At 36.9% G+C, this 144179-nt stretch overlaps 2 protein-coding genes across 2 annotated transcripts; both read left to right on the top strand.

The window, feature by feature from the left end:
* Positions 1-25223: 25223 nt before the first annotated feature.
* On the top strand, positions 25224-34627 carry ZNF770 (zinc finger protein 770). The gene is made up of 2 exons (XM_055316915.1): positions 25224-25306; positions 30064-34627. The coding sequence occupies exon 2, from the start codon at positions 30117-30119 to the stop codon at positions 32193-32195; it is 2079 nt and encodes a 692-aa protein (XP_055172890.1). The 5' UTR covers positions 25224-25306; positions 30064-30116; the 3' UTR covers positions 32196-34627.
* A 2353-nt stretch (positions 34628-36980) lies between these two features.
* AQR (aquarius intron-binding spliceosomal factor) lies at positions 36981-137266 on the top strand. Its single transcript, XM_055316677.1, has 35 exons — positions 36981-37266; positions 41252-41308; positions 45477-45517; positions 51304-51339; positions 54061-54181; positions 56522-56662; positions 58054-58122; positions 59188-59288; positions 63119-63195; positions 66201-66265; positions 67435-67551; positions 69509-69622; positions 71288-71391; positions 85848-85950; positions 88795-88915; positions 91230-91371; positions 94256-94434; positions 97469-97636; positions 99185-99354; positions 102633-102874; positions 104246-104392; positions 105621-105690; positions 108118-108228; positions 110433-110542; positions 113209-113344; positions 115826-116035; positions 118002-118139; positions 121964-122035; positions 123105-123292; positions 123965-124136; positions 127200-127370; positions 131165-131250; positions 132612-132786; positions 135339-135452; positions 136878-137266. The coding sequence occupies exons 1-35, from the start codon at positions 37192-37194 to the stop codon at positions 137187-137189; spliced, it is 4455 nt and encodes a 1484-aa protein (XP_055172652.1). The 5' UTR covers positions 36981-37191; the 3' UTR covers positions 137190-137266.
* Positions 137267-144179: the final 6913 nt, after the last annotated feature.

The following is a 144179-nucleotide window of genomic DNA, read 5'->3' as shown; positions in this document are numbered from 1 at the left end:
TGAGGTGAGGAGGGGTGTAAGGATAGATTGAAATGTAGAATCCAGTTCTCCTCTCTCTAAATCCACATCAATTTCCAATAATCTTTATGATCTTAACTGGCTTCACTGTGAATTTGACTTAAGAATTAAAAAATACCAGCATCGTGGTGCTCCAGCTAATATGGCAAGTTCTATTTTTACCATTAGGAAACTAGAGTATCACTACCTCTAATAAATCCACTAAAACAAAAAGTGAGAAGATCCCTAAAATCTACAAGAAGCATAATATTAATTGCTGTTTTTGTTGTTACTGTTGTTTTGATTGTTGAATGCCTTAGGCTTAAATGATGCTTACCCTTTATGGAGATAAAAAGGGTGCAGGAAGAAAATTCACCTCTCTTACTTTGGTGTCAACCTTCGGACTACTTAATAAACCAATTAAATGAAAGATTCAGAAAGTACCAATCTTTACCCTGAGATAACCACTGAGCAATCAATGATAATTAAACAAATCAATTGGTCTTCTGTAGTAATTAAATTTGTCCACTTAGATATAATTGATATTGTTCACAACTAATTATCCAAGTAAAGGCTCTGAGGGACTTTTAGAGACTAAAGGATTGAGCCAAAGATTCTTCCTAATTTGAAATTGGACTGACTGCATGTTTTCTCAAAAACTGATTAAGTCTTCCCTAGAAACATAATATTGAACTAACTCAAATACAGTCAGGAAATCAGTATTTCATTAGAGGCAGTTTAGCATACTATCTAGTCGTCTCTATGTGACCATGCGCTAATCACTTAGCCCCTGTGTTTCAGCTCTTTCATCCATAAAATGGAAATAATACCAGTATCTACCTCATGGAGTTGTTATAAGCATAAATTAGTAGTGAAGTGTTTAGAACAGCAAGATGTGTGTTGATATTAATATTAATCATCCCTTAGGACTCTTTAGAAAGAATGTAAGATAGTCACCAATCACAAGTTTATTCCATTGTTTTAGTCTCACTTGTGTCTAATTCCTGTGAACAGTTTACATTCAAGGATTACTACTGCCCTTTCCCACATCTGAGATTCGGTTGTTCTTCTTGGGATAAAAGATGGCTAAAATGGGGGAAAGGGAAATTCACATTTGCTGTGTGGCATATCTGATTACAGTTATTAAGCCAATCCTCCCTTCTGTTTCATAAGCAATTCATTTCTCAGCACCAGAGGGGAGGAATAATAATAAAACACAGAATAATCTTATCACTGATGCTTAGCACTTGTATAATCACTTAAAAAAGTGGCAGAGCAATTTACTACAGCCCTCAAGCGGCCTAAATGACATGTTAGCAAGTTATATAGATATGCTATTATCTATTTATTCTGATATTCAATGCAAAAATGTCAAGGAGATCCCTACTTAAGTATACTAAATTACCGACTCCTGGGGCTAGAAAGTACTTGGAGAAGCTATTAGCTATTGAACCTATCTCCTGATAAGAATCTATGGCCCATATAGATAGGAACCTTCCCAAATTCTAGAGAAGGCTATTTAACTATCTTCTACATTAAGATCCTCACTCTTTCAGGAAATTCTTTTCAAGGTATTCTGGCTTCAGCTGAAGTACATGTGCATTTGTTCTATCATTTGATAGAATGAAAACAGTTGGTCAGCCTTCTGACCCATGCAGCATTTCCTTGAATTATCTCCTTTGTACCAGACCTGTATTTCCCAGTACCAATATGACAGCTTCATCTGAATGACACCCACTTATCGTATAAGGATTACTATCTTATATCCTATAAGGTCTGTCTTCTAATATGAGATTAAATTAAGAATATCTTATGCACTATGATTCTGAAAATGCAGGAATTATCACTTGAGCTTTGCAGTCCAGCTATTCCTTCTCCTACTTTCCAAAATACCCATCGGTCAAATAAGCATTAAGAAAAAAAAATGTCCCTGAGGTCAGATACTTCTCTATTGTGACCTCCAATAGTCTGTTAAGCAACCTGGACAAGAATCAGAACTTGATGGGGCGCCTGGGTGGCTCAGTCAGTTAAGTGTCTGCCTTCAACTCGGGTCATGATCCCAGGGTCCCAGGAGCCACCTGGCTAACTCCCAGCTGAGCTGGGGAGTCTGCTTCTCTCTCTACCCCACCCCCTGCTCATGTTCTCTCTCTCTCTCTCTCTCTCTCTCTCAAATAAGTAAATGAAATTTAAAAAATAAAAAAAGAATCCCACATGAGCCAGAGGACCACCAACAGATCATAAGAGCACACTTCATGGCACATTGTAGGTCTTAAGTAAATGCAAAATTAAATACAAGTAGATGTATGAGTGAAATATAATTAAAAAAACCTATCAGATTTCTTTTTTTTTTTAGAGTTTATTTCTTTTTTATTTTTAAGTGATCTCTGCACCCACCGTGGGGCCCAAACTCATAACCCCAATGTCAAGAGTTGCACATTCCACCAACCAAGACAGCCAGGTGGACTAAACTGTCAGGTTTATACATATATTTCTTAATTAAGGAAGTCGAGCACTAAACAATTGGAAACAACCTGATGTATTATGTAAGGGAAACCAGATTTTGATTTTTGATGATATTAAGAAGATGGTTTCAAAATGGGAGATTGAGCACATGCTGTGTGGCATATCTGATTACAAGTTCCCAGTGTCATTAAATTCATATTTATTAGTATATATTTATATTCATATTTATTAGTATATATTGAGCCAGAAAACAAGAAAAGGAGCCAGTATAGACCAGAAAGTTGCAAGAACTATTAGAGGAAAAAGTAGGACAAAGACTAGTAGAGAAAAAAAAAATAGGGATATCTATAGCCCAAATCATCAAAAGGTAAGAAAAGTCCTTCCTTAGGAAGTCCTGAAGCAGGCTCAATTTGGGAATCAAGGTTAAGTAAGCATTGAGTCACTAATCAAAGCCATTAATTTTAAAACTTCATTTGGAATAATAGGGCAGGTTGCATTTTTCTCCACTTCTATGCAAGCAGAATATATAAAGCTGACATCTGGTTTTTGTTCAAAAAGAAAACACCGAAACTTTCAAGAAATCACTCTAGCTTTCAAAAGTAGAAAAGGGGCAAGGTCAGGGGGCTTGCGTTAGGCACTTTGGTTCAATTGTGCATGCCTAGCAAGTCAACATGCTAATGTATACATTGTATATTCAAAAAACAGCATAGAACTCTGCCCATAGAAGGATATCTTAGTATCATAAAGAGCTAAAGGCAACTTCAGGACAACTCAAGGGGGCTTCTGAGAAGGTCTTTGGCTTGAATCAGTCTCAAACTGGCTTATGTATGGAGCTATCAGGCAAGACACCTAACTTCTCCTTGATTAAAATTGTTGGTTTTGCAAAATGACACACATTCCTTCCCTGCTTTCATTTTGTCTTTTCCCTTCCTCTCTTCTGATAGCTTTAAGCCTTCTTAATTTCCCACTGCTTCCTAACACAAGGATTTCCAGAGGAAAAGAGATACTAACATAAAATCAAAGTTTAGTAAATTATTGTAATCTTAAATTCAAGCTAGAAATACCACTGAAGAGTTCATGATACATTTCTCTTTTTAGGAAATTATGTATTTCCAGCTACCTCTGCTGTAAAAGCTAAGCAATAGCCAACCCAGTAGCAGTGAGCACCACTCCTAAACTTGCTGTGGCCTCTAAACATGATTTCTCCCTGGTAATTTAAAGGTTTGGGACAGGAACTGTAGCAGTTGAGTCTGAACATTCTGTCATCAAGAAAGTAAAGAAGCTATCAAAAACTGTTGGTGAGTGTGGAGGGGTCACGTCAAAGGGTTCATAGGCCAACCTGAGGAAGTTTCTCCTGGCAAAAGATGGAAATCACTAAAAATGACTACTGCCATGGATTGCAAACACATCAAATATGTTAAAATCCATGAGTTTATGATATTTTTTAAAAATCACAATTCTTAAATCTGGTAAGAACAAAGAATTAAGCATTTATTTATTTATTTATTCTTTTTTTTTTTTCTTAGAATCAAGCATTTAACCTGCCTTTTTTGTATTGAGTACTTCAGAGCACTGCCCTGATTCCCCTTCAAGACTGAGACACTAATTTAGCTGTCTGGAGTCTCTACTGCTAAAGGTTCCCAGCAGAGGGATCCCTGGGTGGCGCAGCGGTTTAGCACCTGCCTTTGGCCCAGGGCGCGATCCTGGAGACCCAAGATCGAATCCCACGTCGGGCTCCCAGTGCATGGAGCCTGCTTCACCCTCTGCCTATGTCTCTGCCTCTCTCTCTCTCTCTCTCTCTCTCACTGTGTGCCTATCATAAATAAATAAAAATTTAAAAAAAAAAAAAGGTTCCCAGCAGAGCCTTCCTCAGGAATTGCCTTTGGATGAAGGTTGTTGTTTTACCAGAGAATACATTCTCAATCCAGAGGCAGCCCACAAACAACGATTTGTCAACGCAAGGGTAGGGTGGGAATACAAAGGCAGAGTCTCAATTCTGAAGAGTTTTCCCAGCTTCAAAGCTTTCTGTGGGATTGGCTGAGTCTTCCTTTTCAACTCCTTCACTATTCAACCACTCCTTCACCCAGTCCCTGCTTTCCTCTCTCTCTTACAGGTGTTGTTCCCTGGAACTCTCTCCTATATGTCCGATAGGCAACCTCCACCTCAAAGTCTGTTTCCTAGGGGACTGATCTATGACATGTACTTATATATATGGATACGTATATATCTTAATGTAACAAAACAATCGATGAGGGAAAGTTCTCTCAATAATAAATAGAAAAAGAATGATGTAGTAAAACAAACACCATTTTGCAGATTTCTAATTAAATAATGGATTTAGGCAATGATCATCAATGGTCTCTGATATCACAAAAATTAGATATTATATACCTCATAATACACACACCATTTACCAGTACTCTTGAAAAAAAATTAACCTGAATTAGACTACATCTCCACATCTAACTACCAGTTTATAAAAAATACAGAGACAGAAGGTCATGTTAAATAATACTATGGGGATATAGTTTTAAAAATCTGGAATGTAGAAGATTCAACTGGATAACCAAGTTTCTTCAATAAATAGGAAGAAACCTACCTATAAATTACAACAAAGGGATTTTGGCTTCTGGTCTCTGATTCAAAAAAAAATACACACATATAAAGATTATAAAACAATCAGAGAGGACAGCCCAGGTGGCTCAGCAGTTTAGCACTGCCTTCAGCCCAGGGTGTGATCCTGGAGATCTGGGATCAAGTCCCACGTCAGGCTGCCTGCATGGAGCCTGCTTCTCCCTCTGCCTGCGTCTGTTCCTCTCTCTCTGTGTGTGAATAAATAAATAAAATTTAAAAAAAGAAACAATCAGAGAAATCTGAACCCTCATTTGATATTTGATAATATTAAAGAAATACTATTCACTGTTTTAGGTATGATTATTTTTATAGATATATTTTTAATTTTATTTCTTTTTTTACATATATATACTGAAATATTTATCATTGAAATGATTCAAGGCCTGGGATTTGGTCTAAAATAACTGAAGTGGTGGTGGGGAGGCAGATGGTAGTATAGTTAAAACAATGCTGGCCAGAGGTGGTAACTATAGAAGGTGGCTAATGTGATACAAGGAAGTTCATAAAAATACTTTTCTTTTTGTATACACCTGAAACTTTTCAATAAAAAGTAAAATAACATAGGGGTACCTAGGTGTCTTCGTTGGTTGTGTCTAACTCTTGATCTCAGTGTGCATCTTGATCTCAGGATCGTAAGTTAAAGCTCCACATTGGGCTCCACACTGGGCACAGAGCCGACTTTAAAAAATAAAATAAAGTAAAGTAAAATAAAATAAAATAAAATAAAATAAAATAAAATACCACTTAGTGCTAAGCAGAATGAATGAAATGCAGTACCCAAGATTTTCCACGTGTAAAGTTGTGGTTTATTGCCTTCAAAGAAAACATAGTAATAGATGGTACTGAACTATAATACAATAAAATGACCATAATGATCAAAATCCTTATTGACTTAAGGTTAAAAAACAGAAGAGCCCCCCCCCCAATGCCATGAAATAATTGACCAGATAAATTAAATCTTAATCTCCTATATGAAAATATGAGTAAAAATGAAGGGCTATTTTGAATGTTTTTATTTATTTATTTATTTATTTATTTATTTATTTATTTATTTATTTATTTTTGAGAGAGAGAGTACACACTGGTTAGGGAGGGGAATGCAGAGAGAGAGAGAGGGAGAGAGAGAGAGAGAAGGAGAGAGAATCCTAGGCAGGCTCCACCCTGAAATCATGATCTGAACTGAAATCAAGAGGCTTAACTGACTGAGCTACCCAGGTGCCCCAGGGCTATTGAAGAGAAATGTAATTTTAAAACACTAAATCATAATATTCAACTCATATAAACAATAATACTAGAGAATTAACATTTTTTAAAAAAATTTCATTTTTTACTATGGAATAATTAGAACAGAACTAAGCGAGGGAAAAGGAGATGCCTTCCATTAAAGTTTGCCTGACAAAATATAAGATACTAAGTTAAATTTGGATTTCAGATATAAATAACAAATAATTTCCTAATGTATGTCCCAAATTTTTATTTGCTATATCTGGCAACTCTACTTAGAATTCTTTATTTTTTTCCAGTTTTATTGAGATGTAATTGATATACAACTTTGAGTGAGTTTAAGGTGTACAGTGTGATGATTTGATATATGTATATATTATGAAATGCTTTCACTTGTTTTTTTCAGTTGATTTTTTTCTTCCACCATTTGATTACCTGTCTTAAAATGTTATCCATATGGTGCTTCATTAAGGAAACTATTATTTAAAATCTCTCATGTTAAGAATCCAAAGGAGATTTCTAGCACTGTCACCTTGGAGATGGCAGCTCTGGTACAGGTATTTAATTTTGAGATCTCAAAATACCAGCAGAAAAATTATCCCCTAGAGAATCAGGAATCTGGAAAGTATTTTTGACAGATCCACCACACTCTTAACACCAGCAAATGCTGCTACCTTGTTCTCTCTCCTCCTCCCCTTCCCCTTGAAATAACACACAAACTGTATTAATCAACCAGATAATGGCAGTGGTGAGTGAGGGTTGATGAGAGCTCCATTGTACTGACTGTGCTGACTTGCCCAGACATATGGCTTGAGGTGGGAAAAATAGGAACCAGAATGTGGCCTCTAAGTCCCAAACACAGCCCTTTGGAGATGACCCCATTTCTCCTACATCTCCACGACTGTGCACTCATATTTATATTTTTAATGTACTTTCCTACACTTCCCTTTCCTACTCAGAAAAGCTCTGAGAGATAAAGACACTAAGCAACTAGTCAAAAGTCACACACCTCATGCTCCTGATTCTCATCTCGGGATTCTTGGCATCATAATCTGTATAAAGTTGAGCTCTAGTAGAGTTAGGGATTCTGTCCCTAACTGATCACAGTTCCAGTCCCAACCTTTGATCCTTCTAGGTGACGGGCTCACTAAGTACAGAGTTTCACATTCTCAGCTCAGCTCATTCAATCCCCAATACAGACTGGACAAACATTGAATTCACCATAAGGAAACAATGAGGGACAAGCCAGTAAAAGTCCCTGCTTTCCTTTAGCTCACAGTGTAGGGGGAAATAGGCAATTAGATATGTAGTAACAATAAAATGTGATGAGTGCTAGCACAGGGTTGTCAGAACATACATTAAGAGTCTCTAACCTCGGGATCCCTGGGTGGCGCAGCGGTTTCGCGCTTGCCTTTGGCCCAGGGCGCGATCCTGGAGATCCGGGATCGAATCCCACGTCGGGCTCCTGCTTCTCCCTCTGCCTCTGTCTCTACCTCTCTCTCTCTCTCTCTCTCTCTCTCTGTGACTATCATAAATAAATAAATTTAAAAACAAAAATTCTAAAAAAAAAAAAAAAAGAGTCTCTAACCTTGGACTAGATGGCACTGGGGGGGGGGGGGGCTCAGCTGTTTAGCGCCGCCTTCAGCCCAGGGCGTGATCCTGGAGATCCGGGATCAGGTCCCACGTCAAGTTCCCTGCGTGGAGCCTGCTCCTCCCTCTGCCTGTGTCTCTGCCTCTCTGTGTGTGTGTCTCTCATGAATATAAAAAGAAAAAAAAAAGTGTCTCTAACCTTTATGTTGGGGAAGCCTCCCAAGAAAGGAATGCTTAAACTAAGACCTGCAAGACTAATAATAATATAGGTGAAGGGAAAGAAGATCAGAGAGAGCAGAAGAGTGTTCCAAGCAATGGGATTAGATGTGCAAAGATAGGGAGGAGAGAAAAGGTGATGTGCGCATGGTGTCTGAGGCAAGGAAGACCAAAGTGTGGGGATGCATGAATCAGGTCAATGATTTGTTCCTCTTCAAGCCAGTATATTTAATATATTTGGTAAATATTTTACTTAGAGGAGAAGTTGATTAGCCTGGGGAAAAATTAGCAGAGAGGACACTGGTGGCCCCTCAGCTATTCCTCTGTAGTCCTACACAGGGACACCCTTTGGCCCCAAAAGTGCAATCTCTCTCAGCCTAATAAAAGGTCTACACCTAGCAGGACCTGCCCTCCTTAGAACCAGTTTAATGACTGTCTTTGTTACTGAACTAAACTCTGGGAGGTGGCAGTGGGGTGGTGGTGCTTATGCCCTCTTCCATTCACTACCGCAAGAATCTTCAACCATAAATCTTCAATCAGTTCAGTCCTTGCTGATGAGTTCTAGTAAAAACCATTTCCTCTATCTTGGTACATTCACGTTTTACTTTAGCACCCTTCCCAACTGACCAGCTTTCTGACGGTGTGAGAGAGACAAACGAATCTGAAGAATCTACAAGGACCATGAATAGGGAGTTTCATGCAGAATGTGAAGTCAAAGATTCCTCTCCCAGGAAATCTCACTCACAAGGCTGGGTCTTCAGGCCTGTGCACAAGAACACAGCCTGCCTCCTTGCTGACTTAGGAGTAGCACTGTCAGATGAAGCAGGGATCATTGCCCTGACAGCAAATCAAGGCTTTTAAGAATATAGATGCCTTGGGACTCCTGGGTGGCTCAGTGGTTGAGCGTCTGCCTATGGCTCAAGGTGTGATCCTGGGGTCTGGGGATCAAGTCTCACATCGGATTCCCCGCATGGAGCGTGCTTCTCCCTCTGCCTGTGTCTCTGCGCCTCTCTCTCTCTCTCTCTCTCTCTCTCTGTCTCTCTCTTCCTCATGAATAAATAAATAAAATCTTAAAAAAAAAAAAGAATATAGATGCCTTGGTCCCATTGCTAACCTACTAAATCAGAATTTCCAGGGACAGAATTTAGGAGTTTGCATTTTCAACATTCTTCTTGAGTGAATCTGAGTTAAACAGTAAAACCTAAATTTCTGGTTCTAGCATTTATTAGTTATGTGGTCTTAGATAAGAATTCCTTTTTTTTTTCTTCCCTGAGCTTCAGTTTCTCCAATTTTAAGAAAAAAAGGGGGGGGGGCAGAGGAGGAGAAGGTGGGAGAGGAAGAAGAGGAAAAGAAATAATATGACTTACCTCATATTATTAGAGGATTAAACGAGTGCACGACTAGCAAGTATTTGCCACAGTAGATCATAAATGGAAGTAGTTACTTCGTTTAGCCTACCTTAACCTACCAGGATGCCAAACTCATTCTATTAAAAGCCCCATCTGCAGCCCTATTCACTGCCTATTTTTATTTCCCAAGAACCTATTTTAACCCTTCTCTAACTTACTAGCAACTTCCATGGGGAATGACAAGAGAGAGTGGTCATTGCCTATTGAGAAAAGGGGCTGAAATTGAAGCTACAGTAAAAGAAGTCAGTCTACACAGTTCCACCCCTACCTGAGGGCCCCACCTCTTGCACAAAGACTTTCCCAAAAAAGCTAACCATCCCTCCTGATGACTGGATAAAGTTGCTGTATACTGAGCAAGGTTGACTTTACTTTTTTTTTTTAGACATCAGAGTCAGCCCCCACAGATGGTTCTGAGGTGGTAATGGCACATATCCTATGCTCTTCTAATGACTGGAATTGACTTCTAATTATTTACAGGCATATGTATTTATTATTAAGAAAAAAGCAGGGTTGCCCAAGTGGCTCAGTGGTTGAGTATCTTCCTTTGGCTCAGGATGTGATCCTGGAGTCCTGGGATCGAGTCTCACATCAGGCTCCCTGCATGGAGCCTGCTTCTTCTCCCTCTGCCTGTGTCTCTGCCTCTCTCTCTCTCTCTCTCTCTCTCTGTGTGTGTGTGTGTGTGTCTCTCATGAATAAATAAATAAAATCTTAAAAAAAGAAAAAAAGTTGCACATGGACACATACATCATTTTTTCCCTTTAACATAAATACTTATTTAGCACATGCTCATCAGGATTCAGCTTTAAACTTACTTTATTTCCATTTTCCTTACAACATCATTAGGAATTAGGCTAGAGTACATCACTTCTATTAAAAACATCTTTTCTTGATGGTTAAATTAATATACTGTACAAGCCAAGAAACAGACTCTTAACTATAGAGAACTGATGTTACCAAAGGGGAGGTTGGGGGGGGGTGAAATAGGTGATAGAGATCATGGAGGGCATTTGTGATGTGTACTGGGTGTTGTATGGAAGTATTAAATCACTATATTGTGCACCTGGAACTAGTATTATGCTGTATGTTAACTAACTGGAATTAAAATAAAAACTTTAAAAAATGAGTATACTGTATGTCCATTGGACACAATTTGGAAAATAATAAAAATACTATATAAAGAAGAAAATTAAAACCATCTCTGTCACCTAGAGATAATAAAATTAACATATTGATGTATTTGTTTCAAGTATTTTATAAGATTTTATTTATTTATTTTAGAGATAGAGAGTGAGGGGGTGGGGAGAGGGAGAGGGAGAGAATCTCAAGCAGAATCCTCGCTGAGTATGGAGCCCAACACGGGGTTTAAATTCATGACCCTGAGATCATGATCCAAGCTGAAATCAAGAGTTGGATGTTTAACCCATTGAGCCACCCAGGCACCTCCTCAAGAATTCTATGATCATATATATTTTATGAAATTGGAATAACTCAATATATATAGTTTCTGAATCATGTTTTTCCCGTTAACCTTATAACATTTTAGTATATTGTTAAAAATTTTCAAAACTGTAAGTTTTGTTTTTTTAATTTATTTTTTTTATAAAACTGTAATTTTTAATGTGGATAATACTGTAGTTTAGAAATATTCCCACAATCTATTTCCCTGTTACTGGACACTTGCGTTTCCTCCCTCTATTTTTGCTGTCATTAAATATCAAGAGCTAGCCTTGCTATTTTCAGTTTACCTTTTAGAAAACACTGCAGAGGTTAAATGGCTTGCTGTAGGACTAGGACTGGAACACAAACTCTGTCCTCCAGCCTAATTCTCTTTTTCACAGACCAAACTTCAATTTGTTTTAAAACTATTAATCATACTTATACCATACTTGCCACTTCAATACATTTTATTTCCTGGCCTTCATATTTAAAATAAATATGAAGCCTACAGACAGGATAGGAGGGTATAAATCAAGTCATATATAGTCCCAAAGTGGGGGTTAATGGGAGTGAGGGGATCATTCAGAATCCCTACAGGCCCCTTTCTTTGTTTCTACCTTTTTTCATTGCACCAACTTCCCCAAATGAATCACCTAATAGTGATTATATCACTTTCCTTTGATTCATAAGAAGAGAGTTTCTCTGATGCTCAGCATCACTACTAAGACATCAGCCCTTACATTATAGTGCTCCCTCTTCTTCTTCACCTGATTTCCCAGCTTGCACACTCACTCTCTTGTTCTCTCTTTCTCTCTCTCTCTCAAAGTCTGACTGGTGTCTGATTTTCTATAGAAATCGGTGGTATATGCTGTTTTGCTGTCACATCATTAAAAATACACCTAGAGTATAAGACCTACCCTGTGTCTATTTTTCTTCTGTGCTGCTTAGAGTTATACTTCTAGGGGCTTCAGCACCTGGTCATGTAAAAACCCAGTCCTGAGAACCTGGAAGCCCAGCCGAGTTCCGTTACTACTTGCAGTCTGACCTTGGGCAAGTTACTTATCTCTGTGATCTCTATTCTATCTTCATGAAACTATCTTGAAATTCCTTTCAGTTTGACATGCCATACCTTTGAACAGTGTTGTTCTTTTAGATGCTTTTTCAGAACATCTCTTGAAACTTCCCTGTTTAAGAAATAACTTCAAAGAGTGGCTTCCTTCTGGACATTAGATGCTTTTGCTTCCATTTCTTGTATAGGTCCTACACAAGAGACAATGTCTATAGAAGGGTTCTATGCCAGTGTTCTTGTCAGCAGTACTGTTTTTGATTCAATCAACCAAGACTTCTTTCCTGGGTCCATTACTTTAGGTTCTATTCTGGCCCTCCCTTATCTTTCTCTTTCCCTCCAGGAGGTCTGTCACCTCCTGAAACATGTTCTCCTTCTTTTAGACCAAGCTCTCTTTACCCAGAAAACCTAGAATTCCCCGCTTGTGAAGTCTGAGTATCCTTCAGGTGCTTGCTTGGGCTTCTGATCCTCTCTATCCTCTTAAGAGCAGGCTGCATTCCTTGTACAATTTGTGTTTGGACTTGTGGAGAGAGCTTGGATATGTAGTGAAGCTTGGTGAATTCTACACAATTATACACAAGTTTCTTTGATGAGGTCATTACGGACAGAAGGGTTATGCGATCCATTATGGTAGGGAGAGGGTCAGAGATAACCATTTTCATATTCACCTCAGGCTCACAAATGTTAGGGGTGGGCCTGTTTGTGGGGTACACTGCCTTGCACAGAGTGGCATACAACAGCAAAAAAGAGTGGCTCTTCAAAGACTAAGTTCTTGGGATGCCTGGGTGGCTCAGCGGTTGAGCATCTGCCTTCGGCTCAGGGTGTGATCCTGGAGTCCCAGGATTGAGTCCCACATCGGGCTTCCTTCAGGGAGCCTGCTTCTTCCTCTACCTATGTCTCTGCCTCTCTGTCTCTGTGTCTCCCATGAATAAATAAATGAAATCCTAAAAAAAAAAAATTCTTAAAAAAAAAAAGACTATAAGTTCTTTGTGGCCGTGTTGGAGAACTCACTAACTGGAATGAGTAGGCAATAGAGAGAGCGTGGGAAGACACAGACCTTTAATCTTTGGCTCTAGCTAGATACAAATTATAGACACAAAAATAATTTATAATTTCATATCTGGTCTTCATATTCAAACTAGAGTTATGATCTTGTGGACACAAAGTCTGATATTTTATTAACAATAATGACAATAGTTTTTTACCCTAACCTGATGTCCATGTTAATATTATCTCTCTCTACATGTGTTGGTCCATTTTCTCTCAACTCTCTCCCCCACAAAAATAAAAGGTAAAGCAATCAATCACCTTGGACCTAGTCAACCTTCAATTAACCACCACATCTGAGACTATTGTTATGATAAATGATCTATTAAAAAGCATGTTAATACCAAACCTCATTTAACTATTTCTCACATCACAGTGTTTTCTTAACATTAGGAGTCATGATTTTGTAAATTTGGTTCTATAAATTATATTCCTATGAAACCTCAAAAGGATCAAGATGGAAAAGTATGTGCCCTTTAAAATGATCTTAGTTGGGGATCCCTGGGTGGCGCAGTGGTTTGGCGCCTGCCTTTGGCACAGGGCGCGATCCTGGAGACCCGGGATCGAATCCCACGTTGGGCTCCTGGTGCATGGAGCCTGCTTCTCCCTCTGCCTATGTCTCTGCCTCTCTGTCTCTCTGTGTGTGACTATCATAAATAAATTTAAAAAATTTTAAAATGATCTTAGTTATAGTTCTAATCAATTCAAAAAATTAGCTTTGGAAAAATTCTACCCAGTTTACAAATTAGCTGGAAGACATTGAACAAGTTATATCTCCTCTTGGGGGCTCAATTTCTTTAACTGTAAAATGAGGCGGTTGGATTAAATGATTTCTAAATTTCCTTTAAAAATCTAAGGTTTTATGATTGCTTATGATTTTCTAAGCAGTTATGCCTAGAGTTATTTAGCAGAGAAAATTGCAAAATGTGAAAGTCTTAGGACTTAGTGAAAAAATGAAAAGCCTATTCATCAGGAAATGGGGTCAAGTTAGAGAGCAAAGAGTGTAGTTGCCTAAGTAACTCGAGTTTGAAAAGAAATTATTAGAGTTAAGCACGGCCTGAACAGGCAGAGAAGAAAGAAAAGAAATGAGAGTTCCTGACACTGTCCTGGAAGAGGAATCACATAACTGCTTGACTTTTGGGAATAAGGTAAAGTATTAAAAAAAACCCAAACACATAAAATACCCAATTATAAGTTGATTGTAGCCTTATCATCTATCACTTCCTTCCTAGCCTTTTAATCAAAGTCTGAAAGCTTGAATGTCAACTCACCATGGGTACTTCAGTGGCTACCCACAGCATGCAAATTTTCCCTTCCTCTTTCAGTATTTGAAGTCCCACCCAAAGTCCTACAAGTATACTTCTACGCTGAAGCTGGTGTTTAAAGCTGGTATCAGGCCCCCAAATCCTGTTAGTGATAATATGAGGAAGTAACACCTTCAACTTTGTTGGGATACTAAATCATGACACAGCAGGCAAGAATATGAAATTACTTGGTCGGAGTGTTCAACCCAAAGCTACAAACAAATCCAGAGAATATGGAAGCCACCCAGAAGATGTGGCCTTTTAGTCCTGTATCTTCCCACAAAAGAGAAAGTGAGGAGCTATACCGTCTGTGTTGGAAATCTAACCATATTAAAGAAACCAGTTTCACATGCTTTGTAATTGATGAAAATGCAGAAAATTGCAGGTTTAGAGTGGGAAGGAAACAGCAATAAAAAACTTGTAAAATATCAGATCTGGTTAATCAGCTCTTGCATAAATAAAAACTGGATGCATTTCTAATAGCTGTAATATTAAAATCTGAAAATGTGAAGTATAAATATACATTGTCAATGAATTTCATATCATTTTCTTGCATTCAGAAAGTCACCAATTTCCTGCGAATCCAGACAATTTTCACCATATTTACATTTCTGAAATCTAACTCAATTTCTCCTGTGATGTGTTTTTTAAAGCATCTCTTCTTGTGAGAATATTTTGTTGAACACAAAGAATGTCCTAACAGTTATCTAGAAAGCAGACACCTAATATCAGTCCATCTTCTTTTTAACCTAAATAAGGTATTATTTCTCATTAGAAGTTTGGACATCCAGAACAGGCCACTGAAATATAGGACTTCTGTGAGCCCTGAATAGACACACCTCTATAGTGAAGGGGCTGATGAGTAGAAGAAGCAACATTTTTCACACCATATTTTTTGGTCAACTTCAGCTACACTTAAGCTTTCGCAAAGTTTTGTGAACAGCTGTTTCTTCAGGAAATTAAGAAGAACAGCCACAGTGCCTATAACATTGTGTCATTCTTATTTAACAAATATGTGCCAGATGCTGTAAGTGCTTTACAAATACTAATCTTTTATTTTTTCATAGCAATCCTATAGAACAGATGATATCATCATCACCATCCCTGTCCCCATTTTAACAGAGGAAGAAACTCAGTCATAGAGAGGTAAGTCATTTGCTCAAGCTCTGAGCTAACAAGAGGCAGGACCTGGGGAATATGACTGCAGAGCCCATGCTTCTAAACAACACACACTCCTCTCAGAGTAGGCCATTATATGAGGCAGATGTGGAGGCAAGAAGTTACAAAGCATCCTTGTGCCATGGCCCTTAAGCATGTCATGTCTCTAGTGTGGAAACACTACTTTTAAATTCTAGCAACTTCCACCTGGAGATTCTTTCTCAGGTCTGAGATTTCTAGATGTTCCTACAATGAAAGATATGATGCAGTGAACACTAAAGAAGAATTTAAAGAATAACCTATAGAATGACCTTGCTTAAGAAGAGATTGGTGGGACACCTGGGTGGCTCAGCAGTTGAGCGTCTGCCTTTGGCTCAGGGCATGATCCTGGAGTTCCAGGATGAGTCCCACATCGGGCTCCCTGTATGGAGCCTGCTTCTCCCTCTGCCTGTGTCTCTGCTTCTCTCTCTGTGTCTCGCATGAATAAATAAATAAAATCTTAAAAAAAAAAGATGAGATTGGTGAGCTAAAGGAGTCAGCAGCAAGACATGAATGGTTTCTACCACATGAGAGCCATTTTAGTCACCTTTATAATTTTCATAAAAAATCAACAAAATGCATTTTGTTGCTGTGTTTACAGGTTAACATGAATGACTTCTCTTTGGTTTAAAGAAAAGAAGGTATCAGTTCCCACAAAATATATGCTTTGGCCAAGGACCTTAGAGACTGAAGTCCTTTAAGTATGACTAAGAAGTAGTACAGGGATGTAACTCTGAAGGGATATTTGCCATCATAAGAACATTAAAAAGCCCTTTATATCTGTCAGTAAGACAATGGTTAAATTGAAGAACATCCGTGCAATAGAACATGAGGCAATCATTGAGAAGAATCAGGTTGATCTATACATATTTCCATGAAAAGATATATATAACATATTAAGTGAAGTAGGCAAGTTGCAGAACACTTTCACAGTATTATGTCATCTTTGTGAGAGAATGACACATGAAACAACATTTGTTTTTGTATACCTAGGACATAAGCATGCTTACATACAAATAAGAAAGGTCTGGGCAGCCCGGGGGGGTCAGCGGTTTAGGGCCGCCTTCAGCCCAGGGTGTGATCCTGGAGACCTGGGATGGAGTCACATGTCGGGCTCCCCGCATGGAGCCTGCTTCTCCCTCTGCCTGTGTCTCTGCCTCTCTCCTTCTCTCTCTCTCTGTCTCTCATTAATAAATAAAATCTTTTAAAAAATTATAAAAAAACAAGAAATGTCTGAAAGAATATATGCAAACCTCTTAAGAGATTACCTCTGGAGAATGTGCTAAAGGGGGAGGAGGATAGTGGTGAAAGGGGATAATTTTTTACTTTATAGACTTCTACTTGCTTGTGGTAGGTAAGATTCACCAAATACACAGGAGTAAAAGCACAAGCAAGCATATAGAAACCATTAAACAACTGGAGAAAAAGTAAGCAATTATCAATTATAAATAAGCTGTGTATAAATTTGACAAACTGATTCATGAGATATATCATATAACCACTTTATTCACCAGTTCTTCCATAATTATGCATAAATTACTGTGTTAGCTTTACTAGATATCTATTTTGCCAATGCTATGGATTTTGAGGTTTTAATTTTCAGAGCAGAGAGAAAGATAAAGTATGAGCAGGGGGTGGAGAGGCAGAGGTAGAGAGCAAAGAGAGAGAATCTCAAGCAGGCTCCATGTTCAGCCCAGAGCCCAATGTGGGGCTCAATCTCAAGACCCTGAGATCATAACCTGACTGAAATCAAGAGTTGTATGCTTAACCAACTAAGCCACCCAAGTGCCCCTGAGGTTTTATTTTCATTAAAGCTCAAAGAGGAAAAAAAATAATACCTCCTGAAAAACTTATAAGCATAGTTAATGCATCAGGCTTTGATAATTATATATATATTTTTTACAACTCAAATACACATTATGTGGACCATATTTTAGACTGATTGGATATTTTAGACTGTTTAGTATGATAAAACAATCTGAACTCATTTGACAAATGCAGCACACCAATAAGTTCAGATTGAATGGATCAGTTTTCTTGCCTAATGTATTCAGCTTTTAGAACTTTTTGAAATTCAGAATTACATCTAAGATATTGTGAATCCATCCACTCTACTGCTTCTTTCTTCTGCTTAACACATACTGCTCCTTCTAACTGGAATGCCTTTCTTTCCTTGACCAACTGACTAACTTAAATTCTTTATAAACACCCTCTGTCCAGTGAACTTCAAAGTTGAACTGTCCACTGACTAATCCCCTGTAGACAACCCCCACCCCACAATCCTGGACAGACACTTGTAAAGTTCCTGGAACAGCCCTGGGAAACTAATGTGAGAATGAGGCTCAAGGGAAACCCTATTCAGGGAAGTGATGGATTCACAAGTATTGTTAATGTTACATCTGTCAAATAGCTGTTGAATGAAAGATTTAAGATTTCTTAATATTTATGCATGACTCAAGAGACAATGGGTGAATGTACTCCTAAGTGACTAAAATTTTGTGAGTTTTAAACTTATTTTTATCACCCTCTCGTACCAAAGACTCACAGATAAAACATAAACAGAAATTTTTGAAAAACACTCATCTTTAGTATGTGAAGTATATTCTGACATTTTCTAGCCTATTATAGTTAATACCACTTATTAAAAGTACTGATTGAACCCTAGAAATGGATCATCTCATACACAGATTGAAAGACCTCAAACTACACAATATGTGTTGAGAAATGCTTACAAACATTGCCAAAGAACCAAAATGTAACTAAAATTGCAACCAAAGTTGTTATTTTTTTTTTTTGCCATTTCCACTTTCATGTTGTTTTTCTCCATTTTTAGTAATTTGTTTGCCCAAGTAGGGGCAGGAATTTCTGTCCTAAAGTTGGATGACATCTGGCCAGAACCATAGGACGTGTGCTGAGACAGAAACCAGAGCAGTCAGCAATCTGGGAGTTGGGACTGTCTTAGTCAATTTTGAATATTTGGTCACCTTATCCGAGATTACATGTAAACTCACCTGTTTCAGTTTCTCTGAAGGTAGTTTTTATAGTGTAATTTAAAAAGATAGTTTTTTCCTGTGTTGTTTAATGGTTTGGGCTAATTTTAAACAAGGGTTTATGAAATGTGAGCTGGTGCCAGAAAAATGTGGATCAATTGTTGCTTCCCTAGAGGGAGTAGAGGTGCTTTTAATAATATAAATCCTAGTAAAGTATCTATATTTTTTTTGAGGACTTAAAAAGCCAAAGCAAAATATGGGTTGGATAGGGGTTTTTTCAGTGTGTATGTAGACCAAATTGCACATGGCTGAGTAAGAAAAAATTGTCTTTATTAGAGTCTTATTCTTAACAAACAGTTCATTACTTAGGTACCCTGAAAAGAAAAGGAGTTAATTATATGAATATCACATCATTTAGGATTAACACTATCTGTATTTGACAGAAATCCAAAATAATGGTGGATAATAGTCTTATCTTAAGTAAGATAGCATTTAGCTCTCTCGTAAAAGATAAGAGGTAGGCAGTCCAAAACTGGCATGTATCCATGATGTCAAAGGACCAAGGGTTCTTGTCTGGTGCTTACTACTGGGGTTTCTGTCACTGCACTCAAATTCTAGAATGTCGAAAGTAAAGGGGAGGAGAAATGGCAAGTCCCCTCTCTTTAAGGATATGTTCAGAAAATTGCACACACAATATGCCTGTTTAGCTTATTTAAAAGAATTTAATCTTATGGCTGTACTAGGGAATGCTCCAGGGAATGTTGGGAAATGTAGTCTTTATACCAGGAGACCATATACCCAGCTAAACAGTGGAAGGTCTCTTACGTAGGAAGCTGGTAAAGATAGATACTGGGAAAGTAAGCAGATTCTCCTACAAGTAAGTATCCATGGCCTGTGATTAAAAACAAACAGACAAAAAACCTTTAGACTCCGTTTCTGCAGTGTTTGCCTCTCCTTCTCAAATAGTCTTCTCCTTACCCTTTTAAACCTTTATCCTTCAATCCAGGGTTGAAAGGAATTACAAAGAGCACTAGTCTACTCAGCATAGTTGATTACCTTGCTCCTATATGCCAGAGCCTGCCATGCCAGGACAGCATGTAGATGGCTGGAACTAGAGTCAATCAAACCCTTATCACAAAGCTGGGAAACAGGGTCTAACCAGGAATCAGGAAGAGGGAAATGAATGCTGGAGTAGCAAGCAGCAAATATCTCACCATAATATCTAAAAGGCAGCTCTAAGTTAACATGTTCACATCAAAATTCTTAATTTCTCCCCCAAATTCCACTTCCAAATATGCTACCATCCACACAATTGTTGAAGCAAAAAACCTAAGTGTAATCCTTGAGCTTCTTTTTCCTTCACTCCTTGTATCCAATCAGGACCTGCTACATATTATGTGGGCCCAATAAAAAATAAACATTCAGGGTCCCTTTTTGAAAACTATAAAGGATTTTGAGACATCAGGTAATTAAACCATGCGTGGAGTCCTTCCAAGTGTGGGGCCTGGTGCAACTGCACATGAAGGCAGACATGCATCCAATATATATCTACCATAAGATAACAGAAAAAATATATGTTGGTGTCTGTCTCTGGTTCCTAGCACACAGCTGCTAAAATTATAGACATTTCACTCTAAGTGGAAAAAAAAGAAGAACAAAAAGTACAATATATTAAGTATCAAATATGCTGTAAGCATTGTATTACGTATTTTATATTATGGTGCAGTAGAAAGAAGATAGGTTTTGGAGTCATGACAGATATGGATTTGAAACCTACTCATGTACTCACTAGCTGTATGACTTTGACAAGTCAACTAAACTCTAAGTCTTTATGTTTCCTAATTCATAAAGAGGGACAAAAATATTTCCTTTCAATCTTCTTGAGAAGAGTAAGAAATTAGAAAGCAATCATAACGATACTCAGTGGGCTTGAGAAAAGAACAGAAGACATCAGGGAGACCCTTACTGCAGAAATAAAAGAGTTAAAAAAGAATCAATCAGAGATGAAGATTGGATTACAATAAACAAGATTGGAAATAGTATTGATGCAATGAACAGCAGGCTGGAAGAAGCAGAGGAATGAATTAGTGATTTAGAAGACAAAATAATGGGAAATAATGAAGCTGAACAAAAGAGAGAAGAATTATGTAACATGAGAATAGGCTTAGAGAACTCAGGGACTCAAAAAAAAAAAAAGAGGGGGGAGCAGAAAATTTATTTGAAGAAATAATAGCTGAAAACTTCCCTGATCTAGGGAAGTAAACAACATCCAGATCCAGGAGGCACCAGAATTCCCATCAAAATCAACAAACACAGGCCAACACCAAGACATATTGCAATTAAATTTGCAAAATAAAGTGATAAAGAAAAAATATTAAAAGCAGCAAGACAAAAGAAGTCCTTAACTTACAATTAGGTAGAGACCTGATGAAAGATCCCTATTATGATTGCTTCTTCTATTGAGTAAGGGTCCCTCAAAGATCTGAACTGGGGACTGCCTATTACGACCCTTGGTGAACACTACATGCAATGAGAAATAAAGACATTTTTGGGTGATGCAGAAAGAACGATTTTCACATTCCCTGAATAACAGTTGGAATGTAGACAATGATTAATTAAAAGTTTCCCGGGTCCATAATTAGGAATTTAAGTGATTGCAAAGCTGCCAATACATCCCTTGGGGTACATTGGGTAGCTGAATGCTTAACAATACTTGGCAATGTAAATGTCTGAATTTGTAAATTAGAATTTAGACAATTCTTGTTAACAGCTGGAAGGAGAAATGACCTCTGTAATTTGTGTTAAAACTTAAGAGGCTTTTGCATCCCCACATTGCTGTTGGAAAGTAATGTGGAAGAATCAGGCTTGCTGGAATAAGTTGTTGCAGGAGGAATTTAAAGCAAAACATTACAGGAGAAGCTCAGAACTTCCTCTGAAAATCTTAATTTTCCTCCTACTCTTTGCTTTTAAAGAAGTTATTCAAAGGGAAGAAGAGAGAAGACTGATTATTTGAGGTTAGAGGTAAAAGTACCTATGCAGCTGTACAGAATGTGCAGAGCTCAGCCACTCAAGTTCAGAGAGTTAGTTCACAAGGGTAGTTCACCCAACTATCAAATCCTCCAGACTATGAGGTAAGTGAGTTACTTACTTTGGGTCAGAGAACAAGATGGAAAAAGCCCTAGGCCTAAACACGAACCATGACTATTGAATATTTATCTAGTTGGGAAGCCAGGTCCTAAATAAAAGTAAAAGTAATATCTCACACATTTGCCCCTGCAATCTAGCAGCCACCAGAGACAGAATTAATACCCATAGCACTACATGGGGTTGGGGGCTGAGAAGAGAAATGTTTCTATCTGTTCTGGCTCTTGGGAGGATAGGTATTTTTAGAGGAATGTAGCTATGAAAAGAACTCAAGAAATTAAGATCCAGAATCAGGAGAGAGGTTATAGTGTCAGGCTCTCCTGACCCCATAAGCAAAAGAGTTTGGTAAATACCATAGCTCTGCCCTCTCTCCTTGGTTGGCCTATAAAAGTAGTAATATTAAAGTAATAGGAGGCATTTTTGTAATCAATGTTGGTCCAGAGGTCAGCCCCGACTCCAAGGGGGAACATATGCGGTCAAAGCCCAATGTTGAGACTCCTACCTACTTTCGGGGTAACCATGGAGCCCCAGTGCTACTGAATTTGAACCAACACATGGTGGTGGGTGGGGTAGGATGCTGCTGCCTAACTAGACCCAGAAATCCAACAAGCATTGGCACCAGTGGAGCTTTAGAGAAAATTTCTAGCAGCCCTTCAAAAGATGGGGACTAGGCTGTGAGTTGGATATGGCCCAACTGTGTTAAGCAAAATATAGCTGTGCCATGTTTACCTTCTGATCCCAACTCACCACTCCTCACCTCCAGCCCTTACCATCCTGCCCTCAGAAGTCCTGTAGCTAAACATACAAGAAGCTGCATATGTTTTTCTTGAGAAAATATATGATAGGAAAGAGAGAATTTTAGTCACCAGAAGTCCTCCTAGAAAGGGAGTGCTTTGTTGGAGAAATGCTTTGATAATTGTTTGGGGGTAGAAACTGACATTTGATGGGTATGGTTTGGTGGATTATCTGCAGGAGGCAGGTGGTGGTTTTATTGGTTGCTCCACAGAAAAAATGGGGGGGGGGAGGTGAGAGAAAAGTAAGAAGGGAGCTGAAAACAGGAGATTTGAACTCTGCCAGACCAATCACTTCAGAGCAGGAAGAGCTTTAGCATTAAAACTCAATTTCATAGTTTCTGATTTAAAATACCCTGAAGACAAATGAAAGATGCTCAAAGTGTGGACTTCTTTCAAGTGCAATTATCTTGGATGCACTTGGTGCTGGCTGTTGCTCCCAGGCCCCACATTCTTTCATTTGAAGCCCTATGTCCTAGTGACCCCTGAATCTTCAGTAAAGTATTCTCTCTCTCTCTCTCACACACACACACACCCTCCAGTATGAGTGGATATTTTTCTAGAAACTGACAAAGAAGCCGAGTTCTACGTTCAATGTGTTGTTGCTAAAAAGGAGATAGATAGCCTTAAAGGTTAAGAACTACCAAGGAGGGCAGACACACACACTAGGCGCAAGCTATCATGAGGACCTGTCCCAAGCCACAGAATTGGATTTTTATCCAAATTGACCAGATATTCAAGGAGTGGGAATCCTCTAGCTGATAACGTGGCTATTCTAATTTCGCCACTGCTGTTTTGTTACCCATTTTGCTTCTGAGTGTGTTTTCTATGACACAGATGGAAGCGTGACATACCTGTGATCAAAATTATTCAATAATCTCCCGTTGCCTACAGAATTAAAATAAAGAAGACAAAAGAAAACCTCTGCAAAGCATGTAAGACTTTTCTCAGCTTCTTGCAAAGTGCCTGGTGAGTAATAGGTGCTCTAGATGTGAAGCATAAATAAGCAGGTTTGGCTCTCTCATTTCTATCAGGCTCAGTAAGGTCATCCCTGGTCATCTAGCAAAATGCCAACAAGCCCTCCCACCTAAATCTTCATAGCTTCCTTCTGTGCCTATTTTTTCCCCTCAGTTCTTATCTCGGCTCAGCAAGGAGCCTGCTTCTCCCTCTGCCTGCCGCTCTGCCTCCTTGTGCGCTCTCTCTTTCTCTCTCTCTGTCAAATAAATAAGTAAAATCTTAAAAAAAAAATAAAAGATGAGGAAACAGATTCAGAAAGGTTAAACAACTTTTAAGGACACACACTAGTAAGTTGCAGAGGTAATATACTAACACAAAAATACTCCACACCATTTGTTTATTTCACCTTGTCACTAGTACCACCATCTCTCCCTACAGTGTTCTAGCCTGTCCCCACATTTTGTTTACCCCTTGCTAAGGCCCTGTTCAAATCTCACCTCCTCAGTGAAATCCTCCTCATGACTTGTTCTTGGTAATGTCTCCCTCCCCCCCCCCCCCCCCCGGAAAGGCTCCTGAGATGACTTTCAGGGTGGCGGGGAAGGTTGTGAGGTAGGGTACGTGGCCCTAGAGAATAGCTCATCCATGTCTCATCTGTGTTAAGGTTCTTGATGCAAATTCAGGTTCCTGATGCAAAGGCCTACTTGTTTTGCAGGTAATGTACCCTCCACCTGTTCCCAACCTCAGTCTTTCATAGTCTGTGTATCTTTCCTGAGGATTTCTGTGGCTGGTGATGGATGCAATTGTTTGCACGGTTTGGTTAAGCTGAGCTCCCCGGAGAGGCTGCGGAACAGAGCAAATCTCCAGGGTTTATCTGAACACCCAGCGTCTGTACCCTCGGGTTAGTTAGCACCTGGGACACCTGAAGCTCTTCCCCTCCTCTGTCTCTGCTTCTGAAGTAAGGGCTTCAACCTTGCCCGAATGGGACTCCTCTAAGGTTTGCTACCTAAAAAGCCAAAGCCTATTTCCTATTAGTCATTTCCTCATGTACGACATGGAAAATAGAGACGGGCTTTTCACTGGCCCAACTTTTTCCTTTTTAAGGGAAGGACCCTAGCTAGACCGACATTAGAGATAACAACTTTTGTTCTCAGCGGTCCTTGAGAAGTAATGCAAAAAGTCACTTACATTTGAAGGAAAATGTGCTTGTTATCTCTTCTCGGGTCCTCATCTCTCAAGCTGAGACCATTACAATTGGAACCTGCAAAAACCCGCAGTAATTTTCCAGTATCTTTTGTATTTGGAATCTTGGTGGATGCCTAAGCATGCCAAGTGCGTAACTGAGCCGCAACATTTAACCCTTAATTGTGTCCACACACTATACTGAGATATCTATGATTTGGGAAGAAGTCGGGAAGTAAAAGGGCAGGTCTGGTACTAGGCTACCTGTGTTCAAATCCCGTCTCCATCGCCTTGCAGCCGTGGGACACGGAGTTCGTTCCTTTACGCCTCAATCTCATTTTCCTCATTTTTAAAACGAGGTCCTATCATTTCATAAAGTTGCATGTAATGTAAAAAGAGCAATCCGACCTCAGGAGCCCCCCCCCGCCCCCGCCCCCGCCCCCCCCCCCCCCCCCACAGCCGGTCGCGCTCGGCGCCTAAGCGACCGCGGCCCTGGAGGCGCGGGGAGCCTGTTTCCAGCCGGACCGCGTCCCCGGGCGCTCCGGAGCGCCGCGCCTGCGCACTCAGCCCGTCGCCGCGCCGGTCCTGCGGACGTGCGCTCGCTGCCTCCGCGGCGCCCGGGCCCCGGGATGTGCGGCCGCCCGGTCCGTGCCAGCTGCAGGTGCGTGAGGAGGACTCGCCGAACCCGTGTGTGAGGCGGAGCGACCCCCGCGAAGGGTCGGGCCTGCCTCGCTCCCTCCCAGGTGCCCGGGGACCCGGAGCGGGGGCGCCGCGACCTCAGCCCCCTTTCCTTTTCCATTTCCCCGCCCCCCGACGGCCCCTAGGGAGCGGCAGGCAAAAGGTGTGAGACGGCGGCGCAGGAAGGATGCTTTGCCCTCGCCGCGGCCCGGGTCGCATGTGGCACCTCCCTCCACTCTGGCCGCCGCCGGAGCCGTTTTCGCCCTTGCCCTTCCTTTCCTGGGGTGGGATTTTGCAGTCTCTGGACTCGGCTCGACCCCTAGGTGCTCACGGGTCGTGGGCGGTGAGGGCGACGGCCGGATGTCAGGGTCCCCCGTCCCCTGCAGCGGCCCCGGGACGACATGAGGGTGCAAGGCTTAGAGCGTGGGCCGGGGAAGCGGGGCAGAAGCAGCCACCACGAGGGAAAGGCCGGGACAAGTGTCGCCAGAGATTATCCCCCGGCTGGGAGTGCTCCAAGTTTCTCTCCGGTCTCTCCTCTCTTGTTCATTTGCTTTTGTGATATCCGCGGTTTGCTTTTGTGCTGCTAGTGAGAAACCACCGGGCGGGCGTTCAGCCTTGAAGCGTCATTGGAATTTTTTTTTTTAAGATTTTATTTATTTATTTATTCAAGAGAGACACACACAGAGAGAGGCAGAGACACAAGCAGAGGGAGAAGCAGGCTCCTTGCGAGAAGCCGCAGCGGGACTGGATCCCGGGGTCCCGGGATCCCGGGGTCACGCCCAGAGAGCCGAAGGGAGGCGCCCGACCGCTGAGCCTCCCAGGCATCCCCAAGTCATTTTTTTAGTCTTCCAACAGAGTGTATATCCGGCAGTTGTCAGAATAATCTTCAGGTTGAACCAGGGAGATTTGCTATTTTACTTTTTTTGATTTTCGGTATAGCAGAATAAAGTACACAGAGTTGGCTTTGTTTTTTGTTTTCGTTTTTTTTTTTTTCAATATTTCCAGCAACAACAACAACCAAAAAAAAAAAAAAATCAGTTGAGAGCATAGAGAATCAGTTGAAGTGGGATTTGGAGCGCTCGCAAATTAACGTGCACCCTGTAGAAGTACATGTGGGACTGCACTTGGAGTGCTGGGGATCCCGCGCTATGGCTTTATAAATAGCAGATGAGGTCACTTGTTGCCACAATATAGGGCTCCCAGTAAGAGCTTTCACACCCGATCTGAAGGCAAGTGACAGTAGTATCCAGTCTTAGTGTTAGTGGTAGTTGATCAGCCGTAGACACTTTTTGGCACAGAAACTATACGTGGTCAATTCCTGTTATAATCAGAGAAGGTTGTAGTGTGTGGTTCTGTGGGATATTTTTTCAGAAGTATTCGGTAGAAACTGTTAAAGAGAAGGAGAAATATATAGTAGGAATTGAGGAGGTCAGCTTCAGGCCAAAATTCTTTGTGTGATCTTCCAGGCCTGACAGTAGACATTTGGCTGGCTTTGGCTGGCCAGCCTTATGGGGGGGGGGGGGGAGAGACTGCCCTCCCCACACCGGACTTGTGCATGGCCAGTGCATTGGAGTTTCGGAGGGAGTTGCAGTCAAGAACTCACCCCTTCCCTCCTGCTACCCATGCTCATACTAGAATGCACTGGTGGCTCAGTTACCTCCATGCAGATGATCTTGACTGGGGTCCTTCCTTCCCAGGCCTCACTGTCTCTACCAACACCTCGGTTACTTTTCTCCATTTTAACTCCAGACCTTTCCACTCCTAGCACTTCCTTCCTCGTGCTCTGGCCCACAGGTCCATAAAGAGGCAAAAAGCCTTTTGTTCCAAGCTCCTCTGCAGGGAGATGCTTGTGTGCATGGCATCCATCTGATCCTTTCCTAGTGTAGTTCTGCTTAATGGACGCTGGGGAACCAGTGATTGGTTTTGCCTCATGCTTGCACTGTGGCAGTAAGTGAATAAAGGTGTATTATTTTCATTTTGGCTCTTTGTCCTAATTGACCACCTCAATACCTGATAGCTTGAAAGGAATGAAGTAAATGCCGAGTTCTTGGCAATTTGATGGATTCATGACTTAACCCTCATAACTGTTCCTGTGTTAGCATGTTCAGGGATTTGGAGGTTGTTCACCAGTAATTTCTCTAACTCAGTGTAGTGAAAATGCATATTAATAGTACCAGCAGTTGGCTGTTGCTAACCTGTATATCTGGGTTGTATGTATATTTTATAGATTAATATAATTGCTTGCAGTCAGATTTGTTTATTTTACATAGACTTGTGTGGCATATCCATTTTGTTGTAATTACATTTTTTTGGTAAATATTTTGGGGTTATATGGGCCAACTGAAGAAAATTAGATATTGTTGCTGTCCTTAGTAATCCTGCCTCATCCTATGGGCCCCAACTTTATCTAATGGGTCACTTGATTACTTTGCATAAAGTGATTGATTCATTGTGGGTTCCTCTGTCTGGTGTTGTGTGAAGAAGTATACCAGGAATAGCTTTCACAAACATTCTTACTGCTTTCTACAGAAGTTTCACAAAACAGTATTCATCTTTACTATATGTAGTGCAATCTGATATTTTCTACTTTTTATTAAACAAAACTGCTGATCATAACCCACTAAGTTGATTTCACAATGCATTAATGATAACAACATGCAGTTACGTTTTTTTTTTTAACTCTGAAAAGTACTGTGATAAAGCAACTAGTAGTAGAAGATACTTATTGAATAAATGAATGCTTTTGTTTCTGATTCACATTGCTGAAGAGAACCACAGTGGATGTGATTATGATTTTGTGTTTAAGGTGTCTTCTGGAAAATACAGTAAATAGCATATATGGGGAAGCCTGCATGGCTCAGCGGTTTGGCACTGCCTTCCACCCAGGGTGTGATCCTAGAGACCTGGGATCGAGTCCTGCATCGGGCTCCCTGCATGGCGCCTGCTTCTTCTCCCTCCGCCTGTGTCTCTGCCTCCCTCTCTCTCTGTGTCTCTCATGAATAGATAAATAAAATCTTTTTAAAAAAATAGCATATATGTTGGATGTTTGCCAGATTAGCTGACAAAAGAACACTGAGTTTCTAGTAGATTTATCAACTTTCTGATCTCAAATAGAAGATAAAGACATTAGAATCAGAGCTACAGCAGCTTTTTTTTTTTTAATCTCTGACTCCTTTATTTAAGGTAAATGCAATAGTAGAAGGAGGATGAGAAGAAAATTGGTTTCCCTGATAAAAGAGAAGATAGGGTATACAGTTTTTATAAAAATACTTAGTAAAGTTTTGCATGTATCCTACATAGTTATATTAAGGAAAGCATGTTTATATTAACTCCAGGACCAAAACAATGCTTCTATTATATTGTCTGGACCACACTTAACTCTCAGTTACTCCGCCATCGATAAATATATAAGTAGCCAGTTAGCCTCATTGCCTTTGTACTGTCTTTTAGGAGTTCCACAACAAAATGCAAAGAAGAAATACAAAGAACTATAAGTTTAGTTAGTATGTTTATTTCTTAGTTAGAAACCCTAAAAAATTATATTATGTAGATAAAGTTACATAATCTGATTAATGTTGAGCTAAGTAGTACCTTCCATTTGTAATCACTTCACAGTTGTCCAACACATTCAGATGTATTATTTCCATTGATTCTCACAAAAATTGATGTGGTAGGCAGGCCAGGAGGCATTTTCTCCATTTTAGAGATGAATCTGATGGGGTTTATCCCCCCCACACACACACTGAAATCATTCAGTAGCAAATCGGGACTAGAACCCAGATTATCTGGGGAATTTTCTCCCAGTTGTCCAAGGTTGTCTTTGCTGGTCCAAAGAAGTAATTAGAAGTGAATACTGGTAATGATGTGGCTAAGAAATCCAACCTTGGTAACTAAAACATTCCCTTCTCAGATCATACCCATGGTATGCTATAATTAAATGCAAATACATCTTATTTTTAGTTTTATATTTCAATTCTTGCACTCCTTACCTTTCTGGCTTAATTTTTTTTTTTTTTGAGTCTTGCTTAATTTTTTAAAAATGACAAAAATGGACACCTGGGTAGCTTAGTAGGTTGAGTGTCCATCTTGATTTCAGCTCAGGTCATGACATCAGAGTCATGAGATAGAGCCCCACATCTGGCTCTGTGCTGTGGTTGGAGGCTGCTAAGATTCTCTTCCTCTCCCCCTGCCCCGCCTCACCCGACTCACACACAGGCAATCTCTCTCTCTCTCTCTCTCTCTCTCTCTCTTAAAAAAATAAATAGTGACAAAGCAACTAAATATTGACAATGCTACATAATAAAGAAATAGGAAAATTGGAATTAAAAGGTCTAATGTTAAGAAATTCAACTCAGTCCCCTTTTGATTTATTATCTCAATTAATTAGAAATATAGCTTAAAGTTACATAGGTTTTTAGAGATTTATTTTTTAAAGTAAGCTCTATACTCAACATGGGGCTTGAACTCATGACCCTGAGATCAAGAGTCATATACTTTACTGACTGAGCCAGCCAGGCATTCCTAGAGATTTCTTTTAAAGACTCATCATTTCTCTGTGTGAGGTTAGTTTTATGATTTTAAAGTATTCATCTAAAATGGTTATTACCTTACTTTTAAACATAGAAAAAGTCCAGCTTCCTCTATACCCTTAATATCTTCAGCCAAAGGAGAACTTAAATTATTTCTTTTCATATGAATAAGTACTTTTTAAATTAATACATTTTTATTTTTAATTTTTAGACATCTGTGGAGTTTAAGAACATGGAGTTCATCAGAGTATATCACTGAAGAATATGATGGCTGAAAACAATTTAAAAATGCTAAAGATTCAACAGTGTGTAGTAGCCAACAAACTACCTAGAAACAGGCCATATATTTGCAATATTTGCTTCAAGCACTTTGAAACACCATCAAAATTAGCTAGGCATTATCTCATTCATACTGGTCAAAAGCCATTTGAATGTGATGTATGTCATAAAACCTTTAGGCAACTGGTTCATCTGGAGAGACATCAACTAACTCATAACCTACCTTTTAAATGTAGCATTTGTCAGCGCCACTTTAAAAATCTGAAGACGTTTGTGAAGCACCAACAACTTCACAATGAAACCTACCAGAATGATGTTAAACAGGTCAGAAGATTGTTGGAGGCCAAGCAAGAAAAACCAGTATATGGGATGTATCATACTTTTACCACACAGGAAAGATGGGCATTACACCCATGCTCTAAGTCTGATCCTACATACAGCCCTACAAAGAAAAGAAAGAATATTCACGCATGTACAATCTGTGGCAAGATGTTTCCATCACAATCAAAACTTGATAGGCATGCACTAATTCATACTGGTCAGAGGCCGTTTAAGTGTGTCTTGTGCAGTAAATCTTTCCGGCAGTCAACTCATTTAAAAATTCATCAACTCACACATTCAGAAGAAAGACCTTTCCAATGTTGTTTTTGTCAAAAAGGATTTAAGATTCAAAGCAAACTTCTGAAGCATAAACAAATCCATACCAGGAATAAGACCTTTCAGACTCTTTCATTAAAGGTAAAGAGTCCAGAATCATGCCCCCTGCCTAATAAATTAAATGCAAAGCAGGATAGTTTTGAAAATGGTGATATAGGTGAAACTGAGGAGAATAATCAACTTGATGTCCACTCTATTTATATCGTCCCTTTTCAGTGTCCAGAGTGTGAAGAGTGTTTTGAATCAGAGCAAATTCTCAATGGACATAAGTGTTTTCCTGCCAGAGGTGGCAAAATTCCAAGCAGGCTCAAAAGAAGCTGCAACTATAAAACCATTGTGAAAAAAATCTTGGCTAAACTTAAACGTGCTGGGGGTAAGAAATTAGATAATTTTCGATCTGAGAAAAAAGTATTTAAAAACAATTTCTTGAAAAATTGTGATTTTATTACTGGTGAGCAGAGCCCTGAACAAACTCAGAGAACATTTATGGGTTCTCTTAGCAAACATGGAACATATAAGACAGTTGGCAATAAAAAGAAGAAAACGTTGACTTTGCCATTTTCTTGGCAAAAGCACTTCCAGAACCAAAATATAGGTAAAAACTTGAAAGGTATCCTTACAACAGAAAACAAGTTACCTATAGATAATTCAGTGAGTAATAAAGATGTATCTATCTATGGTTCATCAGCTGAGGAATTCTTTGGTAACTGTGAAGTGCTTCAGTGTGGTTTTTCAGTTCCAAGTGAAAATCTACATACTGGACATAAGATGTGTCCTTGTGACAAATGTGAGAAAGTATTTCCTTCTATATCCAAACTACAAAGACACTATTTAATTCATACTGGACAGAGGCCTTTTGGCTGTAATGTTTGTGGGAAATCTTTTAGACAGTCAGCTCACTTAAAAAGACACAAATTAACTCATATTGATAAGATTCCTTATAGAAGATCTCTTTGCCAAGAATTTGAAAATTTGAACCAACTTCTCATTCATCCGGGTGATAATGTTAACTATAATGCTTCCCAACAATGCCAGACTCTTGGGCTCCAAAAATATGAGGTCTCAGAGTCAGATCAAATAACAGAAATAAAAGTTAAGGTAGAATCAGAGGATTTCATTCTCAGTACCCCCTATAGGAACAGGCAGCCTTACCTCTCTAGTGCACTTCTGCAATCTGAGCAGAGCCAACATAGCCATTGTTGCAGTTATTCAGGGCGTGTGGAGAGGAATGATGGCCTTCTTTACCAATGCAGCGTTTGCTCCAAAAGTTTTCGGTCTCCATCTAAACTGGAAAGACACTATCTAATTCATGCAGGGCAGAAGCCATTTGAATGTTCAGTTTGTGGAAAAACATTCAGACAGGCTCCTCACTGGAAGAGACATCAACTTACCCACTTTAAGGAATGACCAACCACAAGAGAAAGCAGTTCTCAAATTCTGTTGTTTAACTGACAGAACCAGTAAGGCATTTGTGGTGTCTCTGGTAATTTTGTTCCTAAAGCCTCTATCGTTTAAAATGTATTTTTATGTAAAGGCCTTTTTTAGGTTGAGTGATTTCATAGGCAGTTGCTTGTGCTGCAAGTAAGAGCTAAGATACATAGAAAATTAATACAATGTTTTTGGAATAGCCAAATTAATTTTTAGGGGGAAGAACATGGTTTGATGCCATACAGTAAGCATTTATTTTATTTTAATATATACTTTGTATTGAAAATTAAATCCATGATGTGGTACAATAACTCAGTTCATTCATTTTTTAAAAGAAATTATTCCTTAACATTTGCCATCTCCTTTTAAATATACTCAAAGGAGTGAGAGGTAAAAATTGGGTTTTGGCTGCAGCAAATAGCTCCACTACATTTTATTTATTTTATGTTTCACATGAAAGCATAATTTTGTACACCTATGGCTCAGATTCCATTGCAAGATTTTTTCTTTTAAGTTTAAAAACTATAAAGGCAGTAAAAATGAAAATGGATGAGGACGTCAGCATTATTTTCATTGGTCTTTTGCAAGCTATTTATTCTTAGGACTCTGGTAGCTTCACCTTCATTTCCACAGGGGATTAGAATTGTATTTTTTTTACCCAGCCTGTTGTCTTTCCCAAAGGATCTGAAAGTAGGAAAGAGACTAGGATGCACTTGTATACCTTTACCATATTTACTTATCAGGAGTATTGTCCAAGTGCCATAATCTTTTTGATGATATGTATGCTGTATTATCTTTTCAGAGGAATAAATGCAATTCATCTACTAAATGATTGACAACAGTAGTTGTAAACTTAAGACTCACTTGCATAGAACTGCATCTTCACAAGACTTCTATTTTACTTTAGTAAAACTTTGTTTTAATGCATCTTGGAATTGAGTAGTCCTATGACTTAACTAAATCTATTCTGTTAAGTTTGATCAAATGGCAATGACTAGGTCTAGTTCTAGTTTTTAATTCTATGTTTATTGCAAGACTAATGCTAAAGAATGTTACTCTGATCCTTAGCAAATTGTTGTTTTGATTAGTAAGGTAATTATTCCCATAAAGGAATAAAATGCCTATGGAATCGAGGATATCATTCCTCTAAACAGTACTGTCATGATTGGGAAATATTAAATCTTAAGTTATGAAAGACGTAATCACAAACTGTCCTTCGTGTTTGCCATGTTTTAATAAAGTCTTTAAGAACGACATTTCTCAGTAATAAAATAACCATTATCTTTTAAGAGAAGAACAGGTGGGTGTTGGTCCTGGCACACTTCAATAATAGTGACAAGCCTTCTGTTGAGAATGGATAAACATTCTTTGCATTTTAAGCTCTTCATCATACTCTTAAGAGTTGTCTTTGTATAGGAGGAGGGAAGAGGAGAGGTTGGTATCCTTTTTTTCAACTGCATTTTGAGAAACTTGAGTTTAATATACAGAGATAAAAGGTAAAGGTACGGATAAAATGCCCAATGATGTATAAAGGTGCAGGAGAATCATATGTTTTAAAAAATAATTTCTCTTAGGTTTCCTCCAGATACGTTCTTCCATTGCAAGCAAGATGATGGTTTACAGAATTTGCTTTACACCACAAACTTTTCAAAAACATCCCTATTACATAAAAGCAAGGGATAATTCAAATTTTCCAAGAATATAGGTTCAAAGGGTTTTTTGTTTGAAATTATGTATTTTGGGATTTTCCAAAGCTATTTATATATTTTATTTGAGGTAAATGTCTCATTTAGTCCTTTCCCAACCCAAACAGGGAGAGTCCTAACAGTGTTGTGCTTGTATGATATTAGATTTTATTTGCTTAAGTGGTACTACTATACTTTTTTTGGCCTATGCCTTTTTAAGCTGTTTCATATTGAAAGTTGGAATACTGTAAAAATTTTGTCAAAGATGTATTGTAGTGCTATTTGAAGTACCTATAACAAAATTCTTATTTACCTTTATCACTGCAAGCTTCTTGTGGAAACTTCTTAGGAATAAAAATAAACTGTATACATCCATGATTAAGAAAAATTAAACATTAGGTGTTAAATGATGATTTGCTGCATGCTAGAACTGTTCGTATTGTTGAATCAATTAATTGGTTTTCTGAAAAAATAAACTTTATAAATATCTTTAAAGAGATTTATTAAAATTTTTTGTTTGGGTGATTCCAGGGCTGTAGCATGATATCTACTGAAGTAGTTTCATTGGCTAAGTTAATGGAATTATTGTTTCTTGGTTTGTACTGCAGTAGAGCCAACAATTTTAGAACAAAATGTGTGTGTTGAAGGAAAGTAGATGGTGGTTAAGAGTCTTGAAGAATTTAAACTTCAGAATATTTTAAAAATAAACTTTCAAGTTACACTGTGGCTTTTTTTTTTTTTTTTTAAGGAAAATCACATAATATTGGAACAAGGTACTGATTGCCAACCACTTTCCTGGGCCCACTCCAATCCACCTCCTCTGAATTTCCTGACATGGATATTTAATCATCTCCTTATTTCTCACTTATTTTTTTTTATTTATTTATGATAGTCACACAGACAGAGAGAGAGAGAGGCAGAGACATAGGCAGAGAGAGAAGCAGGCTCCATGCACCAGGAGCCCGACGTGGGATTCGATCCCGGGTCTCCAGGATCGCGCCCTGAGCCAAAGGCAGGCGCCAAACCGCTGTGCCACCCAGGGATCCCTCTTACTTATTTTTTACTTTTTATTATATTTCTTTACTAGCTTCTTATCACCTACAAAAGGATGTTAACTACATTACGTTACATAATCTACCTGCTTACCCATTTATCTCCTCCAGATTTGTACTAAAGAAATACAGAATTAGTTCCTCCCATGCATATTCTTGTATTCTTCTTGTCTCCATCTTGCTACCCACTATTTTAAATCAGATACAGACTTTCACAGTGTTCAAAGAAATTTAGTTGAGCCAGATTTGATTTGGTTTTCCATGATAATGGGAAAAAACTAAAGTGTTTAAAACACTTGCAGAAAATATTTTTAAATGATTTACTTATTTTTTACTTATTTATTTTTTTAATGTAATCTTTTCCCAATGTGGGGCTTGAACTCAACCCTGAGATCAAGAGTCACATGTTCTACGACTGAGCCAGCCAGGAGTCCCCCAAAACATTTCAATGTACATGTTATAGAAGATAACCAATCAGAACTATAGTTTTAAGACATAGCAACAATCTTTGTAGTCTAACATACAGAAACTTTTTGTTAGAAGTAACATTTTCAAGGACTGTTTGTTGTTGTTTGCTTATTTTTTTACTAATCTCTACACTGAAGGTGGGGACTGAAACTCATGGCTCTGAGATCAAGAGTCCAGGCTCTACCTACTGAGCCAGCCAGGTGCCCCAAGGACAGATGATACAGAATATCTGCTTTTTAGAAGCAGGGAAAGAACATTAAATTTCTATCTTGAGCTTTCTATTGCTGGTTTGAAGGGCTTAAATTTCAGGGCAAACTGCTGGAGTTCTATTAGCAGTAAGACAAATTAGTTTGAACTTTTTTTTTTTTTAACGATTTTATCCATTTACGCATGAGAGGCAGAAGGAGAAGCAGGCTCCCAGTGAGAAGCCTGATGTGGGGCTTGATCCCCACACCCTGAGCCAAAAGCAGACAAATGCTCAACCACTGAGCCACCCAGGCGCCCCAAGTTTGAACTTACTGTTTACTCTGCAAGCCTTTCTGATTTACCCAAACACTCCATCCCCTGTGCTCTCCCCCTTTTTTCTGCATTAACTCGATTGTCACTGTTGATCAGTGGTTTTCAAACTTTAGCGTGCACTGGAATCCTGTAAAGGGTTTGTTAAAAGCATACACAGCTAAGCCACATCCTCAGTTTCTCTCATGTCTGGTGGTGGGCCCAAGAATTTCCATTTATGCAGGTTAACTGTCAGTGCTGTATTGAAATTACAGTTTGAGAAACAATAATCAAAACTACATGCTTCTGGAAAGCAAAGGAATGCATCCTTTTATGTTCTATGTTTTAAATAGGGATAGGGATACAGGCCAAGTTTGAAGCTGTGTTTGGAAAGAAGAGAGGATAGGCAATAAAAAATTTCCACTGCACCTAGCATAAGAAGAGATAGCAGTTGGGACAAACAACTTGAGCTTTACCGGTTATTCGGGTTACTGGTTTTTTTTTTTTTTTGTCTTTTATTGTTGAAAATGCATTTTACACCTACGTTCTCCATTGCCTCTTCACTCAACTAATCTGTCACCCCCTTTTTACCTGGTAGCCCTTTTTTCCCTAGTATGGCAATAGGGATGGATTGCAAATAGCACGGGGAAAATTTTAAGGGCGTTGAATATGCTTATCCGGATTTTGGTGATGGTTTCACAGAGGTATGACTGAAAACGTATCAAATTTTACACTCCAAAGTACGTGCATGCAGTTTATCGTATGTCAACTTATACCTCCATGAGTCTGTTAAAAAACAGTTAAAGCGGAGCCCCGCATACTCACAGCGTATGTTTTTTTTTTTTAGGTTCGAGAGACCCGCCAAGTGTCCACGCCCCCGCCACGCCCCCACCACGCCCCCCGCCACGCCCCCGCCACGCCCCTCACCCGACAGCACCTGCCTGGTCCTTGAGACCCGGTCCCGACGGCCGGGTGCGTTCTCCGAGCCGCCCGCTAGGGAGCGCGCGCGTAGGCGGCGGAAGCCCTCGCGGTCCGTCGCTCAGCCCCAGCGCCCGCACAAACTTCCGGTCCTGATCACTTCCGCTTCCGGGGAGACGCACGGGCTGCAGTGCGCGCCCCTCCGAGCCTGCGGGGACCGCGGAGGACGTCCGGGCCGGCGGGCTCCTGCTTCGCGGAACTGGGCAGCCGCGGCTGCCTGTCAGGGGAAGTGCGTCGAGCTCACCGCCGCCCCGGACGGGCCTTTCCTTCCCACCGGAGCGGAGTGAGGGTGCTGCCATGGCGGCCCCTGCTCAGCCCAAGAAAATCGTGGCCCCTACGGTGTCGCAGATCAACGCGGAGTTCGTGACCCAGGTGCGCGCGGGCGAGTGTGGCGTGCGTGAAAGAGGCCGCCTTGCCCTGAAGGGTTCAGGTTCCGGGGACGACAGACACACAAAAGGAAAGCTCCTAAGCGAGCTCTTCTGTGTCGGGCTCTGTCGCGGAAGCGGCGGGTTCACAGAAGGAAACGGACCCCAGCCTGAGACGATGCTGCCAGACCGGGGGCGGGGGGAGAGTTTCCCTTGGCCGTGGAGTGACGGGAGTCTGGCGACACCCCTGCTCCGAGTGGGCGCATCCATGAAGACAGCAGTCGTGGTACCCGAGAGCCTTCACTTAGAACCCGGTTACGGAGTTGCGCCGGGCAGCGCGGGCGGCTGGGACCGGGGAATCGCAGCCCTGTGGCCCCCCACGGCAGTCGGGCATCGGCTGAGGGTGCAGGCAGCTCCCTGCAGACGTCGTTATCCCATCTTCTTTCTTCTCTGGCCTCTGTCTCCCATTTGCCAAGGCAGAAGCCTCAGGGTCGTTTTGAGCTCTCGCTCCTTTTCCTTAACCACCACCTACGTTTTTGCTTTCTAAACATCTTTTAAACGTACCTGCTTCTCTGTATACTAAGCCGTGTTATCCTTGTCTACTGTCTGGACCTAGGCATCCTGACCTGTCCGGTTGTCTTTCCTCTTGCTCTTCTCCTCCCCATTCTTTTGTTTGTTTGTTTGTTTGTTTTTTTTTTCCTCCCCATTCTTCATGTTGCTGCCAGTGATTTCACACAAATGCAATTCTGATCGTATCAGTTACCTTAACATCTTTGTTATAAGGAGTTCTAATGTGTCTTGGCATGATGACCAAGGATCCTTTGACGTATTATGTAACCTGGCCTGTGCTCCAGTTTCCTCCCTCTTTCTAACTCTTCTTTAGCCATACCGAACACATTTATATACATTTGCCCTGCGGTCTTTCACCCCTTGGTCTGTCTTTTTCTTTTTTTCTTTTTAAAGATTTATTTATTTATTGATTGATTGATTGATTTATAGAGAGCGAAGAGAGAGGCAGAGACACAGGCAGAGGGAGGAGCAGGCTCCATGCAGGAAGCCTGATGTGGGCCTTGATCCCGGGTCTCCAGGATCACACCCCGGGCTGCAGGCGGCGCTAAACCGCTGCGCCACCGGGGCTGCCCCCCCCACCCCTTGGTCTTTCATCGTTGTTCAGAATCCTCATCCCCCCCCCCCACTTCCCTTTATACGGTTAATTCATTGTCACCCATCTATGGCATTACTTTGAAGAAGCTTTCCTGACAACTTAAACTAGATCAGATCTCCCTTTTCTTACATACCTGTGTTTTTGCGGTTAAAGCTGTTGATCAGTTTCCTTCACCTGAAGAGCTTACATTTTAGAGATGAGTCGGACAAGTTAACAGTTTCAAACAGGGATCAGTGCTATCAGAAAAATGAGATGGGGTGTATGAAAGGCAGTCAGGAAAGTCCTCTCCGGCGTGACATTTGATCGAAGACCTGAATGCAAAAAAGCAGGCAGTTTTGGGGAGAGTAGGGAAACAATCCAGGGAAGAGCAAGTGCAAATGCTTTATGGTATGAATACAAAGGCCAGGATTAGAGACACAAGAAGAGGGAGAATGGTAGGAGATGAGTATGTACAATATACAATGAGGCCTTACAATTTTAGAGGCAGAGATAAGTTTGGATTTCATTCTCAATCAGTAGATTTTAATTGCGATTCAGAGAATGATATTCTAGAAGGAATCCTCTGACTAATCTATGGAAACTGGGTGGGAGTGGGAGAGCAGTAACAGGGTTACCAGTGACTCCAGGTATGAGATGATGGTGGCCTCTACTCTTAGAGTAGACTGATAGATTTTGAAGCTACAGGCAGCAGGACTTGCTGATTGATTGTGAAAGTTTGAAGGAAAAGACAAATAGGGCATATCTTGAACAGCTAGGTGCATGGTTTGGACATTGAGAAAGGAAAGGAGAGGGTTTAGTGGGGAGTATCAGGAGTTCTGTTCGGGCCTTGTTACATGTGAGATGCCCAGTAGACATTCAGTTGAAAATATTGAGAAGGCAGTTGAGTATGTGAGTCTGGAGTACCTGAGCAGGTTCTGGGCTTGCATGTAAGTTTGACAATTCAGTTTTTTTTTTTTTTTTTATGCTACTGTATTTGGTGTCCTTTTTGTCTTTCAATAAAATTTATTTTGAACGGACTATGCTCTCTTAGCTATAGTAAATAGGAAATGGAAAGAGTTTCTGTTTCACATGAGGCTGAAGAGTGTGGGGGAGGGCAATATAATCCTGGAGGTAGTAGTGTGTGAGAGGTCATAGGTTAGACCCCATGAAGAAGCTAGATCAGATATTTAAAATAAGCAATTTGGATCAGAAAATAGGATTTACGTATTTGATTAGAAGATCCTAAATCCATGAAAACAGATCAGATTCAGTTCTCTTAATGGTATGAGGTAAGTAAAAGATACCTTGTTAGTGTGTGGAATGAGGAAATGAGGATACCATAGGATAGTTTGGAGAGTGATTGATAGTTTGAGAAGGTGTGACATAAGTGAACTGTTACTGTTTAGGAGAGACTTCCTCGGGGCCAGTGTCTTCATTGCTTGGGAGGCCCTATGAGTGCACTTACCGTGATAGGTAGTTAGCTATAGAAGCAAAGGCAGGAGGCTCATCTCTTTAGTGTTCCACTTAGTGTTCCACTCTTCCATACCACTTAGACAGGAAGGGTGATAAGCAATCAAATGATGAATAATACAGGAAGATAAGACTATAATAGAGTTCTTTATGAAATGAAGAAGAGGAAGAAACGGTTATCACCATCAGGGAGGATTGAGGAAAGCCTCAGAAAAGGAAACATTTCAGATTGTTCTTTATTTGTTCATTTGTCCATGCATACATCCATACCTCAATCCGTTGGCTATTATTTGAGTTCCTACAGTGTACTAGACACTGTACAGGTATACTTTTTTATAAATATGTTGAGTCTCTCAGCTTACCAGAGTTTTTCTGTTTTTCAAGAGATTGCAGTTTAGTTTCTACAAAAAAAGATATTAGTACGTATTAATAAGACTTTTTTGATATTATATAATATCATACAACCCATCTAAATACCTGGAAATATTGTATATATGTGTTTAAAATTCACGATTTCTGGGTGAAATCTAATCTGCTAAAGTATACCAGCTTTTATGCTCTGTAATAAGCTGCTTATCGATTACAACTTTTTAGCTTTTGTTATGCGTGTCTGGGTATCTACGAATCATTTAAAGGTATTGTTTTACAAATAAAAATTCTGGGGCAGCCCAGGTAGCTCAGCAGTTTAGCACCGCCTTCAGCCCAGGGCCTGATCCTGGAGACCTGGGATTGAGTCCCACATCAGGCTTCCTGCATGTAGCCTGCTTCTCCCTCTGCCCGTGTCTCTGCCTCTCTCTCTCTCTCTCTCTCTCTCTGTCTCTCTGTCTCTCTCTCCCTCCCTCTCTCTCTCTTCTCTCTCTCTGTCTCTCTCTCCCTCCCTCTCTCTCCCTCCCTCCCTCCCTCTCTCTTTTCTCTGTCTCTCATGAATAAATAAATAAAATCTTAAAAAAAATTCCTGAAAATTTAGAATCTGTTTAATACTGGCTCAGTTCTTCAACTAATTTTAATCTTGGGCAACTCACTTAATCCTTAGATTCTAGGTGTTCTTTCTAGGAGGTTCCTGGGTTTCCTTATCTCTATGCTGAGGATGTTTGACTCTGGTTATTAACTAGGTCCTACTATTTCTCTTGGGGTGGTTAGAAAAGTATGTTTTGTTTTTGTAAATTACAGTGGTAGGATGCAGTGCACAGGGCATTACTAGCACTTGGTGGGTTGGGGCCAAGGATGCTGATTGGCCTTCATGCCCAAGTAGTCCCCCGTAGAAGATGGAATTACTCGTCCTCCCAGTGCCTCTAGTAATAAGCTATATGATCTCAGTCTTCTAGTTCGACAATAGTATAAACCTGTGACTTACTGTTTATTCTATTTACTTTTGTAGTTAGCATGTAAATACTGGGCTCCTCATATCAAGAAAAAATCACCTTTTGATATAAAGGTAAGTATTTTTGGTTTGCAACATTCTTCTTAAATAGGTATGTTCTTTTTATCTCATTTTTAAGGGCTAATTCAACAAAAACATTCCGTGATATTTTTTTAAGTTAATATTGCAGTTTTCTAATTATCAGACTGACAATTATTCATGTTAGAAAATTTGGAAAATACAGAAGTTACACATTAGAAAATAAAAATCACTATCCAGAGATAACCTCTATTATCATTTTATTGTGTTAAGTTTTTAAAAAGTTGTAAATATAATTTAACACTTTTCCTGTTATAGATTTTTGGATTGTTTTAAATTTATTATTATTATAATGACTAATGATCATCTTTGTAAATATACAAAAATTTCTATACCATTTCTTGACAGTTCATTTACAATAGAATCTATTTTTTTTTTAATTTCTAGATTGATGAGTTGAGATAAAGATTTGTAAGAATGATGGAAGAAGTGGGAGTTGTTTTGGATAGAGGATTAGATGACCAAAGACCAGTAGTATTTCAGTGATGGAATGGACTTATGATTCAGTTGGAACAATTTAGGATAAATGAAAACAAAAATTCCTAAATGTGGGATTAATTCTCATTGAAATAGATTCTTAAAAAGAAATCTTTAAATAAAATAGAAATGACATGGGCAGCCCGCATGGCTCAGCGGTTTAGCACCGCCTTCAGCCCAGGGCCTAATCCTGGAGACCCAGCATCAAGTCCCACGTCAGGCTCCCTGCATGGAGCCTGCTTCTCCCTCTGCCTGTGTCTCTGCCTCTCTCTCTCTCTCTCTCTCTGTCTCTGTCTCTCATGAATAAATAAATAAAATCTTAAAAAAAATAGAAATGACATATTGCATGGCATTTAACAAGCATGGTTGACCCTTGAACAATACAACTTTAAACTACAAGGGTCCGGGATCCCTGGGTGGCGCAGCGGTTTGGCACCTGCCTTTGGCCCAGGGCGCGATCCTGGAGACCCAGGATCAAATCCCACATGGGGCTCCCGGTCCATGGAGCCTGCTTCTCCCTCTGCCTATTTCTCTGCGCCTCTCTCTCTCTCTCTGTGACTATCATAAATAAATAAAAATTAAATAAATAAATAAATAAATAAATAAACTACAAGGGTCCATTTATACATGGGTTTGTTTGTTTTTTTTTTTTTATAAATACAGTACAGGACTATAAATGTATTTTCTTTTCCTAATGGATTTATTTTTTTTTCTCTAGCTTACTGTATTGTAAGAATACAGTATATAATACATATAGTATGAAAAATATATGTCAAGTGACTGTTTATCTGTAGGGTTTTCCGTCAACATAGGCTATTAGTTAAATTTTGGGAAAGTCAGAAGTTATGCATGGGGGTATCTGGGAGGCTCTGTCGGTTGAGCATCTGCCTTTGGCTCAGGTCCACAATCCCAGGGTTCTGGGAGCCAGCCCTGTGTTGGGCTCCCTGCTCAGTGGGGAGTCTGATTCTCCCTCTCTCTCTGCCACTCCCTCTGCTTATGCTCTCTCTCTTTCAAATAAGTAAACAAAATCTTCTTTAAAAAAAGTTATACCTGGGTTTTCGACTGCATAGGGGTTTAGCACCCCAATCCCTGTGTTGTTCAAAGGTCAGCTAATGAAGACTCACTTTAAGTTGTCATTGTAAATTGAGTTGTGATGCTTTAGGCACACTTGGTAAAAATGAACTTAACCCCAAATTTTGTATATTATTTGAGTTTAAATGCTTCATTTATAAATATATTTTTGTTTTGCCAGCAATCCATTGTATTCATCAGGAGGATAGTCATAAACATGGCCTACATTAATTACTCTACCTGTAGAGTTGCTTTATCTTATTATATGCTGTTTGTATTTGTGGGGTCTGGGAGTCCTTAGGGCCATTTTTCATTAATAACAAGAATATCTTAATGACACTACTAGATCAAGTTGAACCTAATTAGATTAAGATTTTCAGAGATTATACCCAGATCATTATAATTCTAAATGAAGCTGTGTATGCCTGTTTTTTTTTTTTTTTTAAGATTTTATTTATATGAGAGAGAGACAGAGAGGAGGGGAGAGGGAGTACAGAAGAGAAGGAGAAGCAGGCTGCCCGCTGAGCCCAATGAGGAGTTCAATCCCAGGATCCTGGGATCAGGACCTCAGCTGAAGGCAGATGGCAGATGTTTAATTGACAAGTAACCCAGGTGCCCCTGTTTGCCTCTTTAGAAGAACTTTATCATAGGTTGGTATTTGAAGATTATGCCCTTCATTTTATTGTTTAACTTGAATTTTTATAAAAAGAAAAGCAATAACAAATTTTATCTAAATTGAACAAAATTTAGGGCACCTGGGTGGCTCAGTTGATTAAGCATCTGACTACAGCTCAGGTCATGATCCCAGAATCCTGGAGTCAAGCCCTTGGAGCTCTGCACTCAGCAGGGAGTCTGCTTGCCCCCTGCTTATACTCTTCTCTCTCAAATAAATAAATAAAATCCTTAAAAAATAAAATAAATTGAACAAGACTTCTTGCTTCCCTCTCTTCCTCCATCACCAACATTTACTTTGAGCAGTTAAAAGATGTTATAGCTACATAAAATATATACCATATTAAAGTATTATAATATTACATTAGGATATTTTGTATCTTTTTTAAATTTTAAAACATATTTTATTTATTTATTCATGAGAGACATAGAGAGACAGAAGAGGGAGGCAGAGGGAGAAGCAGGCTTCCTGCAGGGAGACTCCATCCCGAGACTCCATCCCAAGACTCTAGGATCACGCCCTGGGCCAAAGACGCGCTAAACCGCTGAGGCACCTAGGCATCCCAGTACAATTTTTTTTTTTTTTAAACTGCTATTATCACTAGCCACTAGCACTGTTACGATTTCTGCTGGTAACTATTATTAAAGATTTACGGGTGCACCTGGCTGGCTCAGTTGGTAAAGCATGCAACTCTTGATCTGTTAGTTTGGGCCCTATATTTGGTATAGAAGTTATTTAAAAATAAAATCTTGGGATCCCTGGGTGGCGCAGCGGTTTGGCGCCTGCCTTTGGCCCAGGGCGCGATCCTGGAGACCCGGGATCGAATCCCACGTCAGGCTCCCCGTGCATGGAGCCTGCTTCTCCCTCTGCCTGTGTCTCAGCCTCTCTCTCTCTCTCTCTCTCTCTCTCTGTGCCTATCATAAATAAATAAATAAATATTAAATAAAATAAAAATAAAATCTTAAAAAAAAGATGAAATGCTAGGACTTGCACTAAATTCTTTACACGTGGTATCTTACAGCAACTGGTGGGATACTTTGTATTAGCAGATCCTTTTTGTGGATTGAAAAAGTAAGCCTTAGTTAGAGCTGTCCTAGGCAAGGATTCTAGCTATCTGCAATGAAAATGGGTGATATGAACCAGGCTTCTAATATCAATGCTAAATTCTAAAGTGTCCCACAATCCTGGTCCCTAACCCAAAAGAATTGAAATTCTGAGGCTTTAGCATGTGTATTTGGAAAACAGGATACAATTTGATTCTCTTATGTCCTAATACTTCCAATTTGCTATCTATCTGGCTTTTTTTTTTTTTTAAGATTTTATTTCTTTATTCATGAGAGAGACAGAGAAGCAGAGATAATAGGCAAAGGGAGAAGCAGTTCTCCGCAGGGAGTTTGATACAAGACTTGATTCCAGGACCACAGGATCACAACCTGAGCCAAAGGCAGAAGACGTTCAACTACTGAGCCACCCAGGTGCCCTATCTGGCTTTTGAAAGTACATTATTATGATTCGTAGATGGAGTCTGATAGCATATACTTTAAAATTAAGTTTTTAAAAATAGTCTGATTTGTGAATTTTTATTTTTCCTAGAAATATTATGAATACATCATTTTAGAAGTCCAGTGCACTATCCATTGCGTGACAGAGCCACCTTGAATACATCATTTTATTGATTGTTTCTAGGAATTTTTTTATGTAGATATATTTTATTATTTATCATCTACTACTACTATGCTTTCTATTTACATTTTGAGGAATGTGATGAGATTATAAAAATCTCTTAAGTATTATTTCAGTAATATTTTATATCTATCTTAAACCAGCTTATTTCGTGTAATTTCAGTAACTAGAAACTGTCAACGTAGGATCTAAAAAAAATGTTGTTTGAGATATCAAGCATTTTTATATTTTTGATAACAGGTCATTGAAGATATATATGAAAAAGAGATTGTCAAATCAAGGTAAGAATGGGTTTAATTTTCATGCATAGTGATTAGGTGGGACCAAGTTGGATCTCTTCTGCACTTCTAAACTAAATGTGATCATAACTTGGAACTTTTTTTTTCTTTTTGATTTGGTCATCAGGGAGATGGTGGCTAGAGAAAGTTTATGTCTAGTTGTTGAAGAGTCATAAATTATTTTTTTGCTTTCTAATTTTTGACTTAGAGGGATTAAATCCCATCAGATTTATTTTGTTTTTGAGGAAATGTCAGGAAGAATAGACATGGAGATTTTATTTCAATTTTACTAATACTAATTTTCTTATCATTTTCTGATTAATCATTTTTAAGATTATTTAAAAATTAGAACAGTAAAAATACATCATACCTTATACAAAATAATAAAATATATATTTTATATACAATGTATAGAATATATATAAAATAATAAAAATTGTTTTTGAACAATATACAGAAGGGATAAGTTTCAAGAAATCTTCCCTGTCCCTTAATCCTCAATTTATTTATCTACATATGTGTCTGTATCCAGGTACCCCCCCCCCGCCTCGATTTTTTTAATATAGAAAATTTATACTCTATACATCATCCCATATCATGTCTCCACCCCCCCAGCATATTTTGGGCATATTTCTATATCTGCAGCTATAGACAAATATGCCCAGTGAGTATTTTGAAAGGACAATTGAGGGGCGCCTGGGTGACTCAGTCCATCAAGTGTCTGCCTTTGGCTCAGGTCATGATCCCCATATTGGGCTCACTGCTTCTCCATCCTCCTTTGCCCCTCCCTCTACTTGTGTGCTTATATGCTCTGTCAAATAAATAAAATCTTTTTTTAAAAAAGGACAATTGACTAAATGTTTTAATATGAAATGGAAACATATAGGTTATGAAAGTAAAAAAGAGTTACAAAATTTCATACGTGTTATTTTTCATGTGTTTGAGCCCTAGAAGGTTAATTTTATTAAATATTGTGAAGGCAAAACATGGCCTATTGTCTAAATGAGAGGCTAGTTCTTTTGCTTTAATGATTGAATCATGAGCCTGTAAAGGAGGCAGGGCGAAAGCCCATGTTAAGGATTTTGTTTCTTATTTGAAGAATAATAGGAAGCCAGTTAAAGCATTTAAGCCATGGGGGTGATATTTTAAAAAGAGAATATGGACGGTATAAGAAGCAAGAAATTTGGTGAGTATTGTAGTAGTTAGGTTCAAGATAATGATGGCTTTAACCAGTGGAAGATTGAGATGGAGAAATGTGCCAATTTGAGATAGAAGTGTCAAGGTGGTTGGTGGTTGGATGTGGTGGGTGAGGGAAAGGGGGGAATCAAAGGTGATTCTTAAGTTTTTGGTTTAGGTTGCTGGGTGATCAGTGATTCCATTACTGACTTCTGCTATTGTTGCTAGGGGTGGAGTTGGGCATAGATCATTAATCCACTTTTGGAAATTTTGAATTCTAGGTACTAAAGAGCCATACAGGTGGAGATACAGAATAAGCAGTTGGGTATCTCAGTATAGGGCTCAAAAAAGAGGACAGGGTTGAACCTACTTTGTATCAACCACCATTTCAGTGCTAAGGGTAAAACAGAGAGCAAGTTATAATAAACTTATAAGTTATTAAATAAGTTATAAATGATAACTTATGTTCCCATTCTAGTCTAGACAGGAAATACATAGGTACATAATGTTAGCAAGGAGTAGTGTGCTGTGAATTAAAGTGTGGTTTAGTAGTGGCAAGGCCTATATTTTAGATTGAATGAGTGGGGGAAAATCCTCTGAAGATGCAGCATTTGAACAGATATGTAACTGTTGGTCTGGGAATGGTTATGGATGAGATTGCCTAGTAAAACTTCAAATGAGTGGATAGATAAATTCTAGGATTCTTTTTTCTTATGTATTAAGAATATACCAATCTGAAAATTATCTTGACCCTTCACAACTAGTTTTCTCTCTCTCTTCAGAACAGGCTTTTACTCCAGTGGAAAGTAATTGTGGTTTTGTTTGTTTATTTCATTTAAACCTTAGCTGTTAATATTTCTTCCTTAAAGATAATTTTTATGTAACTAATAACCAAAATCCGCCAATGATTTTTAAGTTATATACTTGGCTATATTATTTTTTTAATTGCTAAAGGAAGTAGCTGTTGTTGGCCAGGCCCACTAGGATTTATCATGGCACTCTTCCAGGTCATTTTCTCATCTTGTACACATTTGATACTTAAAGTAACCTGATTACATTCTGCCTCCAAATCTCAAAGTTCAAAAAGTTAAGTGCGCTTCTTTCTATATACATAAGCTGTAATGTATATATATTTATCATAAATGTACTCTTCAATACCCATCCCCCCTAAGGTAAATAATGCATATTTACATTTTTAAATGACCATTTTTTAGACTAATGTCTGAAGAAGTTGTTTTGCTGAGTCATGTGCTGGTAGAATCTTTATTGGGTAATGACTTGATGTAAGATTTATTAACTTGTTTGTAAGCTACCAAAATAGGCAGTTTATAGGCATAAGGTAGTCTCATACATTAAGATTTTTTGCATGTCAACCCTATTTCGGTAGGAGGAATCTGGGAAATAAATCAACCAATTCTTAATATTCTTATGGTATAAATGATAACTTAGGATATCAAAGTAGTAAAATATATCGCCTAGTCAGCCATGTAATGTGTGGTCTATTACAGAGTTGATTCATATTTGCTATGCAAATATCAAATTTGGCAAGCATATCTTAACATATTTTTATCTTTTTGATCTTAAAGTCTTAAAAATAGGGCAGCCCTGGTGGTGCAGCGGTTTAGCGCCGGCTGCAGCCCAGGGTGTTATCCTGGAGACCTGGGATGGAGTCCCTCCCACGTCGGGCTCCCTACATGGAGCCTGCTTCTCCCTCTGCCTGTGTCTCTGCCTCTCTCTCTCTCTCTCTCTCTCTCTCTGTGTGTGTGTGTGTGTGTCTCTATGAATAAATAAATTTTAAAAAAAGTTTTCAAAAAAAAAGTCTTAAAAATAATCGTGATTGTTATTTGTTGAGTGCTTACTATATACCAGATTCTGTTTTAAGCACCTTGAGTGTGTAGTAGTTCATTTTTCCTCACAGCAACCTTATGATAGTTGCTGTTATTATCCTTTTTTATTGATGAGGAAACTGCAGTACAGAAGAGTTAAGTAGCTAACCCAAAATGTTTTCCAGTAGTCAGAGGAAGAACGGGGTATTAAATCATGGTTCTCTGACTCTTCTTTGATATTCTATTCTTTTGTAGTGCAGGATCAACTGCACTTTAGAACTCCCTTAACCAGCACATTTTGGTATACTATTAATTCTGTTATGAATCTAAGTGGTTTTCATGTATAAAAAAAGAGTGAGTTATAGTGTAGCTTACTTTTGCCAGTGTTTATATTTGTTTCTATTTAAAATGTTTAAATCCCAAGATGCCTGGCTGGCTTAGTCAGAAAAGCATGAGACTTGATCTCATGGTCATGAGTTTGAGACCCACATGGCATGTAGAGATTACTTCAGTAAGTAGAAAACAAAAAACAACTTAAAAAATTGTTTAAACTACTTTTTACTATGAAATATAACACGGAAAAGGGCGTAAAACAAAATGTATAGCCTTCTAAATTATTATAATTCATAACCACCATCAAGGTAACAAAAGCCAATATTTGTCAGCATCTCAGAAACCCTTCCATGGCCTTTTGCTTTAACATTTTAGGATGTAAGTATGGAAACATGAACACTATAGTTTTGTTTGTTTTTAAACTTTAAAAAAATGGAATCACATGGTATATATACTCTTTTGTGGCTGGCTTTTGTTCACTATTACTTGTTTTTCTTAATCATCTACAGTAAATCTAGAATGAGTAGTTCAGAAGTTCATGTGAAGGCTTTTGTCAGCCTTTTAACAATCTTCTTTTTTTTTCTTTTTTTTTTTTTTTACATACCCTATGCTGTTGCAAGAGGGCTGCCATAACTCCAGATTCATGTTTTCACACATTATACCCCAAGAGAGGAAACAGTGGGCAGTTATAGCAGCATAGTTTATTGGCAGAAGCATAAAACTCTAAATTTAATGAATATCACCAAGATTGCTAGAAGAGAGTGTTTTTGCTTTATCTTGACTATCATAACTTTTTATCCTCTTGACCATTCATCCAAAAATAAATTGGCCGCTTCACCTCTTCTGAATATGAGGAAACTGGGTCCCAGAATGTTTAAAAAATGTTGTGAGGGTAATGCTGAATCATGACCAGACTACTTATCTTCTTTCTTTCTTCGTATCTATTTACTTATTTTTTAGAGAAAGGACGGGGGGAAAAGAGAGCAAGGGAGCAGGGGGAAGATGGAAAGAGAATCTTTTTTTTTTTTTTTTCCAATTCATGAGATATACAGGGAGAGAGGCAGACATAGACAAAGGGAAAAGCAGACTCCCTGTGGGGAGCCTGATGTGGGACTAGATCCCAGGAGACCAGGATCATACCCTGAGCCAAAGGTAGACACTCAACTGCTGAACCACCCAGGAGTCCTGGAAAGAGAAAGAATCTTAAGGAGTCGCCACACCCAGTACAGAGCCAGATGAAGGGCTCGATCCCATGAACCTGAGATCATGACCTGAGCCAAAACCAAGAGTCAGATGCTCAACCAACTGAGCCCCCAGAATACTATCTTCTATCTCATGAACTGGTATTTTTTTCTTTTATCATGAAGTCCTATTTGTGGTTGAAGAAATTAAGCATCCAATTGAGTGCATAGTGGATGCAGGGAATTCTGTTCTCCAGCATGTCTGCAGCTGGAGATCTAGTGTGTCTGACACACAAGATGTCATATCTACTCAGTGGTCTCTCTGGGTATAGAAGCTAGTACCTTGTCAGTGTTATATCCGTGTGCTTTTACACAGTAAGAACCTACATTTTATTCTCACTAAAGTTCTGTGATACTGCTTGGTGAAACTGTGTAAGAGATGAGAAATCAATGGATAGTATTTTGACAGGATATTGGTCTGCTGGGGTAATATAAATTCATAATGCCTACTCATTTAATTTTCAAAGCTGGAGGCTATTATCTAGTGGCAGTGTTCTGGCCTGACTACTTTATTTCCAATATACAAAATGATAAAACTGAATTAGTGGACGGTTGAACTGCCCTTTGGAGAGATACCTGGTAACTACAGCATCATTTATTCTTGTGAAACAAAGTACTTCTACTTTAAATAGAGTATAGTAAGGAGAGTTATCTCATATTCCTTTCACAATTTTGTTATATTGTAGACTTAATGCCAAGACTTAGAAAACCTGTGAAAAGTCTGATTCCTATTTTTGTGATATACATGTGTCCCTTGTACTTTTAGGAGGGCATGACTTCAGAATGTTTCCTTTTCAATATTGAAAAAAGGAATATTCGTCAGTGCTTAAGAAATTAAGATAGGCTACCTTTTGGCAGTTGTAATTCAGTATTATGAATAATGATGAACATTTATGTTTTCATTAAAATTATTTGATTTATTAATGTATGTGTTATATCTTTGTATGTCATGGTGCTAATTGTATTTAACAGGGGTAGGATAAGATTTCACTTAAGTAACTTTTTTTAGTTTTTAAAAATAAACCACCCTGACAAAATACAAAGAAAAAATATAAAAGCAAAATTAGCTTTCTTCAGTGCATATTAAAATATTATTATTCTGATATGTTGGTCAATATTAAAGCAAGATTCCAAAATGCATCTGCATTAATGACTCTAAAATGTTTATATTTTCTGTTTAAACATTTTTTTATTATTTATTTTTACACTTTAGGTTTGCCATCCGAAAGATAATGCTCTTGGAATTTAGGTGAGTTAAAGGCTTTACTTGGATGAAGTTAAAGATACTGTCAGATTTGTATTGCCTGTATACCATAGAGATGCCTTATCATTTTTTTTTAATTCCAGTGTAGTTAACATACAGTGTTACATTATGTTCACGTGTACAATATAGTGATTCAGCAACTCCATACATCGCTCAGTGCTCATCTCGACAAATGCACTCCTAAGTCCCTATCACCTATTCCATCCATCCCCCTACCCACCTATCTATATCAAATCATCTACTCTCATAGCCTCAGTTCCTCATCTGAAAATGTATGTAGTCAGATAACACCCAAGACAAAACATTACTTGTTTTTTCACATTAACTGTGACAAGTCAGTGATATCTCTGAGGCATCCAGGAGAAGCAAAGATACCTAGAGGGATATGTATTCCAAATGCAGAAAAATTCCTATGGATAAAACCTTTGTAGAGAGGAGTTCAGATTCCCCAGTTACAAACCATGTTAGGATAATCAGCTTTAAGCAAGAGTCAGTTGAAATAACAAAGGACAGAATTAGACCCCTACCCCACCCACCGAGGACCCTAGGTAATTAAATAATTGATATTCACTGTCAAGTCATTATGTTTAAAGTTATGAGTATAAAAGAATAAATTGAGCTTGTGAATGTGGAACAGGACACTAAAAATGGACAGATTTGGGGAAAACAAAAACAATAACAAAAATTATTGAAATTTAAAAATTCAGTGGATAAATTATCTACAGGTACCTAGGATATATTGCAGCTTCAGACCACTGTAATAAAGCAAGTCAAATGTAGTTTTTGGTTTCCCAGTGCATATAAAAGTGGTGTTTATACTATATTGTAGTCTATTAACTGTGCAACAGCAATATGTCTAATATATATATATATATCAATTTTAATTTTAAAAATACCTTTTTGCTGAAAAATACCATCATCTGAGCTTTCAACAACTCTTAATCATTAATCATGGATTACCATAACAAGTACAATAATACTGAAAAAGTTTTTTGAAATACTCTTGCCAAATTATTTAGTAATTCTTACTATCAAAATGTGACAGACACAAAATGAGCAAATACTGTTGGAAAAAATGGTGATAATAGACTTACTTAGTGCAGCATTGCCACATACCTTCAATTTGTGGAAAATGCAACATCTGCAAAACTGAGTAAACCAAACCACAATAAAACAACAGAGGCCTTTGGTGGACTAGACACAGCTAAAGACAGAATTAGTGACCTGGGATACAGAAAATTCATTAGATAATAGCAGAGAGAAATAGAGATGACCAGTATAAAAGGAAATTCAGAGATACAGTGGTGAAAATGAGAAAGTCCAATAAGAATTTCAGAAGAGATTATGAGAGAATAGCAATTTAGAAGATAGAGTGGTTAAGAATGTCCTACAGTTGAAACATGACTTTTAAATTCAGGAAGTACAGTAATTCTGATTAGAGCAACTGAAGACAGACTAAGATGGAATGAAGATCTTATCTGCTAGCGGAAAAAAAGATAATACTCAAAGATACAGATTAATTGTAGATTTCTCAGTTGTAGTAATAGAGAATGTAAAAGAACAAGACTAATATAAGAAAAAAATCACTAACAACCCAGAAAGAATTATATAATCAGCTAAACTATCATGAAATAAAGAAATTGCAGACAGATTAACACTAACGAACTTGGTGAGAGAAGTTCTAAAGGATATAATTCAGGAAAAAGGAATTTAAACTTGTAAGAAAGGAATGAAATGAAGCTTTGTGCATTTTATTTATGAAAGAGCATTCAAGTGTCTTTCTTACTTGGAGCCTTTGACCATCATTTTAAGTAAAAATTCACTTACCCAGTTTCTTAAGTTCTTATAAATAAAGTAAGTATTGCTAAAGATAGACCCATGAAAATACTGATGTGAGCATGAGAGGAACTAGAAAACTACAGTGCTATAGTAGAATCTAAACCACTTAACTATGTGTATTTGTGCATAGGTATGCACACATGTATGTGAGTGATTACAACATGTATATGGAGTGATTTAAAGTGGGAACAAAATACCTTGCTTTTTTTCATTAGTGATTGAGAGTATTTTAACCCCAGTATGGTAATTGTTATTTATAACTACCCTGAATGATAAAAATTGGCTAAGTTATGTTTAGAAATCAGAAATAATTAAATTTATTTAGGAATATTTTCACCACAATCTTAAAATAAGAATTTTAGCATCTTAAGGGGAAAACACCAGTTACCTTGAAAACGGACTTGTGTTGAATACCTAATAAATTAAGTATTAAAATGCTTTTTTATTATTAAGTCTCTTTCTTAGTGTCTGGAGGTCATTTGGTTCTCATATGAGGTAGTATTAATGTCTCAGATACATTTATCTACAGAAACTACCCATTATACCATTTTGGTTTTTTTACTTCATTAAGAGCTTTAGATAGGGAATATCCAGTGTTCTGATGGTCATAATAAGATCTTAGTAATCCTTGCTGTCTTCCTGCCTTAAAAGTATAAACTCTCATTCTCCAAAGCTGCAATTATTATACATAAATTTGTAGCAGGTAACAGTGACCTAGATTACAGGTAAATTTATGAAGGATGTTCAAGTTACGTAGTTTTTAAAAAGTTTTCAGGAAGTTGTAGAAATCATGCTTTTCCAGGTGAGTGACATATTATAGTGAGTGGTGGTAACTAATGAAATACTCTGCTTTTTCACTCTTCACAGCCAGTATCTTGAAAATTACCTCTGGATGAATTATTCTCCAGAGGTGTCCAGCAAGGCCTATTTAATGTCAATCTGCTGTATGGTGAATGAGAAATTCAGAGAAAATGTCCCTGCATGGGAGGTAACAGACTTAAATTACTTCATAGCTTTCATACTGTGCTCACTTTAAGCCATTAAAAAGTAGCAGAACTTTTTACTGATAATAAGTAATGCTTTTAGAACAGAACTTTGGAGATGCCTGGGTAGCTTCATGGTTGAGCATCTGCCTTTGATTCAGGTCATGATCCTATGGTCTTGGGATAAAGTCCTGCATCAGGCTCTCTGCAGGGAGTCTGCTTCTCCCTTTGCCTATGTCTCTGCCTCCCCTCTGTGTCTCTCATGAATAAATAAATAAAATTAAAAAAAAAAAGGACAGAACTTTGCCCAATAATAAAGCAAGTGTTGAGAAAAAAAATGTATAAAAAATACTATTCTTTTTTTGGTTTCAATACTTTGTTCAAACTCATTTACTATGAACCAAAAACTTATGGAGGTGAAATTATTTTTCTGTTTTGTGCTTGAAATAAGAATGGTATGGATTATAAAGGTTTTTCATCAGATTGATACGAAGTTCATATTCATTAGCACAAATAGTGCTTAAATGAGATAATATTTTTCAGTGTCCTCTTTTATGACCAAGAATATTTATTTGTAGTTTTCCATACATAAAATACAGTTGCCCACGTCAAGATAGATGGTTTAAATTGTAATTTCAATTTTCTCTCTCTCCCCAATTTAGGATCTGCTTTCCTGTTTAGAAATTTCTAGTAGACTAACATTTTTTCTTTGTGCCAGTGTAATAGAGACTTGGTCAATAAAGGTCTAAAATCTAGATATTCTTTGGCTGCCATAAAATGGTCCGCTCATCAACTTTTTTAAATAAAGAAAAGGCACAGGTACTTGCCATCTTTTTATGACATTGGTCTCTAAATTGAGGAAGTATTAAACTCTTTAAGATAAAACCATGGGCACTTCTCTTGGATATTCATTTAGTAAGTGCCATCTTTGGGCAGGTTAGAGCCCAGAGTAAACTGTAGGCCTTGTGTATTTTTGAAAAATCCTGGGGATTTCTTGAAGTTGCTTCAAACTATTCTAGGAAAGGAGAAGGAAGAGTTTTGAGCTAAAGAATGACCTGATCAGTTTGCGTGTTATAAAGACCATTTTGTTGAATAGGGCTTGAAGTAGAGAAATACAGATGAAGAGAATAGGGTACACACATATTTAGAAAGTAGAACTGACTAGATTTTATAATTGAATAATTAGTATTCAGGAAGAATGTTATTTTCAGTAACTTTCCGGGCTTGGGCAACCACGTGTAATAGATGATATTGCCGTTTACCAAAATAGGTTGTAATAGAGGATTGAGAAGTACTCTCGAGGGTACAAAATTGTTGAATTGATTTTTGGATTTCATGAGTTTAAATTGCCTTTTGAATATCTGGATGAAATTGTCTAGTAGACAGAAATCTTGAGATCTAGAGTTAATGAGAGTAATCTGGGCTGAGGATGTATATTTCGAATCATTAGCATATGTCTTGAAGTCAAGAGGGGGGGAGAAAAAGAATGAGATTAGAACCCTAGAATACTGCTGTGTATACAACAAAAGAAGAGGGGACTCCTCAGCACATTGAAAAGTAGTGGGGGGTTGAAAGAGTCTCTCGGACTTGACAGCCGTAACAGCTTCAGGGACATATGAGAGGTGGAAACCTGTTGTAGAGAAGTAAATGAAATGAAAACAACTAGTATAGACCACACATTTGGAACACTTCTCTGAAAAAGAGATGGATGTGGAAGTAACTAGATGGGGAGGCAGATCAGTGGGAAGCTTGAATATATTTACATTATTTACTTTTTGTACATTACTTATATGTTAAGAGTAAAGAGCTAAGACAAAGCAAGAGAGGCTATCTTTGAGATTAGTTAATGGGAAACCATAATTCTTGCTAAAGAAACATCTTTTGGCATAAGTTAGAAGAGTTAAAACATTTCAGATCCTTAGAAAACAAAGGTTAACCTAAATATGAGCATAATCCATAAAAGAAAAAAAAGGAAGTAAAACAACTATTTTAGGGACACCTAGCTGAGTCAATCAGGAGAGACTGTGACTCTTGATCTTGAGGTCATAAGTTCAAGCCTCCATGTTCAACATAGAGATTACTTTAATAAAAGTGAAAAAATAAAAATATTTTTTTAGACAAACACACAAAACCCCCATTTTTTTAGGTAAAGTTTTCTGCAACTCTTCCATGGTCTTGCCAGAAACCTGTATTTGACTTGCTACCATTAATTATAAGTAAGAAAATAATCTTTTTTGGTAATTACTTGGTTTTGTTAATAGACTTCTAAAGAGTCTTACTGATGTTTGTTTAAGGGAAAAGTGGAGAGCAAGCCATTTCACAATAAATTTTTATTCTCTTTTCAGACTTTTAAGAAGAAGCCCGACCACTTTCCTTTTTTTTTTAAGTGTATCTTGAAAGCAGCATTAGCTGAAACCGATGGTGAATTTTCACTCCATGAACAGACGGTCTTACTGCTTTTTCTTGATCATTGCTTCAATAGTTTGGTAATTTTACTTTTATCTTTGGGGAAAACTTTCAAATGCTCTTGTTTTTTAAGTTAAACATAAATGAAATTACCCTCTATGACCAACTCTTCCATGGTAGTAGGGAAGGAGGATAATGCCAAAAGCTTAATTTTAGCGACTTCTTAAAAACATTTTAGAAGATCCATTCACTTTTAAAATAGATTTGGACTACAGCTCCTTTTTTTCTGTCTAGACTCTAAGAAAAATAATAATCAGAACTGAAAGGTAGAACAGCAAAGAGTCTGGCTAATTTGAATTTTGAGTAATGAGGTCTGTGGCACAGGCTGCACACAAAACTACCTTTATTACTTTTCAGTCATGCTTTATGCACAGGCTGCAGGTCAGCAGGAGAGTTGTATTCTGAGTTGACTGATTAGGGGCAGTTGTAGATGATCTTTGAAAATCTCTTAGGTTGTATATGATACATTTTCACCTTTCATAAGAGTATCTTCAAAAGAATTAAATATTTATGGTAATTAATATTTTATTTGCGCTTCTCTACTGTGGTTATGTGGAGGTCTGTACCTATTTATTTAAAAATAAGTGCTTCTGAACTGATAGTGCAGGAGAATGCATGGGATTCTTTCTTAAGAATGGTTGTTAAAAAAAAAAAAGAATGGTTGTTAATAGATGGATGGTTATTACTTGTAGGTACTACCTCACGTGAATCTTGTAAAGGCATTAAAAAAAGATTTGTGAAGCCCCAAGTGAATGCTACTATTCTCTTTATCATTTACACAATGCAAATGTAAATATAAACATGGTTATCAGAAATTGAACAAAAACAAGATTTATTTAGTATTAGTTTGGTGCTAGATTTGATTAACTTAAAAACTAGTTTATTATTGAAATACTTAAATTTTTTCAGTGTGCCGTCAATTCTTATTACTTGAGGTAGTTAGGTCTATGAAGTAGTTGCAAACACGGAATTGACCAAAACTGAACCATTGCGCCTAGGGAAAATATAGAGTTAGGTGCCTACAAGCCTACAGTCACAACATTTTCATCAATCAGTCAATATATAGTCTTGTTTTATGTGTTTCTGTTTAAAGACACCTTATGTGATAATATATTGTTGACTCATTAACATTAAACTCATGGCCAACAGCACTGTAACTGAAGTCTGAACAAACCTTGTCATAACATATGTATTTTCTCTATAAGGCACATCACGGCCTTCTTGCACATAGGAACACTGACCAGCACTTCAAGCCCTTAATAGGAAATATTAAGATATCATTACTTTGAAAGTATTGGTGGCATGTTTTCACCCAAGGACTTAAAATTAAAAGGTAGTATATTCCTTATATAAAGATTTAAGTTAAAATACTGGTATCCTTATAAATTTGTATTCTTTGTGCCTTAAACAGGAAGTAGACTTGATACGGAGTCAAGTACAGCAGCTTATCTCCCTCCCAATGTGGATGGGCTTACAGCCTGTAAGTATCTAGTTTCAGAAACTTATGTGTATTTGTGTTATATAAGTGGGAAATGTGGTCTAAAACTGTGTAGCTTTAATATAGATTTAAAATGATAACTAAAAATCCCTTTTCCTGCTTAGAAAATATATTTAATACAGTATGCATTAACTTATCACACATGTAGTTTTTGTAGTTTTAAAGTTTTTATATGTAAGCTAGTAGGTGTTTGTCATTATGAGGTAAAATAAGGTAGTATCTATTGAGCTCATAAAGAAAGGATTAAATTAACAAAATGTGGTTATTATTTCTGTGTCTTTGGATTAGACTAAATACAACTTGAGTTTTTTTATTTCATACGATTAGAACGTACACATAGCTATAAGAGAAGGTCTAGATAATGTTTAATATTAATGACTTCATTTTTTTTTTCATCAAAGACTTACTGGATCATATCTGTTACTATCAAAACCAAATTAATTGATCTTAGGGAATAAAGTTATAGAACTATCAAATTTCAGAAATTTAAATAATAAACTCACTCAGAATTTCATTTTTTGCATATGGGTTTTTTGCAGATAGATATGCAAACTTATTCATAGGTACCAGTTGATGGTGATAAAAACAGACTTATGTAGATGAATGCTAGATTAAAACTGGTAAATGCCATTTGAAAGAATATAGTCATGTGGACATTTCCTTGTTTACTAGTGACAGCTGTTTCTATGTTCAATGTTTCAGACTCACTTTTCAAATTTCAGTGATTATACTAATAATTGTTAATGCTCTAATTTTTCAAGCTTAAATCCTTAATTTTAGAAATAAGAAAGAAATTTAATTGGTTATTGAACTTAAAACCTTGACAGAAAAGGCAGTTATTATTATCTTTTAGTTATTACCAACAATTGTTAGAATTGAATAGTTTTTAAAAATAGAATTATTTCTTAGTTTTCAGGTTTTATCATGTTGCTTTCAGGTTTTATCCCATTGTATCCACACATTGGAAAAATAGCTAATAGTCGAGCTTGTCTTTAACCTTGTAAATTTTGGGGTTGCTGTTGATGTAATACCACATCATTCTTTCAGGCACGATTGGAGTTAGAATTAAAAAAGACACCTAAGCTAAGAAAATTCTGGAACTTGATTAAAAAGAATGATGAAAAGATGGATCCAGAAGCAAGAGAACAGTATGTTGCCAAAGCTTTGTTCCATGTTAGTTTGTTATGGTGGCTGTGAGTCTAAGATGATATTGACTAGTTTGTTGTTTGCTTTATATAAGGCTGAACCAAATAAATAATTAAGTGCTTTTACTGTCAGAGGAATATTTTATATAAAGATCTAAAGGGGAAGCCACAATATCAACATGTTTTTCTCCCTTTTTTTTCCTCTGCCACAGTGATAAGTATATCACTGATCTTCTCCCTGTCAATTTTTTTATTTTATTTTATTTTATTTATTTTTTTACTTATGATAGTCAGAGAGAGAGCGAGAGAGAGAGAGGCAGAGACACAGGCAGAGGGAGAAGCAGGCTCCATGCACCGGGAGCCCGACGTGGGATTCAATCCCGGGTCTCCAGGATCGCGCCCTGGGCCAAAGGCAGGCGCCAAACCGCTGCGCCACCCAGGGATCCCTCTCCCTGTCTATTAACCATAATTTGTCTGTCATGGATAGTTCTCGATTTTCTTCACCTCTTCAGGCTGTCAATCCAACTTTTCTTTCTTTTTTTTTTTTTTACTCTTGCTCTTAACAATGACTTTTATACACTGACTATCATTCATTTATTCATTCAATAAAAAAATCATAAACATTTTGCCAGGTACTATTCTAGATATAGAGGATATAGCAGGGAACAAAATGGAAGTAATTCCTGTTTTATAGAGCTTACATTCTAGTTAGGGAAGACAGTAACAAACAGATCAATTATTTAGTATATTTGATGGTAGTATATTATAAGGAGAAGAATAAATCAAGTATAAGGATTAAAGAAGCAGGTGAGGGTTATGGATTCTTTTAATAATAATTGTTATCAGTTGGTTAAGTCTGTCAGCAAGTATTTATTTCACCAAATAAAATGCTATTAGTAGGACATGGGGAAGATCTACATACTCTAAGAGTTCTCCCTCTCTCTCTCTCTCTCTCTCTCTCTCTCTCTCTCTCTCTCTCAGGCTAACTGGTCTAATTGTAACCTTGCCTTATCTACATGATGACTGTTGGAGCAGCACTCCTTGCTCTGTCTCCATCTTTTATTGTTCTTTTCCACTCCTTTTTCTTGGCTTATGTAAATATGCTGAAGACTCCTTTCCCTTGGGCCTATGATAACTTTCTAACTCTATCTTATTTTTTCTTCTACTTAGGAGAGTGCTCTGTACATGTGTAGCTAATAATGAAAGCCATGAGTATGAGTAAGATGATCTAGTGAGATACATAAACCATGAAAAGAGGGTTAAGGACAAAAAGAAGTGAAACCTGTAGTTATGCTGGTGGTTACTGAAAATGGGAAGAACTGAGAAAAGTTATGTGTCAGTGAAATGAGTTTGAATGTAAGGCAGTGAGAACTATAAGGACAAGATATTAGGGTCAGAGTAGGAGAATCCCTTCTTTAATTTTCCAACTCTAGTCTCATTTCTCATGGTGTCTTCCCACCCAACAGCCTCTTGATTAAACTAATCGCATGGCATCTGCATTATTTGACTACTCTTTTTTTTTTTTAAACCCTCTCTCAGTATGATTTAACCATAAATCTCTGTGGCCCTTTCTTCCCTGCTTTCTTATCTTCGTATGACCCTTTGCTATGTACAGTTGACCCTTGAACAGCATGTAGGTTGAGGGCACTGATCCCTCCAACCATACAGTCAGAAGCCCATATATCATTTGTGACTTCCCAAAAAACTAACTGCTGATAGAAGCTTCACTGGTAACAGTAAGTGGACACATATTTTGTATACTATATCTATTACATACTATACTCTTACAATAAAGTAAGCTAGAGAATAGGAATGTTAAGAAAATCATAAGGAAGAGAATATATTCACAGTACTATAGTGTATTTATTGAAAAAATCTGCACGTAAGTAGACCTACTGTTCAAACCCATGTTGTTGAAGGATCAACTATACTTCTATTTGCCATGAACTCCAGTTTGGCTTAAGTAATATCCGTTGTTTTTCTCCATTGCCTTTCTGCCCAGTCTCTCTTAATTCTTCCAGACAGTAGGGCTTGGAATACTACAGTTCTTTGACTAGCAATTTGTATCCCATCAGCCAGTTCTACTGGATCATCATTTGTCATTTTTCTTCTTGTCTATTCATATTGCTGTTATCTTAAAACAAGCCTTCACAGCTCCTGACTAAAGCACTCCAATAAATTCCTATCTGGTGTTTCTTCCAACTTTCCCACAACAATGAGCCTTACTAGCCATCTTTATAGAAAATTTTATTTTGGGGATGCATGGGTGGCTCAGCAATTGAGTGTCTGCCTTGGGCTCAGGGCATGATCCCAGAGTCCTTGGATCGAATCCCACTTTGGCTTCCTGTGGGGAGCCTGCTTCTCCCTCTGCCTATGTCTCTGCCTCTCTGTGTCTCTCACGAATAAATAAGTAAAATCTTTAAAAAAAAAAAAAAAAAAAGAAAAACGAGAACGAAAATTTTATTTTCTTTGCCATATTCCTATTCATAAAGTTTCAGTGGTTTTCTAGTTCCCATAGGATAAACTCTGAACTCCTGGCAGTGGCATTCAGAAATCCCCAACTATATTTTGCAACTCCCCCAAATCCTTAGCCCAGTCTATTCATTGTTTCTTAAACTAAGTTCTTCTTTAAGTACCCTTTCCTCTCTACTCCACTTAATTGAAGGTTAATGTAAGCACTTCTAGACAAACTGTTTTAGGCCACTAAAGTACTTTCTTCTTCTGAATTCCAAAAATATGCTCTGTGTTTTTTATTGAAATGCCAGCTGTTTGTGTAATGGTTAGAATATGTGTAGTTATTAAGAGAATAGTCAGACTTAAATAGGCTTCACACTCACTTGCCATGTAATGATGGGCAAGTTAACATCACATCTTTGAGCACGAGTGGGAAAATCGGAAATTGGGACAGTAAGTCGTACCTATTTCATAGGACTGTTGTCAGCATTAAATGAGATTATTCATACAAATAATCTGGCAGCTCAGATCCTGGCACACTAAGTGTTCAGTTAATGTCAGCCAGTTTTGTTAATTACATGCTGGTTTGAGTTACTGATTATCTTTAAATTATAATACTTGTCATTTCAAGTATATGTTCGTCATTGCCCTCCTTTGTATTTCTAGCAGGACTGGCATAATCATTTGCAGCTGTCCAGTACCTGATGAATGTTTCTTCATTGATAGGTACATAGTGCATCTTAAATTAGAAATGAGTAGAAAATTGTTATTCATTAAGATTTTATTTATTCATGAGAGACACAGAGAGAGAGGCAGAGACACAGGCAGGCGGAGAAGCAGGCTCGCTACAGGGAGCCCAATGTGGGACTCGATGCCCAGAACCTGGGATCACACCCTGGGCTAAAGGCAGACGCTCAACCACTGAACCCCCCAGGTGTCCCAAAAATTGTTTTTTACAGCAACATTTAATTTTTAGACATTGTAATATTCTACTATATGTAATACTTCAAACATACTGAAGTATAAAATTGCTTAACTACATACTTAAACATTAAATGTTGAACCATGGGGCAGAATATAAATGCAATTTTGAAAACTTTCTAGTTCTGACCTTTAAATCACAAGTGAAAACTTTCACAGTAAGAGAAAGGGATGTTTTCTTAGCTGGCTTGTTATACAAGTAATGAGGCATTTCCTTTTCTTCAGGTAGTCTTGTATTTACATACAAAGAAGCAGCTGTGTGTTCAAATTATGGTTCCAATTCCAGAGAGAAATGGGACATTTAAGCAGTGTAAGAAAGGCCTGTTGGACATTTAAATTTTACTTTTGAAATAATTACTTTTCAAAAATAATTTGGTGAATGTTATTCTCTGATTTAGATCCTTTCAAGAAAGAAGATTTCTTTCACAGCTCATACAGAAGTTTATCTCTGTGCTGAAATCAGTGCCACTTTCCGGTAACTATCTTATCAGCTCATTTGTGAAGTTGTTACGTGCCCCTGTGGTATTTTCTAGTCTCTAATCTAAAAACCTACTCTTAGAATAGTTTGAAATTATAATGATAACATATCTGTCCTCCCCTTTTCATATATATTACCAGTCTAAGTATTGTAACTGCCTTAAAAACTCACATATTTAAAAGGTACCTGCATGGTTTTTAAAAATACTCATTTATTTAGCAAATATTTTTTGAGTTTGCTTGTCAGACCTAGTCCCTGAACAAGGTGCTGGGATGCAGTGATGAAGAAAACAATCAGAGACCCATGTGGCATTTATAATATGTTGCTGAATAGTGTTTTTAAACATCAGATACTGTTTGGAGGGGAGAGAGTTTGAGCTACAAGACAAAATGAGAAAGATTTCCCTCCAACATGGCCTCCATTTATTAAAGAAACAAATATATGTTGTGTAGACTATATACTTAAAAATATACCATGATTATGCTACATTTTGTGTGTGTGATAATGCCTAATACCAGGAGGGGTTAATTACATCATGCTGGATTTGTAAGATGTTTATAAGCATTTAGTGAACGTACAAAGAATGTTTTTTACTTAATAAAAGTGTATATATGTAAGCTATGTCTTTGATTAATAAAATTTTATTTCCTAAGTGGGATATAATCTAAGAACAGCTCTGTAGATGTAACATATTTATATTTTTTGCATCAGAGATTACCACTTTGTTTAAAATACAACAGAATTAATTATAAATGCTGACTTTTCAAGTAATATTTTACAACTGAAAATCATACCTATAATTCAGCAAGGAATAGATACTATTGCTGATTTAGCTAGATTGGATTAGAGACATAATATTGCTCCTTGTATCAGTATAAAGAAAAAATTGTCATATGTTTATAATCTAAGTCACTTAGTATTTTTAAGATGTTTAATTAGTGGCTTAAATCTAGAAGGAAGACTTAGGTTTAGTTTTCTTGGCACAAAAGGTAGTAATAGTGCTTAGAACCACTAATGCCTGTAATAACTATGGCCATAAAAATTGACATCTCTGTGGAATGTTAATCTTGGGTCATCCAGCAAGGTTTGAAAATCAAGTAACAACAGCAACATAGGACCTGCTGTAATTTTAACAATATATAAACCACCAGCTGTTGCCATTGTTTATATATAGCCAGAAAACAAAATTTCTTAGGTTGACCTTGAGCTTTCATCAAAATGTGTTAACTCTGGCAGAGGAGCCAATAGGATGATGAAAGTAGTGTGCCTGTTCAGCAAGGGTAAAGATGGATGGTTTATAGAGTTAGAAAACAGAAAACTGGTTTTTTAAAAAATAAGGATTATAGTTTCATTTTACAGGGTTGTGAAAAACAACATATCCATATCAGTTGTTACAAAGAAAATCTGTGTAGGTTGATCTGAGATGTCAGGACTGCTGTCAGAAGAAAAGAAAAAAAAAAAACCCACAATACACGTAAGAAGCAAAAGATAAGGATATCTTGGTGACTGAAATGGGAATGAGAAGGTTTCAGCTCTGAACAATATGCCCAGTAGGGCCAACTTCCACAAAAACATGCAGCTTTATTCACCAGAGCTCAGAAGTTGAGTGGCAAGCATCATGTTCTAATTTTAATTTTAAATAGGCCATTGCCAGTAATTTTCTCAAACTATAAATAAAAATACAGAGTTTGCTTGCTATTTAAATTTTGGACAAAAATATTTTTCTTTTACAGTAACAAGAATAAAAAAATAGAGGACTAGTTTGAATGGATTTAATTTAAAAGTTGCTCCTTTCAATTCTTTAGTTTCAAGAGCTATATGACTAGACTGTTGCAGAAAACCTGGATTCTAGTTCTAACCAGCCATGGTCTAGCACTGGGTTAGTCATTGCTAGGAGTCCTTAAACTAAGCAACAGTAGGGACCCTGGAATTACTTCCTTTTTAATTGACACAATCTTGGCAGGATATAGTTTAGCTGGTAAAATGGTAGACTTTCCTGACTTTAGGAAAAAAAAAAAAAAAACTTGTACTCTAAAAGTTTGTCATGTTACAAGGTTGTAATTATTTAAAAACAAAACTAAGTGTTTTTAAAATAGTGCATTAATACTCATGAATCGCATAAAAATAAGGTAGTGATTTAAAAATATTTCATTGCTTTGTCATTGACATTTTTTTTGAGATTTTATTTATTTATTCATGAGAGACACACACAGAGAGAGAGAGAGAGAGAGAGAGAGAGGCAGAGACAGAGATATAGGCAGAGAGAGAAGCAGGCTCCATGTAGGGAGCCCAGTGTGGGACTCAATCCCAGAACTTCAGGATCACGCCCTGGGCTGAAGGCAGATGATCAACTGCTGAGCCACCCAGGCGTCCCTATCACTGACATTTTAATGTCAAAAGTAATATATACAGTGGAAAAAAACTCATAACGATTGTCCTTTAATTAGTTTGGTGCGTACCTTTCCCATCCATTTTCTTTGCATTCTAAAGATACCGATCTGTATCTGCATGTATACATATATGTATGTTAGTGTATATGAGAGAAGTTCTAGATGTTTAGTGTGTGAAGACAAGAAGGGAAGTGGGTCAAGAACTAATGTAAAACTGCCTTTTTAGTTTTGTTTTGTTTTAAACTGCCTTTGTAATTTTTGTATCACTGAGTTTTTTCAAATCTAGTCATTTAGTGTAGGTCATTTATTATGACTAATTATTACAGACATTAGTAGATCTATCCACTTTAAAAATATTTTTGCAAATCTCATTTTTAAAATATGTTTCTGATCCTAGAAAGGTTTTCATTTTCTTTTATCTGTAGAGCTAAATATAAAGGTAAGGTCCTGCTTTTTTTGAAATACAGGTGAGGTCCTTACTCTGAATCATGGTCCAGTCCTGATGAGTAAGAGACAAATGACAGTTTCAAAAAATAACTGCCAGTTATAAGATACAGTGTATAAAATGGCCTAAGTAAGAAAATTCTTACATGTTTTCTCTGTTATGTCCAGAACCAGTCACTATGGACAAAGTTCATTACTGTGAAAGATTCATTGAACTTATGATTGACCTAGAGGTAAGAATGTGCAGTGACTTTTCTGTTACATCATCTTTAAGGGGGATAAATTAAGCACATGACTATATGAAATATTTCTTCATTACCCCAAATTGGCCTTGGTTTTTTTTTCCCTGTTTCTTGGTGTAACAGAGAGAGGAAAGTCAAAAGTAGTTGGCCCTTGAGGTTTTCAAAAAACTGTCAGATGGCTGTTATTTGTAGAAAAAAATATTATGTAGTGTAGTTATTAAACATGAGTCTAGCAATAACATTTTATTTTCTATCATATTTTAATACCCTATCATAGAGGTTTTTGGGTTTTTCCCCCCAACATAGAGTTTTAATACTGGCTGAAGTTATGGGTTTATGGCCATCTCTTTAATAAATCTCACTTCTCTAAATGTGCATAATATTGTTGATGAAGAAAGATATAGTTGCTATTGTCATTTTTTTAAATAAAGATTTTTTAAAAAGATTTCATATTATTAGCTGCAAGATTTTGACAGAAAGTTCAGATGCAGAGTTGATATAATTCAGATTGAATTCATTTCCTTTCCTTTCCCTCTTCACTGCAGGAAATTGAAAGAAAATCCTTTGTGTTCATTTCTTATCGGGAGAGAGAGGATGGTTTCTTGACATCAGGATTAGAGTATTGGACTAGCAGCCATTCATGAGATCTTTATTCAGATTCTAGTTCTGCCAATAACTAATTTGTAACCTCTGAGGATCTTGATAACCTCACCTATAAAATGAGGACATTTGATTAGATTAGTGGTTTTCAAACTGATAACCAGTATCCTAGTATTGTTTTGCTGACTGTCACAAGGGGAATGTGGGAAGAAGATTAGAAAAAGAAGTCTCCACTCAGGGGTCCATGGTTCATTTTCTCTCAGAGTAGCACCACTTTTAAATCTAAACACAGTATATATTGGGATTTCATATAGGATCTTGTTTGAAAACTACTGGCCAGCATATCTGTGAAATTTCTTCTAGTGCTGGATTTTATTTTTAAACGTTGCCACTGAGTTTATTTACTGCATGGACCAGACCCCTTGCTTTGTGCACAGTGTTTTTTGGGAGACTAGAGGGTACTTGTATGTGATTTGACACTTCTGAGCAAAATAGTAGATTTTACCTCTAGCGCTGCAGAGAGCATACAGACTTATTGCCATGCTGTTTATTCTTTCTAGGCTCTACTCCCCACAAGGCGCTGGTTTAATACTATCCTGGATGACTCCCACCTTTTGGTTCATTGTTACCTTTCCAATCTTGTTCATAGGGAAGAGGATGGCCATCTTTTTTCCCAGGTGAGCATTGATATATCTGAACTGTTACGTATTTTCATTTCTAAATTTATCTTTTTTTTTTGCCATGCAGCTAAGAGGACCAGTGGATGATATTAAAGGAAATTTTGCTAAATGTTGAGTTGAATAATGTAAATTCCTAATTAGTCATTTTAAAGTAAAATCAAGTCTTAATATAGAAAATGAATGAATGAAGAGCTTTTGTTAATCATGTGATTTTATTATTGGACTAAATTACAATTTTGGCAGTGTAGTCCCACATACTCGTATTTTATGTTAGTAATCACTATGGAATACAATAGATGAGGAGCATTAATTTCAAGAGAACTATGCCCTAATTTCATGACTGTCTTTCCATAAGATGGTGGTGACAAAGACAGTTGATAGCATGGAAGTGCTCATTTGATACCTTGGGTAGAAAGTTGCATTAGTGTTTCACATTTCCTGTATCACAACTCCTTTAAGAAGAAAAGTCTTCTAACAGACTTCTAACAGTTGCCTCTCAATGAGATTATACTTGGAGATACAATTTGTGTGTGTGTGTGTGTGTGTGTGTGTTTTAAGATTTTATTTATTTGAGATAGCATGTCCACAAGGGACGGGGAGGGGCAGAGGTAGAGGAAGAAGTAGGCTCTCCATTGAGGATGGAGCCCAATGTAGGGCTTGATCCCAGGACCCTGGGATCATGTCCTGAGTTGAAGGCAGACACTTAACCGACTGAGCCCTCCAGGTGCCCCTATATATTCTTTTTAAGAATTCTTTTATCATTCATTCATTCATTCATTTATTTATTTATGTATTTATGTATTCATTCATTCATTCATTTTAGAGAGAGAATGTACAAGCTAGAGGAAGGGTAAAGTGAGAGAGAGCAAAGGAATCCCAAGCAGACTCCCCACTGAGCACAGAGCCTGACTTGGGGCTCAATCTCACAACCCCGAGATCACGACCTAAGCTGAAAACAAGAGCAGACGCTTACCTGACTACACCACCAAGGCTCCCTAAGCATTATTTTATCTTGTATTTATATTTTTCTCATTCTTTTATTAATTTCTACCCAGGGATTTACCAATACATTAAAATTCTCATATCTGATCTGCCACAGGTTAGAATCAATAATAAAGATTTGGAGTGAATGCAACAAGTAGACTCTTGATACCACCGTTGCTATGAAGGGAAAGCAGGCTTTCATTAGCAACAATAATTAAGCCAAAGGAAGGGCTTGATGGCCATGGAGACAGATGATAGGAATAAATATCTTCACTTTCCTCACCCTGCTGCTTTTCCCTAATAGAAGCAGTACACAGAGGAGAATTTCTCCAATTACAAATTCCAAAACCTTGTTCAGAAAATTCTGTGTTGGGATCCCTGGGTGGCGCAGCGGTTTGGCACCTGCCTTTGGCCCAGGGCGCGATCCTGGAGACCCGGGATCGAATCCCATGTCGGGCTCCCGGTGCATGGAGCCTGCTTCTCCCTCTGCCTGTGTCTCTGCCTCTCTCTCTCTCTCTGTGACTATCATAAATAAAAAAAAAAAAAAAAAGAAAGAAAATTCTCTGTTAAGTGGCTTAAATTAAAGACCTCAGGGTTTCCCCCTACTGGTCTAGTTATATAAATTTGCAGTGATGTAATTTGTTTTTTTCCATTAGTGTTTGGCTTTCATCATTTAGGTCTTTAATGTCTGTTCATTATTGGGATTGCAGTATAAGTTCCTTTCTGTAGAAGTAGACCATGTATATGAAAAAGACTTTAACAATTTATTCACTAGACCCACACTTTATTCTCACACAAGTAAAACATGTTTTGAATATGTTCTGAAGTGTTTGTCATAGTATTTACATTCCAGAGATCTTCAGCACTTCTGGGAGGTTATAAGAATTTGTTTATTCTTTATAACAGTTTTTGTTCATGGTTCCTTATTCTTATGTTCACACAGTTTATTAATGTAAACGTATCCTTTCAGCTTTTGGACATGCTTAAGTTCTATACTGGTTTTGAGATTAACGACCAGACTGGAAATGCTCTGACAGAAAATGAGATGACCACAATTCACTATGACAGAATTACTTCTCTACAGGTAACTGAAATGCAGGGCAGCCTATGCTTCTGCTCCATCAGGTTGGGTCATAAATAGTTTCTTATAGTACAGGTAGAAGAAAGTACTATTTTAATAATATTTTCATTTTGAACTTTTGAAATACTGCTAATTCTGAAGAATCCATGGGGGGAAAAATGGCTTTCTTCAGTTTTGAGAATCAAGATACTGATAAATTTGACACTCAAATTTCCTGTCGGTTGTTAGACCAATTTGGTGCATATATTTAACCAGTTTCATTTTGTTTGTTTTCTATTACTGATCTCATCTTGTTCATACTCTCTTTGGTAGCAGAAAGAAGCTTTTGTTTGTCACTTTGAAGAAATTCCATTCTTTCTGTTTTAAAGAGTCATTTTGGGTAAAGACTTGGTCAAACTTAAGTTGGAATTGTCTTCCATAATCGATTCCACTCTGCTCTCCCTCTTTCCCAGAATGACATCTGGGTATGTGGAGGCACTGTGATAGCCTCATTGTTTTGGAAGAGGAGTGATCTGCACATTGTCCCATTTCAGAGGTCTTTTATGCTCTTCTCAGGGCAGTGGTGTTTTGTCCTTCCACTTCTGCCCTTGAAGCCACCACAGCTGGTATGGCATGTGATCTGCTTTCTTGGCACCAGGCAAGGGATGATGATTGTTCCCAGGGAACTTGACTGTGTCCTTGCTGATGAGACTCCAGCCTTGCTCTTGGTGGTGCTGGAGTTCTCCTGAGAGCTCACTCCCATTCATTTCCCAGTTTAAACAACTCACTGAGGCTGGGGTTGCAAGGTCATTTTGCTATTACCTGTAGTAATCTAATGGCACGTTCACCAGTAACCTTGGCAACTTGTGATGCCACCTGCTATGGGGCACATGAAAATTTCTGGATCTTTTCTGTGCCACATGGGCATTAAGGAAGACTAGGGATGTTATCTTAGATGCTCTTCCCTAGTCACTGTAATGCTATTTCTGTTTCCTTGCAGCTAGCTTATCCCATGTTGGTTAGTAGTGTTACCCTGCAAGGTCCGTTCTTTCCAGAGCTCCAAAGTAAAAGCACAAACTACTGGGCTTTTGAATTCTCCCTCAAGCTGTCTCCTCAGTGGGAATTTCCCTTGGAACTTTCTTTCAGTTTTGTTGGGCCGGTTCTTTTTTTTTTTTTTTCTTCAAGATTTTATTTATTTATTCATGAGAGACACAGAGAGAGAGAGGCAGAGACACAGGCAGAGGGAGAAGCAGGCTCCATGCAGGGAGCCCGACCTGGGACTCAATCCTGAGTCTCCAGGATCACACTGTGGGCCAAAGGCGGCGCTAAACCGCTGAGCCACCTGGGCTGCCTGGGCCAGTTCTTGATAATAAAAAATTTTGTTTTATTTTTCTCCCTGTCAGTGAAGCTAGCTTTCATGACTATTCATGTATGTTCAAAATACAGCATTAGAAATAAAAAACTAAACATTGACTCTTTGTTTTTTTTGTACTCCTGCTAGAATAATTCTAGTTTGTTTCCTATTGTATTGAATTCTGGCTAAATAAGGCAAAGGTCACATATGAGAAGCATGTAAGAAAGAGAAGAATAAAAATATTAAGATATTTTTATTTTGTAGTATGTAAATTGTAGTTGATTATAATAATATGTAGGCATTAGTTACTGATTTTTTTGTTTTCTCTTTTCTAGAGAGCTGCTTTTGCACATTTCCCTGAACTCTATGATTTTGCCCTCTCAAATGTGGCAGAAGTAGATACTCGGGAATCTTTGGTCAAGTTTTTTGGACCTCTTAGGTAAGCTGACATGAAAGGAAAACCGGATTTTAATTTTCTTTTTTGCTTTTAATCATTTTGCATTATTAGGTAATGTAACTTATTGCATCACTAAAACTAGTACTTCTCTCTTGCAGTTGGTGTCTTTAAGTCACTTAGATATAATTATTGATCTTCTGTTTTAGGGGGCAAGATTTATATTTTTTGTAACTTCAACTTTTTTCCTAGATCATAAGTTTTTTTAGAGTACAACATATAACTGGTATCCCATCAATCATAACATAAAGCAGGAACCAGTAAACGTTCATGTATGATGTCAGAAGTATGAGAAAAATTTTTGTGTGTTTAAAATTTATGAAATTAGTAATATTCTTTGACACTTAGCTAATATGCTTTTTTGAAAATGGTAGTAATACATTTATACTACATGTTAGGTACTCTATTAAGTGTATAAATAATCCTCAAAACATTCAGGTGAGGACAAGGTACCATTTTATTTATGTACATATGTATGAATGATGAATGACAAGGTACCATTTTAGATAAAAGGTCACCAAAACACAGAATTGATAAGTCATTTGCTTAGGTCAAATAACAAGTAAGTTGCAGAGATAGGAGTCCAACCTAAGTAGTCTGATTTTAAACCTAAGCAGGTAACTTTTAACCTAAGCAGGTCTTTAATTCTTGAGAGAAATTATGTTTAGTTTATTGGCTACCTAAAATGAAACAAACTTGGTTTCAACTTGAAAGTTGGTTTGGTTTTTGATATTCATAAAAAGACTTACTAGTAACTCTTATAATAAACATGAAGATCTATTTCATTCTCTTAATGAACTACGTAGAATTTCATTGGGCAAGTCTACTATGCTATTTTTTAATCACTCTTCTGTTAATAGATTTTTACTTTCTAAATTTTCGGCCATTACTAACAATTTAGTAATGAGCAACATCGTTTCTACATATATATAAAAATTCTTAAAAAAGAAATTCTTAGTATTGACTCCCAGAAGCAGTATAGTTGACTCAGAGGGGTTATGTATTTAAAATTTGTTACATATTGCTAGATTTCCTTCAAAAATATATATTAATTATACTAACAGCATATGAGGATTTATTTCTTTCCTTACCAAGTAAGTGTACTAGTCTTTCATTTTGGCCAATCCAAGGATAGAAGAACCCTCCTTGTTTTTTACTTTGCATCCTGTTATTATATTGTGGAAATTGAGCATCTTTCAATTTTTCTTGGCCAGTTGCATTTCCCCTGGAAGTTTCTTGTTATTATCTTTTGGTATTTTGTATTTCACTGCTTGTCATACTGATTTTTTTTTAAGTTTTTATATATTTTGCATACTAATATTTTGTCTAGTTTGTGTTGCACTTTTAGTTTCTCACTTTTAAACTTTGTTTCAAAAAAAATAAACTTTGTTTCATTGTATTTTGTTATTACAAATGTTTTAGGTTTTTAATTAATCAATTTGTTAATTGTTTTTGAATAATAACATGGTTTGTGTAGAAGGCTTCATCACAAGATTATAAAATATTGTATTTTTAAAACACTTCCATATTTTTGTTTTTTGTTGTTTTTTTACATTCAGTTTAGCTGCATAATGCATATGGAGATTTTTGCCCATTGTGACCCTTTACACTCCTGTAAATTATGGAGGATACTAAAAACCTTTTTTTAATGTGGATTTTAGCCATTATATTTACTACATTAGAAATTAAAACTAGGGATCCCTGGGTGGCGCAGCGGTTTGGCGCCTGCCTTTGGCCCAGGGCGCGATCCTGGAGACCCGGGATCGAATCCCACGTCGGGCTCCCGGTGCGTGGAGCCTGCTTCTCCCTCTGCCTGTGTCTCTGCCTCTCTCTCTCTCATTCTGTGTGACTATCATAAATAAATAAAAATTAAAAAAATTAAAAAAAAAAAAAGAAATTAAAACTAGGCACTTGGGTCGCTCAGTCAGTTGAGCGTCTGCCTTCAGCTCAGGTCATGATCCCAGGGTCCTAGGACTGAGCCCCACGTAGGGGTTCCCTGCTCGGTGGGTAGCCTACTTCTCCCTCTCCCTTTGCCACTCCCCCTGCTTATGCTTGCTGTCTCTGTCTCTCTGTCAAATAAACAAAATCTTCAAAAAAAAATTTAAAACTAGAAAAATTTTAAAGACTTTATTAAAATCAATTAAAAGCCTTTTCGCATATGTAAAAGCATATGTAAAGTCTTAGCATATGTAGTGTTAATGAAAAATACATTCCCCCCAATATTTTTTAAAATATTTTATTTATTTATTCACGAGAGACACAGAGAAAGGCAGAGACATAGGCAGAGGGAGAAGCAGGCTCCATGAAGGGAACCCAGTGTAGGACTTGATCCCAGGACTCTGGGGGGTCACGACCTGAGCTGAAGGCAGATGCTCAACCACTGAGCCACCCAGGTATCCCTATATTCCCCCAAATTAAAAATATATAATATAACATACAGTGCAGTATTGGTTTCTAAAGTAGAATTCAGTGATTCATCACCTATATACAACATCCAGTGCTCATCACAGGTGCCCTCTTTAATGCCCATCCCCCACCTGTTTCCCTCCATCCATCTTCAATTCTCTGTTATTAAGAGCCTCTTATTATTTGTTTCCCTTTGTCCTTTTTTTTCCTTCTGTTCCCACGTGTTCATCAGTTTTGTTTCTTAAATTCCACATGTGAGTAAAATCATATGGTATTTATCTTTCTCTAACTGACTTATTTCAGTTAGCATAATACGCTCTAGCCCTATCCAGATTGTTACAAAAGGCAAGATTTCATTCTTTTGATGGCTGAGTAATATTCTCTTTATTATTCAACTAGTGGACATTTGGGCTCTCTCTGTAGTTTGACTATTGTTGATAATGCTGCAGTAAACATTGGAGTACATGTACCTCTTCAAACCTGTATTTTTGTGTTCTCTGGGTAAATACCTAGTAGTGCAATTGCTGGATCATATGGTAATTCTATTTTTAACTTTTTGAAGAACCTCCAAACTGTTCTTCAGAATGGCTGCACCAGTTCACATGCCTACCGACAGGGCACTAGGGTTCCTATTTCTCCACATCCTCTCCTACACTTGATTTTAACCATCCTGACTGGTGTGAAGTGATATCTCATTATGGTTTTGATTTGTATTTCCCTGGTGATGTGTAATTCTGAGCATCGTTTTCATGTGTCCATTAGCCATCTACATGTCTTCTTTGGAAAAGTGTCTTCTGCCCGTTTCTTAACTGGATTATTTGGTTTTTGGGTGTTGAATTTAATAGATACTTTATAGATTTTTTTTATATTTTTTTTTATTGGAGTTTGATTTGCCAACATAGAGCATAACACCCAGTGCTCATCTATCAAGTGCCTCTGTCAGTACCTGTCACCCATCAGTACCTGTCACCCAGTCACCCCATCTCCCTGCCCACCTCCCTTTCCACTCTGATATTTCCCACTCATTTTCTCTCCTTTCCCTATAATCCCTTTCATTATTTTTTATATTCCCCAAATGAATGGGACCATATAATGTTTGTCCTTCTCCGATTGCCTTACTTCACTCAGCATAATATCCTCCAGTTCTATCCACGTTGAAGCACATGGTGGGTATTCGTCATTTCTAATGGCTGAGTAATATTCCATTGTATACATAAACCACATCTTCTTTATCCCTTAATCTTTTGATGGACACCAAGGCTCCTTCCACAGTTTGGCTATTGGACACTGCTGCTATAAACATTGGGGTGCAGGTATACTGCCATTTCACTGCATCTGTATCTTTGGGGTAAATCCCCAGCAGTGCAATTGCTGGGTCGTAGGGCAGTTCTAGTTTTAACTCTTTGAGGAGCCTCCACACAGTTTTCCAGAGTGGCTATACGAGTTCACATTCCCACCAACAGTACAAGAGGGTTCCCCTTTCTCCACATCCTCTCCAGCATTTGTTGTTTCCTGTTGTTAATTGTCACCATTCTCACTGGTGTGAGGTGGTATCTCATTGTGGTTTTGTTTTATATTTCCCTGGTAGCAAGTGATGCGGAGCATTTTCTCATGTGCTTGTTTGGCCATGTCTGTGTCTTCCTCTGTGAAATTTCTGTTCATGTCTTTTGCCCATTTCATGATTGGATTTTTTGTTTCTTTGCTGTTGAGTTTAATAAGTTCTTTATAGATCTTGGATACTAGCCCTTTATCTGATGTGTCACTTGCAAATATCTTCTCCCATTCTGTAGGTTGTCTTTTAGTTTTGTTGACTGTTTCTTTTGCTGTGCAGAAGCTTCTTATCTTGATTAAGTCCCAATAGTTCATTTTTTGCTTTTGTTTCCCTTGCCTTCATAGATGTATCTTGCAAGAAGTTGCTGTGGCCAAGTTCAAAAAAGGTGTTGCCTGTGTTCTCTAGGATTTTGATGGATTCTTGACTCACATTTAGATCTTTCATCCATTTTGAGTTTATCTTAGTGTATGGTTTAAGAGAATGGTTGAGTTTCATTCTTCTGGACGTGGCTGTCCAATTTTCCCAGCACCAGTTATTGAAGGGACTGTCCTTTTTCCAGTGGGTAGTCTTTCCTGCTTTGTCGAATATTAATTGATCATTGAGTTGAGGGCCCATTTTTGGGTTCTCTATTCTGTTCCATTGATCTATGTGTCTGTTTTTGTGCCAGTACCATGCTGTCTTAATGATCACAGCTTTGTAGTACAACTTGAAATCTGGCATTGTGATGCCACTGGCTTTGGTTTTCTTTTGCAATATTCCCCTGGCTATTCGGGGTCTTTTCTGGTTCCACACAAATCTTAAGATGATTTGTTCCAACTCTCTGAAGAAAGTCCATGGTATTTTAATAGGGATTGCATTAAATGTGTAAATTGCCCCGGGTAGCATTGACATTTTCACAATATCAATTCCTCCAATCCATGAGCATGGAATATTTTTCCATCTCTTTGTGTCTTTCTCAATTTCTTTCAGAAGTGTTCTGTAGTTTTTAGGGTATAGATCCTTTACTTCTTTGGTTAGCTTTATTCCTAGGTATCTTATGCTTTTGGGTGCAATTGTAAATGGGATTGACTCCTTAATTTCTCTTTCTTCAGTCTCATTGTTAGTATATTGAAATGCCACTGATTTGTGGGCATTGATTTTTTATTCTGCCATACTGCCAAATTGCTGTATGAGTTCTAGCAGTCTTGGGGTGGAGTCTTGGGTTTTCTGTGTACAGTATCATGTCATCTGCGAAGAGGGAGAGTTTGAGTTCTTCTTTGCCAATTTGAACGCCTTTTATTTCTTTCTGTTGTCTGATTGCTGAGGCTAGGACTTCTAGTACTATGCTTAATAGCAGTGGTGAGAGTGGACATCCATGTCGTGTTCCTGATCTTAGGGGAAAGGCTCCCAGTGCTTCCCCATTGAGAATGATATTTGCTGTGAGCTTTTCGTAGATGGCTTTTAAGATGTTGAGGAATGTTCCCTCTATCCCTACACTCTGAAGAGTTTTGATCAGGAATGGATGCTGTATTTTGTCAAATGCTTTCTGAGCATCTCTTGAGAGGATCATATGGTTCTTGTTTTTTCTCTTGTTGATAGGATCTATCACATTTATTGCTTTACGAGTGTTGAACCAGCCTTGCATCCCAGGGATAAATCCCACTTGGTCATGGTGAATAATCTTCCTAATGTACTGTTGGATCCTATTGGCTAGTATCTTGTTGAGAATTTTTGCATCTATGTTCATCAGGGATAATGGTCTATAATTCACCCTTTATGGTGGGGTCTTTGTCTGGTTTTGAAATTAAGGTGATGCTGGCCTCATAAAACGAATTTGGAGGGCAGCCCAGGTGGCTCAGCGGTTTAGTGCCACCTTTGGCCCAGGGTGTGATCCTGGAGACCAGGGTTCGAGTCCCACGTCCGGCTCCCTGCATGGAGCCAGCTTCTCCCTCTGTCTGTGTCTCTGCCCTTCTCTCTCTCTGTGTCTCTCATGAATAAATAAATAAAATCTTAAAAAAAAAAAAGTTTGGAAGTATTCAGTCCCTTTCTATCTTTCGGAACAGCTTTAGTAGAATAGGTATTGTTTCTTCTTTAAACTTTTGATAGAACTCCCCTGGGAAGCCATCTGGCCCTGGACTTTTGTGTCTTGGGAGGTTTTTGATGACTGCTTCAGTTTCTTCCCTGGTTATTGGCCTGTTCAGGTTTTCTATTTCTTCCTGTTCCAGTTTTGGTAGTTTGTGGTTTTCCAGAAATGCATCCATTTCTTCTAGATTGCCTAATTTATTGGCATACAGCTGCTTATAATATGTTTTTAAAATCATTTGTATTTCCTTGGTATTGTTTGTGATCTCTCCTTTTTTTATTCGTGATTTTATTAATTTGAGTCTTTTCTCTTTTGTTTTTAATAAGGCTGGCTAATGGTTTATCTATCTTACTAATTCTTTCAAAGAACCAACTCCTGGTTTTGTTGATCTGTTCTACAGTTCTTCTGGTCTCTATTTCATTGAGTTCTACTGGAATCTTTATTAACTCTCTTCTGCTTGGTGTAGGTTTTATTTGCTGTTCTTTCTCCAGTTCTTTAGGTGCGTGGTTAGCTTGTGTATTTGAGTTTTTTTCCAATTTTTTGAGGGATGCTTGTGTTGCAGTGTATTTCCCTCTTAGGACTGCTTTTGCTGTATCCCAAAGATTTTGAACGGTTGTATCTCCATTTTCATTAGTTTCCATGAATCTTTTTAATTCTTCTCTAATTTACTGATTGACCCATTCATCTTTTTGTAGGATGCTCTTTAACCTCCACGTGTTTGAGTTTCTTCCAAATTTCTTCTTGTGATTGAGTTCTAGTTTCAAAGCATTATGGTCTGAAAATATGCAGGGGACAGTCCAATCTTTTGGCGTCTGTTGAGACCTGATTTGTGACCCAGTATGTGGTCTATTCTGGAGAAAGTTCCATGTGCACTTGAGAAAATTTGTATTCAGTTGCATTTGGATGTAAAGTTCTGTAAATATCTGTGAAATCCATCTGGTCCAGTCTATCATTTAAAGCTCTTGTTTCTTTGGAGATGTGCTTAGAAGTCTGTCATTTGCATAAAGTGCCATTTTGCAGTCTCCTTCTATTAGCATATTATTATCTAAGTATGTCTTTAGTTTTGTTATTAATTGATATATGTGGCAGCTCCCACATTAGGGGCATAAATATTCATGATTGTTAGGTCCTTTAAGTATGATATAGTGTTCCTCTTCATCTCTTACTACAGTCTTTGGGATAAAATTTAAGTTATCTGATATGAGGATTGTGAGGACCATTACAATGGTAAATGGTTCTCCAACCTTTCATTTTCAAGCTGTACATGTCCTTAGGTCTAAAATGAGTCTCTTGTAGACAGCAAATAGATGGGTCTTGCTTTTTTCCAGTCTGAAACCCTGCGCCTTTTGATGGGATCGTTTAGCCCATTCACGTTCAGAGTTACTATGGAAAGATATGAATTTAGTGTCATCGTAATACCTATTTAGTCCCTGTTTTTGTGGATTATTTCTTTGGGCTTCCTCTTTCTTTTTTTTTTTTTTTAAGTTTTTATTTATTTATTCATGAGCAACAGAGAGAGAGAAATAGGCAGAGACACAGGCAGAGGGAGAAGCAGGCTCCATGCAGGGAGCCCAACACAGGACTCGATCCTGCATCTCCAGATCACATCCCGGGCTGCAGGCGGCGCTAAACTGCTGTGCCACCGTGGCTGCCCAGGTTTCCTCTTTCTTTTACAGAGTCCCCCTTAATACTTCTTGCAGAGCTGGTTTGGTGGTCACATATTCTTTCAGTTTCTGCCTATCTTGGAAGCTCTTTATCTCTTCTTCTATTCTGAATGAGAGCCTTGCTGGATAAAGTATTCTTGGCTACATGTTCTTCTCATTTAGGACCCTGAATATATCCTGCCAGCCCTTTCTGGCCTGCCAGGTCTTTGTGGAAAGGTCGGCTGTTAATCTAATATTTCTCCCCTTGTCTCTTGCTGCTTTAAGGGTTTTCTCTTTATCTTTGGAATTTGCAAGTTTTGCTATTAAATGTCAAGGTGTTGAATGGTTTATATTGATTTGGGCGGGGGGAGGGGGGCTCCTGGATCTGAATGCCTGTTTCCCTCCACAAATTAGGGAAGTTCTCAGCTATGATTTGTTCAAATATCCTTTCTGGCCCTCTGGCCCTCTTGGCGCCTTCTGGAACCCCAATTATATGTAGATTTTTCCTTCTGAAGCTGTCATTTATTTCCGTTAACCTTTCCTCATGTCTTTTAATTGTTTTTCTCTTTTTTCCTCAGCTTCCTTCCTTGCCATCAACTTGTCTCCTGTGTTACTCACTCTTTCTTCTACCTCATTAACCCTCATTGTTAGGACCTCCAGTTTGGATTGCATCTCATTTAATTGATTTTTTATTTCTGCCTGATTAGATCTGAATTTTCCAGTCATGAAATCTCTTGATTCCTTTATGCTTTTTTCCAGAGCCACCAGTATCTTTATAACTGTGCTTCTGAATTGGGTTTCTGACATCAAATTGTAATCCAAATTCTGTAACTCTGTGGCAGAGTACTATTTCTGATTCTTTCTTTGGTGGTGAGTTCTTCTTTATAGGCATTTTGCTCAGTGCAGAGTGGCTGCGTCAAGATCAACCACAACCTAAGTAAATTTCACCCTAAATGATTTTGCCGAGGTCAGAGACCAGTAATTGCAAACAACGATCAGAACAAAATAAAAGGATCACTAAAGTGAAAAACAAATTTTTAAATAACGTAGTAAAAAATAAAAGGCCAGCTATCTTAAATTAGAAGAGAGGAAAAAGAAAAGAAAAAGAAGAAAAAAAGGAGGGGGCGGGGGACTGGGAGATGATGGTTGTAGTGGTGGTGACGAAGTTGTAGTGGAGGGAGTATGTTGTCTACCTGAGGGGGTCCTAGAGGGTGATCCTCTTGGTTCTGAGTATATTAAGTTCTATATGTTAGAAGGTGCTCAGTCCCAAATTTATATAAACCAGAAATACTTGTAAAAGGCCCCAACATTGACCACCAAAACATAAATGAGATAAAAGAGGGGGGCAGAATGGGAATGAGGAGTCTCACAAAATGAACCAGCACGGTATACCACTTGGTTCTGGGTGCATACTGGTCATGTTTTAGAAGGTATTAACTTACACCATTGTAGAACAAAATGAGACAGAGAAAGCAAAAAACACAGAACAGAAAAAACATATGTTGTATATCTCCCAAAATTGAGTATGTTAAAGAGAATCTGGAAGTGGAAAATATATCTAGGAACTGTAATTGTAGAAATATTAAAGTCAAAAAGGAGGAATCTTAAAAATGAAGAGGTGGTAAAATATTGTAGTTAAGGTGGGAAAAGAGAAAAAATTGGAAATTTACAGTCTGATATAAAAACGAGTTGTACTGGAAAAAGGAAGAAGAAAAATAAAGGAGGGGTACCCTCTGGTTCTGCATACTGTAAATTCCTCGACTTCCTCTGAAGCTTTCCAGTGCTCCTGGGTCAAGAACTTGTGCTTCTCCTGTCCTTCCAGCTGGTCTTTTGGGGGAAGGGCCAGCTGTGCTGACTCTCAGGTGTGTGCACCTGGGGAGCTGCCCCGCCCCCTGCCAGGTGGCTCAGTGGGAGCTGTTTACCCTGTAAGGCCCCTGTTGCCTGGAGGCCCCACTCCGTCCCAGGGATAGGGTGACACAGGGAGGAACAACAAGACTGGCGGCAGCCAGCTCTCCAGCCCTGGAGTCAGCTCCCGCAGTAAGCAGTAACTACCGCAGCTCCCAGTCTGCACTGGCCTGGATGCTCCCAGACGGGGGGGCCCCCCCGGCGGCAGGAGAATTCTCTCCTTCCTGTGCGCCTGTCCTGGGGGGAGCGCAGGATCCTGGGCTGTGTCCCCTGGCGCCCTGGGATCCAGGGCCTGTACTGCTAGAATTGTGCTCTGGGGCCGCGCGGCTCCCAAAGGAAGCAAGGTGCAGCCCTCTCCATCCGGAGCCCCACCTGACTGACCGGCTTCTCCCCGGGGCTCTAGCCCTTTACCAAGATCCGCCCTCTGTGTGTGGGGCGCTCTCCCCCCCCCCGCCCCGCCACTTCCTCTGTTAGTGACTCCGAGAGGCTGGAGGCTCCGCGGCCCCTCCTGCGGTTCTGTCCGCTTTCCCTGCTGAGCGCCCTTCCACCCAGGAAGAATCCGGTGCGGATTTTTTTTTTTTTTTAATTTACGATAGTCATAGAGAGAGAGAGAGAGAGAGAGGCAGAGACACAGGCAGAGGGAGAAGCAGGCTCCATGCACCGGGAGCCCGACGTGGGATTCGATCCCGGGTCTCCAGGATCGCGCCCTGGGCCAAAGGCAGGCGCCAAACCACTGCGCCACCCAGGGATCCCCGGTGCGGATTTTTAAAGTTCCTGCTTCTCCGGGTCGGGGCTCTCCCGTCCCAGAGGCTGGGGGTGGGGGGAGCGCCCCCCTTGGCCCGGCTCCTCGCGGGCCCCTCCTCCACTGGATTTTTTTTGTTTTTCCCTGCCTTCCTACCTTGTTAGAAGCGAAAAGCCTTCTCTCTGCACCGTTTCGGCTGTTCTCTCTTTAAATTTCAGGTCGAGTTCATAGGTTTTCAGGACGATTTGAGGTTATCTAGATAAGTTGGTGGGGCCAGGTGAGGTGAGGCATCTGCACTACTCTGCCATCTTGCCCTCCGATTATTTATATATTTTAGATACTAACCCTCTATGAGATATGTCATTTGTAAATATCTTCTCCCATTCCATAGGCTGCTTTTTATTTTTGTTGATTGTTTCCTTCTCTGTGCAGAAGCTTTTTATCTTGATGAAGTCCCAGTATTTCATTTTTGCTTTCATTTCCCTTGCCTCTGGCACTGTGTCTAATAAGAAGTTGCTGCGGCCAAGGTCAGATAGGTTTCTGCCTATGTTCACCTCTAGGATTTTGATGGTCTCCTATCTCACATTTAGGTCTTTCATCCACTTTCAACTTATTTTGTGTATGTTGTAAGAAAGTGGTCGAGTTTCATTCTTCTGCATGTTGCTGTCCAGTTTTCCCATCACCATTTGTTGAAGAGACTGCCTTTTTTCCATTGGAAAATAAATTGTATGTGGCCTTTATGACATTAAAGTATATTCCACTTATCCCACTTTGTTGAGGATTTTTTATCAAGAATGGATGCTGTATTTTGTCAGACTTTTTTTCTGCATCTATTGACAGGATCATATGGTTCTTATATTTTCTTTCATTAATGTGATGTATCACATCAATTGGTTTACAAATACTGAGCCACCCCTGTGGCTCTCAAATAAATCCCACTTGATTGTGGTGAATAATTGTTTTAATGTACTATTGAATTCGATTGCCAGTATTTTATTGAATTTTTACATCCATGTTCATCAGGGATATTGGCCTGTAATTCTCCCCTTTATCTGGTTTTGGAATCAAGGTAATGCTTCGTAGAATAAGTTTGGAAGTTTTCCTTCCATTTCTGGTTTTTGGAACAGTTTGAGAAGAATAGGTATTAACTCTTCCTTAAATGTCTGGTAGAATTTTCCTGGGAAGCTCTCTCGCTCACAACTTTTGTTTGTTGGGAGATTTTTGATTATGGATTCAATTGTTGCTGGTTATGGGTCTGTTCAAAATTTCTGTTTCTTCCTATTTCGGTTTTGGGAGTTTGTAAGTTTCTAGGAATTTGTCCATTTCTTCCAGATTGCCCAGCTTGTTGGCATATAATTTTCCATAGTATTCTCTTATACTTGTTTGTATTTCTGTGGTACTGGTTGTGATCTTGATTTCTCGTTTCTTTGATTTGTGATTTTATCTATTTGGATCCTTTCCTTTTTTGATGTCTGGCTAGGGACCAATTTTATTAAATCTTTCGAAGAACCCTCTCTTAGTTTTGTTAATCTGTTCTACTAGTTTTTTTGTTTCTATATCATTTATTTCTACTCTAATCCTTATTATTTCCCTTCTTCTGCTGGCTTTAGACTATTTGCTGTTTCTTTTCTATTTCCTTTAGGTGTAAGGTCAGGTTGTATATTTGAGACTTTTCTTGCTTCTTGAAGAAAGCCTATATTGCAGTATACTTCCCTCTTAGGACTGCCTTTGCTGCATCCCAAAGGTTTTGAACTGTTGTGTTTTCATTTTCATTTGTTTCCATGTGTTTTTTAAATTCTTCTTTAATTTCATGGTTAACCCCCTAATTCTTTAATCTCCATGTATTTGAGGTCTTTCCAAACTTTTTCTTGTGGTTGACTTCAAGTTTCATAGTGTTGTGGTCTGAAACTATGCATGATCTTGATCTTTTTGTTCTTGTTGAGGACAGATTTTTTGACCCAGTGTGTGATCTCTTCTATGGAATGTCCCATGTGCACTCAAAAAGAATGCTGCTTTAAGATGAAGTGTTCTGAATATATTTCTTAAGTCCATCTGGTCCAGTGTGTCATTCAAAGCCATTGTTTCCTTGTTGATTTTCTGCTTAGATGATCTGTCCATTGCTATAAGTGGGGTGTTAAAGTCCCCTACTATTATTACTATCAGTGAATTTCTTTATTATTAATTGATTTATATATTTTGGTGCTCCAAGTAGGGAGCATAAATATTTACAGTTGTTAGAGCTTGATGGATAGACTCTTTAATTACGATATAATGCCCTTCTTCATCTCTTTTACAGTCTTTGTTTGTCTAAGTATGACTAATCCAGGTTTCTTTTGATGTCCATTAGTATGATGATTAGTATGATGATGTTCTCCATCCACTCACTTTCAATCTGCAGGTGTCTTAGGTCTAAAATGAGTCTCTTGTAGGCAGTATATAGATGGATCTTTTTTTTTTTTTATCCATTCTGATACCTTATGTCTTTCGATTGGGGCATTTAGTTCATTTACATTCAGAGTGATCATTGAGAGATATGAATCTAGTGTTATTGTGTTACTCGTAGAGTTGGTGTTTCTGGTGGGGTTCTCTGGTATTTTCTAGTATTTGTTGCTTTGGTTCTTTTTTTTTTTTTTCTCCACTCACAAAAGGCCCCTTAACATTTTTTACAGGGCTTGTTTAGTGGTCACAAACTCCTTTAATTTTTTGTCTGAGACACTCTATCTCTCCTATTCTGAATGATAGCCTGGCTGGATAAAGAATTCTTGGCTGCATATTTTTCCCATTCAGCACATTTAATATATCCTTCCTTTCCTATTAGAGAAATGCAGATTTACATCACAATAAGATATTACATATCAATTAGAATTGTTAAAGAACATGCAGTGTATTGACTTTTGAAAAGGTTGTGGAGCAGCTGGAGGTCTCACATATTGCTGGTGGGAATTCAAAATGGTAGGGCCTCCTTGGAAAAATGTGACACTTTCTTGTGAAGTTAAACATGAATTTACTATACAATCTAGTGTTTTGACTGATATTCCCAAATTAAAATTATGTTCACACAAAATTTCTGTGGGGAAATGTATATAGTGTCTTTATAGTTATCAAAAACAGATATCCTTCAACTGGTGAATAGGCACACTGTGCTCCTTCCATATGATGGAATACTACCAGCAATAAAAAGGAATTAACTACATATTCACACAGTAGGGGTACATTTTAGTGGTCTTATGCTAAATGAAAGTTACCAGCATCAAAAGCCTATATATTGTATGGTTCCATTTATATGACCTTCTGGAAAAAAAGATTGCAGAAATGAAAAATCCCTGGTTGCCGAGGACTGGGATAGAGTGTGACAGCATTTGGCAAGGATGATGAAACTGTATGTAAGTAATGGAAAGCTGTTCAGCTCATGGTGGTGAATGTACATTTTCCAAAATTCCAGTGTTTCACTTGGAAGTTAAAATTTTATCTTTGGTAACAAATACTGTCAGTTTTCCTTAAAGTTACTGGTTTATTTTGTTCAGATTTGGAAACTTTTTGCCTTTTATTCAGTTCTATATAACCATAGCTTGTCAGTAGTTCTTTCAAGCAAAAACTGTGTTCAAAATGTGTACTTCCTATCTTGTCACACAGAATTTTTTAAAAACAGTTACTTGAGTCCAAATTTAATTATGTTAATAATTAATTTTAAATAGCAATTTAATTTTAATTAATAAATTAATTTTGCTTCTTCATTTAGGGCATTCTTAAATGAAAGAATGGCTTCTTATCGTCCTGGTTGGTGCCACCACTTTCATCTATGCCAGCAGTTTTACCACAATTGCTTTCACTGTGTATGCAAAGATGGTGAAAACAACAAACAAATAATGTCTTAATATTAATAGAAAAATGTATCGTTCTTGCAGATTTATTGCAAAGGTCTCAGGAACCACAGGAGGGGTGCAGAAGACACTTTGAGAACCTTCATTAAGGGAGTTAACTTTAATTGCTAATTTTTTTTGTTTGCTACAGTGTCATAGGATTGTATTTTCTAGGTAAAACTTTTTAAGCAGTCTTTAAAATTATGTATTTCGAAAGTGAAGCAAGGTGAGCTAATTAAATATTCTGGTCTGAGTATTCCTTTTTCTGCAGTTCAAATACGCTCCACCAGGTGGCATCATATCTCTGCTTGTTACCAACTCTTCCTAAAAATGAAGACACAACTTTTGATAAAGAATTTCTTCTAGAATTGCTGGTAAATGTTAATATTCTTTAAGTTTTCCCTATCTCCAAGATGTGAATTGATACAGATTTTATCCTGGGCTAAAGGTTTTTGGCCGATTTCTCATCTGTTAGATTTCTTGTCTCTTTTCTTGTCTTTTACCTTTTAAAACTTCTTTATGGCATGAATTTATTCCATGCAAACATTTATGAGCAGCTTCTGTGTCAGGCACTGGATTCAGGTATTGAGGCTAGATAGATAATTGACACCATTCTTTCCTTTTAGAGGTCATAGTTACACATACACAGGTAATACATATATATGTTCGTATCTATCTAATGGTTTATTTTTAAAGTTTTTAAAATATGGTACCTTGAATATCAAGGCATACCTTATCATTAGAAAACTCAGGAATATCTGGAAAAATTAAGTTATTGCTGACTTGGTGGTTTCAGAATTCTAAGGGATTTTTCGATCTTTTGGGAAATAATGAACTTTAGCAAACTAATACTTTTTGAGCAGCCTGGGTGGCTCAGCGGTTTAGCGCCACCTTCAGCCCAGGGTGTGATCCTGGAGACCCGAGATCGAGTCCCACGTCAGGCTCCCTGCATGGAGCCCGCTTCTCCATCTGCCTGTGTCTCTGCCCCTCTCTCTGTGTCTCTCATGAATAAATAAATAAAATCTTAAAAAAAAAAAAAAAACATACTTTTTTTGGTAAAGTTTTATTTTGTTTTCAGTGCAGTTTTAGGTTCACAGAAATATTGAGGGAAAGAAATTTATTTTTATCTTTACCAAAATAATTCATAACATGCATGAATAATTATATCCCCACCACAAATTTTTAAGTTGTTCACAGTCTTCACTCGTACAAATAGTGGCACAGAATCTTTGTGCCCACGTGCAGACATTTAAGAGAGGTACCTAGAAGTGAAATTGTTTGAAGCATGTGCTTATTTAAAAGGTAAGATGCAGCCAAATTATCCTCTGAAAGATGTATGTTGCTATCAACAATGTATTGGAATGTGTCTCCTTACGCCCTTACCAAGATGGGATGTTATGAGTCATCCCAATTTCTGCCAGTTGCAGGAGTGAAAAAATAATAGCTTGTTTTAATTTTTTGTTTTTTGTCTGCTATAGGTTGAGTCATTTTTAGTTTTTTTTTTTTTTATAACTCTACAAACATACACTGTATGGGTGTGTATATGCATTTTTTTTACATGGATGAAATCATAATGAGCACACAGTTTTGTGATTGATATTTCAAACCAATACTTTTAATATGGGGTGTAAAATATAGTCCTTTACTGTATAGAAGATGATAATGCTAGTTTTGGGTGTAGTAACCAGAAGCTATTGGTAGCAGGTGTTTTAAGTCTGACAACAGGTGTTTAAGTGCCAGTTGGAGAGAAATTCTTGGAGTTTATTAATTCAAGTATAGAAAATACTTTTTTATTGATAAGTTTACTTGTGTGAAATGTATGTCTTAGGTCACCATCTTTGCTTTCTTTTCATTATTTCTGACTATAAGTGTTTTCTAAAAAATTCCTTGTCCTATTTTCTGACAACGTGAAATCTTCTCTCATAAATCAGGTTTGGTGATTAATAATAAATCCTTACTATACAAAGACATGAGGATTTCTTTAGGAATGTTTCTAATGGAAAATAGGTTTAAGTATAAGGATAATCCTATGCCTTTTATAATCTTACAGCTAAGATTTCATCCTTGAAATTTAAATATTCATGCCAAAAAGAAAACAATTTTAAAAATTTATAGTGCTACAGCATTACCTTTCATTTCTTCTCCCCTAAAGGATTTCCTTAGGCTGTGGATTCTTTAATACCTGAATTATGATTAAAAAAAAGTTGAAATGCGTATATTGTTTAGATGATATCATACTATTTTCTTTCCTAAACAAATACTCCATCTACTGAAGAAAGTGTGACATATTTTTCACATGTATCATGATTTTAATACATTAATTAGGTAATAAGCTTATTTCTTTGTTTGAGATAGATGACTATAATATTAATGGAAATCTACATAAAGGTCATATAGTCCAACTCTTCATTTTACAAGGAAGACTGAGGTCAGATGTTTTTGCGTGTATGGTTTTTTAAAAAAAGATTTATTTATTTATATCTGAAAGAGACACACACACAGCATGAGGCGCAGGAGAAGGGAAGCAGACTCCCCACTGAGCATGGAGCCCAGCACTGGGTTCTGTCTCCCGACCTGGTGATCATGACCTGTGTTGAAACCAAGAGTCAGACACTTAACCAACTGAGCCACCTAGGTGCTCCCAGGTTTTTAATAAACAAAATTTACTAGATTGTTTAATTAAAATAGGAATGAAAACTATAAATAGGATTTAGGGCTTAATGTTGGTGAATACTAAGTGCTGTAGTTTTTAAGGTCTTGGCATCTGCCAAGGACTTTTATGCTATTTTACAGTATTCCATTTCATTTTCATAAGAAACCTGAGAGGTGAGTGGTATTTTATCTGTTTTACGAAAAAGGAAGCTAAGATCAGGGAAGTTGAAGGAGCATGCCCAGCTTTTATGTAGCTCATATGTAAGAGGCACTTGGAGTTGAACTCTGATCTCTCTGATTCCAAAGCCCCTCATAATTGGTACCTCTCCAATCTTTGATTTATGGAGAATACACATTGGAAAAAAAAAAACCCTCTCGTTAAGTGTGCTACCATAACTGAAAGACCTGAAACTTCTCATCCTATACTTTATGGTGAATTTCTCCACAAATTATATTTTGATTTCAAAAAGACACTTCTAAAAAAATAATAAAATAAATAAATAAATGAAAAGATACTTCTAACTTTCTGCATAATGGTTTTTTTTTTGTTTTTTTTTTTTTTTTAGGTATCTCGTCATGAACGTCGAATTTCTCAGATTCAGCAGTTGAACCAGATGCCTTTGTATCCAACTGAGAAAATCATATGGGATGAAAATATTGTCCCAACTGAGTACTATTCTGGGGAAGGTATGGCAAAGAAGTATGGGATTCAGGTGTACCATGAAATTTAGTTTAGAATTTATCATATGTAACTGAAATTACTTCCTATCCTTAGGATAAATTTCTGGTACCCTCAAGTTCAGTTTTAAAGCTGTAAATTATTCAGTATTTTGAATACTTAGCATTAAGGATTTTTACTAAATTTAACCATGCCCGAGTGTGTGTGTGTGTGTGTGTGTGTGTGTGTGTGTGTTGCTCACATCTCAATATATATATATTTGGATAACATATATATGTGATTTTTATATATATAAAATATGACTGGAAGCATAAAACTATGTTTTAAGGAGACCTCTAATAGTATAGAAAGTATATCTCTCATTATGTCACTGTAAAAGGCTTTGCTTGGTAATGTCTTATTTTTCAAAGCCTTCTTTAGAAATTCATTTGAATTCCTTGTTTAAGCCAACTAATGATGATCAAAAAATTGTCATTAGTTAATAATAAATCCTTAGTTTTGACTGCAAGTAGCTATTCCTTGGTTTGTTTACATATCTATTTTAACAGATTTGTTCTTAAATGCTTTTGTTCATCTGCTAAGGATGAGAATTTGCCACAGTTAAGCATATGCTGAAGTACATTCTGACATATTTTGAAGGCATTTCAAAAAAAAAAATTCAGGAAATTTTTTGAACAACAGTGTTTAAAGACCTCACCAGTGGTAATTTATTTAAAAGAAAAATGGATACTTCAGAGTCATATCCTTAAAGTCATAACTTCAGTATACCCAGTACACCAAAATTGTGCTAGATTTCAGAATAGTCTTCATATTATTTTTTTGTTCTTACAAAGGTCAGTGCCTTGTTTTTTCACTTTTCCAACTTGTTCACACTAAAAGATTTATGACTTGTATGTATGACCTTTAACTCTTTGTCTAATCAGTTCTTAAAAGGCAAATACCACTTAATATTTTGTCTTGTCAGTCCTGAGCATATATGTCCTTGAACATATACAGTCTTACATCTAGCTTTTGGTGCTATTCAGTGATGCCGCTCTGAGTATAAAACTATATATTTCTTCATCGTTTTATCACCTACCTATGCATTGATGTCTTACACATTTTTTAATTTTTTAAATGTCTTTTGCTTCACAAATACCCTCTGTATCCCTTCCTTTTCTTTTGAAGAACTTGAGTTTTTTTTATCTGTAGTTTCCCACAGTCTAGTTTTTTTCTTAATTGACTACTCAGTGTACAGTTGAATGTGTCTCTCTGCTCTTTATTTTTCTTGCATATTGGCAGCTGAATGCAGAGATTTGGTCAGACTGAGTTTTTATCTCTGGCAAGATTCTTGGTAGTGCTGTATTCTTTCATCAGAGGCACAGAATGTCTGATTGTTTTTGTGTGTGTGTGTGAGATATAAGTAGCCATTGCTGCTTGATGGCTAGATTTAATTCAGTGACAGTTGCAAAGTGGTGACATTTTAATTATAATTTTTTTAATAAAATGATACTTTCCAAAATGATACATTCCCTCAGCCTCTGGCCTGAAAGATACTTAGATTAGAATTACTAACATAAATGGTATGAAATTTTTTTGCGTTGATGTTTTTTGCCATTAGGTTCATTATTGCTTTGGTAAGAATGGATACAGATGATGAAAATAATATGATTTTCCAGTAAAATGTGTTTATTTTGAGGTTTGGTTTTTCTTAACCTTTTTGGTATTGCAGCTGAATGCTTGTTCACTTATTATTCAAGGGAAATAGCGGTTAATGAATGTATTAGAAAGAATATTGTCCATTAATGTAGTCAGAAAAGGGAAGTAGCTCCAGGAATAACATAACCAACCATATACCTTATCCATAAAGTATAGCCAAAAGGCAACAATTCAGAGCACAATAGTACTCACTGGAGGTAAATTAATACATTGTAACATACTAATTAACTTTCATGATAAATTTGTCATGGGCTTAGTTTATGGTCAGTATTTACTTTGAGCTTTGCCAAATATAAATTACAGGGTAAAGAATTTTTAAACTACCCGAGACTGTTAATTTTAAGTATATTCAAATACTTTTTAGAAGCCTTTTTGTATATGAATCGATGCATGGTATACGTATTCGTGAGATTTATCCTTCCTTTCCAGCTCTTAATAGATAGCATTTGTTAACTTGGTTTTTCAATTCCTGTGTGAAAATAAAAATAGGACCTTATCAAATATGCTATATTGCAGACATCATTAAATTAAACTCTTACCAAATTTGTAGTAAATTTCTTTATACATAGTGTAGCTGTCTGATTAAAAGCATAATTCAATTGTGAATACTGCTTTCTTTTTCAGGTTGTCTTGCTCTTCCCAAGTTGAATTTGCAGTTTTTGACTCTTCATGATTACCTCCTAAGGAACTTTAATCTCTTCCGCTTAGAATCAACTTATGAAATTAGGCAGGACATTGAGGATAGTGTCAGCAGAATGAAGCCATGGTTAGTAAATTGGTTCCACTTGTAATGAAGAGATGCAAACAGTGACTGATATACCTCTATCAGAAACCTCATGAGTATATTTAGAAATAGTATGCCTGGCAGGAAGATGCCCTCCAAAATAGGAGATATTTACTCTGAGAAATTCTCTAATGTGGATTAGAGTATTTCAAAAGTACTAAAATATAAAATATGTATCTGGGTACTTGAGGGTGGTACTGAGGGACTGAGAATAAGGGAAGAGAGGTTGTCATTCTTGGGGGATAGGGAGGGAGGGAGAAATGAAGAGGAGAGTAGTAGGTTGGACATTAGCAAAAGAGGAAATAGAAGGTATGAGCTGACCACCAGGCCTGTACTAGGGCAGGATAGTTTAAATCCTGGAAGCTCATGATAAAGGGGTCTTCTACTATAACTGCTCTTGTGGCTGTCACCAGGATCTCAGTTAGCCTCTCTAAGGGACCTGGCAAGAGATGAGGAGCATTGCTGAGCATCACAGGGAAATCAAATGTTGGAAAGTCTTCCCAGGTCCTCGATCTGTATTACCTTGAAGAGACTTAAACCATCAGAATTTACTTTGGGGACCATTTGAGTAGGTCTCATTATGTGAGAAAGTCTTATGTTTAAAATCAACTCCCCACATCCTTGCTTATGTCTGGAATTCTGTTAGTGAAGAAAAGACTTCCATTCTAGTTATTGTAGGCAGCTCTGCATTATGAGATCTGTGGTGGTCAGTTTTGCTTTTTAGACATGACTGACTTGAGATAAATGCCCTTCATTCACTGTTTCATTCTAAGCATGAAATTGGTGAGAGTAAGTTATATATCACAAGTGACTAAAATCTGGTAAAATTAATTCTATAAAATGAGTTTTTATTACATTCTCGTCATAGCATGCATACGCATACAATAATACTGCATTCTTTATGAAAAGCTTCAGTTTTTGAATGTGAACAGATTCAGGTGTCTTTTAGGCTTCTCCGCTTACTAATTACAGAGAGCTTACATGGACACTATGATTATGATCTATTTTTTTTCCACTTCCACATTTTATTTTATTTCATACACAGTTCTATTTTTTAATTAATTATTATGTGAAAAGTTATTCTGGGTGAAACTATAAAACACAACATAAAGTATTTTCAACTTAATAATCAGTTGAGTCAGTAGGCAGGCTAGTACTGTGAAGTTTGTATACTCATTGGCTGATCATCCCTGCCCACAGCTTTGCTGGAATTATTGCCCATTGTTTGGACCCTGGGGGAGTGCTTGATCAGAAAGCTTCCTTTCAATTTTATGGTTACCTTGGGTTTACATGCTCAGATTCTGAACCTAATTTTGGCCATTTTGCAAACTAGGGATTTACTAACTAGCAGTTTATCAAATAAAATTCCCTTATATTTTACTTAAATGCCAAATAAAGCAAAAATACGTAGAGTTCTTATGGTCTATTAATAAAGGACATTTTTTTAACTTACATTATTTTCTGCTAAGGGAAAGAAAATGTCACTTTTGGGAGTTAAACTTGTGATAATACATTTTTCTGGATTTTCATTCCTAATTGCCCATCATTGAAGGCTGTTAAAAATAATGAGATCTAAAAGGAGGCCAGGCTCTCTTTCTTTTTCCTGTGTGCTGAATGTAGAAAGGTAGAGGCATTTTTACTCAGTGCATGTAACTAACGATCATGTTTTCTGGCTGCTGAAAGCACAGAGGAACATGAGAGAGAATGTACTTCTGAGGGGCAGAAATCTGTCCTTTTTAATGCTTCATGTTACAGGTAGATTCTATAAGGGAGGAGAAAAGAGTTGGGGAAAATAGATGAGTGGTTGCCTGGGGGTAGGAACAGGATCAACTATAGTCAGATAAGAGGGATCTTTTACACATAGGATGGAAATGTTCTCAAAATGGATTGTGGTGACGGATGCACAACTCTGCAGATGTACTAAAAATCATTGGATTGTGCATTTATAATGAATGAATTTAATGATATGTAAACTGTACTGTAGTAAAGTTGTAAAAAATGGAGGAGGTAATCATTATTATTAGTTTCACTCTTTGATGTTGTGCAGTTCTACAGTTTTTTTCTTCTGACACAAAGCCTTTACCTGGCAGTTTTTCTTTATCTGTGTAAGCATGTCATTTTTGGCAGTACTTTCCAGTTTTGGAGTGCTGCTGCTATATTTATGTTACAGATTTCCCAGATACACTACTTAATGTAAAAGCTAAAGTACTAGTTAGACTAACATAAGAAGAAAGATTGGGTGTTTGAATGTTAGTGATTCTGGTTATTACAACTAGCTTGATTATTTTTACCCCCAGTTCATGGCAGTATGTTTTACATGATTTAAATATTATGCCCTAAAGCAAGCATTTGCATAGATCTCATTTGTTGATTTTTGATTTTTAAAATTCTAGTTTGTCCTAAAACAGCTTGTAGAAATACCTAAATACATAAATAAGATGTAAACAGTTGAGACTATCTCGATGAAGAGAGGAAAAGGATAAGAATTATATTATAATAATCTATAATAATTTTAATATATATTACAATAATCTAGATCACTCTATTATTATTATAATAGATGATCCTTTGACAAAATGCCTCCACTCTTACGCTTATAGAGTTACCTTTTTTTCTGTTTGTGTAGGGGTTACTCCTCTCTACTTATCTCTCTTTATTGGACCTTATTTGCCTGTTCACGCTAATGAATATATTCCTATATATGAGGACTTAGTTTCCTTTTTTTTTTTTTTTTTTAATTTAGAAATAAGGGTTACTAATGTCAGGGCTTAATAGCTAAACGTGTGTTCCTCACTAATTTTAGTTGGCTAAAAATTGGGGGAAGTCATTTTTTGTTTGAGTAATCATGCACTTTTTTGGTTTTCAGGCAGTCTGAGTATGGTGGTGTAGTGTTTGGTGGTTGGGCACGAATGGCCCAGCCCATTGTGGCTTTCACTGTAGTTGAGGTTGCGAAGCCCAACATAGGTGAAAACTGGCCAACTCGAGTTCGTGCAGATGTTACCATCAATTTGAATGTCAGAGATCACATCAAAGATGAATGGGAAGGTAATTTTCTATTTCAAAACATAAAATTACGCTTTTACCTTTTCAGTTAATAGACTTTCACTTAGAAAATTGTCAAAGCACTTTTACTAAACATTATCCTTCTAAACATTTATGAAATTTTATCTTTAAAAATTGTCTTTATGATTACTAGTAGTAAAAGTATCAAGGATCATACAAGAATAATTAAATGTCTTAATAATTTAATAAAAAACATAAAATAGCATGTGTATCACAGTATTTTGAAAATTACAGATTGCAAAGCTGAGAGGAGAGCTCTTTAAATCCCAAATTTAATAAAATAATATTTATGAATTTGTAGGATCAATACAAAAAAGAAGCAAAATATTACTGTTCACTAAAGAAAGGAGGTAAACCCACGTATCACTTGCACGCATGTAGTGTTATTAATAAGGAAAATTAGCATTCTTAAGAGATAATAAAAGCTGCCAAACTGAAGAGAATAGGGATACATACAATTGCTGAAAAATAAAGATATAAAATCAAAATTAGACAACCTCAAAAGGAATTTTAAGGGGATCTGGTAAAACAACTCAGAAAGAAATAATAGTTTCACTATTTGCATCAAAGGGAGGAAGTCAGATAAAGAATTAGTGATATTAAGTATATTCAGGGATAAATAACAGATGCAGAGAAATTAGATGAGTTATTTCCCCTCTTCTTTCCAGGCAAGATTTTAGGGACAGGAGTTCCACAAGAAATTTTATTTAGAGGCAGATATGTTCAGAGTTACTAAGCCAAGTAAAAAGTAAAAACATTGATAACACCTGTGCCAGAAATGACACATGACCTAATTTTTAAGTGGCACTTTAAATTTTTCTCTCAGCTGTCTTATGAGAGCTCTTGCTTGCTGTCCATTGTGAGAAACAGTAGCTGGTAGATTTTATCTCCTTCCACCTTCTTGTCATGCCAGAAGAAAAGCGATAGTCCCTTGATGGATCAGTTTTCAGAAATTATTGCTCCCGATATAGCTATTTATAACCAAGGGACTATATGATATGTTTATCCATTAATTCTGAAGGAATCCAGCAGCAAAGCTGGCCACATGTTTAACAAATGGCCACTGTAGTGGGTGTAGTTTGTGACAATGTTTTTGTGATTCCTGTATCCTTCAAAAGAGTTCCAATCTAATCTAATGTGTTACACATCTTGAGTACTATCTTATCTTTATGATTGTAAACCTTAAGAAGGACATTATGTTACTGGAGAAGGTTCTACACTTACTACCTTTGACATTTAAGAAGGCATTAAAATAAACACTATTTTACAACACAGTTACCTATACTCCTTCGTTACTTTGGAGACTTCTATCAGGAGGACATTACACTGTCTTTTTTTTTCCCCCATTCATTCTTTTAAACATAGGTCTCCGGTAGAATGAGAAATGTAATGGATATATTTAATGTGTGAGAGAGGGAACAATAGGGTATCGTAGAATAAATAGGTGGTTCATTGTAGGGGGGGATGGTGGGGAGAAAAGTGTTTTCTGAGAGGCCAGAGCCAAAATTCAGGCCCTACATTCATCATAGATGGAGTAACTAAATAGAAAATAGAGGCAAAAAAATGAGAGGGAGATTTTATAAGTAGTAGAGAATATTGTCCTGTAGAAACAATAGTTTTGAAGACTTTAAGCTAAATAGATAAAGCATTCTTGTTCTTTCAAAAATTCAGGCCCTCATCTTCTCCATTATCCCATCTTAAATTAAGGAAACAATTAATGAAACAAATGCTGGATTTTGCTCCAGAAGGCATAGCCAAGATGGAGTGGATACAAATGGTTGAAAGGAAAAAGGTAGTTGAGCTCTCTGTTACGTAGGAGTTTTTTTAATGTAGATCTGACATGTCCCACAGTAAAATGATCTGCCTTCGTTGGGAATAGGCAGTCATCCCTCAGTGATGCCAAGAAGTGACATTGGTAGGGACTGCATCACTTCTCAGGACCACCTCTTGGACTCTACTAAGACTTACACGTTGTAATGAATTAGGCAGATCAGAAGTACTAAAGGCAGTACAGCTCAGATAGTAGAACAGTTGTTTTCATTCCTGTTGCTTCTCCTGCTTTATGTAGAATTGGCTGGGAAATAAAGAAGTCATTATTATGAATCAGAGCAATTATTACTAGTACACTTAAACCCTGCTCCATATTAAAACAAACCAGAATGGTCCAGTAATGTTAGCCACACACTGACACTGCTGATTTGATTTAGTTGTATATCTTATTACCAAGGTTATGAGCAAACAAAATGTTCAAGCTTTCATTTGTATCATATAGTAGCTAATAAAACTAAATCAGGAAAGAAATGAAGGTTAAATGGCATGACGTTATATGGATATGTGATCTAAGTTATGTCCCTTGTCTTTCTATGTCTCTACTTCTAAAGGAACTGGGGATCCAGTTGAGTCCAGTATTGGGTCTAATGACTGAGAAGCTAATGTACTTTGGCAAAGTTTCCTATTTCTTGACATTTATTTATAAAAAATATTTGCCAAATGAAACTATATATATTCAACCTTGTTTTCAATATGGTATCTATAAACAGTGCTTTTGTGCCTTGATGAATTATTCTTGAGTTGACCTCTTTCAGGGAATGCAGTTAGACTGTTGTTAGAATGACAATGATGAATGGTTTAAACTGATGTTAGAAATCTGCTGAATATGATATAGATGGATTATATGCCAACCATATTTTCGGTTACTTATTAAGAATGCTAAAAATAAGAATGATGATGAGCATCCAATTTTGGAGCTGTAACATGACTTGGAGGGCTTATTCAGTAATGTATTCATGGCACAAACGTTTCAAATTTTAATATAAAGAGAACTTTTCATTTTAATTATTCCTGTCAGACATTGAATTTTAAAGATCATAGGAATACCCATAATTACAGTGCAAATCATTGTTCAACTCTGGTATTTTAAATGTTTCTTACATCTCTTAAGATGATGAGAATTTGCCAACAAAAGACTGAAAACTGTAACATTTTAATAAGTGAAAATGTCTTTGTGTTTTACCAGGTCTTCGTAAGCATGATGTATGTTTTTTAGTTACTGTACGTCCCACAAAACCTTACGGTACTAAGTTTGACCGGAGGAGACCTTTTATTGAGCAGATTGGCCTGGTTTATGTCAGAGGCTGTGAAATCCAGGGCATGCTAGATGATAAAGGGCGTGTCATTGAAGACGGTATGGCAATATATGTTTTTGAAAGAGAATTTGTACATAATGATGTTTCTGTGCCTTTTTTCTTTATGCATCTTAGGTAATTTTTTTAGTTATTTTACATACTAAATCAACACAAAGGATTATATGTATAATATGTGTAAGGTACCTGCTACCCACTTTTAGAAATAAATAATATGGTTTCTAAACTTTTTGTTAGCTATTGGAAAGGACAAGATCTTTTGAAATTGCCTTTATTTAAAACTTCCCTTTATAATACTTTATAATATTGCTTTCTAAAATCTCTAGTACCTCTCATGATATATTTGCCTATTTTTCCTTCTTAAGTTTTATTGATTTGATTCAGTGACTCTCAATTGGACTCTCCCTGCATTTTGAAATGTGTGGTAGTATTTATCTTTTCATGTGCACAGGGTAGAGGTAAGGGTTGGTGAGCTATTAGCATTTGATGGATGACACCTAGGGATGCTAAACATTGAAACAGAGCTACCTTGGGGTGCTTGGGTGGTTCAGTTAGGCATCAGACTCTTGATTTCGACTCACGTCATGATCTCAGGGTTGTAAAATCAAGCCCCACATCAGGCTCCGTGCTGAGCACAGAGCACGTGCTTAAGATTCTCTTCTCTCCCTGTCTCTCTGTCCTTCTCCCACCCACCCTGCTCTCTCTCACACAAAAAAATTTAAAAAGGCAATTTAAACAGAATTGCCTCATAGAAGGAATTGTCATACCTAACATGCAGACATCACCCCATTAGAAATACCACCTTACAGGACTGTCAGCTCTTTGATTTCTTAGGCTTAATCAATGACTTTTCTTTGAAATTCTTTCTGTTATCTTTTTTTGTCATACTTACTGTTAAATTACATCTATCTATGTCCAGTGCTTATTTTCCAATTTGTTTTTGAAACTTCTCTCAGAACTTGAATTAATTTCTACCTGTGATTTTAAGATTGCACCATTGCTAAAAGTGCTGGTAATTAAACTGATCTTATGGCTAGAATAAAAGAAAATGGGAAAGATGGAGTAAACATATGGCCATATATTGGGACCAGAGTTAGAGGGCTAAGACAAAATAAGGAGACAAGGCAAAGGGGCAAGAAAAAGCCTCTGACCTTTCAGCCATTAGTATATAAAATTTCCATTCACACTGGTGATACTAAGAATGGAATGTGGAAGAATGAAAAGAGTGATCAGTCGAGTGCTTACTATATGTAAGGTAGTAATGGAGCTATGAGTAACTAACAGAAGTAAAGTTGTTTGACTTCCAAGGCTTTTAGTTTGGTTGAGGACATATAAAGATAATTGCAGTCCATGGCATTGCATCATAAACATTACATGACTGTTCTGGGGAAAAAAATAGTAAGAATTTAGGGAAAGGAGAAGATATTTTCAGCTTCTAGGCATTTGAAATGAGTAGATAACTTTCTAGTCAGGGAATGACTGGAGTTCGATGTGGACAGTTTATTCATCATTTCTAGAAAAGGAATACTGCTAACTTCAATACTTGAAAAGTACGTGTTTCACTTACCAAACTTCCTCAAAATGTCTAGGACCTGAGCCAAGACCCAATCTTAGAGGAGAGTCCAGGACATTTAGAGTGTTCTTGGACCCAAACCAGTATCAACAAGATATGACCAATACTATACAAAATGGAGCAGAAGATGTGTATGAAACTTTCAATATCATAATGAGGAGAAAACCAAAGGAAAATAACTTTAAGGTAATTTTTAGGCTATATAACTATAAATGTACCATGTCCAATTTGAATAACTTCTAAAACATAAATACATAGATACTAGGTAAAAGAATGTTTTGTTAAGAAAATGATCATTGCTTTTATTCTGATTCTAAACAATTCTCTTATTTTCTTAAAATAAGCTTAATAAATTAATTTTCTTTGGCTTTTATATTTAGTCTACATGTTGTCATTTGATGAGTTTAGAAACTTACAATATAAATTAATCCAGGTCAGTCTCCTTCATTGCTTTTTGTCAATTAAATGCTCAGGATAGCCAGTATAAGGCAAAGAAAACTGCTTATTTGTCTACTGGGAGTTCTTTTTTAAATCAAAAGTAAGTGTACTTCCAAATCACTTTATGAATACAGATGTGAAACCGCAGGGCTCTGAATTACTTTATGATATAATGTGTTTTACTCATTGGCAGGAAAAGGGAGGTTTGGGGGCTACAGAATTTTACTTTTATAGCAATGAGCTAAGGAGTTTTGATAAAAGATTTTTTAAAAATTATTTGAAACTATATTATAAAATGTAAACATGGAATGGTTTTAACATTTGGTGATACTACCTTCTGCACAGGTACATTTCTTCTTTCTCTCCCCCCTCCTGTACATTATCAGTTTATTATTTTTTTTTTTTGCCTGTTTTTATGATTAAAAAAAGAAGACTTCATATACAAAGGGATTTATTTGCCCATTTTACCCTATTGTTGAAGAAAAAACAGTGGAAGTACTCTTGATTTCTTTTTGTCTTACTGTACCTCCAGTCTGTCAGTCAGTCTGGTTAGCTCACCACCTCCACTGACACCCCATTCAAGACACCATCATCTCTCACATCCCTGCTTCCATTCTCGACTGCTCTTCCCCTTCTGCTAGTCTCCACAGAGTGACAGAGTGACTGAATATAAATTATGGCTTGGTCCCCCTGTTGAACAGTCTTTAATGATTTCCCATCTCACAGTAGAAAATTTTTCCCATAATCCAAAAGGCTCCTTCATTATCTGTCCTCTGGCCACCTCTCTCAACATCATTTTCTAACACCTTTCCCTGATTCACTCCATGCCAGATGTGCTGACTTTTTTGCTGTCCTTTAAAAATCCAAGCCTTTGTCCATGGTGTTCCCTCTACCAACACAGTCTTCCTCCCAGGTATTTACATGGTTCGCTCCCTTACTGTATAATGTCAACTTTGCTTAGATATTAACTCCTAAGTGGATTATCTTTATTTTTCATCACAATCTTTATTATACCTGATGACTGTGTATTTGTTATTTATCTGACTTCACATTAGAATTCAGGTCTGTGAGGGTAAGGTCTCTCTTTTGTTTGTCTCTGTTTTGTTTTTGTTTTTCAGTAATGATTGAATTTCAGTCACTTTACTAAAAATGAAAAAAAGTTCCTTATGTTCATTCATATGACCATTTTATTTAATACCCAGTGTGTGTTTGACATTGTGCTAAGTTGTGTGAAGCCAGTAAAGATGAGTAAGACACAGCTTGTATTTTTAAAGAGTTTAGACTACTAATAAGGGAAGTTAAAAATATTAACAAATAACTGCCATGAAATGTTAGAAGTTGCCAAAAGTCATCAGAAGGATGCAGGTAAAAGTGTCATGGAAGAGGTATCCGGCTGGCTCAGTCAGAATACCAGTGTGACTCATGGTCATGAGTTCAAGCCCCGTGCTGGGTGTGAAGACTATTAAAAAAATAAACTTAAGAAACAATAACAAAAAAGTATCATGGGGGGTCAAAAGAGGCATTCAGATTCCCATCCAAGAAACAAGGGGCAGTGATGAATTTTGCTGTGTTTGGGAAAGGACGAATGATCTTTTGGTGCCTTTGGTATTTCATTATATACCCAGGCAGCATCCCTTATTTCTTTCTCTCTTTTCCAATTCGTACAGCCTGTTCTTACCTGGATATTTTATTTCTTGCCTGAATAGTTTCCTCTGCCCTACCCCAATCTCTGTCCTCGTCAGTCACCTGTTTTTCATATTGCCTCCACTGATCATTTCAGTCAGCTTTTCAAAACATTTCTGACTTTCCATTAATGATGAAATAAACCAAAGCTCCTTTGCAGATCCTTCGCTTTCAGCTAAATTGAAATGCCACTTTCCTCCATGAAACCTTTCCTAAAGTTAAAAGTCTCCCTTACATGCATCTCTCACCTACTTGGAACTGTGTTCCCATAGTATTCTGTAATATTCTGTATTGTTTACCATATTCTGCTGCTTTGTGTCATTGCTGAGGACATACATCATCTCCCTACTAAAATTTTCATTTTCTCAGGGAGTAGAGCACTTGTCTTACCTATTATTTTGTAAACATACTCATTTATCTGTCCATCGGATGATATATACATCTCATAGTCAAACTTCTAGATCCCTGCTCTCATGGAAATGATATTCTAGTGGGAATTAGACAAATGATAAACAGAAGGTGATGTGAGAAGAGTGTGATTAACATGCACTGTCCTCTTACTTTGTTATCCTGTTGGAGTGTATAGCATTTATGTTATAAACATGGCTGGTTTGATTATTTTATTCTTAGTAATCAATAGCCTAGCCTTCTGGTTTCCATATATGGCATAGATCACTTAGTCAAAGTAATTATTGGAAAGTCTGAAAGCTTGCCTTAACTTTGGAATTTTGACAATGTATGTTAACTACTCTAATGACTTTTTATTGTAGAATGTTTCATTCTGAAAATTATTTGACATTTCACTTTTATCATTTTGTCTACTTAATTTTTATTTATGACTTTTTTTCTAAGAGTGTTACATTTAATATTTTTAAATTATGTTTCACAATTGAGGCATATGTTAACATGCTTCTGCTTGTGTGTCATCTTAGCATTGAGGAACTATGGAATATCAAAAGAGAAAATTCAATGAATTTCTAAGAGGAAGCATCCTCCTCATGGGTTTATTCTATAATATTTTCTTCTTGTGTAATCCTGATCTGATTATCATTCCACACAACAGGAGTCAAGTGATGAACTCATTTATGACATTCTCTCTAAATGAACTCCTAACGGATAAACTGTCCTTGCTAAGTTTGGTCTTTTGTTTAACTCAGTGTATGGTATCAGCTGAAAATATAACTGTTGATTCAGTCTAGCCAAGCACCTGTCAGCAGAAAATAGCTTCTTGCTCTGAAACACTTGGGAATTCTGGATTAGTGCAGCTAACTCTGCGTTCCATTGAAGTGCAAATGTTTGAGATGGCTTCTTGACACAACCCTTTTCTCTCCTTTCACTGACAGGCTGTGCTGGAGACCATCAGGAACCTGATGAATACTGATTGCGTGGTACCTGACTGGCTGCATGACATCATTTTAGGTTATGGAGATCCAAGTAGTGCACATTATTCAAAAATGCCCAATCAGATTGCCACTCTTGATTTCAATGATACATTTCTTTCCATTGAGCATTTAAAAACCAGCTTTCCTGGTCATAATGTTAAAGTAACTGTGGATGACCCAGCTCTACAGATACCCCCTTTCAGGTAAAGTCAGAACTGGCTGTACTCCTTTCAAGCTTTCTGTAGCCAGTGTGAACTAGGCCATACGACTATAGGTAGAGCTTTGAATATTGTGATTTTGTTTGAGCAGTCTTTACCTTCACCATATAATGACTGGGATAAACTTATTTTATTTGACTCTGTTCCTAAATTCTTAGTGCATAAAACAATTTTACGACCATAATAAAAGTAGCCTCACATCTAATAAGGGATCTGTATATATACTTGCTGTCGGAAGAGTATTACATAAACATTTATAGAATGTGACTAAAGAAATATGTCTTTGTATATTACGTATAATCTAGTGTATTTCCTAATTAGTGGACATAGTCATGGAATGTTAAATTTCTTTAGTTTTCAGGAAAAAATTATATTTTTCTTTTTAAGCTTACTTGCTTACTTACACAAATGTTAAATTTTCACAATGTAGTTATAGCTCATGTTAAAGGAGCTTTGGTTTTAATTTTGAGTAGAGGGATGCCTGGGTAGCTCAGCAGTTGAGCCTCTGCCTTTGGCTCAGGGTGTGACCCTGGAATCTGGAATCAAGTCTCGCATCAAGCTCCCTGCGAGAAGCCTGCTACTCCCTCTGCCTGTGTCTCTGCCTCTCTCCCTCTGTGTCTCTCATGAATAAATAAATAAATCTTTAAAAAAAAAATTTTTTAATAGAAATGGAATAAAGTACCTGAAGCAACTCACTATTCTTTCCTGAATTCTATTACATGGAAGAAGTGCACAGAGAGAATTCTTTTTTTCTTTTTTTTTTTTAAGTTTAATTTTAATGTATTCCTTGACTCTCCCAGGCACCTAGGAGGAATCACCTCCTGAGGTGTCCTAACCCCAAGCTGAGAACTTCTGCCTTAAAGGCTTGGTATTCTGAGAGTGTCATAACAGGGCTCCAGCCTGTCTTGCTAGCCTTATTTTCTCTGTTGTATCCACTGTGGCAAAACTGACCACTTGCACTTGAACCTTAGTCTTACGTCTTCCCAGAATATCTTCCCTACCATGGTTGTATGTTTAAGTTCTTTGAAACTCATCTTTGATGCCATCTCTCCCATGAAGCCTTTTCTGATTTAAGGAGGGACAATGTATAAAGCACTTTATAGCGCATGGATATAATTATATAAATGCTCCTTCTTTGATTCTCCCTTAATCAATTGACTTCTAATCTGAACACCGTTTATATACATTGTAGTGCTTTTAAGTCTACTTTTTTTCAGGATGTATGTACAGATAGTTCCTTTAAGCCATAAATGTTTCTTTCTGCTCTGATTATCTTCCATACAATGTCATGCACAAGGTAGATGCTTGGTAAATGTTGTTAATTGTAAAAAATGAACAAAGATTTTGGTTTTGTAGAATAACTTTTCCAGTAAGGAGTGGAAAAGGGAAGAAAAGGAAAGATGCAGATGGTGAAGATGAAGATACTGAAGAGGCAAAAACCTTAATTGTTGAACCTCATGTCATTCCTAATAGGGGTCCTTATCCTTACAACCAACCCAAACGGTAATTTTACTGTCTATATTATTTGGTATGATGAATAATAGTTTGCTATTTTGGATTAATAATAATTAGTTTCAAATTTACTGATCTTTATTTTTTTTTAATTTTTTTTAAATTTATTTATGATAGTCACACACACACACAGAGAGAGAGAGAGAGAGGCAGAGACACAGGCAGAGGGAGAAGCAGGCCCCATGCACCGGGAGCCCGACGTGGGATTCGATCCCAGGTCTCCAGGATTGCGCCCTGGGCCAAAGGCAGGCCCCAAACCGCTGCACCACCCAGGGATCCCAAATTTACTGATCTTTAGAAACCCCAGGAAACTTCTGTTTCTTGATCCTCTTTCCTTGTATTCTGTCAGACAGCTGAATAGTTGAAACATTTTTGGGCATTGTGTAGTCATATTTCCAAAATAAGCATTTTTAGATGAGAAAAAAACATTAGAGGGCTACCTTAATTTGAGTACAGCGTTCTTACTTCCTGACCATGTGTTACATGTAGCAGCTACTCTCATGCGTGTGTGCCATGACAAGAAAAGTAGCATTATATTCGGTATTAGATTAGGAACTAGAATTTTGACATTCCAAGTGAAATACAGGATTGCCTAAGTATATTGAAAAATAACTGTAGTCTTTGCTTTCCATAAGATTCATTCCATTTTAGTTGGTCAGTAGAGTATAGAGGTAAAGGAAATAATTCATCAGAGATTGGTTCAGTCTTTAAGATGTAGAAGTACTGGAGATTTGCTACCCAACATTGTTCTTATAGTTAACACTCCTATACTTACTGTGCAGTTAAAATTTGTTAAGAGGGGGACACCTGGGTAGCTCAGTGGTTGAGTGTCTGCCTTCAGCTCAGGGAATGATCCTGGGATCCGGGATCAAGTCCTGCATCGGGCTTCTTGCAAGGAGCCTGCTTCTCTCTCTGCCCATGTCTCTGCCTCTCTCTGTGTGTCTCTCATGAATAAATAAATAAAGTCTTTTTTTTTTTTTAAGAGGGTAGGATCTCATGTTTTTTTGTATTTTGTTTTACCATATACATGCACATGCAAACTTAACACACACACACACACACACACACACACACACAAAGCGCTGGGGTGGGGTAAAGAAGAGATTGGGAGAACAGAGGCATATACAGAGGAGGCATTTAGACCTCCATTCATTGTTTAAATTTTTAGCAAATGTTCATCGGTGTTTTCAACTAACTTTTTATTTACTCTTATTTCCAGTAATACAATTCAGTTCACTCACACACAGATAGAAGCTATCCGTGCTGGAATGCAGCCTGGGCTAACTATGGTAAGAGAATTATTGTTACACGTACACATGTTTTTACATGAATTCAGACAAGAAGTAGGCCTCACATGTTTAGAGTATATTTGAACCACAAAAATCCAACTGAATTTAAATGTTTATAGGTCATTGTGGCATTATGTGAGATTTTGCTTACTGCTCATTTCAGTGTTCATAAATAAAGTTTTATTGGAATATAGCTATGCCTATTTGGTTATGAATTACCTCTGTCCAGTTTTGTTCTGTAACAACAGTTAAATACTTGCAGCAGAGATCATATGGCCTGCAAAGCCTGAAATGTTTATTTGCTGGGCTTTTACAGATAAAGCCTGCTGACAACTGATTTAAAGGTGTGTTTTGTTTCCAAGTATTTAGAGACTCTGTTAATCTTCCACTTATTGGGACACCTGGGTGGCTGAGTGGTTAAGTGTCTGCCTTTGACTCAGGGCGTGATCCCAGGATCCTGGGATCAAGTCCCACATCGGCCTCCCCTGAGGGAGCCTGCTTCTCCCTTTGCCTGTGTGTCTCTGTATAAATAAATAAAATCTTTTTTAAAAAATTTCAGTTACTAATTTCTGGTCTAAGTTGTTTATGGTCGGAGAAGATACTTTGTATGATTTCAATTTTTATTTTTTTAATATGCTCAAGTTTGTTTTGTGGTCCAGGATATGATTTCTCTTGGTGAATATTTCATGTGCACGTAAAAAGAATGTTTATTCTGTTGTTTGGGGTGGAGTGTCCTATATATGTCAGATTCATTTGGTTCAATATTTCTCTGTCCTTGCTGATATTCCAGTTACTATTTCTGTTGATTACTGAAAGAGGAGTATTGAAGTCTCCAACTACATATATATTTGTTTCTCCTTTCATTTCTTTCAGTTTGTGCTTCATGGTTTCTAAAGCTTTATGAATAGATACATAAACATTCAAGGTTGTTATGTCTTCTTGGTGAATTAATGCATTTATTATTATGTATTGTCTTCATCACTGGTAATTCTTTTTGTTCTGAAATGTACTTTGATGTTAATAATAGCAACTACAGTTTTCTTTTGATTAGTGCTGTGTGGTATGTCTTTTCCCATTATTTTATTTCTGACCTACCTATTAATGTTTGAAGCGAACTTCTTGTAAACCGCTTATAGTTGAGGTATGCCATTTTCTTCACTCTGACAGTCTCTATCTTTTAATTGGTGTGTTTAGACCATTTACATTGAATGCAATTGATGTGTTTAGATTTAAGCCTCCAATTTTATTATTTATTTTATGTTCCCTTTTTGTAGCTTTTTTTGTTTTTATCTTCTTTTAGGTTATTTAGTTTTTAATATTTCATTTTAATTTATCTCTTACGTTCTTTTCTATCTACATACATTGGAAATACTGTCAGACAATGTTAGAAAGTCAAACATGTTTTTAAATTTATTTATTTGAGAGAGAGAGAGCACACATTTACACATGAAGATAGGGACGGGTAGAGGAAAGGGAGAAAGAATTTCAAGCAGACTCTGCACTGAGTGTGGAGCCTGATGTAGGGCTTGATCTCAAAATTCTAAGATCATCTCCTGAGCTGGAATCAGGAGTTGGACGCTCAACTAACTGAGCCATCCACGCACCCCAAAAAGTCAAACATTTTAAAGAACTCTAGGGGAAAAAGAGTTGTAAATTTGCCATTTATCTTTCATTCCTGATAGTTTAAGTTTCCTCTGATGTCACTTCCTTTCTGCCTGAAGAACTCTTGTACCACTTTTAACAGTAGGTCTGCTAACAATGAAATATCTTTGTTTTTCTTCATATAAGAAAGTCTCTAAATCATCTTCATTCTTTAAAGATATTTTCACTGGACATAGAATTCTACGGAGTTCTTGAAACAATTTAAAATGTTACTTCACTTCCTTTTGGCTTCTATGGTTTCTGAGAGAAACCCACAGTCATTTGAAATATCCTTTTGCTGTATGTAATGTGTCATTTTTTTTTCCTGGTTGCTATTAAGAATTTTTTTAGAGATTTGATTATGATGTCTCTGGACTTGAATTTCTTTGGGATTAATCTGTTTGGAGTTTTCTAACTTCCTGAGTCCCTAGATTTAAGTGTTTTGCCAGATTTTAGACGTTTTCAGCCATTATTTCTTCGTATATTTTTTCTATACCATAAACTTTTTCCTTTTGTTCTAAGACTTCAGTAACATAAATATTAGACCTTTTAGTATTACCCCATAGATTCATGAGACTCTATTTATTCATTTGTTTTCAGTCTTTTCTTTCTGCTTATTTTTTAGATTGGGTGGTTTCTATTGTTCTGTCTTCAGATTAACTGTCTTGTCCATTCTGTTATTGAACTTACCAACAATTTTTTTACATTTATCTTTCAGTTTTAAAATGTCCATTTTCTAACAATGTGATAACTTAGTATTTTGATATGTGTTCATCTCCTTTTTAGGTTGTGGGTCCACCAGGTACTGGAAAAACAGATGTTGCAGTCCAAATTATATCCAATATCTACCATAATTTCCCAGAGCAGAGGACTCTGATTGTTACTCACTCTAATCAGGTAAGTATGTGTGCATGTGCACACATATATGTAAGATGAACTATAGGGGAGATAAAGGAGTGGGGAATAAATGAAAGCACAGTGGAGATTTCTGCTTGTACAATAATGTGATCATAGGTACAACAGAATACTGAAAGGCTGATGAGTATAGTGTTTGCTATTGAGTTACTCTTGGATTGTTAACTGGTCATGACCAGACATATTAGGAAAATATAAAAACAGTTTTTTATTTCTAATGGAGAGGGTCAAAATGTGGGAAAGCTAAGAATACTTAGATATATGATCAAATACTTGGATTAAACTAAATTGCTCCCCCTCCACCGTAATGTAATGGTGACATTATTATACAGAATACTAAAATTGTGTAGGGGAGAAGATTGAGGCTTTATCTTAATAAAAGAAACAAATTAGTTAAAGGCCTTTTTTCTTCTATTTAGTAAAATTTAGTCTGTAATAATCTTACCTATTTCCAGATTTTTTTTTTTTTTAAGATTTCATTTATTCATGAGAGACAGAGAGAAAGGCAGAGACACAGACAGAGGGAGGCTCTGTGTAGGAAGGAGCCTGATGTGGGACTTGATTCCGGATCCCAGGATCATTCCCTGAGACGAAGGCAGACACTCAACCGCTGAGCCACCCAGGCATTCTCCTTTTCCAGATTCTTAAAATGAATAAAGAATAATTCATTTGTTGTTTTAGCATAGTATTTTTAGTAAGTTTTGTTATAACTTGATAATAACTTGATAATGACTTTCTGTAGAATCTTCTATATATGATTGATTTGTATAGTACAATTACAGAGAAGATTGTTTTACAAATACAACCAAAGACTTCATTGTTTGCTATTGAATGATCCTTGATAATCATATCATCCTTAGTGATTTAAATTATTGATTTCTTCCTTTTTATGTTTATTTCATTTGTCAGATCTTCATTTACATACTTCCTGCAAATAGTTCTTCATTATTCCTTTAATTCATAATGAAGCCTTACAATTTTTTCTGAGAGTGCAGTGTTGGGAGTATTCTTTTGTTCTCTAAATCTTTGTGATTCCTGAGTTTGGATAGTGAGTAATGCCAGTGGTCTGATCCATTGAATCCCAGGTTTGGATGGGAGCATCAAGAGTTTGGATAGAGGGGAATTTTTTTCTGAAAATTTATTTTAATTTCTTCAGTTTTTGAGCTCTAATTGCTAGAATTTTGATAGCAAAGGGTATCTGTTTTTACATTATATAACCTGGATATTTATAAGACTGGATGTTGATTTCATGGGAGGGATTACATTGATGATAAATTAGAAGAGCTGTTTGGCTGATTTTTAAATGATGTCTTTATTAGTATATCTTTCCATACTAGAAAACTTGTGCCTTTCTCAAAACATTGTAACTACAGATGTTCAGATACTTAATACTAGGATTTAAGGGAATCCTAAATATGAACATTTCATAAGTAGAAAAAAGTGCTTCTAGATGGCTTCCATCAGAATAGTTAAAAAAAAAAAAAGATTTTATTTATGTATTCATCAGAGACACAGAGAGAGAGAGAGAGGCAGAGACACAGGGAGAGGGAGAAGCAGGCTCCATGCAGAGAGCCCGACATAGGACTTGATTTCTGGGTCTCCAGGCTCACGCCCTGGGCCGAAGGCAGTGCTAAACCACTGAACCACCCAGGCTGCCCTAGAATAGTTTTTTTTTTTTTTTTAAGAATAGTTTTTAATAAATGAGTGCTCTGCTCATTGTTGTATAGAGTACTTTAGACAGTCAGCCTAAGATTTAAATGATGCACTGTATCTTTCCACTCTGTGGTCTTTTCAGTTTTCTGCAACCCATGGATATTCTATTGAGTGAAATCTTGGAGTGTTCATTAATTATTTTAATAATTGTTACTATTTGGGGAAAACAGAAACTGGTCCAAAGCCTTTCTTTTTTTCATAAATTAGAAGCAAAGATTTAATAATTAGATGGCTTTTATGGTTTTCACTTATCCAGTTAGCTAAATAAAAGTAGGCAATACTATCAAAAATCAGTATTTTGTTTAAATTGTAAATGACCTAATGTAAAATTTGTTTCTATGTTTTGGAGTTGATTCTTACTTGATTAGACAATGCTCATTCTTTTTTATCCTTCTAAATGTTGGTTTTTCTTACTTTTAAGGAGCTACTCGTTCATTAAAATTCACCATCATCCTTTTTGTCTTACTTTCCAGGCCCTGAACCAGTTGTTTGAGAAAATCATGGCTTTAGATATCGACGAGCGCCACCTCCTGCGTCTTGGTCATGGAGAAGAAGAGCTGGAAACAGAGAAAGATTTCAGCAGGTGAGCAAATGGGATGAGTTTTGAAATAATATACAAAACAATTTTTAACCTTCTCCTTTTCGTTGTTAAAGAAACACCAAGAGACAAGGGCCATGAATAATACAACTTGATTCTGAAAGGTTTTGCATAACCTGCTTTTAGTTGACATAAGTCTAGTCATGATCTCCCTCAGCTCCAGTTCTGTGTGCTTATGCCATTTTTTCCTAAAGAGTACAGTTATTTCTATAGAGTTATCTTGTTCATCGTTTTAAAATTGCAGATTGCCATTTGTTCTCTATTGAAGAATGCCAACTCAAACTGTACAAGTTTACCTGATTCTTTTCCACATTTCATCCAAATATTTAATTTGCACATATTTTAGGTATCAATTAAGAAGTTGATTCATTTAATGAAACAATTGAAGATTAGCGGTAGTATAAGCTTTGGGGTTGTAAGTCTTACTATATTACTTAATTGCCATTGAGCTGGACTTAGTTTGACATTACATGAAATAGAGTGACTAAAATTTTACAAATCAAATTTCCTCTATTAATATTTTAAGTTTTCCCTTCAAACTTTCTAATAGTTCCTTTATTTATATTTAAATCCATTTTTAAAGCATGATTTTAGACAATAATCATAACAAACAGCTGTACATATTTATTAATACAGCCTTTGCCTATTAAACATGACCGTTGACTAATTTGATCACAGACAACAAAAGAGCTAAAAGAGTGTTAAATTATTATGTTGCATCTATTTTGAGTTCTTATGTTACAGAGCTCACCAAACATTTTTTAGCCTCTAAAAAGTCACAGGGCAAACAATACACATTAAGTTATTTGAGGCTCTAGATGCTTAATTTTGGATTAGCCAGAGATACTACTTTGAATTTTTGCCATGAGTATTTCCTCATATTAAACTTACAGTGGGCTGGACTCTAAAATTTAATAATACAGCATTCAATGAACATAAAGGTGTTGATGGAATACTAAATACTGTAGTTATATTTACACTGCAATAGAATTTATAGTTTTTTTAAAAATATACTAGAACAGAAGTAGAACTTAAAAGAGGATTTCAGGTAATCCCAAGTTTCCAAAGAAAAAATACTTTTTGCTTTCTGATACATAAGTCAAGCCCCAGGTCTTATTAGTAGGTATGTGCTTATTCAGTTGGACATATTCTTTTCATTTCTCTCCCTTTGTTGTAATTAAAAAGAAAAATAGTATCATTTCATGATAAGAGTAATCTTGTTTTCCCTAAAGAAAAATTTTCAGACCTTGTGAAATAGTAGAAAGAATAGTCATCCATAATTCTACTACTACAAAACAACTTTTTGTTAGTCTTCTTAATGATCAAGCTGTAAACATGCTATGTTTATAATTGCATACACTGCTTCTTTAAATTAAGACCTTATTTTTCTAGTATAGTTTTAGATTTACAGACTAATCAACTAAATAGTACATGAAGTTCCATTGTATCCTGCTTTTTAAATTTAACCTTATGTCACAAGAATTTTGGTATTTTATTACAGACTCTTTATAAGCATCCTCAATTTTTTTTCTCATTGCCAAAGTGTTGATCATAGAAAAAGTATTAAACTCTAGGTAAACAAACAGAAAAAGGTTACCTGCTGTAACGTTTATATCTTTCTAATTTGGAAAATTCTTTAAACATAGACTCTGTCTTATAACCCTATATTCTCTATCATTCTTGCTATTTCACACAAACAGGACTTCTCTGTCCAGTCTTTAAATATAACAGCAGCAGTGTTTACAATATTTTAATTTTTGTTTAATGTTAAAAGGTTGTTATTGAAGGCACTTTATTATTGTGGAAATAGTATACAGGCTTTGGGATCCAGTTTAGATTCCATACTTTTTGTCTTAATTACATGCCTCTGAGCCAGGTAATCTTCAGATTTCAGTTCTTTTTACTCATTCAGCAAATATATATTTGTGAACCTACTAGGTTCAGGTGGTACACTACATGCTGGGACAATGAAGAATGATCAAATACATTTTAAAATTACTTTTTGAAGCCTTGAGAACTGATCTGCTTTTGTGGTAATGGAAAACAGGGCTATTCAAAGCAGCCAATCTCTAAATTATGGTCTGTGATGAGATGATGTAGCACCAGAATGCACTGTACTGTTTCCCTCTTTGTGAAGGTCATGTTATGGGGGTGAAAGAAAGGAATTAAAGGATACATTTAGTGATACAGTTGATTTTCCTTCCTCACAGACCACTAATATGTTTGCAGATCAACACTGATCCAAGAACTACCACTTATATTAAATATAAACAGTGGTTCTTACTCTTTTTTTTCCCCTTTTGGCCATTTATACCTTTCATTATTTTTTTTTAAGATTTATTTATTTTAGAGAGAGAGAGCCAGAGAATGGGGTCAGTGACAGAGGGAAGGAGAATCTCAAGCAGACTTTATGCTGAGCATGGAGCCCAGCAGGGAGCCTGATTCCATGACTTTGAGATCATGACCTGAGCTGCCTGATTCTGTGACCTTGAGATCATGACCTGAGCTGAAACCAAGAATCTGATGCTTAACTGACTGAGGCACCCAGGCACCCCTATTAATATGATTTTCTTAAATGTTTTTCCTGATAGTTTCCTTAATAGTCTCTTCATTACATAATTTTGCTTTTTTTGTTTAATTGAAATTTCTAGATATGGAAGAGTTAATTATGTCCTGGCTCGAAGGATAGAACTTTTAGAAGAAGTCAAACGATTACAAAAGAGTCTAGGGGTTCCAGGAGATGCTTCATATACTTGTGAAACTGCAGGCTATTTCTTCTTATATCAGGTAAGGGATTAAGAGTTTTTAAATTATAATGGTTTTCAGTTGGAAACTGGGATGAGTTCTTGAAACTCTTCTTGAAAGCGATTTTTTTTTTTGTTGAGTAGATTAAAAATGTATGCTGCTGCCAAAGCTATATTTGTGAATATTAAATGTTTGTATTCCTATTATTTTTGAAGTTCTTATCTAAATAGCTTTGCTTGATGATTCATTCACTAAAAGGCAAATGTTGCTTCTTTTTAAATTTTTTTCTTTTTCTTTCTTGCTGTTGACAAATTTTCTAGTCTCTCTTTTTGTTTTCATTACTGTAGAAATATAACTATATATGCTAGCTACCCAGTAGTTACAAAGTACAGTGGTAGCAAAGTACAGAAGTACCTACTTCTATTCATATATATCAACTAATGAAGAAAAAACATATTCTCCTTTCAAAGTTACAAAAAATCATGTTTTAAAACTAATTTCAGAGTTAGGAGTTTAGGTTAAAAATTCTTTTGACTTCAGTTTAAAAGTGTGCTTTTGCTTTGATTAGGATTAATTTTTTGGGTGTGAAAACCACTGAGAAATAGAAAACTAAATAAAATGAACAAAAATAAACCTTAGTAGTCAGTTGGTTTGCTAATAATTTTAAGCGGATTAAGGAATAATGATAAAATGGAGAATTTTATATAACTTTGTTTTCTTTGTATTCATGCTATTTGTATATTTTAAGTACAAATGGTAACATTAAAATTTTTAAATGTATATGAAAGAATAGATATATACTCATAAGTAGATACACAGACCAGTTCAATCCATTCAAAATGAGCAGATTTCATGGTTTCTTGTGACACAGAGATGTACATCATCATACAAAGTAACCTTCATTAGATTTACACAGTTTAGAACTTAGATTAATGGAGTAAAGATCATGCCTAAATGTATATTTGGCACAAAATAAAAATCACTAGGCTCCTGGTGAAAACTACTTTTAAAAGTAGGAGAAATAATCTATAAATTTGTGGAGGCTTAAGTAATCGATTTGGGAAAAACAAACTTGAAGCTTCACAATATAGATCAATAATTTTCAACATGTAAGAATCACATTGGGAAGTTATTTTAAAAGATAATTGTCACGTTCTAGCCCCTTAGATGTTCTGCCTAAGAACCTACCTGGAAACCCGTGACTGGGAAAATTACCAAAATTGAGATTAAGCAGGAACCACACAGTAGAGGCATAATAAAACATATCAGAAAGTAATTGAACTGTATCACAAAAGTCATAAAATGAGCTTTCAAATACATACTCAGATTAACAGAAGTGCTTTGTAAATATACTAAAGAGAATTGGAAAAACCCTTCTGGGAGAAGGGTTGGCAAGCATCAAATTTACTAAAATGCTGCTAAAGTGGGACTTACTGTATATGGAGAAAAACTGAAATAATAGGAAGAAAAATTTCTTTGTCCAGAGACTTATTCTTGTTTTTGTAAGCATCAGTAATACTGTTCTGAGTATACATGGAGAATCTGAAATGTCTGAGATAAAGTCCCATAGATGACCCTGTGGTTCTTTCCAGTTTATATATACTTATAAATTATTTGTATTTTGGGGGCGCCTGAGTGGTTGAGCATCTGCCTTTGGCTCAGGGCTTGATCCTGGGATCCCAGATTAAGTCCCACATCGGACTCCCTATGAGGAGCCAGCTTCTCCCTCTGCGTGTGTCTCTGCCTCTCTCTGTGTGTCTCTCATGAGTAAATCTTTTTAAAAATTTGTATTTTTATTTATATATTTTTTTGAGAGAGAGAGTGAGTGAGCATGGTGGGCAGTGGGGGGAAAAGAGGCAGGAGAGAAAATCTTTTTTTCCTTTTTGAAGATCTTATTCATTTAGTCATGAGAGACCAAGAGAGGCAGAGATAATAGGCAGAGGGAGAAGCAGACTCCTTGCAGGGAACCTGATGCAGAACTTGATCCCAGGACCCTGGGATCACACCCTGAGCCAAAGGCAGATGCTCAACCACTCAGGCGCCCCCAAAATACAAATAATTTATAAGTATATATAAACTGGAAAGAACCACAGGGTCATCTATGGGATCTATGGGTCATAGATAGATCTATGGGATCTATAGGTCATCTATGGGTCAACCACCGAGCCACTCAGGCGTCCTGAGAGAGAAAACCTTAAAGTCCACACTCAGCGCAGAGCCCAACTGGATCTCACAACCTTGAGATCATGACCTGAGCTAAAACGGAGTCAGACATCTAACAGCCACCCAGGTGCTCCTAGTTTTTGTATTTTTTATATATTGATTAAAGAACCTCTTTTCTTGTAAAAAAAAGGGCAATCTGTGACTTGGATTAAAAAAATAGTCCTGTTAGGTCAGGGATTGCTTTTCTTTTTCTTTCCCTTTATTTATTAGGTCTTATTTTTATTAAATTTCTTTTTATTTTAGCATTTAAAAACAATAATTAGCTGGGAAATTTAATTTTGAGTCCCTTTTTTTTCATAGGTCATGTCTCGTTGGGAAGAATATATCAGCAAAGTGAAAAATAAAGGTAATATGCTGCCAGATGTTACAGAAGTATCCACTTTCTTCCCTTTTCATGAATACTTTGCAAATGCCCCTCAACCCATTTTTAAAGGACGAACTTATGAAGAAGATATGGAAATTGCTGAAGGATGTTTTAGGCATATTAAGAAAATCTTCACTCAGCTTGAGGTAAGAATTCTCAGGGTTTTTTTTAACTTGGCTTTAACTCTTTAAAGGCTTTAAGATTAGTTGGTTTTCTGTTTTTAATGAAGTAAATGTGAAGTAAACAAACTAGATTGTTACTTTTATTTATTTATTTTTGTGTGTGTGTGGCATAGTTTATTTTTTTTTTGATTTTTTTTTTAAAATTTATTTATGATAGTCACACAGAGAGAGAGAGAGAGAGAGGCAGAGACATAGGCAGAGGGAGAAGCAGGGAGCCCGACGTGGGATTCGATCCCGGGTCTCCAGGATCGTTCCCTGGGCCAAAGGCAGGCACTAAACCGCTGTACCACCCAGGGATCCCAGATTGTTACTTTTAAATGAGATTATTGAAAATATTTATAGTTTTGGCTAAAGAAATGAGTAAAAATTAAGATATAAATTGAATCCCCTTTATTCTGACTTTTCTGGTATAAAGTCTTAGAATTTAAGAAAGGAATGCTTCCCTCAAGAGATTCAACAGTATTTTTTTGAATTGGAATCTGAGACTGCCACATGGCTATTTTAAGTGCTTCATGCCTTTTGACCAGTGACAAAACATGTGGTCGCTTTGTTAGCCAGGTTGATTTATCTTGAGTATTAAGGTAAAATAAGAAGAATATATCTGGGATCAAGGTACCTATAGTACCCCCACCCCTTGCTTCCTAGTTTTCTCATTCTCTATGGAAAACGTTTGCTTTAGCAGCCTCAAAAAGAGATCATATTCAGGCTCAGATTCCTCAGTAAGATGATTTAGGATTACTCCAGGTAAAAGGGACAATGACTGTCTATTTTGTTTTTGTACCTTTTAAATAAGATAATATCTCTACTTCCTAGAAGAGTATCTGGCACATAGTATATGTTCAGTTAATATTGATGCATGGTGTGGGTAGGGGATAGGTGGATGGATGGTAGGTAAAAAATAATAAATTTATAGTATAATAATAAATAAAATTTTAGAGCCCTAAAAATATTAGAGTATGTTTATGATTAATAAAGTAAATGGATAAAAACATTTTAATAATAGCTGTCTTGGGAGGGCATGGGGAAAGATTTAAACAGAGTACCTCTCCTGTATCAGCCATGTTTTAATTATTTAAAAAAGAAAAATTTAAAAATGTCAAGTATGACCTATAATGTTCAGAATTTATAAAACTTGATATTAGATACTCTGCTTGGGGTTGTTTGCTCTTCATTTAATATCTGTTGTCCATTCTGCCCTGCTCTGTGGGGGATCCTATGCCATGTTCAAAGGTGGGGTTGGTCCTTTGTGGTTTAATTTCCTGGCCTCCGATATCAGCTGACTTCTGGCTGGGTTTAGCCAATAAAAATGTGGCAGAAATAGAGAAACTGGGATATTTCTCCATCAGTTGCCTTGGGTTTCATCTCTTCCATGGCTCCAGTTTGTGTTGGCCTGGCTTGCTATGATTGTTGTTCTAGCTTATTCTGGTACCCCAGTCCCTGGGCTCTGATTAACACTGCCACTTTTCCCTTATCTGTCCTAATCTAGGAATGGTCAGACTTCCTGCTCTTGCTAATCTCTGGGTTACCTCAGCCATTCCCTGGCTGGCTTTTGTACTGCTTTGTACCTTTGAAACCAGAGCCCTGCATTAAATTCCCTTTGTTATGAATACTTGAAAAAGTTTCTGTTTTTGTGGAGGGACCTTGAGTAAAATAGGATACTGTGGTAATAGATATTTTATTCAGTATTCTTATTGATACTCTCAGTATTTTATACAAAAAAAAAAAACAGTCCAAATTATAGCTTGAGTATCAGTTACTATATGAACTCAATTAGTACCTAATTAATAATGAACAAAATTACAATTTGTTAGTTTATGATATACGTATATTAATCAGGAATTAAGTCTGATAAACTGGATTGTGTGAATGTATGCATGAAATGTGTTTTTATTTTCCTAAAATACTCTGTCACTGACCCCCACTCCCATAGGAATTCAGAGCTTCTGAACTGCTTCGAAGTGGACTGGACAGATCTAAGTACCTTTTGGTGAAGGAAGCCAAAATCATTGCTATGACTTGTACTCATGCTGCTTTAAAACGACATGATTTAGTCAAGCTAGGTTTCAAGGTGGGAACTTATATTTTAGTTCCTCAGTTCATCATAGCTGTTATGTCTTTCTTTTCTCTCCTTTCCCTTGCTTTTCTTTAAAAAATTTTTTTTCTAATTTAAATTTTCCTTTCCTTTTCTTTCCTTTACTGAGGCCATTTCCCTTGAAGGTTGGCTTACCTGTTACTGATGTTCACACTTACAGTTATTTAAAAATATCTTTTCTGACAAATAAGGGATGGTAACTTCTGATGTTTATATGATTAGCGACCTCTAAATCTGATTTTTCTAAGTCTACTTATCAGTAATATGTCCATTAAGTAACATTATAATTAAATGATTGTCTCACCAAATTCTAATATTTGCTAGGGTAATTGATTTGTATTCACTATATTAAAAAAATCTCCAAATAAACCTAAAAGCTATAAAACTAACATTTGACACACGTATTCACCTATAGACATTTATATGCTTACACTGTTCATGTTTTAAATATACATCCACTCCCACTTATTTGTTCCATTCAGTAGATAGAAAGCCTTCCATATAAGAATATGGAATACTCTTATTTAGATGGTAGAATGAGATGTTAAAATGATTTCATCATATGATAAAGACAGGAGAACTAATGGGTACCATAGCCTGATAGCCTATGACTTGTTTAAAGTGGAATGTAATAAGAAAGCAGTAAATTTGAATTTGCTTTATAACTTTGCTAGTGATATTGGCCTAAATGCAAATCATTTAACTTCTCTGCAGTTGGCTTATCCATTGTTTAAAATAGGCTTTGTAAAAAATAAATAAATAGATAGATAGATAGATAGATAGATAGATAGATAGATAGATAGGCAGGCTTTGTGTACTGGTTTGAATTCAAAGTTAGTAAAGCATTTGTTGTTAATGAAAGTGAATGACAATTTTTAAATGTTGTGAGCTCACTGGAGGATAAGTGCTAAATAAGTTCAAGGTGATAGAGTAGTTGCTATCTTAGATGGAAGGTTCCTCGGTTGCAAGGTAGCACAAGCACAATGATTTATTAAAAGGTACTGTGAACTTATGTTAGTGGTGTGAACCTACCCTTTTGCAAATTATCAGTGAGAACTTTTCGCCTAAATATTTTGTTCTTGGGCTGACATTATAAAATATGCTTTGTATTTGATATTAAATCATATCAGTTTAATAAGGGAAATTATGGAACAGTATTTTATGATTTCAAATCATATCAGTTAAATAACAAGGGAAATATGCAACTTTTCACATGCATATTCTAAAAACATTACTTGTAGCTTATCAAATTTTCATTAATCACTTATATGGTAAGCATCTACATATATAGTTAGCATGAGAGCTGACAGTATTCCTTAGATCTTTTGGTATTTTTAATTTTCAAATTTTTTTTATCAAACTTCCTCTGCATCTGATTTAAGCATTTAAAAACCTGGTAAAGCTACTTAGAACATTAAGAAAGGGCAGTCCCCTACTCCCCTGATGAACCAGTCTTTCAATTCTTTTAGTATTTTTTGTGTTCTTTTTATCTATATCAATAAAGAATATTAAATTTACATTTTAGGGGCACCTGGGTGTCTCAGTCGCGTAAGCATCTGCCTCTGGCTTGGGTCATGATCCCAGGGTCCTGGGATAGAGCCCAGTATGAGGCTCCCTGTGCAGTAGGAACCTGCTTCTCCCCCTCCTGCCCTCCCCCGCCTCCCACCTTGTGCTTTCTCTCTCTCTGTCAAATAAATAAATAAAATCCTTATAAATAAATAGACCTTGTCTTTTGACCCAGTGCCTTCCCCAAGGAGACATGTTTGCACAGTCCTGTTCTCTTTTCCTTCTTTAATAGGCCCAATATAGTTATGTCATAATTTTGCTTTGTGATTAAAATTGCCTTTTAAAAAAGCAGAATCTGTAGATACATTTTTTTGTAAGTTAAATTGCATTAGATTTTCAGAGCTATTTTTCAGAAAGTAGGCTCTTTAAACCATCTTGAGCTACTTTCACTCTGTTTTGCCTATCATGTCTATTATCCTGAGAGTCCACACAGGGACTTGTGAGAAAATGTAGATCTTAGAACAACTCCTCCTCCTCCTCCTCCTCCTCCTCCTCCTCCTCCTCTCCTCCTCCTCCCTCCTCCTCCTCCTAAACTCCCATAGGGAGGACCTAACTAATCCTTGTAATAGGGAAATTCAACATCAGATAGAGCTAGAGAAGACATCTATCCACATGTCTTTAGGTGTTTTCAATAAGAAACAGTACAGAATTGAGCCTTAACTTTCATCATTGGATGTCCAATGGAAATTCATCTCAGCTACTTGTCTTGGACAGGTAGATACAAGCACAGTCTGGTAAAAATGAGTAGCACAGAAATGACAGTATATGTAAACAGTTCATTTAAAAACAGAGTTCATAGGGTACCCTATTGGCAGGGTGGCTGAAACTGAAAAAACATAATCATAATAAAATAAAAGTTAATTAAGCTATAAGATTAAATATGCTCTTACCTTCCACCTCCCCAAGAAGCAAAATAAGAGGAGAAAACTTTAAAAACACGAAACAAAGAAATAATTTGTACTTAGTAAGATTCTCAAAGATATTTTACCAATAAGACAAGGAAGAGGCTGTCAACTAAGTAACAATCCGAATTAGAAGTGGAAGGGAAAGAAAACATGTTGAGAATAGATCTAGAAAGTAATTGAGCAGATGGAAGAGAAGTAATCATCAAAGAAAGAATGAAATTTCCTTATTTTGGAGAAAGACTTGATTTTTCATTATTTTATAAGTGTGCAGTGCATGACATTACTGGAAACTGGGCTAGTGGAAGGATGCAGGCATCAAACAAGTAAATAAACAGAATTACAAATTGTGATATGCTGAGAGATAAAGGAACAGGGTTCTGTGAAATCAGTTTTAACTTGGGAGGTCAGAGAAGACATGGATAAAGTGGGTTTTAAGCTCATAAAGAGCTCATAAGCTCTTTAAGAATGAGAAAGAGCCAAGCAGACAAAAAATGAAGAGAATAGTATTGCAGAGTCTAAGGCCAGAATGGTTTTTGCCATTTCTAAGAAAATGAAATAGGTCAATGTAGATGAAGCTTAATTACTAAGGAGAGGAGAGGTGGCATTTAAGGTAAGAGAGGAATGACAGTGACCAAATTTAATATAGGCCTATATTAATACATCTCTTCCAGGTCATATTCCAGGATCTTTTCCCCAAGACAATTAGAAACTAGTGAAGGGTTTGAAACCAGTAGGTGACATGATCCTGATCCGACACCTGTTGTATCAGTGGTTTAGGGGGAGGCAAGCCAGGAAGGGGAGGGGCTAATAGAACGTGGCTTAGATTTTAGTGGTGGTGGTAGTAGAAATGGAGAGAGAGTTTTGAAGATAAAATTGCATGCTTTGATGACAAATTGAATGCCAGGAGTAAAACAGAGGTAGATTGTCAAGTGCTGGGTAGGATTTGTAAAGGAAAAAAAATACCCCAAAATACTACCTAGGGTAAGAGTACCAATGGAAATCACCTCATATATAATCATAAATTGATTCTTGTTTACATAGAACTGAATGAACTGAGATAAAAACAATTTGGTAAGCAATGCAAGAAATGATATGCAGGATGTCTCAAGGTAGAATTGTATATTTAGGGTGCTTCCCTGAGGGTTACATATTTGAACTAGAAAAACAGGGGCATTATGATAAATAAGTTCATGAATTTTCTGTTTGAATAATTTGTATGATATTATTTTTATCTGAAATTATTTGGAGTTTTTTTGGACAGTTATAGTGAAAGTTGTTTGGCTTTCAAGCTGTCTTTTTGAAAAGCTTCCCTTTTTCTCCGTTTTTCAGTATGACAACATTTTAATGGAAGAAGCTGCACAGATTCTGGAGATAGAAACTTTTATACCTCTTCTTCTACAGGTAAGAAACAGATCTGAGACCAAGAAAGTAGAGTTTGAAGAATTCTGGGGGGCAGTGTCAAAGAGCTACACAGTTTTGGGGGGCTAATTGCCGTACTTACATATTCTCTTTAACTTCATTATGTTTGCTATTCTATTTTAAGCCTGTAAACTTCCTTTAATCTATTCACTGGTTATTTAGTAGTTTGTTGTTTCTGGGAGTACTATTTAAAAATTCATGGTTTATCTTTAAGTTTCGAAAAGACTTAGTAATTTTAATCAAGAAAATTACATTGTTATATAGTCTGGAGGGTAGCTGAGCAAATTTTTTTTTTCATTTCTTTTGTTAGAGTTGTTTCTAGAATTGTTTTTGATGTTCACTGAGTACATTGGTTTTATTTTATGCCTAAATTTTTCTGAGCTAAATGGTGATGTTTAAGAATGTTTCTTATTGTACTATAGTCTTTACTATGGAAGAATTAAAAACAAAATGTGGAATTCCCAATTTAAGAATAGAGACTGCTTCAACTTCTAGATAAATTGGATTCTAACAGTTGTTTTATAAGCAAAGTTGCTTGGGATTCAGAATGTGTTTTATCACGGTGTGTTTAAAAGGAACCAGGAGTTGTGTAAAGTAGGAAATCAAAGTAGTAGTGTGGGAGATTAAAAACATAACGTTTACTATTTGGGGGGTTTTCATACTGGCTCTTGGCATAATTGTAATACAAAGTATATTCTTGAACATCTGTTCATTTCCTTGCTTGGGCCTCTTTTTCTTTCTATGCACCCCTTACCTAATTCTGACCTGAGTCTCCCAGACCCCCTTGGCTTGCCCTGCCTGTTAAAGTGGGGTAATTGCATGCTTGCCTTCTCATTCCCTCCACCCTCCCTCACCATCAGTCAACCTGTTTGTGGTTCATAAGTCATTCTATAAATTTTCCAGGTTTCTCTCTGTGGAACCTAGTGAAGAAGAAGTAGTAAGCTAATAAAGCCACTTTTTTAAATAGCAGGACTCTTAAGCGATGTATTGGAGACTAACAAGGCAATATATTACAGAGTATTTTTGACATCTCCTTACTTTTCATTTCTAGAATCCTCAAGATGGTTTTAGCCGATTGAAACGCTGGATTATGATTGGTGATCATCACCAGTTACCTCCAGTCATTAAGAATATGGCCTTTCAGAAGTATTCAAACATGGAGCAGTCTCTCTTCACTCGCTTTGTCCGGGTTGGAGTCCCTACTGTGGACCTTGATGCTCAAGGGAGAGCCAGAGCAAGGTAAAGGAGCTATACGTACACCCTATTTAAGGACCCCAGTTCTGTGATCCAATTATTTGATAGCATATTCAGTAGAGACTCTAGAATTCCCTGCTATCTAGGACTTTGCCATCTATGAATCTGAAAATGCCTCTCTTGCCTTCTGCATGGGGTGTGAACTGACCACATTATTTCCTGTGCACTTCCTTCACTGAGATTAAATTCATGAGACTTGTAAACTGAAGCTTCTTTTCACTGTCCCTTCCCCTTTTTTCATGCCCTCAGAAGATACACAGCTAATACCATTTTGAAATCTAAAGCAAAAGGTGGTTAAAAGGAAAACACACCAGTTCTTACTGATATTAAGTATAGGCCCTATCCTATAATTATCTCAAAGTATTCCTCAATCTATAGATTCTTCCCTGATTTTTTTTTTAATTTAAAGAGTAAAGATAGCATTTACCTCAGAGAATACAATAGAGCTTTATTTCTATATCATTAAGTCTTCTGACCTTTGGTTACTTGAAGCAGGAAGGCTAAGTTGAAAAACCATTATTGCTAAAAAGATGAGTGCAGAATGGTTAACATGAAAATTAAAAGAGCACAGCTCCTTAGGAACCCCCTTATGTATATTAAAAGGAGATTTTACATCACTAATATTTCCTGTTACGGGGGGGATTTGTCTTTGGAAAGCTTGTGTAACCTCTACAACTGGCGATACAAGAATCTGGGAAACTTACCACATGTACAGCTCTTGCCAGAGTTTAGTACAGCAAATGCTGGCTTGCTTTATGACTTCCAGCTCATCAATGTTGAAGATTTTCAAGGAGTGGGAGAGTCTGAACCTAATCCTTATTTTTATCAGGTAAGAAAATCTGTAAAATTTTTAAGTATGTTTGCATTTACCTAGCAGAATTACTACTTAAGTCAGTGATACTGAATCATTTGGCTAGCCATTGAAAAAAGCAAAATTAAGTTCCTCTCTCTCTCTCTCTCTCTCTCTCTCTCTCACGCACACACTCTCTCTCTCTCTCTCTCTCTCTCTCACACACACACACACACACACACACAACACAAAAATTTCTGTTTCAGATAGATTCAAGATACATACACCAAAGAAACTAACCACCCTAGAAAGAAGAAAACATTGATTTGTTATATAACACATGTTTGTCATATAGATAAAATATGTATTATATAATATTAAGATGATAAAGATCTCGAGCTCATTACCAAAAGCAGGAATCATGAAGAAAAATACTGATTGGAGATCAAAATTTATTTTCAAGATTTAACTAACAGTGGGTTGAATTCCAAATATATATACAGAACTCCTATAAATCACTTTTTAAAATAATCAACACCCCAACAAAAAAATTCAATAAGTATAAGAATATGCAGTTCACAAAAAAAAGAGATTTGTGGCAAGTATAAGTCACTGGACTAGATTTTCACCTCTGATAGTGTGGAGTAGGTTTTGGGACATTTTATATTCATGCAATGCTTGAAGAAAAGCAATGTGGTGGACAAGTTGTCAGTATATATTGGGATGCCTGGGTGGCTCAGTGGTTGAGCATCTGCCTTCTCAGGGCATAATCCCAGGATCTGGGATCAAGTTCGACATCAGGCCTGTTTCTGCTTCTGCCTATTTCTCTGCCTCTCTCCCTGTGTGTCTCTCATAAATAAATAAATAAATCTTTTTTTAAAATTGTCAGTATATATTAAAAAACAGTGTTTTTACTCTGAAGAATTTATCCTAAAAAATACAGACATATTTGCAAAGACACATGTTGCAATGCTAACATGTCCATCAGATCTTTTTCTTTTACTACATATTATTTTAGAAATGAAAACAACTGAAATATCTATCAGGAATTAATTACATCATTACCTATTCCATATAATGAATAGGCATTAAATATAACATTATAACTTTACTGGCAAGAAAAATGTTTATGCTATATTAAATGAAAAAAATTAGGTTGGAAAATATATGGTATAGTACCCTTTTTAAAAATGTATTCATTTAGGGGGATCCCTGGGTGGCTCAGCAGTTTGGCGCCTGCCTTCGGCCCACATGTGATCCTGGAGCCCCGGGATCGAGTCCCACATCAGTCTCCCTGCATGGAGCCTGCTTCTCCCTCTGCCTGTGTCTCTGGCTCTCTCTCTCTCTCTCTCTCTCTCTCTGTGTGTGTGTGTGTGTCTCATGAATGAATAAAATCTTTAAAAAAAAATGTATTCATTTATTTGAGAGGAAATGCAGACCAGAGGGAGAGGGGTAGTATCTCAAGCAGACTCCCTGCTGAGCATAGAGCCTGACATAGGGCTAGATCCCACAACCCCGAGGTCATGACCCAAGCTGAAATCAAGAGTCAGGGCATCCCTGGGTGGCTCAGCAGTTTAATGCCTGCCTTTGGCCCAGGGCATGATCCTGGGGTCCCAGGATCAAGTCCCACATCAGGCTCCCTGATTGGAGCCTGCTTCTCCCTCTGCCTGTGTCTCTGCCTCTGTGTGTGTGTGTGTGTGTGTGTGTGTGTGTGTGTGTGTGTGTGTGTGTGTGTGATGAATAAATAAATAAAATCTTTTTAAAAAAAAAGAAATCAAGAATTTGATGCTTAACCAACTGAGCCACCCAGGTGCCCCATCTGACTTTATTTTTAAAGAGGAACAGCAAAACATAGAAGTTTATACAGATAGTCTATACAAAAAGATCCAGCAACATGTGCACCAAAAGGTTTTTTTGGTGTTTTTTTTTTTTCAATCTGTACTAGAGATGATGCTTAGATAAAGGTAGTTTGCTATATCAGTACAGACAGTGAGAAGATTTACCAGACATGTAGCTGCTTTTCCCTCCTATCTTCCAAAGAACTAGAAAAGTTTAATGAAAGAGGTAACTTACACCGTGAAAGTATAACAAAAAACCAGAATATAAGTGATTTTTCTGAAGGTCTTAGGATTTTTCTTTTGCCTTTAGATGAAATCCAGTTTCTTGTCTTCCTTTTTGATTTTCATGTTATGTTTTATGTTCTTGTTTTACTTTCTTCTCTCATCTAATGCTTTTAATTTAGTCTCTACTGAACTGGAAGAGCAGCCTTATGTACGCTTCCTCACATGCAGATTCAGCTAAGCTTAAATGTAAGCCAGACTGACCAATTTGAGGCCACATCCTCTTCCCACTTAAGGTGGTCTAGTAGAAGTGGGAACCATAAGGAGAGAACAAACACAAAACAGACAAAAAATACTATTAAGTGTGAGGAAAAAGAAAAAAAACACTGCCCCAAAATTGAGAGTCCACTTATAGTACTGCTAGATGCTATTAGACTAGATTTTCTGCTGGCTTCTTAGATGGTTACCTCGCTGCTTTGTATTCATATTCCTTTAATACCTACAGCTGCAGTACACCATGTCAGAATATTATTGATCTATATCATGACTGTTGTAGTCCCAGAAATAGCCTAAGTTGGTGACTTTTATTTTATGATTATTCCATATATTGCTAATATATTACAGATATCAAAGAGAAGTAATTATCGTATACTCTTTTTATCAGTGTTAGCCTAGGATAGGATTATTCCTTAGTTTTTGTTTTTGTTTTTTTTTTTTTAAAGATTTTATTTATTTACTCATGAGAGACACAGAGAGAGAGAGCAAGAGAGGCAGAGGGAGAAGCAGGCTCCATGCAAGGAGCCTGACATGGAACTCGATCCTGGGACTTCAGGATCACGCCCCGGGCCAAAGGCAGGCGCTAAACTGCCAAGCCACAGCCACCCAGGGATCCCTATTCCTTAGTTTTATGGAAGGTGTTCACTTGTCCAAGTTGACTTCACTTCTTGAGATGTGATAAATGAATTGTGCCAGTTAACCATTCTTCCTGCAAAATTGAAACAAGAGGAAATAATTGCATAATCTGATGATGTTTACATTACAGAATCTTGGAGAAGCAGAATATGTAGTGGCACTTTTTATGTACATGTGTTTACTTGGTTACCCTGCTGATAAGATCAGTATTCTAACAACATATAACGGGCAAAAGCATCTTATTCGTGACATCATCAATAGACGATGTGGAAGCAATCCGTTGATTGGAAGACCAAATAAGGTAATTTTGTGAATATGATATGTTCTTTTATTTATCGTGTTGGCAAGATGGGAATATTTATATTTACTACAAGTTATTTATATTTTTCTGCTGTCTCCTTTTAATACGTGAGAAAATGAAATAATAGGAACTATAAATAATTCTCTAGCATTCCCTTCTGACAGTGTTATTGGTTTGCTGTGACCTTTTCACAACTACAACATTGAAGATTTTTATTGAAGGTAATCAGAAATAAATGATCCTAAAAATATAAAAATATCCTAAAATGGAGGATAATGGAATTACATTATTTGTGTACTGTTATAGTAGAAATAGGAATTTCTACTATAGCATTTTTTATTTTGTTGTTTTGCAAAGGTATAATACTGCATTTTAATGTGTATGTATGTATGTGAGAGAGTGGTTTTTTTTCTTGAGAATAAGGGAAGATTGTAAAGTACCTTCAGACCTAAAGATTGTTTTATACTTTGTGTGTGTGTAGTAGGAAATAATACCAAATAAACATGAAGATGCTTGATTATATCAATAAAGGTTGAAAGGTTAGAATAACATATATTACTAATGATGAGATTAAGACTTTGGTTGTAAACATGGCTATATAAAAGCTCTTTCACTTTTTCTTGGAAATCATTGAAGAGTAACAGGAAAATGGGAGGGGAAGACAAATGACATTTTTAGCGAGATGATACAAATCAAGTGACTAAGATCAGGAAGAATATATGGGAAGAAGAGAATTTGGGGGACCAGTCTTGAAAGGACCAGCAAAACACTTCTGAAGGTGAATGACACACTCTGAAGCATAAGAGCCACATTCCTGTTACTGAACAATGGATATGGATGGGAATTGGGGTGAGCAGAAACCTTTGTAGGCCCAGACTGGTTCAAAAAAGCCTATGGGAAAGCCAAAAAACAGACTTGTCTCTGTAGTAGCAGAAGAATAGAGAACCTTCTGTTGTGAAAACCATCCAATCTTTAGGAAACCGTCCAGCCCAACCCGACTTAACCTCTTGCTCATAGCTAATCAAAGAAACCCACTTATTCAGTGATGAAATAGAAAAAGGAACCTAGCATGAGCTCAATTTATATAGGGAAGAAGGGCATCAAAACATACTGACATGACATTTGCTTCAGAAAACATTGGTCTGGAACAGATGAAAACTTTGAATACACATTGGCTGTGAATTTTAAAATGCTTAAGTAACCATTTCTGGGGGGGTAAGGCTACAAAGCAGAGAAATTTAATAACTCAGGAAGAGATGAAATATGAGCTGGAAGAAAATAAAAACACAGAAATGGAGACAAAGTTGAAAGGAGACAAGGACACACTCCTTGTGGAAAGTGAAAATGAGAAACTAGTAACTTTGAAATAAAGAAAACCTAGAAGTAGAAGAGCCTCGGTATCTGAATCCTCTTATTTAGAACAGAAAAACTTAAAGGAAAGTTATTCTTTCTCATTATAAGAAGACAAGAGTGAAACGGCTCCAGGGCTGGTTAGAGAGTGACTCCATGATGTCAACAAAGACCTAGGTTCATTTTTATCCATGATGTCACCAAAGACCAAGGTTCATTTCATCCTTCTGTTCTGCCATTTTGAGTGTGTGAGCCCAGTTCTCAGACACACTCTCCCCATGGCCAGGTTGGCAACAGAAATTTCCAGGGATTACATCCACGCATAAACCCAAAATATAAGAACCCCTGCAACAGTCATTGTTAAATAAGGATAGCCCAAAATAAAATCAGCAAATGAATAGACAGTCCACACGAGAAGACATAGGAATGGCCAGTAAGCACATGCAAAGTGCTTACCATTGTTTTTCTTCAGGGAAATACACATTAAAACTACAATGAGGTACACTGCACACCAAATAGATTGGCTAAAATTGACAAGATTGACCGTATACCAGTTGTTGGCAAGAATGTGGAGCAACTGAAACTTTAAATCTGGAACAATGCTGGTGAATGTGTAGAGTGGTACAGCATCTTTGGAAAACAGTTTGACAGTTTCTCATGAAGTTAAATATTCACTTACCATATAGCTCAGCAGTTTCACTCCTGGATATTCATTCAAGAGCATTGAAAGGTCCACAAAAACACGTGAATTGTAGCTTTATTTAAGATAGTCCCAAACCAAATTCAAACTGCTGCAGCCACTGTAGAAAACAGTATGGAGGTTCCTCAGAAAGTTAAAAATTAGCTCTACCCTATGATCCAGCAATTGCACTACTGGGTATTTACCCAAAGAATACAAAAACACTAATTCAAAGGGATACGTGCACCCTTATGTTTATAGCAGCATAATTTACAATAGCCAACATAGGGAAGCAGCCCAAGTGTCCACTGACTGATGAATGGATAAAGATGATGTGTGTGTGCACACACACAACAGAATATTATTTTTAAATCATTTAAAAAAATGAAATCTTGCCATTTGCAACACAAATGGAGCTAGAAAGTATAATGCTAAGCAAAATAAGTGAGAGAAATACTATATGATTTCAATGATGTGAAATTTAAAAAACAAAAACAAATGAGCAAAGGGGCGGGGAGACAAATTAAGAAACAATTGTAGAGAACAAACTGATGGGGAGGAGGATGGCAGGTTGGGTAAAATAGGTGATGGGGATTAAGGAATATACTTGCCATGATGAGCACCAGGTGATATATAGAATTGTTGAATCACTATATTGTGAAACTAATATAACACTGTATGTTAACTATACTGGAATCAAAATATAAAACAAAACAAAAACCCCAAACCAGAAACAACCCAAATGGCATGAACAGGTAAATGGGTAAGCAAATGTGGTATATCTGTTCATAGGAATACTATTCAACAGTAAAAAGGTATGAACTTCTCATGGACACAGCACATGAATGAATCTCAAAAACATGCCAAGTGAAAGAAGCTAAACAAAAAAAGAATATGATTCCATTTTTATGGAATTTTACAGAGGCAAAAAGCAATCTATAGTGACAGAAAGTAGATCATTGTTTGCTCAGAGCTTAGGAGTACTTTTAACTACAAAGGGGCCGGAGGTGATGGAAAATTTCATTGTGGTACTTATCTAGGAGCATATATTGTCAAAATTGATCAAAGTAGACACTTAAAGTGAGTGGATTTTATTATATGTAAATTACACTTCTGAGAAGTTGATTAAAAAATGTTTTGTAAAATTCTTAAAACTATGGACCATGAATTATAGGTTATACAGGCAAACATAAACTTTTTTTGTTGAATTAGTGAAAAGGAGATAAATGCCTGAGTGCCCATATTAGACTGAACCTGCGTGAATTTTCCTAGTTGTACAGAGTTTCAAACTGAGCAAAAGTACTATGAACATTACTTGGGTTGTTTTTGTTTTTGTCAGAAGGATGTTGTTCATGAGAACTAAGAATATGTTAGATAATAAGTGAGTATACTAAGTTTTGCTGCTGGACATCAAACCTGGGATACCAGGTAATAAGATTAACAGGTCCCTGCATCCATGGAGTCAGGCAGTCTAGTAGGGGAAGACTGTTAATTCAAGAGATAGTAATTTTGTTGTCAGCAGAGATTAAGACCAGTGCTATGAGTGTAAATAACAGGGACACAGCCTAATCTGGTTACTAAAGTTTATTTCATAGAATTCATTAATAACTGGTTTTCTCAACTCCCCAAGTATATGATCATGTTTCTTTTGGGATTGATTATTTTAATAAGATTTTTATTTCTTGCATATTATTTAAAAGATCTCTCTAGAATCTTGTTATTGTGCTTTGGAAAATATACCATATTTCCCATTTTTTCTTCCTAGGTGACAACTGTTGACAGATTTCAGGGTCAACAGAATGATTATATTCTTCTTTCTCTGGTACGAACCAGGGCAGTGGGCCATCTGAGGTACATAAGGGAGATCTTTTATGTTATTGAACTTTATTATCTGCTTTAAGTTTAAAGCATAATTAATTGTTTGGGCAGCTTTTGGTTTGGCAGGCTTTTTGTTGGAATGTAACAGTATCAGATTCTTTGTATAGTTAACTATTGTCATTGCCTCTGATTTTTTTGAATCTTAAATATTTTAGTACATTTACTTTCTAGTCTTCAGTAACACCCAGAGATAGCATTTTATTATAAAATCTTAATATATCATATATATATATATATATATATATAAATGTCAGAAATTAAAAGAGATAAGGTGGTAAAGAGTCTTCAGAGTACATTTTTCATTGCACAGGATTTCTGACCTTTTTCTCACTTTTTTCTCAGTCTTTCAGCTTCATTGTTAGAGGATAAAGGAACCATTTGTTCTCCCAGGATTAAGAATTGTCAAAAACAACAATAATCTATTTTTATCATTTATTGTGATGTATTTATGGGCCAGAGATTTATGAGAAAAATATCTTCTTACTACAAAGCAGCCATTTAGATTTATATAAATCTTTATCTCATATGACTTACTAACAAAACTATAATGAGAGTTCATTTTATTATTTTACTTGGTGGATATAAAGAGAAAAGTCTCCAAGCTCTCATAATGTTGTCATTAAGTCAAAATCTATTTGGAGCTTAGCCCAGTGATCAGGCTCCATTAGATCGATAACTTTTATGTAAGAGTAAACAAAAATGTAATGTTTCAAAAAATTGTTTGAAAACTATTGCATTCTAAAATAGTTTTTTGTTTTTTGTTTTTGTTTTTTTTTTTTTTTTTTTTTGCTTATTTATCAAACATGTATTTGGAGAGTCAGTTTTCTAAAAAAACAGTTCCTTTTCTGCATTGAGATTTATAGCTGCTGTCTGAATGGGGCATCATTATGATTTACATAGTTAAAATCTCTCCAAAACTCACAGTATAATTATGTGAATACTGTATCATTCCCTCCCCATCTTTTTTCTTACAATGACATGCTTTTGTCTTTTTCACATTCTTATGACTTGACTTTTTGTTCCATAATTCTCATGTAGCTACTTAGACCTTGTAGTCAGTGCACTGGTCATAATAATCCCCCCTCAGAGAAACAAAAACATCAACATAAAGGTTAGTGATAAAGCAATAACTTTACTTGGCTTAACTAGTCACTTGATTTTGATTAACCTAATGTTTATTCTGTTTTTAAAGCTTAACTTTTATTAAGCTTAACTTTTTATTACTATAGCTTTACCGGGAATATTCAGTAGAATAAGTAAAAAAAAGAAAAAAAGCTACATACATATGTTATTAATCTTGAACTATCCTAATTAATTGTGTTTATTTCTAAAAGGGATGTCCGTCGCTTAGTGGTGGCCATGTCTAGAGCCAGACTTGGATTGTATATCTTTGCAAGAGTATCCCTCTTCCAAAACTGTTTTGAACTAACTCCAGCTTTCAGCCAGCTTACTGCCCGTCCACTTCATTTGCATATAATTCCAACAGAACCTTTCCCAACCAGTAGAAAGGTAAGACTCTCCATTGTGTAGAGCAGCACTGTTCTTTAGATGACCCAGTAGCTAGGAACAGCATCACATGGATCATCCAGTCACTGGTTTAGAGTGTTCCTGACATTGTAGAACTGAACTAGATTTTCTGTGCAAAATAATAATTACATGCTAACATTTATTGAGTACTCACTATGTATTAAGCAGTTAGCTCTTTCCATACATTATCTCATTTCATCTCACTTAATCTTCCTGTTCAGTAGGTTTTCTTATCAACCCCATTTTATGTATGAGGAAACAGGATGAGCAAAGTCAATTAGTTTGGTCATGTATCTCATAGGTAAAGAATCCAAGATTTGAAAACCCAGGCAGTGTGACTCCAGAATCCACATGAAGCACTGTACTGTACTGTACTGTACTACCTTTGTTGAGCTTTTTTTTTTTTAAGATTTTATTTATTTATTCATGAGAGACACAGGCAGAGGGAGAAGCAGGCTCCATGCCGGGAGCCCGATGCGGGGCTCAGTCCCAGGACTCCAGGATCACGCCCTGAGCCGAAGGCAGGCGCCAAACTGCTGAGCCACCCAGGGATCCCCCTTTGTTCAGCTTTTTAAGGAGATTTTAACCCATTACGTGGTAACAGAGTAATAAATGGTTTAGCTCTTGGAGAACTCTTAAGAAAGCTACATTTTGTAGAATGTAGGAAGGGATAGCACATAGACTTAACAAAGGACAAACTCAGTGTTCCTCCTCCTCATCCCTGCTACCTTTCCCACCCCCACCGGTGACCAGTCCCTTTAGTTTCTCCTTCATTCTTCCCACATTTCCTTTTGCATAAAGAAGCAAATACCTGTTTATTTTCTTAGATTTTCTTTCTTTCATAAAGATTAGCATACTAACTAATCTTGAGGTTGTGACTTCTGGGCTTTGCATTTTTCACTTACTGCAATGTCTGAGGGGTCTATTTGGATTTTAAATAAATGTTCACAGTATACTTCTTCCCCCCCCCAAAAAAAAAATTAAATTCTGTGTTTTATAGTAAGGCTGAGTACATTTTTTTAACTGCATTCATTCATTCATTCATTCATTTGAAATGATGCTATGGAGGAATAGAAGGATAAGGGTGGAATGATTTGATGGGATGGGGGCATACGAAGCCTTTAGTGTCAGCCTCTGCAGTCTGGACAGGGTCTGAGGCACAATCTTATGCAAAGGCTGCAGGGACACAGTTGGAGGCACATAGAGGAGATTGGTCAGTGCCAATGAAGAGAAGGCTTGAAACCAGTGCTTTACCCAACACCACGGATTCAGGCCCTGGGGGTGCTGAGGGCTAAGAGCACCTGCCCATCTTCTGCTCAAGAGACCAGTGCCGGAGGTGGAGAGGACTGTACAGCTAGCACTACATCTCAGAAGAGGCAGCTCCCAATGGAACCACCAGACAATAAGCAAACAAATAAAAATCATAAAACAAAAACAAAACCTTCCATGTTGTAAACTCCATATTATTACATAGGTGTAACAGAATGACGGTCTTTGCACACAGGTGTGACCATTGCAGAAAGTGACCATTATCCAAAGAACACCTGCCTACATGTAATACTGCCATCCTGCTTAATTCTTAGAAGTACTATTTAATAACACTCATTTCTAACATTAGGTGCGCTAATTTGTTACTTTATGGTAAAAATCATTTTCCTGATAGAAATTTTTTACCTTTATGGTTTTCTGAACTACTTCTACAGTAAGAGGCTTTATAAATATTGTATAATTGACTGTAAATAGGAAAGTTGTTCATCTTTACTCTAGGATGGCTTAGGAAGAAGTGCAAAATTTTTATTGTCTCTATTTGCTTTACCGCTTTACCTGCACTAGTAGAGCAGTGTTTCTCAGATGGTTGTCGGAAACTACTACATCAGCATCTCCTCATTTTTTATCAGACCTACTGAATCTCAGTCTCTGGGAGCTGGAGCCAACACACCTCCACAATTTAAGTCTTCCCAGATAGTTCTGATACATACCACAAAGTTTGGACTTTTAATATTTGACCATATACTTTATTAGTTAAAAAAAAAATCTTTTGAATGTTGACCCTTCTAATAGTCTATATCAAGTAATAGTAATGTTAGCTTATTTTTAGAAAACCATAAATAGGAAAAAATTTTAATATTTTCTTTCTGAACAAACTTGAAAATTGCCTTTGGAACATACAAGGTATTAGAGACCATACTTTAGGCCATGTTGATTTTTCTCTATTCAAATGATCATTTATCTCTTATTCTTCTATGTGAGTTCCTAGACCCAAACTCCTATTTTACTTGCCAGCCTGAAATTGTATTAAAGGTTAATAACTCTTAGTTCTCTTCTAGTCTCTACATTTTGCTAAATTTAAATTGAATCTCTCTTTATGAAGTCGTTATTTAGCTCGCACACTTACATCTTAACATCCTGGTACTATTCAGATGTCCTCCAAACCCTAGTACTGCTTATACATAAGATGGAGACATGGGCTTCTGGAATGTTTGTTTTTAGCATATCAACTTCTCACTGTTCTTAACTTTCTTTTTGCCTTCTAGAATGGAGAACGACCATCTCATGAAGTACAGATAATAAAGAACATGCCCCAGATGGCAAACTTTGTGTACAACATGTACATGCATTTGATACAGACCACACACCATTATCATCAGGTGAGTTTTCTCAAAATTCACTCTTATTTTTCTTGTTGTAGAAAGAATCATCTCCTTTGCAGACTATACCTTTAAAGTATATGATTCAATATGTTCTGACACACACATATATATACACACAGATATATATACGTATATATAGATATATACGTATATATAGATATATACGTATATATATCTAGCATACTATATATGTATATATGAATATATATCTATATGTACACATATATCTCTGTGTGTGTGTGTGTATATAAATATATATATATATATACACACACACACACACACACACACTGATTTATACTGTAGTGATGGTTTCACCGAAACCGTCGTTTCACCGAAACCATCGCTATAGTCAAGATAATAAACAATCTCATTATCCCCAAAAGTTTCCTCATGCCCCTTGGATGAGGGGGCATCCTTCACCAATCCTGTTCCCACCTTTCCAGGCAACCAAGGATCTTACCATCAATCTGTAATCCTTTCCTTTTATTGCCAAATAGTATCCCATTATATGGACCTACCACGATGGACATTTGGGTTCTTTCCAACTTTGGCAATCACAAGTAAAGTTGCTGTGAACGTTCTTGTACCTCTCTTTGTATTTTCTTTTGGGCAAATCCCTAGGAGTAGAATGGCTGAATAATAGAATAATATGTGTTCAACTTTTTAAGAAATTGCCCATCCCTTTTGCCAGTTAGTTGGCACCATATTCCCAGCAGCAGTATACAAGAGCTGTAGTTGATATACATCCTCACCCACGCTTGTGATGTAAAGCTGCTCCAGGGTTCTTTCTTTTTTTTTTTTTTTTTTTAAGATATATTATTTATTTATTCATGAGAGACACAGAGAGAGGCAGAGACACAGGCAGAGGGAGAAGCAGGCTCCTTCAGGAGCCCAGTGCGGAACTTGATCCCGGATCCTGGGATCATGACCTGAGCCTAATGTAGCCGCCCAACCACTGAGCCACCCAAGCATCCCTGCTCCAGGGTTCTATTGGGTGGGGTCAGAAGCTTCAGGCCCTGCTGCTCCTCTCTGCCATGGTTGTGTCTGACGGCATGGTTCCTCGCCACCCCTAAGAGGGCTCTTGATTGAGGTTGGCCCTTGAGTTGTAACAGTCAGTCCTAATCAGCCACTGTTTTTGCAGAAGTGTTAAAGCAAATTTCTTGGCTAAAAAAAAAACTGATAGATTTTCATATTATTTTCTTCCCTGAAGATCTAATATGTTACTTGATCTTTGGAGTCAGCAAGATCTAGACTATTGTCATCAGAGTTATGTTTGTAATATAAAATGGTAAGTGGTGTTTTAGAGAACTCCAGATCGAACAGTATCTATTAGGAAGATAATATTCATGAGCTTAGCTTTATAAGCCGGTGTTTTTTTTCATTTGAGTTCACACTGATTTTTTTCTTTATTTTTATTAGACTTTATTACAGCTGCCACCTGCTATGGTAGAAGAAGGTGAGGAAGTTCAAAGTCAGGAAACAGAGTTGGAAACAGAAGAAGAGGCCAATCCTGCTCAAGCTGATCTATCCAGTCTGACAGATGCCACCTCCAGTCAAGAATCCTCAGCATCTCAGACTGAAAGCACCCCCAATCAGACAGGAGCTAGTTCCAGTCCAGAAGCCATCCCTACTACATCTGATATCACTGCTACTGTGGCAGGACCTGTAACTGTACCAGCAGAGGCTAATGCCTCTCAAGCTGTCACACCTGCCCCAGAGGAGACCAAGTAGCCAAACTGTGGCCTTTCTTAGGGAGGACATTTCATTTGTAAAGTCTAATAATAAGTAAAGCTACTTTTTGTATTTTATATTTGCTTCTGCTCTTTTAAGGGTACTAGTTAATGTTCATTCCTTATTTTTGGTAACTGATCTTCGTGTTTGTCTTCTTGGATATATTTAAAAGAAAATTGTGAACAACTTGTTTCATTTGTTCAGTCAGAAGGGCAAATAGCCATTCCTTTGATATTTTTATAATTAAATGCTGTAATCATACCTACATTACAAGAGTTTTCTGTAGAATACACAAGACATATTTGCCATTTTCAGTGAACCTTTCTGAGGAAAAGGACAAAATTAACCATAAACGCCCTGAAGTAAGTGTTCAAATTGGGAAGAAGTGGTTTCTTCTATTACAGTATCAGATATTCAAGTTGTGTTTCCTTTTTTCCTTTGGCTGCCATAGATAGATACAGACCTCTCCAGGTGGTCGAAGAGACTACATGTATTTCCATCCCCAAAGTCTTATAATGTATTAGAAACACCTAGGATATCTATTTATTCTTAGGGCCACTCTAGACCTAATTAGGATGTCAGGATTAGGACCTAGGTGTCTGTTTTAGCAAGTGCTCCTAATGTTTGAGATGTTAACGAAATAGCATCAAATCAAGCTGGTAAGGGTGAGCCAGGATATGTCATTCAGCTAACCAAGAAGAATCTGGCAAATCCATCTGGGCAAGAAGAAAGATCCAGAATCTGGGCAGTGAAAGTCACTGAACTTAACTCCCCTTTAAAGGATAGAATTCTCACAATGCAGAGGTTCTAAGTTTTCTGCTCTGTTTAGTTCTCTTGATAGATAACCAGCCACAAGGAGACCTTAAGGTAGAATGTGCTCAAGAGACCTTGCTATTCAAGTGTGGTTTGCAAACCAGAAGTATCAGCATCCACTGAAGCTCATTAAAACTGTAGCACTTTGGGCTCTACCCCAGACTTCTTAAATCTGAATCCCCTTTTCAAAGTGCCCAGGTGACTTATATACACTTTGTAGTTTGAGAAGCATTGTTCTGAGATTATTGTACTGTCCTCAACATGAATGAGAGGTGGAGTGATGATTCTGTGATGGTAAAGTTAATACTGGGTATGTCCAATGTTTTCTGACATGGGACCTCTGCCTATAAGGTTTCCTGGGCATGGTGGCCAGAAAAGAGATGAATAAGGTAGGGAAAGCCTGCCCACTACTTCTCTTCCCATTTCGACATCATCTGGCATGTCTAATGGGGAGCATTTCCCCAAAATACCTTTTCTAGTGCCTCTACCTAAAGGCTTGACCACGTTCAAAGAACCTTTGAAGCAATAGGCAAAAACTGCACACTGCCACTGAAATGCTTCTGGCCTTGACATTTTGGAGAAATGAATTCATAAAGAGATTAAGCCAAGAAAGTTAAGTCAATGATATTTTTTTGGATGACTATTTTTAATTTTTTAAATTTATTTTGTATTGGTGTTCAATTTACCAACATATAGAATAACACCTAGTGCTCATCCCATCAAGTGCCCCCCTCAGTGCCCATCACCCAGTCACCCCCACCCCCCACCCACCTCCCCTTCCACCACCCCTAGTTCGTTTCCCAGAGTTAGGAGTCTCTCATGTTCTGTCTCCCTTTCTGATATTTCCCACTCATTTTTTCTCCTTTCCCCTTTATTTCCTTAGAATATCTTTTATATTCCCCAAATGAATGAGACCATATAATGTTTGTCTTTCTCCGATTGACTTCTTTCACTCAGCATAATACCCTCCAGTCCCGTCCACGTCGAAGCAAATGGTGGGTATTTGTCGTTTCTAATGGCTGAGTAATATTCCATTGTATACATAAGCCACATCTTCTTTATCCATTCATCTTTCGATGGACACCGAGGCTCCTTCCACAGTTTGGCTATTGTGGACATTGCTGCTAGAAACATCGGGGTGCAGGTGTCCCAGCGTTTCATTGCATCTGTATCTTTGGGGTAAATCCCCAACAGTGCAATTGCTGGGTCGTAGGGCAGGTCTATTTTTAACTCTTTGAGGAACCTCCACACAGTTTTCCAGAGTGGCTGCACCAGTTCACATTCCCACCAACAGTGCAGGAGGGTTTCCTTTTCTCCGCATCCTCTCCAACATTTGTGGTTTCCTGCCTTGTTAATTTTCCCCATTCTCACTGGGGTGAGGTGGTATCTCATTGTGATTTTGATTTGTATTTCCCTGATGGCAAGTGATGCAGAGCATTTTCTCATGTGCATGTTGGCCATGTCTATGTCTTCCTCTGTGAGATTTCTCTTCATGTCTTTTGCCCATTTCATGATTGGAAGTCAATGATATTTTTGACTGACTACCAGGCTGTGGTGGAGATGAGTCAGGTTCTCATGTTACAAGGTGTGTTATTGCATCAGAACACAGGAAAAGGAAAGTGAATGCCAAGGAAACTATTGGAAAACCTTGGTCTGTTTGTTACTGGAGTAAGGATTGAGCCAGATAGTCTGTTACATAATTTCGCTGATTATAAGAATTTGGAAGCAGGGGTTTTGGGCATCCATATGAGAACTAGCACAGAATTATTTTCATTTGTGAATATTTTAGTATCAGGCTAAGCAAAAGAGAAAGAAACTTTACTCTATTACTGTTTCCTGGAAAAGATTGGTTTTTCTCTCTACCCTTTAGAGGGTATATACCTGCAACCAAAATAAGCAAACTGTTATGCTGGTTTTTCATTAAGTAAACTACTTTCCAGACACTATATATCACTCTGTCTAGGTAGTGACTTAATTTTTCTTTGCTGTTTGATTTTCTGTCACACTAAAAAGAAAATTTAACTGAAAGATGGGTGAGTCCTTCACCTTTGTCAAAGGAATTTTAAAAGGGACAATAGTGGTAGGATTTGAATTATCCTAAATTGTCTTTTCACAGGAATGATCAGTGAGTTATAGTTGACTATAAAATTATGAAATTTTTAAAGGAACTTAAGAGATCTATTCTTATTTTAAATAATGAGGAAACTGAGGATGAACGAGGGTGGCAACAGTGGAAGAGTCAAAGGGACTCTTCTAAGGAAGGGATCAAATCCAAGTCTACAACCCTAGGGCAGTGTTTTTGTTTACATTTTTTTATTTCAGTCAAGCACACAAGCGTGATTCCTTTATAAATTCAAGAGTTTTCTATTGGGATTACAACAGACACAGGTGACCATTTCACATTAATGTTCTCATTGCCCTCCATCCTGTTTCTTAGATCTGAATATGTCATGATTTTGGAATCTATTTTTAAAAGCAAACCAAAAAGATGTATGCAAGAGAATGAGCATGAAATGAAGCAATTCAAGTATTTAGACTTTTTTCCACAAAATGCTGAGTTAAGGAAGTTCATTACCAGCAGTTCAGAATAAATAGCTCCATTGATTTGAGCAAATGAATGAGATGATCCAAACATTATCAGGTCTCTTGAAGTTAGTGTGATGATAAAAATTGAGATGTTGCACTAGATACTGAGAAAAATGGCATAAGTGGGTCATTCATGCTCCTATATAAATGGAGTTTTTTATGATCAGGAAACAGCATGATATTGTAAAGCAGACCCTGGACTCGGACCTGGCTCAAATTTTACTTCATTTGCTCGTCAGCATTTGGTTTGACCTTAGATACATTTTATAACCTTTCTTTCTGAGCCCCAGTTTTCTTTATTCTCAAAATTGGAAAAAGATCTATTTATTAATGAGGTAACATTTGTGAAAATACCTGGCATGTGGGTGCTCAGTAGATGTTAGTCCTTCTGTCTCCATTTTTTTCCCAAATCCTTGAGACAATATAGGATATTACCAACCAGTCCTTGGTGTGGGTGCTTAACTTTCCTTGTACTCTGAGAACCGAAAGCTGCTGAAGAAGGGGACCTGTGGCAGCAGTTGGACAGTTGAGGATCAAGGATCAAGTCTACTGGTTGAGAATCTGAATCAATCGATCACAGTATTGAGGATGGTCTCTGCTGAAATTAAAATTCTGACAAAACAGGATAACCAGAGGGGAAGGCGCTAGGTACCATCACACTTCTGATGACTCCCATCAGTTCTGAATCCCGCACCCCACACACACACACCCCAAATCATCTAATGGTTGCATTTAGTTAGCTTTGAACCTTGAATGTGCTTTTTCCTTTTTATCTTACAGTCACTCAAATGACATTTTAGAGTTGTTTCTTCAGTTAACATAGGATTTAAAAAAAAATTTTTTTTTTTAAAGCTGACACTTTTGCATGAGCCAGAAGAGCAGTTAAAGACAAGCAGTGCCTTGCTTCCTGTGAAAAAGACTTGGCAGTTAGCCTTTGTAATTACAAAGCAATCGTGTTAATAGATGTTTAAGAATAATGCAACAAGCTGTACTGAGCCAAGTATGGAAATGAACACGAGATCATTTTTCCTTCATCCATTGGTACTCTTTAGTGCCTGAGAAGGGGTTTTAATTCAGTAGGATCCAGAAGTTCTGGACACTTTGGTTTTTCTTCCCAGGGGAAAATCAGAAGCATGACTCAGAATGTAGCATGGTTACTGCTGATACTGTGCCACCTTTACTCAATTTGGCTTATACTTATTTCAACAGCTGCTCAAAATCCTGTACTTACATACAAGGGTGGCTAATCCCATCACTTCTCAACATATATTACCGGAAAACACTAGTCTTGAAAACTCCTGAAAAACATGTTCCATGGTCAAAGAAGCTTGGGGAACACAACGAATTACTCTTTTTGCAGAATCACATCGCTTTGTTAGTTAATTAAAGATTCTGAGAACTGCTGGAAAAAAAAAAATCATGCTTAACTGTTTAACCAAGCATTTCCCAAACATGACAATAGAATTTTTTTTTTTTAAGACACCTTAGAGAACTAACGGCAAAACACAGTAATTTGGGAACCAGTATCTTTACTGGAGCACTTGAACTTTGATTTCCCCTTAGGAAATTAAGGGGATTATAATATACCACCCTGAAATATGCCACTTTGGCATAAGGATTATTTTGACCTAAAGGCAATTGAGAAGTCGCAGGCATAGGAAAGACTCCATCCTCTCCTTCTGCCAAAAATCAGGGCACTAATGTCCCTTTGTAAAGTGACAAATTTTCATTTGTTAAGGTGTCCTCTTTCTTCTGTACTAGGAAGAGGAAAATAACCCTTATTGCTGGAAACAGATGGCACTGAGATGAGTCTGCATAAATAAATTTTAATAAAATATTCTTATTCTCCATTAGTTTCCCCATATACTTATTTTCCCCCAATTTGCAACTTCTAAAAGCCCAAGCCCCCATTTTGTCTATTGGGTTCACAATTTATTGCTCTTTGTTAAAATAGTATATAAGCCAGACAGCTTCTTTTGGATTTTTACTTCTTTTTTGTGTAACCACCATGGAAGTAAAGTTTAAAATATAAAATTTGTATGCTTCTCTTGTTAACCTTTTTTCCATTTAGCTCATAGGCCCCCAGTGACCAACCCTAAAAAGGTAGAGGTAAAGTTTTTCCTCCCCTACAAAAACAAAACAATACACACCTCTTAATTTTTTTTTAATTAACCAGAGGCTGAAATAACACAGCTGAAGAAGAAACTAGAGGTGAAGTAATTTGTACAAAATGTCATATTGTAGTGTAATTTGTTGAGTGTCCTATGGTATTAATAGCAACATCCTGAAAATGCAAATGAATAGAAGTTTGATCAATGTACCATGACATTCTTTCATGTGAGCCTCCTAAGAAAAGGTCATTGAGCATTCTCTGTTCAGGTTTTAATTTTAGACTCCAGGATTTCACACTAGGCCTTTCTCATTCCTTACCATGCAGTGAAAAAACAGTTCATATTTCCAATATGTCTTGTTTTTCCAGCCCTTAAAACTTTTAAAAGAAAACACACATTTAAAGTTTCAAAGAAGGAAAAGCATGGGCAAGAAGAATGGACCAGAAATAATAGAAGTAAATAAAGGCAAATACAGAAAATGAAGAAAATTACCCCGTCCTGAGAAAGTTTAACATAAGGGATCCCAAGAGTTACCTTGCATCGGATATGTTGAATTCTCTCTTGGTTGATCTCCAGAGATGACTGTCCCCATGATCCCTTTCCTCACCATCTTTGGCTTACATAATACACTTACCTAACAACCTCTTTTACAGTAAATCTAATTTCAAGAGCTTTAATGGTAGCCACTTCTTGGGAAATACCTGGTTTAATATTTAAAAAGCTTTTTTGAGAAATTGATTTTACTGACATTTTTCAAAAAAGTATGGGTTCTGGATGAAAATTGTATAAAATACTGTTTTCTACTTTAGTTCATTGGTTCATTTTGGCCATTTGGGAAGAGGTTTTTGTTTTGGTTTTGTTTTTGTTTTTTGTTTTTTCATGAATAAAAGTACTTGCTGTACTGCTGTATTCTCATTACCCCTTTGCTTCCTGTAGCACCTTCTGGTGTGGTTTCTTCTAATCCCAGACTGTCCCAAGAATAATAGTGGAACAGGAGTAGACCTAGTTAATTTGCATTTTGTTTTGCTGATACTACTTTTCACAGGAATGAATTGAGTTAAATATGTGAAAAAGCTGGAAGAGATCTTTGAAATTCAAGTATTTAATTCTTGTGAATTCTTGGACTGTTGAGGGCCTACTGTGTGATGGGAAACAATGCCAGAAATGACCCCATTTATTCATAGATAAGAACACAAGGGAAATGGGTGATTTACCTAAGACACTATACTATTGTGGGCACTGGGACTAGAACCACCCTCCAACTTACAGACAAATCCCTTACCATGCTATTCATTAAATTCACTTGCTTGAAACAAAGTAAAAGGAGCAACACTTATACTCCACAATGGGTAAGGCAAGCTTCCTAAAGAGTTCCTCTCATAATTAAGGCACCAGAGAGGATACCAAGATCAGGATAGGAGATGAGAGATCTATAGAAAGTATGCTTTGATGTTTATAGTGTTTACACCTAGGGGTGAAA

Source organism: Nyctereutes procyonoides, unplaced genomic scaffold, assembly GCF_905146905.1.
Source record: "Nyctereutes procyonoides isolate TBG_1078 unplaced genomic scaffold, NYPRO_anot_genome, whole genome shotgun sequence".
Lineage (NCBI taxonomy): Eukaryota > Metazoa > Chordata > Mammalia > Carnivora > Canidae > Nyctereutes > Nyctereutes procyonoides.
The sequence above is the reverse complement of the archived record's forward strand: the minus strand, read 5'-3'. Positions and strand labels throughout refer to the sequence as shown.

Bases quoted from the DNA above. Each gene is read 5' to 3' on its own strand.
- ZNF770 (XM_055316915.1), top strand. From the start codon at position 30,117: ATGATGGCTGAAAACAATTTAAAAATGCTAAAGATTCAACAGTGTGTA.
- AQR (XM_055316677.1), top strand. From the start codon at position 37,192: ATGGCGGCCCCTGCTCAGCCCAAGAAAATCGTGGCCCCTACGGTGTCG. The intron at 41,309-45,476 runs GTAAGTATTTTT...TTTTGATAACAG, and splicing joins AATCACCTTTTGATATAAAG to GTCATTGAAGATATATATGA. The intron at 51,340-54,060 runs GTGAGTTAAAGG...CACTCTTCACAG, and splicing joins ATAATGCTCTTGGAATTTAG to CCAGTATCTTGAAAATTACC.